At 39.8% G+C, this 136,827-nt stretch overlaps 2 protein-coding genes across 7 annotated transcripts; both read right to left on the reverse strand.

Moving 5' to 3' along the window:
• Positions 1 to 4,029: 4,029 nt before the first annotated feature.
• On the reverse strand, positions 4,030 to 43,486 carry IL18R1 (interleukin 18 receptor 1). Of its 4 annotated transcripts, none has more exons than XM_041754279.1 (11): positions 43,002 to 43,486; positions 36,152 to 36,237; positions 31,739 to 31,982; positions 27,295 to 27,460; positions 24,541 to 24,691; positions 22,526 to 22,588; positions 19,000 to 19,120; positions 15,720 to 15,859; positions 14,458 to 14,616; positions 8,907 to 9,065; positions 4,030 to 6,945 (listed from the first exon to the last, which is right to left on the reverse strand). In XM_041754279.1, the coding sequence occupies exons 2-11, from the start codon at positions 36,207 to 36,209 to the stop codon at positions 6,590 to 6,592; spliced, it is 1,617 nt and encodes a 538-aa protein (XP_041610213.1). In that variant the 5' UTR covers positions 36,210 to 36,237; positions 43,002 to 43,486; the 3' UTR covers positions 4,030 to 6,589. The 4 variants fall into 4 exon arrangements, with proteins under 4 accessions (XP_041610213.1, XP_041610212.1, XP_041610214.1 ...); XM_041754278.1 differs by having other exon boundaries at positions 14,458 to 14,619; XM_041754280.1 differs by lacking the exons at positions 31,739 to 31,982; positions 36,152 to 36,237; positions 43,002 to 43,486 and adding an exon at positions 30,093 to 30,279 and having other exon boundaries at positions 14,458 to 14,619.
• Positions 43,487 to 48,389: 4,903 nt separating this feature from the next.
• On the reverse strand, positions 48,390 to 117,552 carry IL1RL1 (interleukin 1 receptor like 1). 3 transcript variants are annotated; one of them, XM_041756226.1, is made up of 11 exons: positions 117,302 to 117,552; positions 66,247 to 66,414; positions 64,799 to 65,009; positions 63,600 to 63,777; positions 63,344 to 63,506; positions 60,438 to 60,509; positions 58,824 to 58,965; positions 58,595 to 58,740; positions 52,902 to 53,048; positions 51,710 to 51,877; positions 48,390 to 49,570 (listed from the first exon to the last, which is right to left on the reverse strand). In XM_041756226.1, the coding sequence occupies exons 2-11, from the start codon at positions 66,305 to 66,307 to the stop codon at positions 49,185 to 49,187; spliced, it is 1,674 nt and encodes a 557-aa protein (XP_041612160.1). In that variant the 5' UTR covers positions 66,308 to 66,414; positions 117,302 to 117,552; the 3' UTR covers positions 48,390 to 49,184. The 3 variants fall into 3 exon arrangements, with proteins under 3 accessions (XP_041612160.1, XP_041612162.1, XP_041612161.1); XM_041756228.1 differs by lacking the exon at positions 117,302 to 117,552 and adding an exon at positions 105,984 to 106,031; XM_041756227.1 differs by lacking the exon at positions 117,302 to 117,552 and adding an exon at positions 67,252 to 67,359.
• Between the last annotated feature and the right edge of the window lie 19,275 nt (positions 117,553 to 136,827).

Raw genomic sequence — 136,827 nt, forward strand, 5'->3', positions numbered from 1 at the left:
TCAACTTTTTTTTCTCTTTCATCTTATAAAACTAACCTTTGAAAGTGTAACCCCTATGATATAAGCTTAAACCTCTCTTAAGACTACTTTTAACTCTGGAAGAGGAAAAAATCACTCTCCCACACTGTTTATCTAAGGCAACAATTTATTGACAAAGAGGGAAATAAACTTAAAGTCTAATTTCACCAAGGTTTCTTGGTACTATTTATTAATAGAGAAAGCTTCAAAATATAACATATAATTAAGAGCACTACTGTTCCTTTGATAGAACAACTAAAATAACTTAGTAAGGACCCTGAGATCACACTATTCAAAAGAGCTCTGCCGAGGGATGCTTGCATGGCTCAGTGGTTGAGCATCAGCCTTTGGCTCAGGGCGTGATCCCAGAGTACCAGGATTGAGTCCACATTGGGCTTCCTGCATAGAACCTGCTTCTCCCTCTGCCTGTGTCTCTGCCTCTCTCTCTCCGTGTCTCTCATGAATAAATAAATAAATCTTTTTTAAAAAAAAAAGAGTTCTGCTGAGAAAGCATATTGATTAAGCTTCAAGATCACCTTCCCTCAAGAGTCTTATATTCTGATAAAGATAAGGTTGATTCATCTGAGCACATCAGAGCTCCACAACTACCTCTAACTAGAGGAGAACATAAAACACAAGTGAAGACTAAATTCACTTTGGGATGAAGGCAAAATAAGTGTTGACCTGAGGTGAGGGTAGGACGGTAGAGAATCAGCAACTATAGCCAGAAATGGACCCCCAAAAGGATCTGCCACTGATCATAAATCTGCCTGGTATTCCAAGAGAGTGTGACTGCTTTTCTCAGACCTATTCCAAAAGAGGTCAGAGGAAGCAGCTAAAAGGATATTCCAGGTGTGTGAAGCTCCAGGCTCATAGTGTCCTGTGGGAGCAGCAGGAAGAAAGGCAGCAGACCTGGGGTGGGAGGAGATATGGGTAGACGGAAGGAGAAGGTCAAACTTAAGGTGTTGTTTATGACAGGTATTCAGTAACTGTTGAATTGAACTGGATTCAAGTGAATTGGAGTGTGGGAACAGTCCTGAAGTGTAGAGTTCCTAATACAGACCTGGATACTGAATTTAATCACTTTAATAGGATTTGGATAGATTTTTAGGACATGGGCTATTCCAATGTAGGCTTTGTGGGGTTAGTCTCCCAAAATGACGGCCATCAATTCCTCTGTTCCCCTCATGTGTATTCTGCCTCACATGTCCAGAAATAGGGTCTATTTTCCCTGTCCTTGAATCCTTGTTGATTTTGTGACTTGGATTAAAGATTTAAATGTTAAAGAGTGAATATATACAAGTATTGGAAGAATGGGTAAATTCCTCTATAATCAGGTAATGGATAAATTCCAATGCAAAGCAGAAATACAAGTGATAGATCAGGAAAACAAAACATTTGCAACTTACATTGCAGTGTCTTAATAGCTTATATGTAAAAATCTTCTAAAAACAGAGATGAAAAAGATCAATATCTTTACAGAAAAACTGGCAAAAGCTAAGGGTAGGTATTCCTTACATTGCTAATGGGAATGCAAAAGGACAATCCCTATGAAAAGGCAATATTAAGCCAAAGTACATATGCATTACTCTCTGACTCAGAGATGCTACATCTAGAAATCTATCCCCAAAATATTCTAGCCAAAATTTGAGAAAATGTATGCATAAGACTATTCTTTATAACATAATGTAAAATTGCAAAAGACTGGAAACATTTGAGACTGGTTGAATAAACTTGTACAGTCACACAAATCATGTGTCATGTATCTGTAAGAAAGAATGAGAAGCAGCACCACACGTAAATGGGAAATGATCTCTGAATGTATTATGAAATGGGAAAGCAAGGTAGAAAAATTGTATGTAATATATTACTGTTTATCTGTAAGAAGTGAGAGGATTTAAATATGAATGTATCTTCATTTATAATAAAAATGGAAGGGCATATCGACTTTGCTTTTATTTTACAGATTTGCTCTTGAAGGCCATTATTACATTATAATAAAACAAAACAAAATTTTAAGAAGCAATTCCTAAAAATCAGAATCAAAGAAACTTAACTATTTATTGAGTTGACAAAACTACATCAAGAGGACTAATGTCACATGACTCCAGAATGCAAGAGCTTGACTTTATTATATTCTAATGGGATATTCTCAAGGTATAAAATAGTACCACCCCAAAAATCTTGGATTGCTTTCAGTAAGCAAAATATAAATGGCTATGTTAGTATTATAAATTATTCTGAGGCTATTTTATTGTGGGATAAAGCTAATTAATAACTATGTTGACTCCTGGTAGACCTAGGTATCCAGAAACAATTGGCTTTTTCACCCTTTGACAACTCCATGGTATGGGGCGTTCCCTCAACTTCTACGCCAGACTAGCTCAGGAGCTGGCAGCTACAGCAGGAGCTTCCTGATTCCACAGATTTCTTCGTGTCTGTGGTAGGATCAGCAGCTCCTTTGGTAGTCCAGTTTTTTTGTGTGGCTTTGGAAGAGTAGCCCAGGGTCTGTTTTTTTCTCTCTCTAAACAGGTCTAGAACCGTTTCTGTTTCAGCTAGCTAGAGAGGATTATGCTCATTAGATCTAAACCATGACCTACTCAGTGGTATTTTGTTTTGTTAAATACAGTTGCTGTATGGAACCTCATCATAAAAATATATAAAAGCAGTGTTGCTCTAATTGAGGCATCTGGAAGGAATTGGCAGGGGGAAGAAGACTGGGCCCAGCCCCTGTGTTCCCACTCACTCCATCCCACTGCCCAAGGTGGTCCCTAAGGCACCACAAGGAGCCCTAGGACATTCAAAACACAATCTGGAAGTCTATCCTTAACATGTTCACCACTAATTATTAAGCACACACATCAGCTTGTATATCTTGATGTATAAATGGGTATAACATAAATCACACCCCTTGGGTATGTATAAGCAACTGCAAGACAGGCTGTAAAGAGAGAAAAGCTTATCATCACAAACCTGACACAGAAATACAGATGTTGGTCTCGGAGTCCCCTGCCCTGACTGTGATCATTACCGGTGTAGCATGCAGGAAGGACCCTGTAGCCTGCCCACAGCTCATACACACTGCTTCCTGTTAGATCTGTGGCTTCCTTACTCTTTGAAGAGCCCTCCATTGCTCCTGAGCTCCCCTCACAGAGTAGCCTCTGCTCAGAAAGATGGCTTCCCCCAGAGGCTGAGTCTCCTTCCTCGGAGCTGCACTTCAGTTATTTCCTCCAAGTATTTAAAGCTACAAATTGACTTGATCTTGGGCACTGGTTTTGTCATTGTCCTTGCTTCAGACAAGTATGTTGATAGCTGCAGGGAAGCTCATCCTTTCTGCACCTCACTGACCATCCTGGCCAACCATTGGCATCAATATAGTGTGAGCTCCTAGTACCCATCAGAGGTCCAACTCCCTGTATCTTGGCAGATGCCATAGTGGACATGCTCCAGTCAAGTGTACGTTTTCATCCTGTAGAGGTCTTGAGTGCTATTTCCCATACCCACGCTCCATCCTTACCCTAGTAGCCTGGAAGAAAGGCTGAAGATCCTTGATACTCCTTTTCCTCCTCTGAGCTAGTCCTAAGCAGCCATCCATCTGGCAGGCTCTGCTCTAGACACCTCTAGTATAAGGGGCTGTCCCAGGAAAGTGCCTGCACCCTCCAAAAACTTCTCTCAAGACTCACTGTCCAACAGGCAACTCCCAAGAGAAGAGACGATACATCTCTCTGCCCCCATCTGACTAGCTAGTTGTGTGACCTGGGTCAAGTCCCTGGACTTAGCACATTTCAGGCTCCTGGGTTTGGACTATGTGGGTAATAAGCTCTCTCTTTGCTTTAAGAGAATATAACTTTATTTTAATAAACCTTTTCAGTACATAATAAATGTACATGGAATATTTTATACATCTCACAGAGCTGGCTGTTTACTGATTCTCTGAAAGGGACCCCACAGTTTAAGGACATCTGAATCCACAGAAGAGAATGCTGTTATTCTATCAGTAACAGTTATTTGTTGGTCCTGGTTGGAACTGTTTGTTCTTAAACTTAAAAATATCCACATGAATTAACTGGCTTGTGAAGAACTAGTACTTGTGCTGGGTATTGAGTGGTTTCATGGCTTTGTAGAAGGAAAATCTCCTTGTGCTCCTGGTTGGAAGGTACAACAAAGAAGGTAGATACAAAGAATCTGAAATTTTAAAAAAAGCAGAAGATAGATATAGGAGTCTGTTTTGAATGACTCATACCTTATTAAAACAGGTGGGAATCTATGTTGAGAATGAGAAAGTGGAATCTTCACGTAAGTGACAAAGGCACCAAGAAACATTTCAAAATTAAGGGCACTAGACCAATGGTTTAAATGTCTTTTAAAGCATATATTTAACGTATATATTTAACACATCTAATACAAAATACACTCAATACATTTTATAGCATACATAATATAAAAGCAAAATCAGTCTATGTATTAGAGACTCTGATGATAGCAATAAAATTTCCCTAAACTGTATGTTTTCACACATAAAACATTAAGCTAGTAGTTAAATTTTTTACTTTAGCCACCCAACTAGCCCACAAAATTTTAAGTTCTATAAAAAGTAAATCACTTTCTCACACTGAAAATCTAATCTCAGGTTTTTAAAAATTTTTCAGGAATATCTACCACAGCTTTTTTTTTTTTTAAGATTTTACTTATTTATTCATGAGAGACACACAGAGAGGCAGAGACATAAGCAGAAGGAGAAGCAGGCTCCTTGAAGGGAGCCCGATGTGGGACTCGATCCCAGGACTCTGAGATCACGCCCTGAGCCTAAGGCAAATGCTGAACCACTGAGCCACCCAGATGCCCCTCCACCACAGCTGTTTTAAACAGTCTGCTTTAAACCTTTCTGGGACATTCATGCTGAAACCATGTATTTTAACCAGGATTCCAGATTTACCCAACTCTTTACTTTCTGTGTAAGGCGGATATTTGTCCCTCACTCAGTGATTTCCATGGACAGCCATGACGCCAAGGCCACCAAGAAGGCCCACTCTGTGGGCTCACCTTAGGGGGAGATAAGACACATCTTCCAGTGTCAAAAGTTTCATGTGTCTAATGGAGAAATATCTTTTGCCCTACTGATACGCTTCTCTCTATATACAAATGTCCTCAAGTCAAAACTGCCTTCCTTCCAGATCTCTTTTTCTTTCCAGATCTCTGCCTTCCATTTTCATTCACTGCTAAATAACTCATCTAACAATAATAACAATTAATAGTGACAATTAATAATAATAGAATTAGCCACACATACACTTCTAACTCTGTGCCAAGAACTCTTGTAAGTACTTTATTTATATTTATTCATTTAGTTCCCCTGTGAAGTAAAATTACTATAAATTATAATTTACAGATAAGGAAATAGAGGCACAGATTGGTTCAAAAGGTTCTATGGGGGACGCCTGGGTGGCTCAGCGGTTGGGCACCTGCCTTTGGCCCAGGGAGTGATCCTGGAGTCCTGGGATTGAGTCCCACATCGGGTTCCCTGCGTGGGGTCTGCTTCTTTGCTTCTCTCTCTGCCTCTCTTTCTCTCTGTGTCTCTCATGAATTTTTTTAAAAAAAGGTTCTAGGGGTTCACAGAAGTAAGTAGCAAGCCCAGCATTTGAGCTCGACTGACTTGAGTGCATGGCTCATGCTCAACATCATGCCATGCCACCTCCACTTTAAAGGCATGTTAAATATGTCATTTTAAAAAAATCAAGCAAGTAACTACCATAATTTACTGTGGCTAACAGATAATAGTGACTAATGGCTAATACGGAAAATACGATTTGGCATCTACCCTGCCTGTAAACATACCTGTTAAATAAATAAATGTTTTAGGCCAGTTTTGAAAAACCCAACAGAATTGCCTTAATTAAAATGTGTGTCTTTCATGAATAATAAAACAATTTGGGGAAGTTCCCTCCAAACAGGCCCAATTAAGCAAGCCCTTTTCAGTGCTTTAGGGGTTTCCAATAACCCATTGGCTTGCAGCTACAGCTGGAACACATTAAATGTGTCCTGAGGCTGAGGCCTTGCCATGCCTTGGTCCCCTAATGTACACAGCCCCAGCAGCCCTTTGCCACTTCCCAGGCACTGTCCATGGTGCTTAGAGGTAGGCTGCTCTGTGCTACAGTGAAGGCCCCATTCCCGTTATTATGTCACCTACTGGATCATAGAAAATGCTCTTCATGAACTTAAAATCCTTTAGTTCAATCACTGATATTAAAAATATAAAGATATGCCCTTTTAATAAGGCACAAGGTATTTTGCTCCGTGTCCAGCCTCACAGTTACTGAATATGGATTGAGAATGAGCACCTGTAGCCAGTTATGGAGGAGGGAGAAACGGGAGATCCATTGCTTTTGAATTCCATGTTTCCCTGGAAGCAAGTCTTATTCCCGGCAACCTAATGACAGCTTTCATCTTCAAACTGTAAGTATGATTTTCAGAGAGGTCAATATTTTTAACAGTACTCTTTGGTAAAAACAGGTTCATCGACTCTGGGCCCAGAGCATCAAGAGTTCTTTCTTATATTCAGGTTTCCTAAAGATCAGAACTTTGAAAGAACAGTCAAGTCTTCAGATTCAGCTCTACATGGCTTGACCATTTTTGCAGGCATCAGATAAAGAAGATTTTTCCAGAACCTTGAATTATACGATGGAGGTTTATCAGCATTCCACTTCAGAACTCTGTGAGATTTCAAAAGCTTTAGTGATTGGGGGAAGAACGTGAAGTCACTGACAGGTGTAAATTCAATTAAGATGATTTTAATTTTCCTTTCTACCAGTGCTTCGTGGAGTCCACTTTCAAGTTCATACCTGACTTCGTTAGACATGTAGCTTTTACTTAGGACAATGATCAGTCTTCGACTTTTTTCTATCAATGAATGGATTTCATCAACAACAGCTGAAAATGCAAGATTTAGCATAGTAATTAAGGAGAACAAAAAGGGCAGATGGGAAGCGAAAATCATTTTGCATGGTCTAATTTTGTATTATTTAACTTTACTTCACTAATAAGTTTTTCAAGACAAACCACTTATTCTCAATATTGTATACCTATTAGAAATAACCATCTAGGTAACAGCAATATTGAACACTTGGCACTTACTCTGTGCCACACTCTCTTCTAAATGTTTTATTTTATATCAGTCAACTCATTAAAGCATCACAATAAGCCTTTGAAGAAAGTATTGTTATCACCACCATTTTACAGATAAGGAAGCTGAAGTACAGAGTCGTTAAGTAACTCAGCCAGAGTCACACAGCTAATATAAGGCAGAATCAGAATCAGAACCCAGGTGGTCTGCTTCTGGAGAACCTGTTCTAATCGTGATGCTACCTTGCCTCTCCAAAGGCAGGGAGGAGCACACTGAAATCATAATTATATATATATATATGTATATATATATATATATAATTATAATATATATATTTATATATCCCATTATTCCAGACCAGAAGCCGACAAACTTTCTGTAAAGGGCCAGATAGTGAATATTTCAGACCCTGCGGGTCACCCTACTCATCTCTGCTATTTAGCTCAAAGGCAATTACAGACAACATGCAAACAAATGGCGAGTTGCTGTGTTTCAACAAGGCTGAAAAACTGGATTTAACCCATGGCTGGTCAACTGCCAATTTTGGATCTAGACCTTTACTCCTTCTCAAATAGAAATTTTAATCCAGACTAATTATAATTAAACATACAAACATTCTTTATTTTTATTTAAGAACTAAAAAGAAATCTTTATTTCTTTAAAAGTAGTATATTCTCTCCTTCTAACTGGTAGTATTTTCCCTTATTTGTAATCTATGAGGGGAAAAAACAGTTATTTCTCATTTGCTGCTATATCTTCAATGCCCATCTCAGAATTTTGTATGAGGAAGGCATTCAGTCATGATATGTCAGGTGACTGAATGATGGTGGCAGTAGAAACACTTACATTGCATCCTTGGTAATGCATTAGCACCCAAAATATTCTGACACTGGGTTTCAAATATTTTCTCTAAAAGACCTCAGAGCAAATATGGAAATGTTATCAAATTTCTTGGCTTTGAAATGGAATTTGCTTCAATATATGTTTTATGGTCATTTGTATTCAGATACTAATTAAAAAACTGAATTTCATAACTAAAATCTGACACAAATCACCAATCTCCCTTATTTATCCTCTTCTGACTCTCCTATGATCTGCTGTAATTTTCAAACCAGTGTCAATCCAATTAAGAACAATTATTTTCTGGTAATAATGAACTGCATATAGTCCCAAGGATCACATATTAAATTAGGAACTGGTCCTGCTTTATAAACTATTACCAAGAGAGGTATTCTTACTGTGGGACATTTCTAGATAAATGCCTCAGGACATGCCGATTCTAGGCCTGGTTGTAAAAGTGGAATGCCCTAGGGGGCACCTGGGTGGCTCAGTGGTTAAGCATCTCCCTTTGGCTCAGGTCATGATCCCTGGGGTCCTGGGATTGAATCCTGCATCGGGCTCCCCAAAGGGAGCCTGTTTCTCCCTCTTCCTATGTCTCTGCCTCTCCCTCTGTGTCTCTCATGAGAAAATAAATAAAATATTTTAAACAAACAAACAAACAAATAAGGAACGTCCTTTCCCCAAAGGTCGAGAACTGGGAAGCCCAGTAAAAGGGCCAACCCCAGAGATGCCACTCTCAGAAGCAATGTAGTTAGCTTGTTTTCTCACTATTGACTATATTGATTTAGCTGGTTATCTCTGGTTTAGAGAATCATGTTCATTCCTTTGTTTTTAAACAAACCAGGATTGCCTTTTGTAAGGCTAAACTATTCATCTTTTAAAAAGAAAATCTCTCCACTAGTTTTCTATCTGATATTCCCTTTCTTACCTCCTCCAGGCACTACATCCCTTTCAAATATGCATAATTTATACCCAAAGTGTTTCTCCAACACCTCGGGCAAGATCTTCACAGCGAAGGTGTACTCCTCTCCATTCTCAGGTCCACATTCTCTTAGGTAAGACACAAAAGCGTCGTACGTTTTCCCATCTAGGATAAATAAGTTTTAATCTTTTAAATATTACAGCATAAATAAAAGTTTAAGTACAAATTTGAATGAAAGTCATGAAAAATGGAAGTGGAACCATTGAAAAGGAAAAATTAAATAGAGCCTCCTCCTGTCCAAACTCATCAAATTATACTCATTAAATATATGGAGTTCCTTGTCTTTCAATCAGAGTTCAATGAAGCATTCAAAAAAGAACACAGAAAATATTTTTGCTAGAAGACCAATGAAAAATAGAACAAGAATATTTAAACTAGGTAATTCATACGGTCTATGAAGTATTTTTTGGCTCTGATTCTTTTTCGGCATTATTCTTTATCTCTGATTTTTTTTAAATTATCAAAACCAAGAAATAAATTCAATTATTATTAAAGACAAACCAAAAATAGTATGTGCAAATGTCAAATGCTAATCAAGCAACCAATTAGCAAAGTGTTTTCTACGCATGGACCGTAAGACTCTCACTGTTTGACACCATAGAGTGATGGTGAGAAATAAAAGACATAGATCCAGGAAGTAAAGGAATTTAAGGGCAATAAAAGGCCAAGGAGCCCAAATATGTCCTTGTTCCAGGAGTAGAAAACAAATCTCACCTTGGCTTTCTCGTATCACCTAATTCTACCAGCATCCCAATATGTCTACCCTCAAAATGACCCCTGGGAAATGCAAAGACAGAAACAAAGCTGACATTTAGATCTTTCATACATTTTGAGTTTATCTTTGTGTATGTTGAAAGAGAGTGGTCTAGTTTCATTCTTCTGCATGTGCTGAGTGAAATAAGTCAATCGGAGAAGGACAAACATTATATGTTCTCATTCATTTGGAGAATATAAATAATAGTGAAAGGGAATAGAAGGGAAGGGAGAAGAAATGGGTAGGAAATATCAGAAAGGGAGACAGAACATAAAGACTCCTAACTCTGGGAAACGAACTAGGGGTGGTGGAAGGGGAGGAGGGCGGGGGGTGGGGGTGAATGGGTGACGGGCACTGAGGGGGGCACTTGATGGGATGAGCACTGGATGTTATTCTGTATGTTGGCAAATTGAACACCAATAGAAAGTAAATTTATTATTAAAAAAAAAAAAGAAACAAAGCTGAGCATTTACACTGGTGAGCAGGAAGAAACAAGAGAGGTGATTTAAACACTACACTACAGCAACACATGCTGTGATATTATAAATATTATATGGCCCTCGATGCCAATATGAAAACTTCTGGTCTGTTGAAAGGTTTTCATTGGTAATAACACCTGCTCCTCTTTAATTCCTGATAATGAAGGAGTATTCAGGAGGCTAATGGGACAAAGTCAAGACCAAAGTGTTACCTAAATAACAAAAACCATTGTACTTACTGGGTAAGCACAAAATTATATATACCTCTCTCTTCTACCTTCATCCAATCTATCTGAGAAGACAAAGCAGCCAAATACAATGACCTGGAAACATTTACAAATAACACATGAGCAGATGCAAGACAGTGTAGCACAATAAGCAAAACAAACAGAATCAATGTGGTCATAGAGGAAGGAGTGATCTCCAGGGGCACGCTTTCTGAGAAAAGGAAATTCTGAGTCAGGTCCTAAATGATATAATGGATGCTACCTGAGATTGGTAGAGGAAGAAGGGGAAGCGGGAGGGGAATGGTCTATCCCTGTCTTGTGATAATTGGTTAGATGGTACAGGGGTTGGATTTATGCTTGTATTATTGTATTACTGAGATTATGAATTTGCTGCTGAGTTTAAAGGTTGGATTTATGCTTATATTATTGTATTATTGAATTATGAATTTGCTGCTGAGTTGAAAGCTAAATATTATTGGATCCTTTATCAAAACCTAATAGGACAAAACCATTTTAGGGCCATTTTCCTTGTGGTGCCCCATCACGTATGGTCCACAATTCAGCCCAGTATTTTTAGTGCTGTCCAGCATCACAAAACACTTTCCATTTCGGGTAAATCTTAAATTCTACCTACAACATTGAGGTTTAGCACTTCAGGTCAGAACCTATCGTTGAGTGAAGACAACTGCTTGGCAGATTGTGTGCATATAAAAAAAAGGACATTTTAGTAAAAACTAGATAATTAACATGCATATCGAAGGTAGGAAAAGTTGGTAAAAAAAAAAATAGAGCCATTTCCTAGTTTAATCAGTAAGTGGGTCCGCCAAGTACTTCTGCTAGATTGCTGTGAAATACAGTATTTAATAGTGTCAGAGCTTGTGCCTCCATTAGTAGCCATTATGTGAGTAATTAGATCAGACATCAAGATGTAAGAAATAAATAAATACACTTTTTGAAAAGGTACATTTTTTGGAGTCATGATGTTATACTAATTGTAATAAACCAGTAAGACAATTCAGCCAAATTTGTGTTGTGATATATAAGTAATACAGTTTTCCTCTTACCATGAAAAATGGAAAAAATGGTTTTTCAACTACTGATTAACTTTCAAATGCCTAATTTCAAAAAATTTTCCTCCTGGTTTAACAAATCTTGTAATTTATATTAAAATTTATTTTAAACCCAGGTAGTTGAAGAGTTTGCTGGCTTTGATAACTGACAAAGTGAAGTGTTCAAGATAAGGTATTTGAAAGCTAATAATAATAATATTTTGGGTCCTGTATAAACGATACCCTCATGTGAATGGCTATTTGGGACTTCAAGGAGTCAGGCTAGTGCTTCTCAAACTGTGTTTGGTGAATGACCGTGTTTTCATTTAATTTGACTGGTTTGGGTTGATTGGTTTCTTTCATTTCCAATCCTTTATACACCAATACTGAAAACATTCTTGGATATGGCAGCAATATCAAATTGCTACAAAATTTTTAATTTTTGTACTTATATCTCTCTTTCTGCCTTTCTCACAAATGATCTCTGTCATGGGTCACATTTTAAGTGGAGGTGATGGAGATCACATCAAAAATGTTTCTATGCACACCACACTGGGAGGTAGGAAGTGTGAACTGAACAAATTATCTGTGAGTTGGGTCAAACACCACAGAGAGGAAAAAAACCTTAGTTGAAGATCAGAAAGAGAGATATTAGTGAATGCCCATTTTGAGATATGGCACTGCAAGTAGAGACCTGTTCAACAGGTACCAAAAATAAACCTCTCAGCTGGTTGTAGCATTTCTCTCCATCTCCAAAACTGCATATACACATGCAGGCTCAAAGCTGAATTAATTAGCTCTGTTAATTTTATATTATTAACTAAAAGCTGTAAATGTGAATAATGAATCTAGAAAAATATCACAGGAACAACATGAGACTTTTTTCATAACTTGAAGCTAGGAGGGTATTTCTACTTGTGACCACAAATCTAGAAACCATAAAAGGATAAACTTGAGTTCATTAAAAAAAAATCTCCCATAATGTTAAAAAAAAAAAGTATACCTAAAACTACTAACATTGTGTCAATTATACTTTAAGAATAATAAAAAAATCTTCCACATATCACACTACTATAAACAAAGTCAAAAAACAAATTACAATCTGGGAACAATATTTTTATCTCTATTATAGACAAAAGGTGAACCTCCTTAAAATATAAATAGTTCCTAAAAATAAACAAGAAAAAAAAGCCAACAACCCAATAGAAAAATGGCAAAGGATATGAATGAGTACTTTGAGAAAGTAAATGCAAATGAGCCTTAAACAGATGAAAAATTACTCACACTCTTGCATAGTAAGTGCAATGCAAATAAACTGAGATATAACTTTACCTATCAGATTGGCACGTAGCCAAAAGGTTGTGGGTAAGGCCATGGGAAAAAAGTTACCCCCATTCTTTAAAGATGGTAGTAGTATAGTAGTATGGAAGGCAAATTGGCAATGTCTGTCAAATTAACAACAGTATCCGCCCTTTAATAATGACAGCAATTGGGGATCCCTGGGTGGTGCAGTGGTTTGGCACTTGCCTTTGGCCCAGGGCGCGATCCTGGAGACCCGGGATCGAATCCCACATCAGGCTCCCGGTGCATGGAGCCTGCTTCTCCCTCTGCCTATGTCTCTGCCTCTCTCTCTCTCTCTGTGACTATCATAAATAAATTTAAAAAAAAATTAAAAAAAAATAATGACAGCAATTCCAATTTAGGGGCTTTTTCCTTTAGTTATATTGTACACAGACGAAAAGATGACTCTACAAAACTATCCGTCATACCACTTCCCTAATAACAAAAGGTTGTGAAAAACCCAAAAGGTGATCAAGTAAGCAGTGATACATCTGCAGAAATAAAACACTGTAAACTCTAACAAATAAGAGACTTTATGAACTCATAGAGAAGTGCATCCAAGGCATAGCGAAGCAAAGTTCAGGAGAGTGTACATAATATGCCAAAACTTGTTTTATTTTATTTTTATTTTTTTAAAGATTTTCTTTATTTGAGAGAGACAGATAGAGATAGAGAAAGCAACAGAGAGCACAAGTGAGGAAGAGAGGGAGAATCAGGCTCCCCACTAAGGCTTGTGGGGTTTGACCCCAGGACCTTGGGATCATGACCTGAGCAGATGGCAGATGCTTAATCAACTGAACCACTCAGGCACCCCCAAGATTTGTTTCTAAAATGGGAGTGAAATTTGATCCTATATTCATATATTTTGGATATACTATCAATAACAGACTGACAATATCAATCAATATCAGGCTGACAGGGAAATTTTCTACTGTATCATTTCTTAGACTTTTTGCTTTTTGAACTATGTGAGTCACACACACAAACACACACAAGTGCAATGGATTAGACTGATATTTCTAATTCAGTAATTTTCTTTTCTTTTTATTAAAGTATAGTTGACATAATTCAGTAATGGGCCTTGATACTTCTTTAAAGAAGTATCAAGTATCAAGAGAACTTCTTTAAAGCACCTTTAGAAATAGAGAAACTGAGACACAGAATCACCGAGTAGAAACAGCCATAGATAAAAACACAGATCTAGGAAGCTAGAACCCAGATCATACGGCTTCTAGTACAGGGTTCTTGCAAACACATGATGCAGCCTCCTTTGTCAGGTTAAAACAACGCAATTCCATTTACATGAAGTTTATTGAATGTGCACATTGCATAAGATGCCCAGATTGTGTGTGAATAATGACAACCTCTCACAGGGCATTTAGGAGAACATGACATACATGTATAAAAGAATTAAAGAAAAAGAACAATTAAAGAACAACTTTTGGCAACATATAAGTAAGCACACAAAAAAAGATGATACTAGACAACGTTCACAATGATACGTTCAAATCAATTTTTCCTATGGAAAACCTCTAGCCCACACTAAGACAACAATATAATCAAAACAAAATGAAGATTAATGTTTCTTTATTTGGTTTCTTAATGAAGCCATGAGATAAGAAATCCCAGCATTCCAATATTCGTTACCTGTCAATGTTTCATCTTTTCCCGTGCAATGTCTATAAAATAGGGCCAAGTCAACTCTATAAATGACACCTATAATCACTAGGCACACAACTCCCACTGAGATCAAAACAGCTATGATCATTCCTCTGGTGAAGACGTAGCCTGATATATCAGCCATATCTTCTAGAAAGAAAAAGAAAAATGGGAATAATAAATGAAAGACAGTTTACCAGTGTCTCCCACCACCGCAGCCCTGCTGTCAGTTTTTACACTGAACACTCATCTAGTTGTCTACCCTACATATCCCTCCCCTTAGTCTACACTCCTGCTTTTAGTCTGGAATACTGCTCTTTCTACCTCAATTTTTAAAGAATAAAAATGTGTACAAGGATATTCAGAGACCTGAACTGAAAGCGTTGTTATATGGCCTATCCCTACTTGAGGAAGGCAAGTCTCTAGGAGGATAAGATACTAGAGTGAAATGCAGAGGGACCCAAACCTAATCTCAGCTCATACATTGAGAACATAAATGGACCTGTGTAGTCTTGAAAGAGAAAGATCGTCTAGGCTCCCCGCCTGGCTCCGTCATGCAGTTTGTGTCCCAGGGAAAGTCACTGATGCCCTTAACTCTCATGTCTTCATCCATAATATGAAACTCTTGGACCAATGGCCCTGGGTTGTACTGTATTGGTGGAGGACGGAGAGGGATGACTCTGGAATGCTCCATCAGGTAGGCAGTGAAAAACTTTAGGAGTCCACTGATGTGAGCCATCAGCTGTCTACCTGCCAGGTCCAGGGACTGGCCCAAGAAAGGGAGGCCTTGGTTCATCTTTGTTGAATGAATGACTGCACCCAAGGGCCCCCTGTGCCCAGGGACCAGCTAAGGTAGGCTGGAGGTGGCAGGACACCCAGTGTCATTGGCCTCATTCTCCATGGAGCTGCAAGCTTGCCTCCCATCATTGTGAATGTGCCAGACCTGCCCTGTCTGCCTCCCCCACGACACTCAGCCACACATCTCTGTCTCCCGGTTTCTACCTAGGTCTGCGGTATGACTGAGCAGGAAGGAACAGAGTTTGTGTCTTCATTCTCTACATGGAATCAACACGCAGCGAACTCCAACTGAGCCCCGGTGAGCCCGAAGGCCTGTGACACAAAGTGGACCACTTCACCTCCCAGAGCTTGTTTCCTGGGGTGTGAAAGGAGGGAGTGGTGATCTTGGAGGGGTCTCACAGCAGCAACATTCTAAGCTCCCACAAGCTTATCAAAACAAAACTTTCACATACCTTTTTTCAGCAAGACAAAGTGGATGGTGTCTGTGCCTCCCTCGCTGGCCACAGAGCAATTATATGAAAAAAGTAGATTTTTTTCATTAATATTCTCAATTCTCAATATTTTTGATGCATACAATTTGCCTTCCAGGGTCCTGTAAAAGAGGAAATAATTCATCAATAGGCTTTGGTTATTGCCAGCAACATTGCCCACGAGAGAGGAATTCATATGTGCAAATACTCAAAAGCAGGTGGATCTGTTTGCTCCATGGAACCTTCCCTTTCTGATGGGCGCTCAGAGTGTGGGCCACCACAAACCTCTGCTCCTCCAGGGAGCATTAGGGCAAACACAAACAGCCCTCCTCAGGCCACCTGGGGAACCGCCCAGAATGAAAATGCTGGAAGGTAATAATGCTGAGTTAAAAACACAAGAAAACATTCTCTCAATGATTTGTCCCTATTTCTCTTCTCCTAATTACTTAGTGTTCCTCCTAACGGAGGTCTTCACCAATAGTGACGAGGCTGCAAATGGTTCGGCATGGATACAGACTTTTATGAGGCTTATCCATGCAATCCTAAAGATTGCTTTTATTTTATTCAGCATTGAAAATAAACTTAAGAATGACACTATTCGGGACCCCTGGGTGGCTCAGTTGGTTGGGCGTCTGACTCTCGATTTTGGCTCAAGTCATGATCTCAGGGTCCTGGGACTGAGCCCCGCATTGGGCTCTGAGCTAGTGTGGAGTCTGCTCGAGATCCTCTCCTTCCCCCTCTGCCCCTCCCCCTGCTCACATGCTCTCCCTCTCTCTAAAATAAAAAAAATAAATGTTTAAAAAAAAGGAAAAGGAATCTTTAAAAAAAAAAGGAAGACTATTCTCAGACATACCCACAGGCACATGAGAAATACCAGTTAAGCTGCTCAGAGAGTATCAGAAAATAACTTAGATGACCAGTAGCAGCAAGCTGTCTTTTTCCTAAAAGATTCAAGTTGCTCTGTCGTTGATGCCAGGCAACTACTCATGACATCTGCTTCCCTGCCAGGGACAACTTTGAAAGCACTCCGCAGGTGGGGTCACTCACCTGCCACACCCCCAGCAGCAGGTGTCTCTAGAACTTGGGACATGGCACCCACCACAGCCTCGAACGGTCTCAAATACATTTCAGAACATAATTCGGTACAGAAGTCACCAATCCAGAAATATCAACTATCTGACTTCAGGGAAAGACCCCAAAGTAAGGCACCAAAGGCCAGTGAGAAGCCAAAACAGACGACAGAAAAAGCTCCTGCACCTAACTCTAAAGAAAGACCACCCTACTCTCCTAGCTGAACTGAAACTCTATTTCAAAGTTGGTGAGTTGGTCTTCTATCCCTCCAAAGATTAGCAATAGGTCACTAGAAGCAGGACCTGCAGAGCTCCAGTGAAGGACTGATGCTGAGGAGGACAGCCACACAGTTCCCCTGGACCAACATTCACATGTCTGCTACAGGCCAAGGCGACAGACCCCCACCACACACACTGTTAGGAGCTTTTGGGGCAACTGTCATCAAGAATGGAGAGCTGCTGGCATGATGACAAAGAAGTTTTGAAGTGTAAAAAGCAGGGACCAAAACCCTCAAATGTGCAGCCAAAGTGACAGACACCCTGGGATCACTACTCACTGAACCCGAGTGTATCAGTACATTACTAATTAAGGGAATGTCCCAGAGTCATTTAGAAACACTTCACTGACCACAGGCGTAGCATGTTTTGTTTTATTGTGTTACTGGAAGAACATAGGCTGTGCAAGTATATATTTTTTTTGCTATGCAAATATTAATACACATGTGATTTGAAACTTCTTGCACTAAAGTTGCCTCCTAGATATTTATATCTGACCAATGCTCTTTTTCTTTTTTCTTTTTTTACCTGTTCTTATGGTGTTTCTGATTTCCATTAATGGACTCTTGACAGCAAAATGCGGCCATAATAACTATGTTCCATGTCAATCTGCCAGCAATGAATGTCACAGGGTAGGTGATGGGCCCATTAGTGCTTCCTTGAAAACTTACAACTGACAAGCTTTGAAGACTCTTCCATACTTGATAAAATACCTTTATGCTTACTTTTTTTTTTTTAATTTTTATTTATTTATGATAGTCACAGAGAGACAGAGAGAGAGGCAGAGACATAGGCAGAGGGAGAAACAGGCTCTATGCACCGGAAGCCTGATGTGGGATTCGATCCGGGGTCTCCAGGATCGCGCCCTGGGCCAAAGGCAAGCGCCAAACCACTGCGCCACCCAGGGATCCCCCTTTATGCTTACTTTTAAGAAAGATAATCATTGCAATAAACATTCTAAAAAGAAGCTACAGACTACCTCTAAAGCACAGGAGGCAAAATCTATGTCAGTGGATCTCATGCCTATCAAAGAATTCCCCACACATATAAAACTGTCTTCAAATGACTATTTCCTTCTTTGGGATTTTCTGTATTTCTCAAGTTTCCGATGATGAATTTTTTTTTTGAACAATCGGAAAAAAAAGAAAAGAAGGTACGCGTGTGAAAGTAAAGTACAGGATGTGGATCTGGAGAGGTAGCAGTAGATGGCCTGTGGGGGGGCACCCAGGGCCATGCAGGGAAAGATACTCTGCAATCTACAGACTCCCTCATGATCTTGCAGTGATGTGTGGGCGTCACAGCAGGGCATGCCTCCTACACACAAGGTGTGCAAATTAACCTACACAAACCCCAGTCTCCTGACCTGGTCTTTTCTCTGGCACATTACTAAAAATAATTTTTAAATTTTCAAAATCCAAAAAACTGTGGACTGCGGCCTAGCTAATCTTTTTTTAAGATGTCTAAATAAAATCCCCATCCCCGTCAGAACCTGACTGATCAAACGCTCCTTTTGTAAGGTGATGAGGAAAATCCTCACTGACCTTCTTTTTCTAGTTTAGATCTTGGCAAAAGACTTCTGCATAATTCATCAACTTAGAGCATGATAATTATAATTATAAAATATGTAAATTATAATTAAAATTTAAACATCCAATCAGCCTTTCAGGGCTCTGGTGTTTTGGGAGGGGTTGTTGTTGTTCTTTTGCAAATGCACTACTAGGTATCTATCCAAAGGATGCAGACATACTGATTCCAAAGCGTACATGCACTCCAATGTTCATAGCAGCAATGTCCACAATAGCCAAACTATGGAAAGAGCCCAGATGCCCAGGAACTCTAGTGTTTTCTATATCACGTATCTACAATACAATGTGATTTGTATATATCGTGATATATAACACATCAGATATACATACCTAATTCTTGTTATGTCCTCTTCATGTACGTTAGGTTCCTTCCCATTTTCCTCCCACACGTTCCAATAAACCGCATCCTTTTCATTCGCCAAAGCAGAGCAGTTGAGTTCTACATCTTTTCCTATGTAAAAGTTGACAGCCAATGTTCTGATATTGGAAACTCAGATTTCCCAAAGGTTTAAAATGAATACAATCAATATGTGTGAACCTAATATATAAAGTGCTACATCCCAGCAATAAAACAGATATGTACCTTGTTTTTAAATTTTAAAAAAAATGTATAAGGCAGAGCCATTAGGTAAGCAATTATAAGTCATCATCAGATTATGAATTGGCTTCTCTTCAAATGTTTACCTTTAAATCAATTATTAAAACTTGGAGTAGCCAGTGGAATTTTTTTCAACATACAGTTTAGTAGGGAGTGTCAGGCCAACACTCCTATGGCAACTTCTAAAAAAACAAAATGGACGAATCACACTCAAAAAATTAAATTAGCAAAAAGTTAAAGACCTCGAAGTGCAGGGAAAACAAAGAGAGAGAGCAGAGCTGAAAAAGCAGTCAGGAAAAAGCCCTTCAAATCGGAGCTGAGATAGCCAGCCATCTTATTCCTGGGAGAAATTCGTTTTGGTTTATTTATTTATTTATTTCGGGTTTTTGGGGTTTTTTTTTTCGTTTTGGTTTATATGGTGTAGAGGGAATCTCACAGAGAAAAGAGCCCAGTGGAAATTCTGACAGCCACATGGCTTGCAGGATTATTGCTGTAGAGGCTACAAAGGCTGAATGGTTTTGCCTACAGTACTTAAGTACATAAGTACTTCATCGTACTTATGAGATAAAGTCCCACTTAGGGTAAAAGGTGTGCAACAAACACCTGACTAAAGCCCCTAAGTGCACCCCACACCTCCCCTCACTGCAGCATAACCAAACTGCAAGAAATCACAGAGGAAAGTTTTCAGACTCATGAAAAACTATCTCAGATGAAAGCAAGGGAACTACAGGAACAAATGAAGAGCACAAGAAAACACCAATATTTGAGTAATTATAAAAGAATGTGGGTTATTTAAAGCAATAACAAGGTCAATTTGTTGTGAGTTTTAGCACATATGCAGGAGAGAAACACATAAAATAACAGCAAAAAGTGAGGTAGGAGGACAAATGAACTGTCACAAGGTCCTCACCAGCTGTGGAGTGATAAATGTACAGAGACATACATTTCTCCTTTGCAGTAAGACAAAGATACATATTGCAATCTCTAGAACTACCAATGAAGGATACGATAGGTGAATCTAAAGGGAAAACCAAGCAGATTAAATAAAGGAAAGAAAAATACTTTATGAACCCAAAAGGAAGGAAGGAATAAGAAAGAACACGTAAGCCCACTAAAAAAACGGGCAGCAAGATGAAAGGCTTCACACCACCTCCATCAGTAATTTATTAAATGCAAACAGGCTACGCACTATGTAGACTGGATTTCAAAACAGATCCAAATACATGCTGTTTATGTGAAACACATCTTGTGTATTGGATTCACAAAGAAATGTTAAAAGTAAAAGGATGTAAAAAAGATAAAGCCTGCCAATCCTAAACAAGAGAAAACTATTATGTCTATTTATTATCGAAGAACGTAGGCACTCAGGAAAGAAGTATGACAGATAAAGAGAAAAATCTTATAATGATAAAGGATCAATTCAATAGGCATCAATTTGTATGTGTCCATAAGAGAACCTCAGCATATATAAAGCAAAGATCGACAGAACTAAAGGATACAGAGATAAATTGACTATCATACTCGGAGATGTTAACACCTCCTGGTAACAGATAAAGAAAACACATAAAAGACCGGTATTATGCTGAGTGAAATAATTCAATCAGAGAAGGAAAAACAGTGTATGTTCTCATTCATTTGGGGAATATAAATAATAGTGAAAGGGAATAGAAGGGAAGGAAGAAGAAATGGGTAGGAAATATCAGAAAGGGAGAAGAACATAAAGACTCCTAACTCTGGGAAACGAACTAGGGGTGGTGGAAGGGGAGGAGGGCGGGGGGTGCGGGTGAATGGGTGATAGGCACTGAGGGGGCACTTGACGGGATGAGCACTGGGTGTTATTCTGTATGTTGGCAAATTGAACACCAATAAAAAATAAATTTATTATTAAAAAAAGAAGACCGGTTAAAATATAGATGGGCTGAACAAATACCATTGGCTAATTTCACGTCATTGGTCTTTACGGAATGATAAAACCCAAACCTGCAGAACATCCATTTGTGTCAAACGCATTGGAACACTCATCAAGACTCACCACATTCTGGCCTGTAAGCAAGTTTCCTACAAATTTCAAGAGACTGAACTGATACTGTGTTAAATATTGGACCAGAATGGAACCTAACTGGATGTCAGTAACAATAACAAAAAACAACTAGAAAATTCCCCCAAAGATATGGAAATTAAGAAGAACAAATGATCCATAAATGAAAGAACAAATCACAAGAGAAGTTTTTTAAACGTTTGAACTGAATAGTAATGAAACTCTGGTATACCCGTATTTTTTAATAAACAGCTCAAGTCGTGATTACAGGGAACTTTAGAGCTTAAAAATGCATGTGCTACAAGAGAGGATAGCTGACATTAATTCTCCTTGTCTCCATGTTGACAAATGAAAAATGAGGTGCAAATTAAGCACAAAATGAGAAGAAAGAATTAATAAAGCTAAATTCAGAAATCAATCAAAAGCAGGCAAACTACAACTACAAATGGCAACATATTCAGGCTATATTGGGTAAGTGGGGTCCCACAAATGACTGTAACAGGCCATGGGCCAAACGTGTGGGCTTAGGAAACACGTACCAAAGCCTTGAACGCCAGCTTTGCCAGTTTTCACTCGTTTAACTTTAGACAAATTACTGAACCGTTCTGGGCTTTGGTCACCTAATCCACAAGATAGGAATAATAGCTCTTGGAGTTGTTTGGAGGATTTAATTTAAGAATATATTGCAATAACCTAGCACAAAACATGGTTTAGCATATGTGAATTTCTAAACTTCCTTTCCTTCTGGAAAGGAATTACTTATATATAACTGGAGGTGTTGATTCATCAAGACCTATCTAGACAAATCTTAAATGTACAATTAAGTCCATTGATTCAAAGCCCATTGATCTATCAATCAAATATTCAGACCACAGAATAAGTCTGAATCCTTCTTCTTCTAGAGAGTCTTTCACAAAATTTTCATATTTAAAAGTTACCATAAAAACTATTAGAAAAAAAGCCACAGCAGGGCAACCAAAACCCTATCTAAAAACCACAAGCGGTTCTATGTTTTCAACAGACTTCATTTTCATCAGCCTAAAAATGGCAACATGCAAACAATGACAGGCTTTTCCTCCCTTTGTAATATTCTTAACTAAACCTAGCATGTGTGATGCACACACAATATTGATTAATCATGAATCAGATTTAGCCTTGAAAGACTCACTTAACCCCCTTCCATTCTTAAATGCAGAATATATATATATGTCAAAATATACCTAATTCCACCTTCACATGGTTAAGCTTTGGTCCAAGAAGAACAGGAATTATTTTACTGCGATCTAAAAGTGAAAGAAGAAAAGAAAACTGAGTCAGCATTTCATTGAGCTTCTTTAAGTCAGGTACTTGTGACACACTGACACCCTATAACACAGATTCTGAGAGTCATCCCTTCACATTTACTTCTGCCTTATTGTCATTAAGTAACAGTTGCAGCTGATATTGCATGTTTTGCTTTCTGTCCACTCAGAGCTAATGTAACTGGAGAAAATGCATTGCATTTGGTTTCCCTCAACTCAAATCTGTGGCTTCTGTAACTAAAAACCAGAGGAAGATGTTCATCCAGGCAGACAAGCACACCTGTAGGACGCAAAGTCATGTGGAAGTGCCTTTATTCCTTCTGTCTGCCCCCCTCGACTCCTCGAAGATAGATTTATTGGGCACGGGATTTAATTCAAGAATATATTTCGATCACCTAATAATACAAAACAGTACAATACAAAACACCTACAACAAAACTCCATGTGGTAGCAAGGCACTCGCTCTCAGGTGCAACCTTTCCCGTGCAGGCACAGAGGGGAACACCCCTTCAGTCTTATGCTCTGAATGCCTCCCTTACCTCACCTTAGTTCTGGCCCTGCGGGGGTGTCCACATCTGTGGGCTTAGCTCTGCTTTTGTTCCTGAGTGACTTCTGACCCTGACTAGAGGTACATATACTCTCCACCTCAGCTCTTTCTGAATGCTTTCAAACAACCTAGGGCAGCTACTAACTGCAGAACACTTAGAGCATACAGTGAATGTTGAATGTTGTCAAGTTCTTGAGAGTCCTACTGTCAGCACCGGCAACTTTCTTTATGATCTAGACTCTCCCTTCTCATACAGCAGGTGCTTCTAGGGCATTTACAAGTAAGGTACAGAACAGTCATTATAGGTGCTCAGCAAATTCCTGGGGCTTACAGGTGCTCAGCAAACAGTGACTATGCACAAGGAGGGAAGGGAGACTGGGGAGCTCTCCTGCAGCACCCTCACCTACCTAAGCCCTCTCAGCAAGTATGATGCTGCAGAGTGAAGGGTAGAGAACAGAGTGGTGATTGTGTGGGTAAGAGCTAGAAGATGAAACTCGCAAACTGAAGCCCCCAGCAAGTCAGATTTGGTTCTTCTGGGATTCAGATTCTCTGCGCAAGCCTGGAATTCATATAGGTGGACAGCAGGATTTGGGATGTCTCCAGAGAAATAAGAACTCTCAGGTCTTGAGAATACTGAGGAACATGAGTGGATTCAAGGACAAAGGGGCAAGAGGTGGTTTTGTGGAAAATTGTTATTGGTTATCTTTCTCTGGATCCATCCTTCTTCCCCCCCTCAGGAACGTCAGTGGGAGCCCTGGGAAGAGGTGGTGTAAAAGGACACCTTTGAGACAGTATGCCATCTACTAAAACTTGCAGTACATCATTGAAAACCCAGAGCCCCTGTCCCCAGCATGTCATCCTGCCCATCTGTCATGTTCAACCTTTAAACTTAGCTCAGTCTCCTGGACTCTCTCTGTACCCTTCACACCCCACAGATGAATCCAGTTTCATATACTAGGGTATTCTTGTGTAGCTTATTACTTCTCCTGCCTTATAATCAAGTTCCTCGAGAATAGTATATTATTTACTTCATTTCCTACTTCCCTGATGCTTAGTACAGTTCTTTGAATATAAACACCCTTGACAAATATCTGTTGAGTGAAAGTATAACTAAACAACAAGAAATTCCACAAATTACTCAAACATGAAATAAGAGTGCTGACTCATGGGAGGCTCACCTTCATAAAGGTCATTTACTACCCCTCCCGGAAAAAAATCCTTCCAGTGTGGTGCCTGATGCCCAAATGACTTGACCCTTATATTTGACTTAGCAATGTGGTCACAACTCCAAGTAAGTTGCCTCTAGATTCCTGTGCTGCATTACAAAAAAAAAATTCCATTTTACAAAGACACATTTGTTTCTTTCTGATTCTAAAATTTCTCTTACCTCCAACTACTGTTACATTGAAGGTTTTGGTGACATTAAATAGTTTTCCATTATGATGAATGAAAAACACACAGGTATAATATCCCTGATCATTAAATTCTGCATTCTTCTGTAAAGCTGGGTTTTTATTGTTCTCCATCTTTTCACAGTTCTGTTTTGTACAAAAAATAAAAATAAAGTTAAAATATTTTAAGTAAAAGTAGTACCACATTATATTGATTCAAAAATTTTTAAGATTTTTATCGAAAAAGGGAAACAGAATGAAAACTAGCAATTTCCGAGGTAATGTCCCAGTGACTTGGCACCGCATCTAATTTCATATACTCAGGACTACCCATCCTGGGGGTGGGTAGTGGAGGTGGGAGCAGAATTATTCAGAGACCCAAGTACCTAGCAGACCACCCACCCCCTTGATGTCTTCCACCAGAAGACAATGGACTGATGGACTGATCACAAATGTATCAGGACATTCAAATCCATAGGCACACACAAACATGTCTCTTCATCACAAATTTCCATATGGGTCACAGGAATGAATAATAGCAAAAAAAGCCACCTTCTTCAATCTAGCCTCCAGTCACCCACAGAAGAGGTTCTAAAGCAATCTAAAATCCAGATACAGAAAATGGAAGCTAAATTGTTAACCCTGACTATGTGACACTGTTCCCACAAACACTGAACAAGGAGAATGTACCACTCACAGATTTCTCTTGAAGGTGCTAAAGCCGGCAGCAACTGAGGCTAGACCCAGAGGGTACTTAGAATGGTTTGGTGAAGCACTCACATATGTCCCTCACCTCAGTAAATTGTTTCTTTATATGTCAAAGTTTTGAACCCAAACTGTTTTTTCCAAGGCACATTAAAATATCAAAGACTTCATTTTTATTTCCAATCAGTTGATTTAGCTTCCTTGCTCTCCTCCCTTCAGGCAATGATCTGTAATTAGGCTGAGAATGCTGAACCCTGTGGTTAACCATAGAGCTGGAAACATCCTCAATAGACCTATTTTCTAAATTTAAGTATCCTCATATTGAGACTTCTTGAAATAGTACACTGAACCTCACAAATTTATATTACTCTAAAATATTTACACATGACAGGAAATAGAATCAAGTCAACTAGACTGACTTAGACATTTAGAAAACATTTGGATAAGAGCTTTCCCTGAAAAATCACAACAGTGGTAAAGCAAAATATGCAAACATCTAGGAAATCATCTGTAGCTTCAACTTTCTGAAAAGCATCTGTCAGGATCACTTTCCCATAAAGATCTTTAAAATTTGCATAGCAGAGTCACATTTTTCAGGTTTGTTCTTCTATAGAAATAATATAATTTGTATTGTGCATCTGCATGTATGAATACTATGCATGTGTATATATTATATATGTGTATACTGTAAGGTTATATATAATACATATGTGAATGTATATATATATAATCTCTATAGTATTGTCTAAAAGAGCTCTTACAATTCAAGTAAAAGGTATGCCAGCTGAAGAAAATAGATCATCCACAAAAGAAGTAATACTAAGGTGCAATCGATATATAAAAATGTTCAATTTATTATTAAGAAAAGAAATGGGGAAAAGCTACTAAAAATTACAGAAATTTTGCATGTCAAATTCATAAATGTTCTAACAGTATGACTTCTCAGTGTGTGTGGTGGTCATTGAAAAGACGGTTTAGAACTAGCGTAGTTCCCAAGAGAGGAGCTTAATAATGTGGAGCAAAAGCTGTAAAACTGCTCATAGCCTTTGATACAATAATTCTACTTGTAGGGATATGATTGAAGAATAAAATCATACATACACCCTAAGACTTATGGGAATGATATTTATTTTAGCCTTATAAATAATAGTAGAAACAAGGAAACTAACAAATATCCCAAACCAGAGGATTAGTTAGACACAAGTGTAATACACAATGGAAGCCCACATTTATAAGAGTGTTTAAAGATGTAGGGGAATAATCACAATATAATTTTTAGTGGATACAGGAAAACTACAAGCCATTAAAAATACCATTTTTTATTTTTAAAAAGTTTAAATACCACTTTTTAAAAGCAAATGTTTACACACACACACACAAACCCCAAAGTCTCTGGCTGGTGGAATTCTGAGTGAGCTCTACTATCTTCATTGCTCATTTTTGCATCTTCCATTTTTATAAAAGGAATTGTGTGATTAGGGAAAAAGTATATATGATAGAACTTAATTTTTGAAATATATGTGGCAGAAGAAAATGAAAATCCTTAGGCTAGCATTCCTAAAAATTAATTTATCAAAAGAGAAGGAAAATAAAGGGGGGGGGGCAAGGAAGAGGAAGCTGTTATCTTTTATTGAACATTTAATTTGGAGCAGGAACTCATTTCAGCTTTTCTTTTTTTTTTTTTCTTTTTTTTTCAACTTTGCTTAGGCCAGCTGAGCTGTGTGTGTGTGTGTGGGGGTGCCTCATGCAGCTCGCACATGACAAGACAAAAATATCCTCCGCCAGCAGATCCTCATTTTGGATTTTTGTCTTTTTTTTCCTCAAATCTTAAATTAAAGTATTTCTTAAAGATTCATTTACTTATTTTTGAGAAAGAAAGAGGGGAGGGGCAGAGGGAGAGAGAGAATCTGAAGCCAACTCCCTGCTGTGCTCAGAGCCCGACACATCCCAGGACCCTGGGATCATGGTCTAAGCTGAAATCAAGAGTCAGACACTTAACCAACTGAGCCACTCAGGTGCCCCTTAAAATATTTTAAAAGCATTACCTTATACAGTGATGTTCTATTGGACAGTTTTTGATAATATGTATGTTCACAGTTTATGTGCAAAGATTTTTGAACTTCCACAATTTTACTAATTAGTTGTTTTTCAGCAAAACAGCTGTATTTACTTCTTGCAATGACATTTAATTTCCATTCACGGGTATCATTTCTATGAAATAAAGATTTAAAGATATTTTATCATTAGTACAGACTTTGCAAATACCACCTTTTAGTAACCAATCCAGTGAAAATCTTTCCTTATTTGTCTATAAATAAGAGACTCATTCACTGATGCCCAGACCCTGCTCTGCCCCATTTTGGTTCAGTTGCAGCAAGTATTTAACAATTGTCATGGGACAATGGTAAGGGGCAGTGAAAGAGAAAAACCTGAACAGTTGTACGTGTGCACGCACACACACACACACACACACACACACACACACAAAACCTACTGCTGACCATATATTATGGGTGTCTGGACAGAAATGTTTAAAACTTCAATGATCTTTGGAGATAGACAAGTTCAAAGATTCTTAACCCAGGATGGGACAGCAGCAGCAGGTTTTTGAAGTCCACAAACTCCTGAACTTGTTTTCTGGAAGTTTGTATATATGCATTGGGTTTTTATATTTCTCTAAGCAGTTTCTTCCAATCCTCTTCTCTTCTATTACTGTTGAGTAAAGCCAAGTGTGGAGTGGCTGCATAGCTATATTAGCACTTTATGTGCCTTACTGAGCTAACATTAGTTTGAATAGATCTTGATGTTGTTCCTTCTGATTAGAAATTAGTAGTCTGCAAGAGGAAACAACTTTAACACAGTTTTTAAAAAGGAACTTCTAAGCAAGGAAATGTTTGCAACCTAATGTTTGTTTAAACAGCACATGCAATATATGGATCCATATACTAAATACAACAGCCATGTGTTAGGTTGTCCTTTGTGTCTGACACATTTGTACCCACCCACCCCAGGCTCTTGCAGTCCCCCTCCAGGTCTACAGTGTGGAAGGAAGACTAGCATTTACTGAGCTCCAGGACTTGCACGTGTGTGTGCAATGGGGATGGCGATTTCTCTTATGTGAGGTAATTAAGATAATCGTCACATAAAGCTAAGTACCTCGCCCAAGTTCCCACAGGGTCAGCAGTAGGGTCAGGATGCAAACCACATCAGTTTGGTGCTAAAGGCAGTACTGTACTGCCCAATACTATGCTTTCAGGGTCAATGTGAGTCTGGCCCCTCCCTCGGGGGTGTATTCATACAAGACTGGTCGGGGCTGGGCAGGAAGTGGTGGGTGCCTTGACAAGCTGTCCTAAAGATGAAAGGTAGGTAAGTCAATGGCCGTGGAACATAATACAGCTACTGGCCCTTTGGAAAGGATTCAGAATCCCATTGGCATCATCCTCTTCTCATGTGTATCTAATGTTTTCCCCGACTTCAGCCCCTCTGGGTGGACAGAGATATATTTCTAGATCCTTCTGTCCTGTCACTTACGAGGAAGAGAGCACATGCATATTTCCATCCTATCAGGCCATACTGTTGTCTACATCTGCAATCCCCAGTTCCTAACGCTCAGTGAGCACCGTAGCAGAATGCCTCTGTGTCCCTGCCACCGCACTGGGAATGCTGATAAACAAGTGGGCACTGTCCTTGCTCAAGGAGCTGGAAGGCCAGTGTGAAGCTGAGGCAACTGACCCAAAGCTGTGACCGTGCCTCCTCTCCTACAAGGCCATCCATTCCTGGTTACACAAGCCACTCCTGCCGCACAAGAAGGGATTTGAAAAGCTCTAGCTCATTCTTGGGAGACCCCTTACCAAGTCAATCCTGCTGCTTGTCAAGCTGGTACATGATCCTGAGAGTTCTGCATGCACTTTTCTCTCTATCTCCATGCCCTTCCCTCCCATCTATCATAGAAAACCCTCTCTCTCCTGCATCTCCTCCCTTCTTGGTGGATTTCCTCCTTAAATTTGATCTGACTTCAGGATTCAAGCATGTCTCCAGAGGAATTTGATTATTAGCAGAGGAGTCCTGAAAAATGAAAGGATTATCGTTCTAATGGAGGGATTCCAGGAGTGGAGTCTGGTCTTCAATGGATTCCACATGAAATTACAGAGGCTCACTCACCTAAATCTGTGCACACATGCACATATGTACACACACACACACACACACACACACATGTACACACACACACACACACTCCTCTGAGGGAAACAGGATACTCTTCACCAGTGTACCGAATTTGAAAAAAAATCCCCATCTTTAGCACCCCTAGGTGTCCAAAACAACCTGTATAGGTTTCCATTGATTTTTCTTTTTTATCTTTTAAAAGATTTTATTTATTTATTTGAGAGAGAGTGAACAAGAGAAATAGCATGAGCAGAGGAAGGAGCAGAGGGAGAGGAAGAAGCAGACACCCCACTGAGCAGGAAGGATTATGATCTGAGCCAAAGGCAGACACTTCACCAACTGAGCCACCCAGGCACTGTACTCCCACCCCCTATTACCGCACCCACTAATTTTCAAAACCACCTCAAGGCCACTTCTCATTCCATCACTTTAGTCTCGTGTTATTCGTTATTCATCAGCCTCCAAGACCCTTCAAAGTTCATCACCATAGCCACTGAGCCACCTTGTTTCTCCTGCCCTCTGGGCTCCTCTTCCTGATTCTCCACACCTCTCTGACAGCCTGTCTCTATTTGATGCTTCCACTTTTCATTCCTAATCCAGGCTGTGTTCTCCACCTTCCATAACAGGGAGACAGTTAATGCCTTAGACATTAGACAGTCCCTTAGACAGTCCCTACCTGTCTCCAAGTGACATTTTTGGATAGCTGGCTCTTCCCCTCAGTGTGCTCTTCCTGCCCCATCCAGGGTTCTTTCTTTTTCTTTCTTTTCCTTTCCTTTTCTTTTCTTTCTTTCTTTCTTTCTTTCTTTCTTTCTTTCTTTCTTTCTTTCTTTCTTTCTTCTTCTTCTTCTTCTTCTTTCTTTCTTTCTTTCTTTCTTTCTTTCTTTCTTTCTCTTTCTTTTTAAAGATTGTATTTTTTTATTCATGAGAGACACAGGAAGAGGCAGAGATATAGGCAGAGGGAGAAGTAGGCTCCCCCGGGGAACTCAATGTGGGACTCAATTCCAGGACCCAAGGATCACGCCCTGAGCCAAAGGTAGATGCTCAACCACTGAGCCACCTAGGAGCCCCTGCTTTCTTCATTTAAACTGCGCCTTTATTCAATCCAGATTGCGGAGATTTTTTTTTTTTTTTACCCCATTGGTGAGTATTCATTCTACATTAGTGTGGAAAGACCTAGCTGTGACCTATTTCTAGAATTATCTCTCTTAAATGAACACATAAAATTCACTGGTCAAAACAAACAATGAAAAAGAGTTCTTGAATTTCTTTCTGACTCCTAGGAGTTCCTATGTATAAAAACAAACCAAAATGACCTCATTTTGTGCAAAACCACAGGAGTGATAACAAGGTTTCACTGTGCTATCTCCCTCTGCTTTCAATAGCACTATTGATAATGATCAGGACCCACCCCAGAAATCTACTACATCTGATAGCACACTACCATCACTCACTCACCTGGCCCTGAGCTATCTTCCACAGGTCTCAGATCTCTATAAAAATACACAATACTCATATATATATGCAAGTACTACACAATGCCACAAATGTGCCAGATCAACACCATGTCATCAAGCCTAATAAGCCATTACATAGAACATCGCCTGTCCCAGTTACTCCTTCCTAGCTTACCAAATAAAGTATAAAGAGAACTTAGTTCAGTGACAATCACTGAAACATTCAGTTAGTTTCTCTCATTTCATAGAACTTATGACTCTTGATTATGAGTGTCTTGGCAGAGGCTATAGGGGTATGTCCTGGGAAGGCGGTGCAAAGCTCTTTCTGTGTTCCCCTCTCTTGCTGGCCCTGGCTGTAGGTCTGTGACTGGCTGTTAAACCCATGCACCCTTCACTCACACTACCCCCTGATACTCTACAAACCCTGAAAAACTGGACTAGGATGTGTCAGTACCAATTCCGACCTCTCTCCCCAGCCTGAGGATACCACCCAGAGAAGCTGAGATTGCCCCCCTTCACCACACCCTGAAGGCTTCACTATGGAGCCTTCACCTATTCCATTTGACCAGCAACTCTATACAATGAGAGCAGCTGAATTGTAAAATGACTTTCATTTGGTACCCACTTATCTTTGGTAAGGATCCCCTAAAAGAAATTAAGGTAATCCTTTGTTAAGATCACTAAGAAGATAAACACAAGGGCAACTATTTAATTTAATTTGTCAATGATGAAGGCTTTATGCATGTTGGAGGAAGGGTAGGGGAGAGTAAATACATGGATTATCCTTTCAGATTGTTGTATATCTTATTTGCTGAACTCATTCCAAGAGTGCTATGAAATATACTAACACAAGAGAAGCTATACTCACCCCATTTGGAAAAAGTAAGATCCACTGTCCTCCAACTCAGCTGGCCAAAACTCCAAAATATAATCGTGCAGAGTAATTCTGGGTGAATTGCTTGAATTTAGCTCAATGCGCCCATGTGATCCACTGCTCTTGTACCATTTTATGGTGGTTGCTTCATTCTTGTGCTCAGATGCTGATGGGCAATATTTCAGATAGAAAGGTTCCCCTCTGACCGCAGTGATGTTAAAACGTGAAGTACAAGTTTCTTCATAAGATTAGCAGAGTAAAATAAAATAAAATAAAATAACAGAATGACAAATGTAAACTTTTTCTTTCCTAATGCATTAGGTGAATAAGCCAGCTTGGTAAGAAAGTCCTGAGTAATCTCAGTGTCCCAATCTTGTGAGTCCTCTTATTTCAGGGCCAATACTTTTTCCAACATGAGGACACTCTCAGGACATAAATGAAGACAAAATTTCCAACAGCTTTTCCCAAACAGACAGTACCAAAACTTAACCTACCATAGCTAGAAGACAGAGAAATGTAGTGAAATCTTTTCAAAGAAAATGTTATACATTACAACTTCCTCCTAAGGAAGGCCACAGACGTCACTGTGGTGCCACACCTACCCCAAAACATCTCTAGCTGGGGTAATCTCCGTGGAAATGAAAACAAGAAATCTAGAGGCCTCAGGGTTCCTCATCTGTCTCACCGGAAGTGTCACTTCTCCTGCTCTCAGTCAGTTTACCTGACCATTCCCTGGGCAGGCAGGGGGTTGGTTAAGGTACTCCCATGTAGCTTAGAGTGTGTGTGAGTTCATGATCTCTCTGGGTTACCATGTGGATCATCAAGAATTGATTAATACAATATCACTCCAAACCTGGGTATCTGTTCCTTCCCTCCTTTAGTGCTCTTGCAGGCTCGCTCTCTCCCTCCCTCACTCCTTCCCTCTTTCTCCATCAACCCAGATGCTCTGACTTTGGAAATTTATCTGCTCCTTTCAGCTAACAGGATCATCATTCCCCTCCCTCTGAATATCTGATAGTTCAACATCAGCACTCATGGACCCTTTCCATATCCTATTCTTTGGTGGCTTCAGCTTGGCCTTTTATTGAAGTATAATTAACACACAATGGTATATTAGTTTCAGGTACACAACATATTTATCAACAATTCTATACATTACTCAGTACTCATCATGAAAAATGTAGTCACCATATAATGTTATTACAGTATTTTTTACCATACTTTGACCATATTTTGACCTAAGCGTATTTCTCATCCCTGTGACTTATTTATAACTGGAAGTTTACACCCTTATTCCCCTTTACATACTTCATTCATCCCCCCCCCCACCACCGCCTTCCCTCTGGCAGCAACCTATTTGTTCTCTGTATATAAGAGTCTGCGTTTGTTTGTTTATTCATTTGTTTTGTTTTTAAGATTGCATGTATAAGCAAAATTATATGATATTTGTATTTCTCACTTATTTTATTCAGCATAAGACCCTTTAGGTGCATCCACGCTGTCACGAATGGCAAGATCTCATTCTTTTTTGTGGTTGAGGAATATTTTATTGCATGTATGTATACACACCACATCTTCTTTATCCATTCATCTATCGGTGGACACCTCGGTTGCCTCCCTATCTTGACCATTGTAAACAATGCTGCAATAAACCTAGGGGTGCATGTACGTTTTCAAATCAGTGTTTTTGTTTTCTTTGGATAAATACCCAATAGTGAAATCACTGAATTGCATGGTGTTTCTATTCGTTATTTTTTGAGGCACCTCCACACTGTTTTTCGCAGTGGCTGCACTAATCTGCATTCCCACAAACAGTACCCTTTAACTGAATTTTGAGAATGTGAATCTTTTTTTTTTTTTTTTTTTTTTTTTTTTAAATTTTTTTTTGAGAATGTGAATCTTAAATTAAGTAGAGTATTTCTCTGAGGGCATGAAGAAAATGCCTTCTTTATAGTTAGGGTCTATTTCTCAAAACAACTGTCTAGTTTAAACCAATGCTGTTAACCACAATGTAAAAAGGAAGTGGCTCAAATGACAGAAGAATTCTTTGAAAACATGGGATGTCAAATCTACCTCAAAGTACAAGTGTTAATGAATATTAACCTTGTGTTTACTGGTTGTTATAGAAACTCCATTTTACATTTCAGTACTTTAACACAGAAGTTGTGATACACGTGTAAGTGTTGGTGTCAGTTTTAATTGACATCCAAAAGGATGGTATGTCAAAAACAATTTATTTTCCTGTTTCAGAGATAAACTATACATAAGACAAAGTACACAAATCCTACAGTATGTGCTCTTCTGTGTCTGGATTCTTTCCTACTCCATCACGTCTTGGATAGGCATCCATGTTGCTGCAAGAAGCAGTGATTTGTTCTTTTTCTCATAGTTTTAATAGTTTTCATATTTGTCATATTTGACACTTTATCCATTCTGTTATTGTTGAATATATGTGTTCTTTCTATGTTTCAGCCTACCTTAAAAAAAACACTTCCATAAATACCTGTGTCTTTGTTGTGATAGACCATTCACCACTTCTTTTGGGGAGTACTTATCATATGGTGAAACCTAACCTGGATTACATACTCGCCAGGGGTAGATGGTTGGAGATCAACAATTCTATACATTACTCAGTGCTCACCATGATAAATGTAGTCACCACATGTTATTACAATATTACTGACCATACTCCGTTCACACCTCCCTGGCCGCTAGTGGCTTCAGCTACCTAATCTTATGCTTAACACTACAGGTGTTGTTGATTAGAAATGAGTTTTGAGAAAAAAAAAAAAAAAGAAAGAAAGAAAAAGAAATGAGTTTTGAGGGCAGCCTGGGTGGCTCAGCAGTTTAGCGCCGCCCTCAGGCCAGGGCCTGATCCTGGAGACCTGGGGTCGAGTTCTGTGTCGGGCTCCCCACATGGAGCCTGCTTCTCCCTCTGCCTGTGTCTCTGCTTCTCTCTCTCTCTCTCTCTCTCTCTCTCTGTGTCTCTCATGAATAAATAAATAAAATCTTTAAAAAAAGGAAATGAGTTTTGATTGAAAAAAATAAAAATAAAAAGAGTGGAATTCAAGGTATACGGGCTGCCCAGAACAGGTACTCCCATTCTTACAGGAACAGAGAGTAAGAACCCAGCAAGGTCAACAACCTAGACCCTTTGAAATGATGTCTGTCTTTGAAATTGCCTTGAGTTTGAACAATAAATAGGATATTGTCTTTCAGCTTCTACTAGGTTAAATGAATCCTCATGTAGAATATTGTCATATTTGCCTAAAGCGAACCCTTTATGAAAGGTACTCTTCCGATACCTGAAAGGACAAATTGCTGGGACCTTAGTAACCCTTTAGAATGGATTTCATGGCTATTTTCCAGCCTGAAACATATTTCATTGTAACTTGGGAGCAAGGCTGTTAGTGTATGTCTATAGAGCAAGGCACCCATAATGCACCCTTTCCTGCACCTTGCTTTTCACCCAGCAGTTTCTAACAGATTATTCCATATCAAAAGCAGCAGATCTATCTCCTTCCTTTAACATCTGGGTAGTATTGCATTGTCTGCATTCCAACAAACATGGACCCACTTCAGTAAATATTGGACTGGAATTATTTGAAAGTATCACTCACTTAAATTCCCTACCTCTTCAGCAGTAATTTTCAAAGTAGAGATATGGGCTCATGTGTTACCCTTTCCTAGATAACAGATCAAGGCAAATTAATATTTCTGTTCCCATCTGCTCCTCCAAAGCATAAGGAGAACCTTGCTATTCAGTCATTCATCTCTTCTCCAAAGGATCCTATAAAGCCACAGAATCCTTCTTGATAAAAGTCTCCAAGCCATCACCGCTCAGTTAAAACTAGTACTTGCCACCTGATATGAAGCCTACGTGTTTTCTCCAGTCTATGCAGTCTTTCTTATGTAGTCCTTCTAACTTGAATATTTCCCCCCAGCCCTGCAAGGTATTCCCACTCACTGTCTTCACTACCTAAATAATGAGATCACTCTTGGCCTTCATGTTTGGAGAAAAATAATGCGTGTAAAACTTTCTAAAAATCAATAATAACGATGGCTGTGAACTCTTCAGTTTTAAATAACATAAAGCAGATTTTCATCTCTGACAAATGTAATTTGTTTCCAGATACAATCCTTCTCTCTCTACATAAACTCAGAGGGCTAAATGTTTTCTTTTTCAGTAGTTCCATATAATTCTTATTTGATATCATTTCTATGAACGTTTTTTTCTCTATGCCAGGGGCACCAAAAGGGTGGTAACTTTCAAAATAAAATTCAAAACCACAATTTTAATAAATTCAGCATCTTCAGTAGACACCTCCACATAAAAAAAAAGTGAAACCTTCATATTCCCTCTAGACTACCAATTAAGTATGCTTGTGAATGACTATAATTACTTACCTAAGGTTCTTGTAAACATAAGCGCCAAAAGTATCAAGAGTAGTTCTATATGATGCATATTTAGGATTCTGCCTCCAATGCTTTCTCTGGAAAATGGAATAAGACAGGTTCAGCCCAAACTTGCAAACAAAAGCACACCTGTGTCATGAAGGAGAATTTTTAAAAACCTTCTGGCACACAGACTTTAAAAAGAAATCAGTGCAGGAAGTTTTCACATCCTTTAATATAGTCATCAAGTATTCTCAGAACTTTCAGCTACACAGAATTCATAAAACTTCAAGGTAATGAATTTCAGCATCCAGAAAATTTCCTACTAGCGCAATTTTCTAATACAAGAGAGTCTGCTGTATTTCGAGCCTGGTCTAAATCTTACCTCAAAGATCAAAGTTGAAGACAAAAGTATTTCCAGAGAACCTACTGGTCTATCAATAGACAGTCTGTAATTTACCAAGACATGTATGGCAGATGTGCCCAAATAGGGGTGTGTTTGTGTATGTGTGTGCTCCTTTTTCTCTCATCACACCAGAATGCTCATCATGATCTTCATTTATCACTTGACTTTTTAAAGACCCACCTTCAGGTGCCTACATGGCTCAGTCAGTTAAGTGTCTGCCTTTATAGCTCAGGTCATGATCCCAGGGCCCTGGGATCAGAGCCCTACATCAGGCTCCCTGCTCAGCAAGGATTCTGCCCCTCCCCCAGCTTGTGCTCACTCTCTCTCTCACTCTGTCTCTGTCTCTGTCTCTCTCTCTCTCTCTCTCAGTCTCTCAAATAAATGAAATCTTAAATAAATAAATATCCATCTTCCTTCTTCAGAACAAAGTTCTTCATGAGCTAGAAACTGTCTACTTTGTTCATTACTGCATCATAAGAGTCCAGACCAATGCCTAGCACATAGTAAGCACTAACACTTGTTACAGGGGAATAGGTGTATGGATGTGTGTGTGTGTGTGTGTGTGTGTGTGTGTGTGTGTGCATACACCCACATGTGTTTATTTTAGGAAACAGAGAGACGAAGCAGAAATTCCCTACACTCCAAATGTCTAATCTACATGGACGCCGTCAACTCAGATCTGTATTGAATTTAAGTCCTTACTCCAACCCATCATTTGTTCCGTGAATTACAAATTTAGAGAGTAGAACAAGGGAAGGGGGCAGTGGGACTCATACACTGAGTATGAATATTTCAGAAGCAATCCCATGTTCCCTGCATAACACACACTGAGCTCCACTGGAGGAAGCATAGCGTGATGAAAGAGCTCGCTTTCTGGGGCACACAACCCTGGGTTGGCATTCCATCTGGAGCCCTGACTAGCTCTGCAACCTTAGGCAAGTTACTTAAAAGTGTCAGATCCTATCTGCTCATTACCAAAATGGAAATTAGTAAGAAGGCTTATACCAAAATTATTGAGTAATTAGATCAGCCAAAGCAATGAAGGCTTTCTGGATGCATGGTAGTTTCTCCGTCCCAAATAATTCTCTTACCAACTGCCACTCACCTCCCATACTTAAAAAAAAATGGTTGTTAATGTTCAAATCCTGGATGAAGTTTAACAGCAAAACCATCAAACCACTTACATCAATCTTTATGAATAACATCACAAAGCATCTGCTGTAATTTCCAATAGATAATAATAATGTAAAGACAAAAGAGTTAAGAATGTATGGAAAGTACCAACTATTCAAATTAGAATATTTCTATGGTTATGTGGCTTGAAATCAATCCCCCACCCACACATATTACATTATTACATATTACATTTATTATTAACTATCTATTCTCTTACCTCAAATAGAATGAAAAGTGTTTCCTCTGGTTAAGACTGACACAGCCTTATAAAGGGCACTGCTGTTTTTTCTTGGTTTTGGCTTGTTAATTTTCAAGGTCTACTGAGAAATAAATTTACTATGAAATAATCTAGCATTCTGATGAGTTAACTCTGAATTTCAATATGAAACATGTTAAGATCCCAGTATACAAAGTAGCTGATATCTGGGCTGCTCTGTGTGTATGTATATAAATTATAATGTACTTATTGTGGATTTAAAAGATTAAGTTATTAAATAACGGAACTCATTTTCAAAAGAAAAGCTATTCTGGGAAATGTCACAGATATCCTAGTAAGTATTAATAAGATATACATAGGAGAATATAAATATTAAATTTCTTGCATGAAGGACGTTTGGGGGTTTTTTAGTATTATGTTTGTTATTGATTTTTTTGCAGGTCCATAATTTTTCAATTTTTCTCTTTCCTCCTTCCTTCCTTCTCTCTTTCTTCCTTTCTTTCTTCCAATATTTTTTATTTCCAAAGTATTATGTGCCCAATATATGGTGCCATTATAAAATAAAGATTGAAAAGAAGAAAATGATCTCAATATGCATAATACTTTAACATGTTGCCTTGTACTTTTTCTACATGACTTTCAAATAATTCAGATATTCAGAATGTTCATATCCTGCATTTTCCACGTAATAAATGAACACTCCCCTGTGTCACAAAAATCTCTGTTAACACCACCTTAATTGCTACATATATCCCCCGATACGGGACTATTATAATTTATAAGATATTTTTATTACAAAATAACCTCATGACTATCTTCTTGTGTCAAAGGGTATGGATCAGTTTTGGGGGCATGACCTCTGGCACCAAACTGGTTGAATTTGGATCCTCATCCTATTGTTTACCAGCTGAATACCCTGGGCAAGTCACTTATCCTCCCTGCTCTTTAGTTTCTTTATTTAGGAAAGGGAATAACAATACTACATCCCAGAACTGATGTGAAGGTTTCATGAGTTACCTTTGCAAAGTATCTGGTGCATAAGAAGTATCACTTAAATGTTAGTTATTTATCTACCTTTCTTGGTGTTATGACAATGGCAATACAATCTATGATCAAAGAATACATTTTATTTTTATTTTTTTTAAAGAATACATTTTAAATGAGATAAACACATACTACCAAACTGCATTCTAGAAATGTAATAATTCATACTCCTCAGCTGTGCAAGATAGTATCCATCTATCATACCCACATAAGCATCCTGCATTCTCATCCTTTAATTCTCTCTTTAAATTGGTTAATGGTGTTTCATGTTTTTTTTTTTAATCTGCGTTTCTATTGCTATAAATCAGAACATAAGGGCGCCTGGGGGGCTCAGTCAGTTAAGGGTCTGCCTTCCGCTCAGGTCATGATCCTGGGATAACAATCCCAGGATCCTGGGATGAAGCCCCGCCTCCAGCTCCCCGCTCAGTGGGGAGTCTGCATCTCCCTCTCCTTCTGCCCCTCGCCCCTCTCCTGCTCATGCTCTCTCTCTTTCTCTCTGAAATATATATAAACTCTTTTAAAAAAGAATATTAAGCATATATGTTTTTAGCTATTTTATTCCCTTGTGTATGAACTATTTTTTTACACCTTGGTCCAATTCTTAGATGTCTTAGCGGGTTTTTTTTTTTCAATTTATTGAATTTACCCTTCAAATTCCTCTTTTGCTGTTTTCACATATGGGAGACTTCATATTTATGCAGTCAACTCCACTATGCTTTTTCTTGGTGATTTTTCCATTACTTTTGCATGTAGGCCATTCCTTTCCCCTCAGTGGTCTGGTGTATACTCAAGGTATGCTTTCTTCCTTTTTATGGCTTAGGGGCTTTTTTTAACATTAAATTTTTTTATTCATTAACAATTAATCTTCTTGCTTGGTATGAAGATAGGTCTAAATAAATTTATTTTTCTCAAAGAGCTACTAATTATTTCTCTATAATTAATTAAAAAGTCCCATCTTGCCTTTACAGTGTGCTGAAAGCATAGTTATAATGTAAGGGCTCTCTGCAAGCATTCTATGGAAATCTAGCAGCATGATCGCTCAGGTGCAAATACATGCAAGCGTGTGTATGTATGCAAGCATGTGTGTGTATGTGCTTGCACACATGTGCACACACACCACTCTTTCCTCTTCCACTGTGCTTTGTTTTTTCATTCATAGTACTCATCACTAACTGACATACTTTATTTTATGTTTATTATTTGCTGAATTGATGAATTCATTAAATTCATTAAATATATAAAGTTTGGTGTCTTAGGTGATCATCTGATCCACTGTTACATCTGCATAATCTTACCTTTGAAATGCTCCTTAAAGCATGATATCTTGGAAAATATGTTTTAACAACTGATGTGAAGTCTAGGGCACTCATTCTAACCTGGATCTTAAATAATAATCACAATACCTAGGTCCTCACCCAGACACCTGAAAATCCTCCTGGCGATTCTAATATGCAACCACGGTAGGAAGACACTAATCTAGCGGACTTGTTTGTGTACCCAGAAGTACATTTAATATATCATAAATACACATTTAATAATAATTCACTATTTATGACATATTAAGTATATGTGCACATACGCAGATGTATATGTATGTAGATATGTATGTGCACACACACAAAGAACATTCACAAACTTCCCCTAAATCACTGAATGGCATGAAGTTTTCCCTAAATGAAAAAGGTTCTCTTCTAAAAATCGTGTGACCAAGGGCAAGCCAACCGTTCTCTCTGAAAATAGTGCAGGGTCCTGCGGAGTGTCTGAATCTCATCCTGGAAGGTTTTGCCCACTTGCCCTGTTCATATACCCTACCCTGAGAAAAGTGACCATTTTCTAAAAAAACTTAATTCACAGAAACCCATAGTTGTAAGGCTACTTCTTGGTAGCCTTCTTACTTGTGAGGCTGAGTTCTTTCTGTGAAGGAAGCTGAGACTTGACCAGTGAACTGGCCCAGATTATAGAGCGTTACACTGACTCACACAGGAATAGATGTAGATCTCCTCGATGTAAATCACTCTACCCAGCAAATCAAAATTGAGCACCTCCTAAGATAAACTGCTTTGAGGAAAACCTTAACACCAGTGATTTGTAAAATAACTCTTCCTCTGCAGTGTTCGGTGCCTAAGTGTTTCACTCAGCCATTGAGATGATAAAACAACCAACGCAAAGAGGAAAAAAATGATCTTCGACATAACACACACACAGGTGCACATGCGCACACACATGCTTCCACATGCTTTCACTCTAAGGAAAGCAGAATTTATGTTGAATTAGGCTTTTCATCTGCAAGGCCAGGAGAATCATTCCCATTTCATAGTCCTTGTCACACAGATCTCTGTGGCGTCCCTAGGCCTCCTCCACTCCACCTGCGCCTGTGCTAGTCCTGCTACCCAAACCCTTTCCACTTCTAACTGCAGGGTCCTTGCAATTCTTACAACCTGACTCAATGATCACCTTCTCAGGGAAGTGCTCCAACTGCCAGTGCCCCAAATAGCCTTTGTCCACACACCTGCACCATGCGGCATTCCCATTACCCCTGGATTCATCCCCACGCCCTGGGACCCTGTCTCCGTGCTCCCAGACCTCTTGCTCACAGCCTTTGTATGTGTTTTTGTGCTGGCAGGGAAGGGAAGGGTTGGTTAGCAGTCGCATTATCTCAGAACCTGAATAAACCCAGTTTCTCCCAAATGTACACCCTCCCAAGCCACTTAAGGTCCTCAGGATGAGAAGTGCGCCCGAGATCCCAGCACTGCACAGCACCAAAAGGAGTGCTTGCTGAGGTTCCCAAGAATAGAACAAGGGAAAAGGGTGAAATTAATACAATAACCTCAGGTGTCTATACCTGACAGGGATCACCCAGTCATTAGTTTGTCTCCTAACCTGCAAAGCAACTGCTTGGGGTTCTAACTCCTGGAAGCACCTCAAATTAAAAGTAAAGATTTTGGAATCAGGGAAATTTTGGTGTGAATCTGTGATCTATTACTTAGTAAGCTGGATGCCTTTTGATAAATGACTAAACATCTCTGTGCTTTGGTTTTCCTCCTTTCATTAAGGATAATGATAGTGCCTACTTCAGTCAGCCTACAGGAGGATTGAGAGAAAATAACGCATCTAAAAGTTTTCTATACCAAGCCAGATAAGTGCTTAATTTGTAAAAGCTACCAATTATTTTAGCTCTTCTCACTTTTTTAGAAAAAAAAAAAAAAAGAATTATAGGGCAAGTTTTAAGGTCTGAAATTATACTAGCTGGAAAAATGGATGCTGTCTCACCAATTAGTCATGTGTGCACGGGTGCACATATATGTGTGTATATATGCAGACACCTGGACCTCTACTTATATAAATAATATTTTAAACTATACATATAGGTGTATATGCATATCTGCATGTTTAAATATATATACACAAAATCCCTACTTATGACAGCTCCATTTATGCTTTTTTGATTGTATGATGGTGCAAAAGAGTTACACATTCAGTGGAAAGCATACTTTGCACTTTGAATTTGAATCTTTCGCATCCTAGTGATATGCCCTATGATCCTCACTAGCTGCAACTCCCAGTCGGCCTGGGGATCATGAGGGTGAACAACAGATACACTTACAACCATTCTGTACCCCATGCGACCACTGTTTCTCCTTTTCCGTATACTATTCCATCAAATAAATGAGATATTCGACCGCTTATTATGAATTAGGCGTCGTGCTGGAGGATTTCACCCAACTGTAGGCTAATGTAAGGGTTGTGCGCACCTTCAGGTAGGCTGCGCCCTGATGTCCGGGAGGTTAGACGTATTAACCGCATGTCCCAGTGACTTCGGGTATTTTCAACCTAGTCTGGGTGTTCCAGGGGCCCCCCGCGCCCCATCAGCGGAGGAGGACCTGTTACACATAGTGGCACGCATCCGTAACGATCCCGTTTCCAGAACCCCTGTGCCCTGGCTGGGTTGGCCCTGGCCAGCGGGGCTGGCGGCGCAGGGGGCGCGGAGGGGTGCGGCTGGCAGCCGGGGCGCTCCTTACCTTCAGGGGGAGTCCCCGCGGTCGGGCCGGGGCGGGGGCGGGGGCGGGGGCGGCCGTCCCCCCTGCGCTCGGGTCGCGGCGGCCGAGGCAGGCGTCCCAAAGGCGGGTGAGAAACTGCGACCCGCCGTCTCCCTAGCGCTGCGCGCCCCCCAAGCAGAGAGAGGCGCCCCAGGTGTGATGAAAGACGTAAGGCAACTAGAGAAGGCTGGGGAAAGGGAAACAACAAACCAAAGGTGCAGAGGGTCAGAAGGAAGAAAAGGCGCCTGGCGGCGGCGCGCGGAGGCTGTGGGTGGGACGCGGCTCGGCGTCCCCGAGCTCCAAGTGGGGCGCCGCGGGGCCAGGGGGCGTGTCCCGGCCTGGGATGCTCCAATCAGAGACGCTCGTCGTCGGGGGTTTCTCCCCGTCGGGGGCCTGGGGGGCGGGAGTCCTCCCAGGCTGCGGTGTCCGTGGATCGGGGGTGCACACGGCTTCCCTCCGGGGTGCTCCTGGTCTGGGGCGCCCCCCCCCGCGCGGGGGATACGGACTCCTCCACCTGGGCGCCCCGCCCCGGGGTTCCGGGAGCCGCTTGGTCGCGGGCGCGGCTGGAAAGTCCGGCGCGTCGCCCTTGCGCCGAGGCCACCGGTGCCCCAGGCTCGCGCGGCGAGTTTCGGGAGCTCCCGGGGGCTGGGCGGTGGCGGGGGACCCGGAGCGCACGGGCGCGCGGGGCTGCTCGTTGCGCGCCCTGCAGGCGGCCGACGGGTTTGCACCGGGGTCACGGGGAGAGGGAGCGCGCCCGCCGCCGAGGGCACCACCTGCGGTTAAGGGGAAGGAGCCCGGGCGGCCCCAGACAGGACGGAGGCCCGGGAAGGGCGCGAGCACACAGGACGGCTCCCCCAGGTCATCCAAAGGGAGGAGGAGGCCGTCGGCTGAAGCCCTCAAGCCTCAGATCTGTGCTGAGGCCTTCTGCGTGGGCGAAGGGTTCTCTCCTGGAAAATAGTAGGGAGGGGGCGGAGGTGTTGAACTGAGATTTTACACTGTTAAGGAAAGGAAGCCAAAGGAGAACGTGTGTTTCAAAGTTTTCACCCCGTGGAAGAATGCAGGGTACATTTTAGAGTGGTCTGTAGCAGGATCTTTCCAACAAAAGAGAAGAATGAAACCCACGGCTGATAGGGAGAGGGTTTAATGAGTCCTTTTCATTCTTTTTATTCAGTCAAAAGCATTCATCGTGTAATAAATGAGAAAAATAAAACAATGATCTCAATAATGGCAATAAGAACAAGCATCTGACAAAATGCAACAGCCTTTCTTCATGAATAGCACTAGGAATACTAAAAATAGGAACGTTCTTAATCTGATGAACATTTGTAAGAAGCCTGCAGGTAACTTCATCACTAATATTGAAACACTTTGCTTTTTTCCTAAGATGGGAAACAAGATAAGGATGTCATCTCTCACCTGGGACAATCTTTCTGTAATAAGTAAAGAAATAAAAATAGAAAGCAAATAGATTGGGAAGGAAGAGATAAAAACTATTGGTTCTGATGGAAGGCATAATTTTGTGTAAATCGCCCTTCGAAGTTTACAAAAGAGCTGCTGAAGTCCTAAATGAGTTTGGCAAAATCATGGAATAATAAGCCAATATGCAAAAATAAATCGGAATTCTATATTCCAGTAATGGAAATTTGAAAAATTAAATTTGTTTAAAATACCATTTACAATACCATAAAAAAATCAAATACCAAAATACAAATCCCTTGGAACGTATACAAGATGTTTACCATGAGATCTACAAAATACTGCAAAGAGAAATAAAAGACAAAAAATGGACGGATATACCATATTTATGGATTGGAAGATGCATTGTTAAGATATCTATTCTGTACAAACTGTGGAGTTTATAGAGTCCATACATTTTTAGACTCTATATGTTATAGAGTCTAAATATTTCCTACAATCCAAATCCCAGGAGGAATTTTCAAAGAAATTGAGAAACTGGTTTTAAAATTTATATGAAAATGCAAATCACCTAGAATAGTCAGACCAATCTTGGGAAAGAAGAACAAAATTAGAGGACTTATGCTGACCTGAAGGCATACAATAAGGCAATACTAATCATGATAGTGTGATATTTGCATGAGCATAGAAATAGAAAATAATATAGAGTAATAGATCCACGCATATATAGCATATTGATCTTTACCAGGGCATCATGTCAATTCAATAGGAAAAGATAAGCCTTTCACAAGTGTTGCAGGAACAATTGGGCATCTCTATGGGAAAAAAATAAATGAGGTTGACCCTTACCTCATTCTATATGCAAACATTAATTCACAGTGGACCATAGACCTAAATATAAAAGTTGGAACCATGAATATTTCATAAAGATACATGGGAAAATATCTCCAGATCTTGAGAAAAAAAATAAAAAATAATTTAAAAAAAACTTAGAAAAGACACAGACAACACTAACCATATAAGAAAAACTGACCAATTGAATGTTACCCAAATTAAAACATCTGCTAATCAATGATACCATTGAAAAAAAGAAAGAGGTAAGGAGGCAAGCCTGGAAAAATTGTCACCTTACATCTATCTGAAAAGGAATTAGTATCCAGAATATCTAAAAAATTTCCACACATCAACAACATGAAGAGAAGCAACACAATTTAAAAACGTGTAGAAGATTTTACTTTCACTGAGTGATAGACACATGAATCTTACTGGTGAATAAGACATAAAAAATGTTCAATATCATTAATCGTCAGACAACTGGAAATTAAAACCATAATGAGATTCATTGAATACCCACTGAAATAACTAAAATTCAAAGAAACCTGACAATACCAATCATTGGTGAGGAGGTGGAATAAGAGCAGTCTTGTACATACCGGAGGAAATGAAAATGGTACAATTAGTTTGCCAGTTTGACAGTTTCCTAAAAAGGACCACACCTAGGTATTGAGCCAAGAGAAATAAGAACACATGTCCACAAGAATATTCACAATCTCCATATTCACTATAGGTACCATGTGAAACAACCCATATGTCCATCACCAGGGGTACAGCCATGCAATGGAATCCAACTCAGGAATACAGAGAAACAAAGTACGGACACATACAAAACATGGATGCATCTCCAAAACGTTATGTTGTGTGAAAGTACAGAGTCACAGCACTGTCTGTCTGACTTTATTGATAGAAATTTCATAATCTGATCAAAACTAATGGAGATAGAAATCAGAACATTATTGGCCTCTGAGGAAGGAGAAAGATTGGCTGGGAAATATCAGGATGGAACTTCTCCAGTAGGGAAGGTGATGGAAATATTTCTTTTTTTTTTTTTTTTAAGATTTATAATCTATCCCTCTTTTTGAGAGAGAGACAGAGAGACAGAGAGCACATGAGTTAAGGAAGGGGGAGAGGGGGAGAATCTCAAGCAGACTTCCCACTGACTGGGGAACCCAATGTGGGGCTCTATCTCATGACCCAAGAGATCATGCCCTGAACCAAAATCAAGAGTCAGATGCTTAACTGACTGAGTCACCCAGGCACCCCTGATGGAAATATTTCTCTCTTGTTCGGGATGGTAACTACACATGTGTATAATTGTACAATTATGTGTAATTGTCATGACTCATCATTGGTATGTGTAATTGTCAAGACTCATCAAACTTAAGATCTGCATTGTATTGTATGCAAATTTGACTCAAGTAAGGGCAATTCCTTGTGTTTTTATAATTCACCAGAATTTTTTAACAGGATCACACAATAGACACCTCACTGGTTGGACTGAATTCATTCTATTCATGAAACCCCTCCTGGTTTCTGCTGTGGCTTTGCAACCCATAAAGAAAGGAATGTGCCTAATTCCCCTATGTATCCTTCCACAGCCTTTCCTCTCTCTGCCCCTTTCAAAGAGATATTTATATTTAGCACATGTTCAGAAAATGTAAATGTTGGATATTTGCAAAGTAGCTTACAATTTGGGCAGTTAAAATATATTTAAAAATAAAGAGATTGGGGATCCCTGGGTGGCTCAGCAGTTCAGTGCCTGCCTTTGGCCCAGGGCATGATCCTGGAGTCCCGGGATCAAGTCCCACGTCCGGCTCCCTGCATGGAGCCTGCTTCTCCCTCTGCCTGTGTCTCTGCCTCTCTCTCTATGTCTATCATGAATAAATAAATAAAATCTTTAAAATAAAATAAAAATAAAAATAAAGATATTATAACTTCCTTGTTATATCCTATAGAAAGAGCCCAAATTTGGCTCGAGGCATTCAAGTAGCTAATATAAAGAGGAAAATAAAATCATTTCCAAAATTCTCCATGTCCATAAATCAAACACCTGTCTGTAAGTCTAGGTGGATAGGGAAGCTGCATTAAAGGTACATCTACTCCTGACAGTATTACTTATGGTCACACAGCTGGTGGAGGACAGAGGATATCTTGTTGATTCCAAATTATGTGGTGTTAACTAATCAACTAGAGGGCATCCTTCTCGCAGGCTGATTTTTTTAGTTCTTCAATAAAATCAGATGTCACCACAAAAAAGCAGATTTAGCAAATAAAAATTCCCAGTGAAATTTTAATTTCAGATGAGATTTCATTCTTTGAATTCAGCTTTAACTGACGTCTTGTATTTTATCTGACAACCTTAATCCAGGGAGTATAGATTCAGATTATAGGGTATGTAGAGGGATAGGTAACCACAGATCCTTTAGGCAACCTTCCAGAAATAAACAAGTTCTTTTCAAGCAAGGCTCTGTAAAGCATTGAGTGACAGTTCAAGATTTTACTCCCTGTCAAGGATCTGGAGTGCAGTTTTCTTTTGCAGTTAAATGCAAAATTGTATACTTTTAAAAGCATCTCAGCTGAGGATGAACTCCTTTAGGGAATTAATGAGAGTGGCCTTGACTGTGCACCTTAACTTCACTTTTGCCAAATGTTTCTGCCAAAAGCCCTACTGATTTCACGGAAATGTTACAACAAACCAATTTCTCAAATTTAAAAAAAGAAAATCATAATTGAGAAATGTAAGATATACTGACATGATCATTCCTGAATTACATATAATGATGGCCATTTAAATTCAGCACAACTCAAATATACAACAATAACTAATGAGGCATGTCAGGTGTGCACAGCCATGAAATAGAACTCTGTGAATATTTAAAATTTGGGGCACCTGGGTAGGTGATGGTTGAGCATCTGCCTTTGGCTCAGGTCATGATCCTGGGGTCCTGGGATCAAGTCCCATATTGGGCTCCCCACAAGGAACCTGCATCTCCCTCTGCCTATGTCTCTGCCTCTGTCTGTGTCTCTCATGAATAAATAAATACAATCTTTAAAAAAATAAATAAATAAAACGTTAAAATTTAAGTGACATGTCCAATTTTTTTTCATGAAGTAAAATAGAACAAAATATAAAAACCACACACCATGTGAGCTCAGCTACATAAATGATATGTTTCGGTACAAATTCAAATTTACCATAATGTTTAAAGGTCATTATCTTAGGATGATGGATTTATGGATAATTTTTGCTATTTTCTTCTTTCATGTTTTTCTGTTCTTCTGTAACTTTTAAAGTGAGATAAGAATATTTCTAAAGAGAATAAAAATCTACGAAAGAAATTTTAGAACTGCAAAAACTTGATTATAATGGCAACTGGGGACGGCACTCCAGTAACATCGGCAACATTGAGATGATAAAACTCAGCATCTGGTCAAATAAAATGTAATATATTCTGGTATGTGAGGAATGAGATGTACTGCTAAAGTTCTGCTTGTGAGAATCTAAGTGTTCTTCAAGGTTACATGAAAATTTAGCTCTAACACATCTAGTTTGAAGTTCAATGTGCTGAATATTGACAAGGAATAAGGAGCAGGAAAACAGGAAAGAGAGAGAAAGTGGAAAAAGCATAATGAAGAGATCTTAGGCCACCTGGAGAAAGATCAGCAAAGGGAGAAAAGGAAGGAAAAGTGAGCTGAAGAGAGGGGGAGCAAGGATAAAAATTCCTGGGCTTTTTGCAACCACCCAGAATCAGGAAAATGGAAGTAGAGTTGATGGATGAAACCTGAAGCCTGCACAATCTTGACATTCCCACTCCTCATGCCTCTGCTCTAGTGTCTGGTCCAATGACGTAATCCAGCCAGGAAGAGTTCAGGTCAACGAAAATCTGGTGCATTAGCACATCAAAGCAAGCACTAATGCCCCTGGGCACTCAGGGAAGCCAAACTGGATGTCTTCCCTGGCAGTCTGTTGGGCACAGGCATGTGGTACCTCACATGCTTCCAGAATTTGGAATTCAGCGACTGTTTGTTGGCGACATGGTCTTCCCTCCACTTGATGGTACCTTGCACTTCCACAAGGTGCTTGAGGGAATCTTGAAGCTCCCCAAACTGTAGTCCACCTGGCTTGCTCAGAGCCTCCAATTCTATAAGAATCACCTTGGCGTCGTTCTGGATGAGGGCACTGTGCAAGGCGATCTCCTGCTCGTAGGCAAACTCCCTGCTGTGTGTGATCTCAGGAGTCAGGATAAAAATGTGGCGCCTACTCTTTCGTATGTTGGTTTCCACTGCGGTGGCTGCATCTGGGAATAAAGGGCACAGGTCAGATTTCCTGTTGCTGTGTTTTTAAGTGTAAAATACTCAGATCTCACTGCAAGAAGGCAATAGTATGATCAAAGAAATACAACTGTGGACAAAACCACTCAAGATATTCTCAGAGGGTGGCAGCTGAAAGACTAAATCATGTAGTTGCGTGACCTAGGGAAATAAACGTTGAATGGTGCCAGGTAGAGACTTTGTGTCAACCAGGATCCTAACTGGAAGCTCAGCAGACTCAAAAGGACTAACTTAAGAGAGTTTAATAAAAGGACAATTTATAAAAGATGTGGACAGAACCAAGAGAAATCAACGAGAGGTGCCTTGGAACCCCAGCACTAGAAATAACCAGGGAGGCATTACCACCCTCCAGGTGTGAAGGGGAGGAAGCACTCACGGAACCTAATGAGTCTAAAGGCAGCGAATGGTAGCCCATGTCTTGGGAGGGAAGAGCCCAGCTACCCTGGCAACCTCCCAGGATGCCTGCCTCTGCACTCCTGCCAGTGCTTCCATTGGCCAAACCTGGCATTGAGCAGAGGTCAGGGGTGTCATGGATTCCATAATGACTCACTACCCTGGGCCATTGGATGGTCAGGATGCAGAGTGGATTTGAAGGAGCAAACAGAAGGTCACTAGCATGGGAAGAAATGCACCAATGCAGCCAGTCACGAACTTTTTCTAAGGGACAGTGAAGTTGTTTTGCTAGATTGGATTTTACTTTGATTGAAGTAGGGTCAGAGGGGCAGCCCAGGTGGCTCAGCAGTTTAGCGCTGCCTTCAGCCCAGGGTGTGGTCCTGGAGACCCGGGATCAAGTCCCACGTCAGGCTCCCTGCATGCAATGGAGCCTGCTTGTCCCTCTGCCTGTATCTGTGCCTCTCTCTCTCTAAAAATAAAAATAAAAAAATAAAAAATAAAGTAAGGTCAGAGGACATAGTTGGAAAAGGGGTCATGGGAAATTTCCCAGGTGAAAAACAACACAATGCAGGCCATGCAAGCTGGAGCATCTGTGAGCTGACATTCACGTTGGGCTGGAGAGAGGCAGAACTAGAAATGAGGTCAATGGATCAGAGAAAAAAAGAGATGAAGGGTTTACAGCCAGACATAGCATGTAGTGTGACACCACAAACAGTTGGTGTCCTGGCAGCTTCCTGAGCAGATATGGAACATGAAAAGAGCATTTGAGCACCATGACTCATTCCCTTCTACCAGCATGAGTAGCCAAGGGGAGAGAGGCTCTAGAGAAAACTTGGGTTACATTTTCCTGAGTTGTTCATTTTATGAGTCTCTCACAGCCTTATGGGGTGATTAACTTTGCCTGAATATTCCAGGACAAACCAGATTCAGCTGCTTTGTGTTCCTCTAAATCTACAGATGCTTGAATCCCTCTTTGCATTAGAAATGTCAGTTTAAATTCACAGTCTACTGAGCATTAACTTTATTGGACCTACTTTCATGAGGCTCCTGCCTCATTCACATTCCAAATACTTCCTGGTCTCTGAGGAATTCAAGAAGGGCTGTAAGGAGGGCTCATGGGTACTTGACATAAATATAGAGAGAAGAAGAGAACAGCTACTGAAAGGCCAGAATTGTAACAAACTGTCAAAGATGCATGGAATTACTAGAAATATTCCAAGTCAGAAATATTGCAAAACCGAAGACAGCTCTAGTTGTTGTGAGAATATACATTTACAAATGTTTCTCCAATACAAGGAAAGTCATAAAGACCTCTGAATCCTTGCAAATATTTTAGCCAATGCTTCTGGATATTAGAACAAAATTCTTTGTTTTTTGAGTCTTCTTTCAGCTTTTCTAGAGAGAATTAAGATATGTCAGGTATCCTAGCAGTGGGCATAGGAAGTCAAGTAGGGGCAGTGCCTTGCTAAATCCACCTAGGCAGGACACCTTACCAAGGCTTCACAGCACCAACACTCTTGTGAAAACCTCATGATCAGGTTGGCCATGGGGGCAGGAGGAGCAAAGAGTAAGTATCTCCTTCTTCTAAAAGCTCTGGTCTTAGGCCTGGAGTAGTTATTGTAATTCCTTTCCAACAGAGGGATAAGTTCACCTATCTCTTGGCCTTCTGATGAATGTGAATTTCTGTCCTTGAAGTATGTTGGTAGCTTTACCTTCTCCAGGTAGCAGATCTCTCCCATAAATGCATAAGTTATAGCCACATTTATTTTCAAGAACATCAGGCAAAATCTGGTGGACAAAGTACTCTAAAGCACTGGCTCTCTCTGGACTATTTTTATAGTTCCGTGGATAGATAACATAAGCATCGTAGATCTTTCCATCTGAAAATGAGAACAAGAAATACAACTTTAGCAGTTGGCTAGAAAAATTCCCATTTGATTCTTGCTACATATTCTTCACTGAATTTATTGTTGGTGGTGCATGAATCCCACCTGTCCTCCCAAATATTCTAGAATCCAGAGACGGTGACAACAATCTACTGCCATAAAATGTCATCAGGACATCAATCTTAATCCCAAAGCTGGCTTCTTTCCTGTCTCAGACTGAATGATAGAAAGTAGACAAGAGTCAGTCCAGTTTTGCACACACCACATGGTCAAACTTAATTAATAATTTACTGATAAATATTTATTTTCATTGGTAAGGAATCTTCTGTTGTTTCGAGTTGAGCTCAATTTAGCTGTTGTTGCTTACCCTAGGAAGTGAAAATGCGAAAGGAAAATTTTTTTTTAACGATCTGCATGTCCCAGAAATCAAATAATTAGTCCTAGTTGAGTGGACCATATGGAAAGTGTAAAGTACACCTGCCTCCAAAGGAAAGAGTGGTGTTCTGATTTAGCAGGCATAAATGTATTCTTTCATTTATGTGCATAAATAGGACTCTTTATGGAGTGGGCTTTCTGGTAAACTACACCTACATTCTGATGGCTCTTTCTAAGCTATTCACATCTGGAAAACAGCAACACTTCTGTTAATGTTTGCAATTCCATAAAGTTTTACCAATAACACATTTTCCAAACTGTTTAAACTTTTCTGGGCTTGAGCCGATTCTGTTATTAATTTAGAGAGGAAGGAAATTTGAACTGTTGAAATGAATCTCAGAACCATAAGGAGCAACAAAAGAGGATAGAGAATGGCCTGCTGACAATGTTAGTGAGCAAAATCTAAGTTTAGTAGCATAGCTATTAAAAGATCAACAGACAAGTAACCCACAACCATTATGGATCTTTTTCTTTTTCTTTTTTCTTTCTTTCTTTCTTTCTTTCTTTCTTTCTTTCTTTCTTTATTTCTTTTTTTTTAATCTTTTTCTTTTGAAAAAAAAAAAAAGTGAAACTTGCCACTTACCATTCCTAGTTTTGTAAGGTCTAGCTATGTCTCTCCAGAGCAGAATAACCTCAATCCAGAACACTTTTAATATTATCACCATGACATTGATTAGCATTAACAAGACGCTAAATCCCGCAAGTATGTAGTAGGTGCTTTGCTTGTCAACTATTCAAAAGATAAAGACAGAACAAAAAAGATCACTATTATTACTAGAACAAGGCAAAATAAACAAATATATGGATGCTGACCTCTATTGGGAGTACAACAGATTCATACAAGACATGCCTACCTGGAATTTCCATGGCTGCTTTAAGAGTCAGTAAGTGAACATTTATTGAGCGCCTACTCTGTGCAAGGCAGTGAGCTAGGCATCCTAGGGGATGCTCAAAGCATAAATGGTGCCGAGGCAAATGTAAACTTAACTAAGATAGGAGGTAAAAGTGTAATTTGAGTTGGTAGAGGTTCTTAGGAGTGCTCACTCCATGCTAGACTGGGCCATGAAGGCTTCTTGCAGGATGAGGTCCCTGAAGATTAGTTAAAATTTATAGAACTGCAAGATAAGGAAAATGCACTCCTCTCAAATGTACTCCTGCTGTAAGCCCAAGGGCAGAGACGGGGTATGTTCTCTGAGGAACTGGGATATTCCAGTTTGGGGAATTAGTGGAAGACGCAATAAGAAATGTGGGTCAGGGCTAGGTTCTGGCCAGACTTGGGGCTCCTATTAAGGCATTTTGCCTTTATTTGGAAAGGTCCCAGGAGCCACTGAAGAGTGTTGGGTGGGGTGTTAACAATGAAAGTGGTTGACAAGCAAGATTAATCTAAAGGTAGCAGTAGATTTGTTTCTGTGGGAAGAGAAAAATGAATGGGAAGTTTTTGTAACACTTGTGAGAGATAAGGAGGGTTCAGATTTGTGTAATAATGACAGAGGAACGGATATGTCTGGTGTTAGGGCATTAAGGAGAATGAATCAAACGGTCCTGGGGTCTTACTGCATAGAAAAGCAGGGAAGAAACCAGGGTCATGTAAGTCTCTAAAGCATAATTGATGAGGAAGTCAAATTACTGGGGCTCTAGGTTCTAAACACACCTCTTCCTTTTCTCATCACGGAACTGTGTCCTGTACTCACTGCCCCACAAAGTGCATGCACAAGATGGTTTCCGATTTCAAGGACTTGCAACAGATACATACAAATTGAATACAAGAATTGTACTCATTAATGGTATTTTTGGCTGTTTTAAGTTTACTTCTTTCTTTAAAATTAAGTATCCACTTACAAGTAGTCCCACTTAAGGATGGATGTGACAAGAAGCTCAAAGATTTGGCTATTCTAGCATTCCCCCCGTATTTTTATCTGAAGTCTCAGAGCATGGGTTCCCAGTTTTGTCATAGAAAATAATTCATCCATATTCACAGATTCCTCCCATAGCTCATCAGCATCCTGAGTATCCAGCATCATGAAATCAAGAATGGCCAAGTGAAGAGATGCAAAACCAGGGGGCGGGGGGTGGAGGTTGCAAATTGGCAGAGCTTACTATCTGCACTGTCATCAGTTTAAATGATAAATACTCCCAAAGTTAAGCATTTCAACAGGCTTCCCCTCCAGGTCTCTCTCTCTCTCTCTAAGTCCCATCTGGATGCGCTCTGGGAACCTACATATCTTGGGAGGATCCTGGTGAAGTGACTGTGCATGTGGCTGGCCACTTCCACTGGAGGAAAGAAGTTAATCCAAGACAGGAATGAAAGTTCGAGTTCAATATCTTTTTGTTAATGACTTTATACGTGTATAAATAATTCCCTGTGTGGTAGCTAAACACTAAATACTTTCTGAAAGTGTTTATAAACAGGAAAACACCACCTAAGTTTGAATCTGGCTCTAACTATAATACGTGGTAAGATATTCAACCTCCTTGGGTTCAGTTTCCTTATCTGCAAAACTGGATGATAGTAACAGTCTCTTCCTCATGGAATATTATTCCAATACATAAAAAATTAAGTGGAAAATAATTAGACAGGTCCAAAGGAAACAATGAATAAATGTGTACTACTATCATTACGAGTATCAAATATTTATTTAATCACTTCAAATAATATGGGAACATAAGCTTTTAAAGTTTTTGTTTTTGAAATTTGAGACAATGTTGTGATTTCTTTTATTTAGTGATGAGAGATAAAGGAATTCATTGTGACAAACTGCCATAACAACAGTTTTTGTTTAATGTCCAGAGTTGTCGAAACAGAGCATAACCATGTTAATTTGAAGAAAAACAGGGGGACGGTAATACATACAAAGAAACTAGAAGGAAAAAAGTCACTAAGTACATGTAACATGAAAACAATTCCAATACACAGATAATCAGACAACATTCACAACGTGACAACGTAAGCAAGGCTTATATTGTAAGGATGTTGAGGCAATGACAGTGCTGGGTTGGGGGCACGGCTTCCCCTCTCCTCAAGGATCCAGTGTGCCAGCTGCCACCACCAGACTGCCCGGATAGAACATTGTGACATGGTCCATATGTCCTGGGGTGAAACCTGGCAACCCGTGGAACTTGATAGCACTCAATATCATGATTCTCTTTGTTTTTAAAAAAACTTACAAATTGATGGTTTAAGTCTGATTAAAGCAAAAATCCCAAGCACCACTTCAAGTAGAGACTTAATCAGAAACACATCAAATTGGTGGTATCCTTTTCCATCATCTCCATTTTTTTTTCATCAGGTTGTGCCTCTGTATGTTTATCCAAGTTAATCCAGCCTATAATTCCACTTAGGGGTATCAACTGAGGGTTTAATCTCCCTTGGCTAAGTGACAAACACATTAAGTAATTTCCACATAGTTGTGCATGGAATAACAAGTGTAAAAATATCATATTTTTCTCCCCCTCGCCCTTTTATACTGGATTAAATGCTTCATCTAACAAACAGGATGTGTTTGCTTGGAAATGTTAACAAGGGAGGAAGTTGACAGGTGCTCAGGAAGGAAATGCTTGTAAAACTATTTTTGCTGACATCACTGCAAGCAGTGACATACCAAGGGGGTGGGAGGAAGAAGCACTCTGCCCCCCAGAGGAGGAATGTGTCATTACTGACGTTGGTTAGCAATGGGAAAGGTGAGGATTAAAAGTGCAATGACTCTGGGCTGCCTGGGTAGCTCAGTTAGTTAAGATCTGCCTTTGACTCAGGTCATAAACCCTGGGTCCTGGGGTTGAGTCCTACATCAATCCTCGAGTCGAGCTCTGCTCAGCAGAGGAGTCTGCTTCTCCTCTCTCTCTCTCTGCTGCTCCCCCCATTTGTTCTCTCTCTCTCTCTCTCTCTCTCTCATATAAATAAATAAAATCTTTAAAAAAATAAAAGCACAAAAACTCTCAGATGGTCTTATTACTGTTTTGGATTCTTACAGACAATGTGTCCTCTCGTTACCTATACCCAAGACAGATCATTCTCCGCACCTTGCTTCCATATGCTGCTGATTATTTGTGAAAGAGAATGTTACATTTTAAAAGATTATATATAGTGTCTGAATGTGATCTATTGAAGAATAATCAGCTTCCTATTTTTTATAATTATATTTTATTGCATCAAATTATAATGAAGTCATTAAAGGCATGCTAGATTCAGATCAAACCTACAAGGAAGTTATAAGTAATTTGGCCTTTTGAAGTCACTGGGAAGGTTATCCAGCTTAACAAACATAAATGTAAATTGTTATTTCGTTAAATAATTAAGCCTTATAAGCTAGAGCCATGGAGATGTACAAAAAATGGTTTTTCTTGATAACTTTGGTGTGTGTTCATTTATTCATTCAACAAATGTTTGTTGAGTGCATGCTAGGTACCAGGCATTGCACTATAGACCAAGGACACAAAGACGAATGAGACGTCATTCCTGCCCTCTTGGAGCTTATAGTCACGTTCAGCAGACTCCCAAACAGATTTTTGTAAGTGTGATGAGTGTAGAGATAGGACAGGGCCTTATGGGAACACCTGAAAGAAACAGATATACTCCAAACTAATGGCCAGAGAAGGTTCTTCATAAAAGGTACCTGAATTGCATGTTGAATAACAGATACAGTAAAGAAATGAGCTGAGCTACTAGATTTCCTGTGAATTTCACCCGTATCTAGATTGTAGTTCCAGAGAAAGGGGTGAGGAGGTGGGAGAAATAAGTGAACTATTTTCTTTTTCCTTTTTTTAGCTTAAATAAATTGAATTTTTAAAAAGACAAAAAAAGAAAGACATGTAGTCAAGCAATGTATTTGTTGAAATAAATGAGAGTTTATCTGTATAACTGAATACTATGAAGCCTTTATAAAGGCTGGTGTAGAACATTTAATATGGAAATATTTCTTTTTTTTTTTTTGAATTTTTTTTTGAATTTTTTTTTTTTTTATGATAGTCACAGAGAGAGAGAGAGAGAGAGAGAGAGAGGCAGAGACACAGGCAGAGGGAGAAGCAGGCTCCATGCACCGGGAGCCCGACGTGGGATTCGATCCCGGGTCTCCGGGATCGCGCCCTGGGCCAAAGGCAGGCGCCAAACCGCTGCGCCACCCAGGGATCCCCATGGAAATATTTCTACTATAAATTAAGTAATTATAAAATAAGTTGCAAAACTTTCTATGTAACTCATAGAAAAACATGTTTATAATCAAAATACATCCGAAGAGAATTTTTATGTGGCAATATGAAGGCTGAAGAATAGCCAAGAAAATATTGATGAAGAACAAAATAAGAAGACTCATGCTACCCAAATTTAAGGTTGATTGTAAAGTTACAGTAAATAAGACAGTATAGTGTTAGCACACAAATAATTTTTTTTGCAGGGGGAACTCACTATTTCTGGAAAGGCCCAGACAGTAAATACGTTAGGCTTGCAAGTAGAAAAAAACAAACAAATAAATAAATAAATTTGCTATTTTCTGAAATTTAGCAATGATAGCACATGATGTCTTATTACAAAGCAGTGTCTAAGATGTTAGCACTGGGATGGGCAGTAGTTAAGTACTTCCCCTTTTCATCTACTTTGCCAGCCTCACTAACAAAATGTGCAGCTTTATGACCAAAAAAAAAAAAAAAGATAAAAGGGACATGTTTATAACATGTCATAAAAGTCATGAAAGGTAACAGCATGTTCAACGGTTTACAGTTAGTGTGTTGTCTTTCATATGTAGTGAGGCAGAGAGAGCTGATGAAACCAGAAGGATGGCCAAGGAGGCAGTTGAGTGTTAAAGAGGAACTAAGATGAGAGAAAGTAAGGTGGGAGGGGACAGGGAGGAGAGTGGTGGAGGAGGGTGAGAAGGCAGAGGAGGAGGAAGGGGAGGAGAGGAAGGGGTGGAGGCAAAGGGTGGGAGGAGTGAGAAGAAGGAGGAGGGATGGAGGGAGAGGAGAGGTTGGGAGGAGGAAGGAGAGGAGGAGTAGAAGGAAGAGGAGGGAGAAGAGGGGAGCAGTGGAGGGAGAGGAGCGGAATGACAGAAGGGAGAACAGAGGGGGGGCAGGTGGGCAGGGGGAAGTAAAGCTGTAGAGGCAACTAGGGGACCCATACTACAAATGGTCAGCGTCCTTAAGAGGAGGAGCACATTTTATGAGATGGGACACTTCCATTGTCGGGGAACACCCACCCTGGAGCCACACTCCAGCACACTGTTCCCTAAGAAAATGGTCTCAGTTGATGCAGTTGACTCGGGTGACCCAAGTCTCGGGAACACTCCTTACTTGGACTTTTCCACTTTAGTCTTACGGTGTGCCGTATCTTGCCATGCAAATTCTGAGCCAGACAGTCATACCGCAGTGATAAATCCTCTTCTCTCACGTCACTTATTCTTAAAATGGTGCTCTGACACGTCATCTCATTGCTAAAACTGAAAGGGCAACCTGTTACTTTTAGTGCTTACTTGGCTGCTGCAAACTGTGTGGGGATATTTTCACTTTCGTATAAAAATACCTTTGATTTGGCTCCCTTTCCTCTTGAATTCTTGCTTCACCAAAGTTCTGAGCTGTAGTTCTGTTCACCATCCACCGGACGCCAGACATCATCTGAGAGCCTTTCCCAAAGCAAGCAGAGCAGAGGATGTTTGCTGGTTTTCCTAGATGAGAAGTGAAGAAGTTCACCAATAACATTCAGTTCTGTCAATAGTATTGCATTCAGGGTGAAAAAAAAAATAGTAGAACCCCCTATGTGTGCCGGGAGCTGATCCCATTCCCCTTCCTTATCATCAGCACCTCCATGTCCTGGGCCCTCGCCTCACCTCTATCCCCTTTGGTCACGGTTTGAAGGAAGCTCTGCTCCCACTCCCCTCTCACCTATTGCATTAACTAAGGGGGAAATAACTCTGGTTTCATCAATTCCACATTAGAAGATGGGGCTTCTTTTTACTCTAAATTAGAATTTCTTTGTAACTCCTCTCTTCCACATCTTTCTCCTTTTATTGAATTATCTTCATCTCTCTGGAAGCCACTATGTTGGTAAAACTGTGTTTAACTTGACCGAGCTCCAATCCCAGTATTTAATTGTTCAAGAGAATTCTCCATTACAACTTTTGCTTGAGGCTTCCTCCACCCTGAACTGAAAGCTTAGGACTGCCCTCCTGCCTGGGAACATGCATTCAGCCATCCCTCACTGAGCCCTTGGTTCCTGGGTCAAGAAATAATGTATCTGAAGAGGGATGAGGAATGCAGAGTGTCTCAGAAGGTGATAACCATTCACACAAATGATTAAAACATAGGGTATTCTAGTCTTCTATGGAAAGATTGACAAATGACAAATGGCAATTGAAGGAAGAGGAGGGAGAAGAGGGGAATACTGAGGGAGATGTCATTTCAGGGAGCAGGTCTGCCATGCTCTACATGGAAATGGTTTCCTTGGACCTGATCAGATGGAGGCTCTGGATGGGGCTCCCAGAGGGAGGTAGGGAAGGTGGCATGAGGAATGGTATTTGAGCTCAGTGTTGAGAGATGAGAAGGAATAACAACATGGACAAAAAGCAAGAAAGAATGTGGAAATGCTGCCCATCAGTGTTACAACTGTGAGGAGGCCAGTGTAGTGGGGACACGGGGCACGTGGGGTTAATAGTTGCAGATGGTCCAGGATACGGTGGGAACCAGTTCTTGAAGGGACTTGTCTTTAGGCCAAGAACTTTGAGTTGTATCTCATTTCTGGTGGGGAACCAGAGAAGGCAGAGATAGGTGGAGTCGGAAAGTTTGAGTTCTTATCCTTCTATCATTGATTATCCACAACCTTGGGCATGTTATTGATCCTACTGGAGCCAAAGTATCCACAAGTATAAATTGAGAACAATGTCTGCATCCTGGAGAGAAGTAAGAATGAAATAAGATAATACTGTGAAAGCACCACGAGTTACAAGTACAATACAAATGTAAATGCTGGGCATTCCTAATATTAGCAAGTGCCCCGGTGGATGCTTCTTTACATGACATTTCATTGAATCCCCAGGGTCCATTCTGTTAACTGCCTGACCCATGCCTGGGGAATTCAGACCAAGGGTCATATGGAAGGATTCTCCAGGTAACATTTATAGCATTCTTAAAGTCTTCTTACCAATTTCCACTTCTTTTGTTTCATTTTGTGGAGGCGCTAGAATTACTGGAAACCAAGAAAGGCTTTCCTCATCTTAAATCAAAGACAAAGAGAATATTAATATGAAGATAGCATTGGATGGTCATCAGTTTGAAGCTTGCATTTTCATATTTCTATCCTATTTCATAGCAATGCTCCTCAAATTTTTCTGACAATGACCCACAGCAATAGATACACACACAAATGAAAAAGAAAACATTCATGTAATACTTTATCTTACTACCTATGATACTCTTTGATATTTCCTAATCTATTTTATATCATTAAAACAAATGTTAGGACAGCCCCGGTGGCTCAGCGGTTTAGCACCGCCTTCAGCCTGGGGTCTGATCCTGGAGACCCGGGATCGAGTCCCACGTCGGGCTCCCTGCATGGGGCCTGCTTCTCCTTCTGCCTGTCTCTCTCTCTCTGTGTCTTGAATGAATAAATAAAAATAAAAATCTAAAAAAATAAAAAATAAATAAATAAAACAAATGTTAGACCAACACATCAAATAAATTTCATGACCTGGCAATTGCTAGAAAACCATAATTCTACAGAATAAGCACAGCATTACAGTAAAGAAGATTTCAAAAGTCTCATGAAACATTAGCATGTACTTAAATGCTTGTTGAGTGAAAAAAAGAAAAAGCCCTATGAATATGACAAACACATAAGCCATAACTTCTGCTCACAGATTTCCACCACTGTGGCCCATCCCGTAAGGAAATTCTAATTGGCTGTGGCACCGATGCCTAGAGACAGTGAAAGAGCTCTTCTGGAGCACTGCTGAGTCCTACACCCCTTGATTCCCATTTATTTCAAGACAGTGTGATTAAAGATCCCAGCAGGTTTCAATGTTAAACAATAAGAGACATCAAAAGAAATATGGTCTGGTGCTCTACAGTGGTAGAGCAGTTTCAGTAGGTTCTGTAAACCTTCCAAACAAAAACCTGTCTCCACGGTCACTTTACCCTGAGAAATCTGCCACACACACACTGGTGCTACTTCATCTGTATCCATGGATTAAGTGATGCTAAGGAAACCCTGATTCCTTGTAGATTTGATAGGTGTGGTTGTGAGGTATTTCCTCTGAATAGGGTCTTATAGACTTTAATATTCAAAAAACACTTTTTAGGATCAAATTATCTACTTGAGGTCCTTGATAATGTAGAAATTATTGCAAACCAGGATTGTGCGAAAGGTGAAATAGAATGGTGCCACTTGTGCCAAAAGGTTTTGGAATGGAGCCAAGAAGCCATTAAGGAGATAGGTCCCATGTTCTCACTGGTGGAACTATGAATTTTTGAACTAGTCAGACCACAAATATTCCAAGACTGAGCTCAAACATCTGCAACTTGGTACAATAAGAGACTCACTTACTGATAGCCTTAGTCACCAATCATATTAGTAAAGATTAGCTTTCCACTGCCAATGCCCATCAGAATTCTTAGTAAACAAAGTATACAGGCATTCCCTTTTTGCTTTAAAAACCCCTGACTTTTGCTCCCTAGTGGGACACTATTTGGGTTGCTACCCAAATTTGTTGCAATTCTTTGATTTCAAATTTGCTTATTTATTGCCTCCTGACAGCTTCAGGCTGACAGTTAAAAACCACACAATATGTTTCTATCCCTTTATAGAACTTGTCACTAAATTTCTAATCCAGTTAATTATATTTGAGATTAAATGGATTTTTTTTCTATTTACACAACTTCTGACAACAAATTAGGAAAAGAAAAGTTAATCTGGCTCTGCAAATACTTGTATTGCCATCCAAAAAAGTTTATTAAGTTGACATTCAGATCATGCCATCTTTGAAAAGTTAAGTCATAGAGGAAAGAACAGATCTGGCTTTAGATTAGTAGCATAATCTAATCTCCCTATAAAATTTCTTAAATCTTGATAGTGCATTTATTTTTTTTTAAGATTTTAATCATTTACCCATGAGAGACACACAGAGAGGCAGAGACATAGGCAGAGGGAGAAGCAGGCTCCCTGCAGGGAGCCCGATGTGGAACTTGATCCCAGGACCCTGAGATCATGCCTTGAGCCAAAGGCAGATGCTCTTTCACTGAACCACCCAGATGTCCCTTGATTGTGCATTCAGAAAAGCTCTTTGCTCTATTGTAGAGAATGTGCAAATAAGCTGAAGCTGGAGGACATCTTAGGGAGGATCATGAAGTATAGTAGTGCTCCCGATTCCCAGTTTTACTTTTCACAGTCAATCTTGGCCCAAAAAGATGAAATTGAAAATTCCAGAAAAAAACGACTCGTAAATTTTAAATTGCTCACTGTTCTAAAGAGAATGATAGAATCTCACAGTGTGCCACTCTGTCCCACCCAGGGCCCTTGGTCCAGCCATCCACACTGTGTCTGCCACATGCCCATTAGTCACTTAGTAGCTATCTTGGTTATGAGCAGACTGACGGTATCACATGGCTTGTGTTCAGGTGACCCTTATTTTACTCAAGTATGCCCCCAAAGCACAAGAATCATGATGCTGGCAACGCGGAAAAGCCAAAGAGAGGCTTTAAGTGAAAAGGTGAAAGTTCTCGACATAATAAGGAAAAAAATAATCATACACTGAGTTTGCTAAGATCTATGGTAACTTTTATCATAGTATATTGTAATCATTCTATTTCATTATTAGTTATTATTGCTAATCTCTTACCATGCTCAATTTATCAATCAAACCTTATCATAGGTATGCATGGATGGGAAAACACGTAGTATATATAAGGTCAGTACTATCCCCTGTTTCAGGCATCCATAGGGGGTTTGGAATGTGTCCCCTAGGAGTCTATAGGAAAATCAACAAGAAGGGCACAATTCCTCCTACATTATTTTTTTTCAAATATTCTACTTTGTTAAATTCAGTAGCTTACTTTGCACAACGAATGATCTGGTTGCTGTCACGCTGTAATTGATTCCATTTTCATTGTGCATAAATCTGCATGTATAATCACCCGTGTCCTTGCTAGTTGCATTGTCAATCAGCAAAAAGGTCCTGTGTATGTGAAACCTTGGTCCTTGAACAACTTTGCAATTCTGAAATGAAAAATTCCATTCCATTTTTGCCAACTCTTTACTTGCACCTGTTTTGTATAATTCTCATCCATTTCCCCCCAAATGTCCTGTTACCTTAAACCACTCAACAGGTGCTGTCCAATTGTAGAAGTCAATTGTAGGACAATATATTTTGGAATTTTTTTCTGATCCAGATGTTGTTGAATATATCAGATGATCTGGAATACGGCAATCTGGTTGTTTTTTATATATGGTGACATTCACATATCCAGTCTTCTTGGTGGTAGGACTACTAAAATAAGTCAAATGATTTAAAAAGTTACTCAGCATTATGAAATGACTTTATCCAATTCTAGCTTTTATGTAACACTGCTTTTTTTTTTCTTCAAATAATTGATGTACTGGGGTTCTTTTCTTATATAAAAACAGTTATTAAAATCTAGAGTTCTAAATACTTTTTTGTGTTGCATTTGAGATAAAACATAACCCCTCCGGTAGCCCTGAAAATGACTCCCTTGCCATTTCTTTATACACTGTATCTGCTGTCATGCCAAGAACAGACTATTATAAAGATAATTGGTATTTATTGACAGTTCACTATGGCCCATTCATGGTACTAATATAACATCATTTTATTCTCATAGGGATGCTTTGAGGTAGGCTATATTATCATATGTATTCTATAGATAAGGAAACAGAGGGACAGAAAAGTCACTTGTTGGCTTTACACAGCCAACAGAATTCAAATTTGAAACTAAAACTGGTCTGACCTCAGAACCCAGGTGCCTAACTGCATTTTGATGTAGTTCATCTGATATAGTGTACCAAATCCAAGCACAAAATCAAAACATTTATAGATGTATATGTATGGTAAGTAATCTGCAGGCACACGATTGTACATAACCCTCCTCAGCTTACCTCTCAGGTTTAAGCCATTGGTAACTGCCCTTTGGCACCCACCCTAGGCCTCCTTGATGCCTGACATCCAGATTGCTGGGTCTTTTTTGCTAGTTTGTTCTTACTTCCAGCCAAAGTAAGATATTGCTCTCAATTCTCTTGGTCACTAGGAAAGCTAAGTCATTTCCTAATTGGCTACAAGTTAATTTTTGCAGTTCTCCCTCTAAATAGTTCATAATCACCCAAACCCCAACCTGATGGTGTTTCTAGAAGTACTCTTCTATTCAAACCACTTTATAAAATCAATCAGTCCCACAAAGGTCTAGAAAGGGAAGGAAAGGGAGGAGAGCCCATGCCATCAACTATCAAAGGAAGGGGAACAAGCGCAAAGATCATGGTGGCTGCCTGGTTAATACCTTCTGATAATGCAAGTATAAATTCCAGAATCCTTGACTTCGGCTGGGAGAAACTTAAGACGTTCCCCTGAGGCAAATACACGATTTCTTTTCTGGGTGGTTATACTTTTGTTGGTTTTTGAGTCATACCAATCCACAGGATACCGAGACTTTCCTTGCCTAGGACATCTCACAATTAAAGCCTCATTTTCCAGCCCCCAAGATGATTTTCCTGCAAATACAAGAAACAAACACATAAATCTGATCCTGAAATGATCTAGAAGGACATTATAATTGCTATATTCTATCCTTCTACGATTAGGTCTAGAAATCAACCACTCTTTGTGACATGTCACTGAGAAAGAATAGTAAATGATGAAGATCTTTTATGAACTGTTCTGATGGGTACCACAGATAGAGTTAAACTTGGAGCTAACCCTCCTTCACTGCTCCAGTGGGAAAGCAGCCACATCCGTCTCTAGGACGTATGCTGCAGGGCAACAAATGCTTACAGCGCCTCCTGCACATGTTTTAAAATTATGTAAAGCTAAAATTATGATATATTTGTTGTGAAGAATTTTTCCTTATAGATTTGTAGTACAGAATGGCTGTAGAGCATAAATGAATTTTCCAGGTTTCAGTTCAACTGGAACAACCAGAAGCTAGCAGTTTTAAACAGGTTAAATGATGGGGTGCCTGGGTGGCTCATTTGGTAAAGCCTCTGCCTTCCCCTCAGATCATGATTCCAGGATCCTGGGATGGAGTCCCACATCGGGCTCCCTGCTCAAGGGGGAGTCTGCTTCTCCCCCTGACTCTGCTCTTTTCCACAGCTTATGTATGCTCTCTCTCAAATAAAATCTTTTTTTTAAAAAAAGAGAAATGTTTTTGGAATTAATTTTACAATTTTACAATTTTAGTTGAAAAGCAATACTTAGGGGCATCTGGGTGGCTCAGTGGAAGAGCATCTGCCTTTGGCTCAGGGCGTGATCCCAGGGTCCTGGGATTGAGTCCCACATCAGGCTCCCTACAGGGAGCCTGCTTCTTTCTCTGCCTATGTCTCTGCCTCTCTCTCTCTCTGTCTCTCATGAATAGATAAATTTTAAAAGAAAGAAAGAAGAAAGAAAGAAGATATAGATGAAAGAAAGAAAGAAAGAAAGAAAGAAAGAAGAAAGAAAGAAAGAAAGAAAGAAAGAAAGAAAGAAAGAAGAAAGAAAGAAAGAGAAAGAAAAAAGGAAGGAAGGAAGGAAGGAAGGAAGGAAGGAAGGAAGGAAGGAAGAAGGAAGGAAGGAAAGAAAGAAAGAAAGAAAGAAAGAAAGAAAGAAAGAAAGAAGAAAGAAAGAAAGAAAGAGAAAGAAAAAAGGAAGGAAGGAAGGAAGGAAGGAAGGAAGGAAGGAAGGAAGGAAGGAGGAAGGAAGGAAAGAAAGAAAGAAAGAAAGAAAGAAAGAAAGAAAAAGAAAAGCGGTACTTACTAAACTTAGCTGCTGTGTAATGTTCAAGAATTGTCAGAAGTGCCAAGACCCAAAGTCTCATTGTCAGTTTATCAATCCAGAACAAGTGTTAGTAACTTGAGCAACTTGCTTGTTGAGATTATTCAAGGTGAATCCGTGACATATGATGGTCAAGGTTGATGGTGTCCCCTGAGATTTACAGTTAGAAAGAGTTTTAGTGTCTCCACTGAAACATAAATCACACAGAATCACAAGCAAAATTGCCATGATTTTTACTTGTTCAATACCCCCTAGGAGAATTCATCAATCAACAGGTATTCATTAGGTAGAAATATGTATAACAGCAGGGTTTCAGATATGAAACATTGCATTTATTCCTACTGAAACTTTGGACAGCAGAGGCCTTGCAATAATTGTACTATTTCATAGTATCATGAGGATGGACTGGAAGAAGCTGAATTAGGAGGAAAGAAAAGTAGTTGTCATTTCTGAAACAAATTAAAACTATATTTCAACAGACCCTAGAAAATACAATGTCATAAATTCTAACATAAATCCACAGATATCCACACAGGCTGGGGACTTGCCTGCACACATGTGTGACCCACATGCAGACACATACACAAATAGTCATCACAAAGCAACTAAAAAAATAGGAAAGTGATTGGTAAAGTGTTAATCAAGTGATTGCCCTAGACACTACACAAAATGTGTCCCTGCCTCAGCTTGTCCCCAAGATTCACCAAAGTTTTTCTAAGAATTGTCGAAGGTCTGTGAAAAATATTACATGCTTTTCTTTTTCCTTTCACCAAAAGAAAAATTTAACTAGATGTTTTTTTTCTTAAAAAGGCACGGGAGCGATTGAACTAATACAGAAATTGGCCAACAGAGCGACAGATACAACATCCCTTAATATATATAGTTCAAGAAAGCACATTTCCTCTAAACATCAATTGTTGGCACTTTTCCTATTATTTATATGGACAAGTTTTTATTATAAATTTTAGATAAGTAATTGAGGCTTACCCAAACTGAAAGGCAGAAGGGAATAAAATCCAAGTCTGTGACTGAGCAAGGAATAGTTTCCAGCTCCCGAGTCTCTTGCCCTGAAGACTTCTCAGGTGTATGGCCTCTCTCTCTTATATTTTGAAGAGGAGACACTCAAAGATGTCCTGAAATTCATCACTCCACCCACACTGAAGTTTGATTTTTAGCCACGATTTATGACTGTTCAAAAATCCTGGTGCATCATGTACCAAGAATTCTTGACCTTGGTACATAAATATTTAAACCTAAGGACAACACTGAGTAATGCCTTAAGAGGAAATAATCAAACTACCTCCTCTTATTTTAGCATCAGTTTCTCAAACTAAATAACACTGGCTGTTTATTGCCCTAATATTATTACTCATCGGGTTCTCAATGATACTGAAATCCTGGCGCTTTGGGTTGGCCTTTCCAGATATCCCTCAACACTTCATTTGGCAGATATTAGCCAAGCAAGCTCATCTAGTTTTGGCAGCCTTGATGTAGACAGTTCCAAAAACAAAGGAGGAGAGAAGCAACAAGAAGGAAGCTGGACTTTCCGGAAGTTTGTAAATGCTCTGTCTGTGGTTCAGAATGTGACATCGTCTCATCCAAAGCCAGATTCCCCGGCATCTCAGCTCCTCAGTTCTAAGTCCCTGTAGGGACTCATTTCAGTTTGGATGGAGAAGGGAAATTTTTCTAACGAGTTCGAGAGCATAGAGGGAAACTATGAGTAAGAAGGTTACCATGGGAAGCCCTATAAGGAAGACCATACCTTCAACTCTTCGACTCCATGCAAAACACATGTTAATTGCAAAATTAGATTTCAGCTATGCATAGATGGAGTGACTCTATTATGAGTAAATGCAACTCATTTTTAGAACTTATCACATCCCCAAAGGATTCAGGGACTAATCGCAGACCCACACAATAATATAATGATAATAGTTAAGCTTTATCTAGAACTCACTCTGTGCCAAGATTCTGTTCTAAGTGACTTACATGTGTTAACTCCTTCATTGTCACAACACCCAGGGAGGCAGGTGCTATTGTTATAATGCCCATTTTATAGATAAGAACACTTAGGCCCAGAAAAGTTGAGTGCCTTGGCCAAGTCACATACTGCTAAGAGACAGAACCCAAGCAGGCTGTCTCTAAAGGCTAGACACCTAACCACGAGGTCACACTGCCACTGAGTGAGTAAGGTGGTGAGAGAAGGTGCTGCTAACAAAGGGTTCTAATAGATTTTCTCTCCCCCCAGCATTGTGGCTGACAATGCTCTTGAGCAGGCATTTCCATCTGCATGGGGATTCAGACATAATTTGGACATCAGTCACAGGCTCTGAGAGGAAGAAATGCAAAGTCTTGTCATGGTTAGGAGATTTATCATGTGACATTTGGTGTCAATTTGAGGGATTGGGTCTGCTTATTTCTATTCTCAATTTAGTTGTCCAAGCTCTCATCATTAAGATCGTATGAGTTTCACGCTGAGATAACAGAATCAGGAGCAGGTGACCTTGGAAAAGTGCCCAGGGCATGGTTAAACTCTAGATAGCATTTTGTTAAATAAAATAATATGAACCTAAATGCTCTTATACCTGAAGATGAACTTTTATTTCTCATACTAAAATATCTTTAAAAATTTTTGATTAAATGTAGGCATTTCTTCGTGAGACTAGACCACATGGGTTTTCTAGTTTCAAATAAGATTTCTTAGTTAAAAATAAGGTTTCAATTAGAATTTTGACATGATCATAAAACCTTACAGAAGCATTTAGTAAAATCTAATGATTATTGTAAGATAATCTAGTAATTCACTCAATGATTAAGTCCTTCCACTCAAAGTACTGAAGTGTTTTTTATCAATTCCATTCAAATTTTATAGACTAAAATAAAAGCTATGGATGAGACTGGTTAAATCATCACACCAAACTCATTCACTTGCGGCTAGGGTTGAAACCAAACTTGTTGAACCTCAAAGCCAAGGCTTTCTCTTCTTTTTTTTCTTGAATATCAACTAAAAAAGAAAAAAAATAGAGCCGTAAAGCTTTCTTTCTTATAATTATGGGCTGGGTTATTAAACAAAATAAGCTAGTCTAATTTCCCAAAAGCTTCTTTTTTATAAATAACTAAAACCACTTTGGCTGCTCACTACTATGACACCATCCAACATAAACATATGGTAAGTCATAATAGCTCAGTCAGACAAAACGTGAAAGGCAAGGGCTTCTAACTAATAAATAAAACAGAGATTTTGAGCACTCATTAACTTCTATCAAGCAGAAAGCTTTCAGTATCTGCTTGTTTCTCTAGCATGTACCTTCTTTTTAAGATTTCTCAGAACTACTTTTCATTTTAAAAATTAATCTCAAAAAATAAAAATAAAAAAATAAAAATAAAATAAAAATAAAATAAAAATAAAAATAAATAAATAAAAATTAATCTCACCTAATTTGGCCACAATTTTGTTCTGTCCTCTGATTTTGGGTTATAATTTTGAAATCTAGTGTGTCCCTATTTATGATCTAATTCTCTGGCATTTCTGCTAAAAAAAAATAAACAAAAACCCAAAGCCCTTATTTTTCAGAGTAATAGCTAGCAACTTGCATTTGGCCTATGGCACTCAAATATTTCATAACTGACAAGATATGGTGCAAGACTTCTCCATTTGTCTTGCCTGGTATCATAACTAAATCATGATGTAAGTATCATACTCCAGACCTGGCTATGTATGGGCTGTTCTTAACTATAAACCAAGTCAAAAGTGAGGACATTTTTGTTATGTTACACATACATGAATCCAAGTGGGTCAGGTTCTCACTCAGTAACACAAGAATAAGCAGAGTAAATCTTTGCCCCGTTTCATTAGAGAGTATTTTGGATGTCACTTTCCTCCCATTTCTCCTGATGGGTGTTTGTAGAACCTGTAACAGATGGGGGGACAGGTCCTGTGTGGTGATAGGCGGTCTTGGGAGAAGGCTTTTGTGGGCAGCACCATCCACTGCATCACCGTGGGCAAAGTATTTATCTTTTGATTCTTCTTTGCCACACTTCAAACTCTAGGAGCTCTCAATGCTCTTTCCCTGCCTACCCCTAAGAAAAGCAACTTCTCCCACAGTCTTCTTCAATATCAGTGATGGCAACTCCAACCCTCCAGTTGCTTGAGCCAAAACTCACCATGTGTGGTAGACTCTTCTTTTTCTCACACATCTGATCTGCAACCTATCAGGACATCCTATAGGTTTAGCCTTCAAACACATCCTATTTGTAACCACTTTTCCCCACTTCCCCTGCCACCTTCCTCTCCCTAGCCACCATAATCTCTCACCTAGACTTCCACAATAGCTTATAATAGTTACCCATTCTTCCACCAGTTCTCCTCTTCAGGCTGTTCCTAATAAAGAGGCTCCAGAAATTTTATTAAAACCTCAATCAGATCGTATAGGCCTCCAATACCTTCCCAACTCACCCAGAGGAAGAGCAAACCCTCTTACAGCCCATGAGGGCCCATGCAATCTGAGGCTATTCATCATTTTCCCAACTCCTCCTTTCCAACTGTGAACACAACAGTGCAGTTTGTATGCTTGCTCTTCCTTCTGTCTAGACAGCTTCTTCCAGTGTCCTACCAAGCTAACTCTCTCACCTCCCCAAAGCCAATGTTCTTGTGGTGCCTTCTCAAAAAGACTTACCCTAACTGCTTAATTTTCTTTCTTCTTTCTTTCTTTCTCATTCTTTCTTTCTTTCTTTCTTTCTTTCTTTCTTTCTTTCTTTCTTTCCTTCTTCCTTTCTTTCTTTCTTTCTCTTTCTTTCTTTCTTTCTTTCTTTCTTTCCTTCTTTTTGCTTCTGAATAATGTTTTTCTTATTGAGCTTAAATTCACAATACATAAAATGAATCAGTTTAAAGCGACAATTCAGTAGCAGTTAGTATACTCACAATGCTGTGGATCCACCACTTCTGTCTAGTTCCCAAATATTTTCATCACTCCAAATAAGATCCCACTCCCATTAGTAATTACTTCCCCTTCCTTTCATTTCCCAGCCCCTAGCAACCACCAGTCTGCTTTCTGCCTCTATGAATGTGCTTCTTCTGAATATTCCACATAAATGGAATCATCTGGTAAGTACCTTCATTTAGCATAGTGTATTCAAAGTGTTCATCTATCTTAAAGAATGTATCAGTACTTCATCCCTTTTAGTGGTTGAATAATATTCCATTGTATGAATATACAACAATTTGTTTATCGATCCATTCATTCATGAACATTTGGATTGCTTCTACCTTCAACTATTGTGAATAGCGCAGTTATGAACATTGGTGTCAAAGCATTCATTTGAGTATCTGACCAATCGACTGTAAATGGCAATATTTCCTCCCCCATCCCTTATCTTCTTATCCAGCTCTGGCCTTTTACTAGGGTATCCATCAACTTTTAATTTTCTACTTATGAACTATGTTTCTTGCTTGTATTCTGTTTTCCACCATTAGATTATTAGATCCAGAAAGGTAGGTATTTTTTGTGAGTTTTGTCCACTGATACAGCTCATGCAGGAATAGTGCCCAGCACAAAGTAGATGCTTAAAAATGTTTGTTAAATGACCTGGTACAACTGACTAGGTGTTGAAATGTTTGATCTGGAAAGGAAAGGCTTGTATATGAATCTCAACAGGAGCAATGTACTTTGTGCTGGGCTTGTACATCTCTCCCTTGAAACCCTGGCTTTTCTGTTCTATTTCACGGTGAGGTGAGGCCCCAGGCACTCTTGGAACATCCCATGGGAACCTCAGAGGCCAAGGAGAGAGTCTCCTTCAAGCCAGAAGGACTGAGAACAGAGAGAAGGGAGAAACAGAGATGCTGGCCATATGAAAACTAGCCAGCAGTCTTAAGTGTTCACATATGTGTAATGACTAAATTATAACCAAAATCCCCCAAGACTAACACTTTATGACTGTTTTATAACCTACAGCCTGCAAGTGTTATCCTTCATTTACTTAATGTATCTCTTTCTTTCTCCTGGGGCCAGGGTGGCCTTTATTTTCCCAACATTAGAATCAGCATCTATAATTTCTGTGAGAAATCTAAAATTTACCTGAGAGTTTGAGTGTATAGAATAGCCAAAATGTTGTTTAAAAATAAGAACAGAGTTGGAGAAATTACATTACCTGACTTGGAGACTTAATATAATGCTATAATAATGGAAATGGTGTGGTATTGGCATAAGGATGAACATACAGATCAAAGGATCAGGAAAAAGAGTCCAGAAATAGATTCAAACATACAGAAAATTGATTTTTGATAAAAGCATCAACATAAGTCTATAAGGAAAACATAGTTTCCAAGAAATAATGATAGAAAGACAGATGGAAGACATATCTTTACCTCACATTATACACAGAAATAAAAATAAAATGGATAATATTTGTAAAAAATTACACAGTGGAAAATCTTCATAATTTTCCTACTGGACTAGGACAAATATTTCTTAGACTAAATATAAAAATCAGTAAACATGAAAGAAAAATTAATAATGTAGACTGTATCAAAATGAAGGACAACATTAAAATTTGAATAGGCCAAACTGCGTGCAGACAAAATACAATTTATACATCTGATGTAAGACTTGTATCTATAATTTATAATTGACTCATCTAGATCAATATGAAGTAAACAAATAGCCTGATTTTAAAAATAAGAAAAAAAAATAAGAAAAAGACAAACTGCAATTTCACAAAATATACCAATAGCCAACAAACACATAAAAAAGATGCTCAAAATCATGAGTTATCTGAGAAATGTAAATAATCAAAACTACAATGAGATTCTATTTCATGACTTTACAAAGACCAACAATACTGTGTTGGCAAAGATGTGGTACAACTAGAACCCCCACACATCCCTAGTGGGAGGGCAAAATGATAAATGACTGAAAAACCATTCGGTAACTGCTTACCATTGACTCAGAAATTCTTCTCCTAAGGATTTACCTAAAGGAAACCAAAATATATGCCTACAAAATGTTCATAGAATCTTGATAACCAGCAACACACAAATAGATAAACTACTTTTCTCTCATGATGGAGTGCTACTCAGAAAAAAAAAAAAAAAAGGAAGAACACACTATGAATGGATTTCAGAAACTGGCTATGTGATAAAGACAGGAGTTAAAGAATATACACTGTACAATTCCATTTATATAATAGTCTAAAACTGCAAAGTTAATGGGAGGGCAGCTGTGGGAGTCAATTAACTATAAGGGAGAATAAGAGAAATTTATGAGATGATATCTGAATTGAGATGATAGTATCATACGGTGTACATTTGCCACACCTTCTGGAATTTTACACTTAAAATGTGTTCTTTTTATTGCATGTACATCTCAGTGAGTTGATAAACAAAACCAAAAGTTAAGGAACATCTACTCTGTGCCTTCACATTTTCACTTTTAGTATTTCCCCAAGAAAAGTAAAAGCACATGTCCATTAAAAAAGCTTACAAAAGAATATTTATGAATGCCGTGTTCATACATCAGAAACAGAAAACAATTCAAATGTCTCTTAGCAGGAGAATGGATAAAGAAAAGGCAATTTAAAAAAGGAATCACTGATATTATACCATGATCATGATGAATCTCGACAAGGTCACATCCAGTGAATTTGAGTTCACTGCAAAATAAAAAATAATAAAGCCCTGCCCATTCCCTGCCAAATTATGCCAAGAAGAAGAAATGAAACACAGAAGAGTACATATTACGCATTACACTTCTATGAAGCTCAATGGTTGGCTAAGTAACTTAGCTGGGAATCATAAATTATATGTTTGAGACTGTGGGAATTTGATGGGGAAAGGGTGGGTAGGAACTTTCTGGGAAGAAATGCTTTCTTATGGTGTTTGGGATGGTGATTACATGAGTGAGTATAATCGTTAAATCTCATTCAACATTTAAGCCCTGTGGTTTTAATTGAGCGTTAGTTATTTCCCAGTAAAAAAAAATAATAATAAAGTCATATTCTCCCACGTAAGTAATAAAAGCAGCATTGCACTGAAGTAAAGAGACCGAGATTCATTTCTGGGATACCATGATACCATGCCAGTGTTTTATCATCAAACTTTCCAAAATAAATGATCTGTACGGAAAATTGTTAATTTGGGGGCAGGGGAGTGAGGGAGAATGATTCCAGGAACAAGTTGTCCAAAACAAATTCTGTGGTCTTTTTCTCCAAAACAACAACAACAACAAAAAAAAAAAAAGACAAAAAAAAACTTTTAGGTAAATTTTCTCTCTGAATTTATTTTAATTTTTCTATCTAAGATTTTAACCAACTAGCTAGGCTTATTGGTCATTTCTTAGGTGAGAGCAAAGGTGATGCTTGAAATATTTGACAGAAGCAACATCACATAGGCACTGACCAGCTGCAAGGACACCCACCACTGCAAAGGAGCTGGACTTAACCCTGTGGTTTCTAGATTATGGGGAGGCCCCAGGGAGTACAGCAGAGGGTGTTATGGGGACAGGGATGCTGAGGTAGGGGCTACTGACTCATCAGTAAGAAAATATTTCAGTGTTTTAATAATTAGCATGGTCCTGTATACCAATTCTGCATCAACAGGGCTTGGAAGAGCAGAATGCTGAACCCAGACTGCCCAGTGAGGGCCTCTTAGTCTGTCAACTGCTTCAGATACTAGGGATATCTAGTATACCAAATGCAGCAGACAAAGACATGCAAAAATAACTGCCCACATGGAATTTACATCCTGGCAGAAAAGAAAGATGACAGACAATATAAATAAGTAAAAAAAAATTATAAAAGATTTTAGATGGTGTTACCATTAGAAAAGGAAAGCAGAGGAGGGAAGGAAAGAGAGTTGGAGAAATGAAATTTTAAGTAGAGGGCCTGAGAAGGACAACAGGAAAGGGGACATTTGATATACAGGCAGAAAGGGCAGGCAATGTGGAGGCCCCAACACAGCAGGCCTGGTGTGTCAGAGGGGCAGCAGGGAGCCATGTGGCTTGAGTGGAGTAAGAAATGATAGAGGTCTGGCAACCAAATCCTGCAAAGCTCCATGAGTCATCTTGAGTACTCGAACTTTTACTCAGTGAGAGGGAAATTGTTAGAGGATTTTAAGTCAAGGAATGGCATGGGTGCTGAAAATACCCTTAAGGAGGACAAGGGATGAGGGAGGAAAACAAGTCAGGAGGCTCTATGGTCATCCAGATGAGAGGGAGATGGGAGTGTAGGTGGTGAGAGAAGATTGGATTTTGGATATATGTTGACCCATTGCAGACAGGATTTCTTGATGGATAGGATCTGGGATGTGAGAGAAAGAGAGCAGCCAAAGGTGACTCCAAGGTGTGGCCTGAGCAACTGGACAAAGGGATTACTACTCATTGAGACAGGGAGACTGCAGGTGGAACAGATTTTGGAATAAGCTTAGCTCGGTGTAGGACATATTCAGCTTGACATACAACTATTAGATATACGACTAAAGATGGCAAGTCAATACTGGGGTACTTGCTCCTGAAGTTCAGGAAACACTTTCAGGCTAAGGATATAAATTTGGGAGTTGTCAGCATATAGATGAAATTAAGCCTGTGAGACTGAGATCTCCAAGAGCGCAAGTAGATAAACCATAAGTGAGCAAAAAGAGCAACTTCTTATTTTCACCATGGACTTCCCTGCGGAGAGTTATTCACCTTTCCCTAAAAGATAAATTTGGATCTTTCTGTGTAAAACACTGGGGAAGTGTTGAGAATTCAGCATAAGTTAAAATAAGTTCTTAACTTAGAATTATTTCTTTGTTTCTTTTTCTTGTTTGGTTAGTTTGCTTGATTATTTTGTAAACAACTCGATAGAATCTGAACCCACTTTGGGAACACTGCACTACTTGTTCCTTTAAATATCAATTTGTTAATAAATAGGTGAAATGGTAAAGGCATTATGCTATTGTCATTGTCAGTGAATACCCCCATGTCCTTGCTGAAGCCAGATGGTCTCAGCACTACTTGCTCTCTCCAGCGTATGCCCTTGGAGCAGCCTTAGAGAAAGCAAGCAGAACCCACATTCCAAGGAAAGGGGAAGAGGTGAGGAGCCTTTGACTTACAGCTTGATTGTCAAGCAGCAGTCACATTCTCTTGATGACCTCCCGAGCAGTGTCCTACTTTCAAACATCACCTATACACTGATGACACGCTGGTAATCATTCTCCTTCCCCCCACCACCCCAAAATTAACAATTTTCCCTACAAATCATTTATTTTAGGAAGTTTGATGACGAAACACTGGCAAAGCCTCCAATGGATTACATATGTGGGAGAATATGACTTTATTTTATTTTACTTTTTTTTTTTTTTTTTTTACTGGGAAATAACTAACACTCCATTAAAACCACAGGTCTAAATGTTGAATTTGATTTAATGACTATTCTCACTCATGTAATTGCCATCCCAACACCATAAGAAAGCATTTCTTCCCAGAAAGTTCCTACCCACACGTTTCCCATCAAATTCCTACCATCTCAAACACATGGTTTATGATTCCCAGCATAAGTTACTTAGCCAACTATTGAGCTTCATAGAAGTGTAATGCGTAATATGTACTCTTCTGTGTTTCATTTCTTCTGCTTGGCATAATTTGGTGGGGAATGGGCAGGGCTTTATTATTTTCCCCAACACATTCCTCCTAATCCATCAGCAAGTCCTGATGAATCTACTTTACAGGTATCTTCAGGGCCCAAGCATGTGACCCCATGACAAGGGGGTCATGGCCCTAGCCAGTAGTGCAGGCCATCCCCAATTCTTGCCTGCAGTTTTGCAGTTGCCTCCAAATTTATCTCTTTGGTCCTTCCCTTGGCTCTTAAAATCTATTTTCGGAGCAGAAACCATCATGGCCCTTTCAATCACTCCACTTCTCAAAACTTCTCTTTCATTCAGTGAAAGCCAAGTTCTTTGTAATGGATAAATGGCCCTCCGTGGTATACCACCCTTTACACTTCTCTGATTTGGGTTCTTCCATGTTCCCTACCCTCATTCAACTCCGTGCACAACTTTCTCCTCCCTCTTCCTTGAACACCCCACACTTGCCACCACCTCGGAGCATTTGTACCACCTGATTCCTCTATCGTAGATTCCCTTAAACCAGGCATCTATCCACTCATTCCCTCACTTTCTCCTTAATGAGGTCTACCTTCTGCCTCCATTAATCCTACATTCCCAGTCTCCTTATTCTGTTCTATTTTTTCCATGGCTTTTATGACCTTCTCACACACAATATCCTTGACTTATACATCACATATATATTTTTTTCTGTTTTGTTCCCTTACATATCCCAGAGTAGTTAATAAATAGCTTTTGATTGAACAAATGAACAGACATAGTTAGGTAAGCATGAAGATTAATTTCCTCTCCAAATAGATTGATACTAAATTAAACCCTTTTATTTGTAAAGATGTCATATTTAAGGATGTTTTCATTATAGAGGTGGAAGTAGAAATAGGAAGTGGGGGGATGCCTGGGTGGCTCAGTGGTTGAACATCTGCCTTTGGCTCAGATCGTGATCTCGCGGTCCTGGGATCAAGTCCTGTATCAGGCTCCCCACAGGGAGTCTGCTTCTCCCTCTGCTTATGTCTCTGCCTCTCTCTGTGTCTCTCATGAACAAATAAATAAAATATTTTTTTAAAAATAGGAGGTATATGAATTAGCTCTGCATTTGGCTCAGAGGCCAGGGATGGCACAAACCCTAAGAAATTGAAGGAAGGGAGAATTAAAGTGGGAACAAACATATACCAAAGGACAGAGCAAAAAGAAAAGCCAAGAGATTCATGTTTGAATTCAACCTCTGATTGGTTCAAAATACTCCTTAATGATGGCAGGAGGCAAAGTCATTCTAAGGTCATTTGTTTGGTCACCATGATTTATTTTAAAACGTCTTTGTTTTATAAAGCTTAATGTTGATCACATTTGGAAAATGTTAATCTTTTGTTTTATCTTTAGAAAAGTAATTTCTCTGATGTCCTTTAAAAGTTGATATTTATGTTAGCAATGACCTAACAGAGACTTGTTGATTGTAACATGCTTAAATTTCCAGGAAACAATGCCTACCTCCTGCCACCCACCCCCCACCTCAAAAAAATCAAAATGGAAAAAGATAAGGCACTTTTGAACATTCCAGCCCAGAAACTCTCAGAGCCCTGCACAAAGGGAGAAAAAAGATGAGGGAATTCACAACTGAACACTTTGTCTTTACTTCTCTGCTTACCATTCCTACAGAGTAGTAAAACCCAAGGAAACTTGTCTCTCTCGAACTCAGGGTTCAAGAGACTGGTATTTTTTAGCATTGAAGCTTACCGCTCTGATGGTGAATTGAAGACTTCTGCTTCCAGCAGAGAGTGGCTGATATTTCCTGGCCAACTAAGGACCCAGGGTGAAGAGGACTTTAGAAAGTGCTGGTCGGTCCGGAGTGGGCCGAGAGCATGAGGAGCACAGAGAGGGACCAGCAACCTCAGATGCATTCACATCACCTCATTTCCTTTCCTTGGGGATAAGCCTCCACCCTGAGATCCTCAGTTGCGTGAGTAGGGCTGAGAGTGTGGAGGCTCCAGTGCACAGAGGAGTCCAGTCCCTTTAACACTGTGACCACAGGGCTTCTGAGAGGAACATGGGAGGAAGTCTGGATTGCCAGCTTACAGTGGGCTCACACTGGCACCTAATATCCACACTGGAGTCACTTTAAGGAAGTTGTCATAAATAGTCTTGGGTAGGGTCTGCAGTTATTGAAATTCAAAGTTATCCATCCATCCAGAAAATAAGGTATAAGGTTTTGTTTATATCTCAGTTACGTTGTGGTGCACACCAACCAACTTTTTTTTTTTTTTGCACCAACCAATTTTATGTAGTTTTTCCATCAGGGCACTGACCTGTTTCACCTGGGGCTGGGCCACACATGGCTCCAGAGCCAATCCCACAGACTAAACCCAACCCTTTTTGTGCTCATATTCAGTCTTGCTGCAGTGAGCCCAAGCTCTCACCATCATTCACAGGGCATAGGAGTTGAACGCATAGGATCTGAATCAGCCAGAGCTAGGTTTCTCCCCTACTTCACAGAACAATTATAAGGACAACAGGATATGGTACATGAAGAGCACTTGGCTCAGGCCCTGGCACAGAGCAAATACTCAATATATTATTATTGTTGCTGCTTCTGCTATGCTATTACAAGTGTGCTAAACACAGTTATGTCCCAGACAAGCTGGAGCTTCCCCACCCCTGACCCAGCTCCCTTTCATCACCTCACATCTCCAATCCCCACCCCCAGAGTCTGCACTCAGTTTTCGGGAAAGCTCCTAAAAGAAAATGCAAGGGGAAAGCTTTAGGACATTGGCCTTGGCTAATGATTCCATGGATAAGACACCAAAAGCATAGTAATATAGAGAAAAATCGAGAGAAAAACAGAGGGACTACACTGCTCTAAAAACTTCTGCATAGCAAAGGAAATGATCAACAGAATGAAATGGCAACCTATGGGATGGAGGAAAACATTTGCAAATCATATGTCTCAGAAGGAATTGATTCCCAAAATATATAAGGAGCTCTTCCAATTCAATAGTAAGAAAGACTAACCCAATTAAAACATAGGCTAATGACTTGAATAGACATCTATCCAAAGACCTACAGATGGCTAAGGTACATGAAAAGATGCCCAACATCGCTAACCATCAGGGAAGTGTAAACCCAAACTACGATGAGATAGCACTTCCCACCTGTCAGTATGGTTATTATCAAAGAAACAAAAGATAAGGATTGGAAAGCATGTGGAGAAATTGGAATCCTTGTACCCTGCTGGTGGGAATGCAAAATGGTACGGTTGCTAAGGATAACATGAAGGTTCCTGAACAAGTTAAAAACAGAAAACAGAACTAGTGATCCAGCAATCCCATTTCTGGGTATTTTTTATTTATCAGGATGTCAAAGAGATATTAGCCCTCCCATGTTCATTGCAGCACTACTCACAGGAGCCAGGGTATGGAAACAATGTAAGTTCATAGGGGGATGAACAGGTAATCAAAGTGTGGTGTGTACATACAATGGAATAATACTCAGCCCGAACCTCATGAGAAGTGAAATGAACCAGTCACAGAAGAACAGATATTACATTATTCCAGTGATGTATATAGTCAAATACATAGACCCGAAGAGTGGAATGGTGTTTCCTGGAGCTCAGGAGAGGGGGAAAAGATCGGAGTTAGTACTCAACAGGCATAAGTTTTCAGTTAAACTAGATGAATAGTGTCTAGAGATCTACTGAACGATATTTTGCTTTTAGTCAACAATACCGGATTGCACACTTAAAACTTCATTAAAATGGTGGGTCTCACATTAAAGATTTTTACTACATAAAATAAGAAAAAAAAAAGAATTAAAGGCCCCTGTTTAGAATCCAGACAACACAGCTGGCCCTTTCCCTTCTTCTTTCTGAAACCTGGACTTGATGGCTGTCAGAGTTTTGATCCAGACAAGAGGGTCTTTTTCCCCTTCACCCTGAACTAGCACCCGACTACCTGCACACACATACACACACGGGCTACACTCACACAGTTTCAGCATCCCCCTGCTGGGAGACTCCTGCCTTGTTGCCTACCCACCACAGTGCATTTGCGTTTATATATCAATGTCACCCAGAACTTTGGAGACTCTCTCCTTTGAAGCTGTCCATCTCTGCATTCACAGAAAACTGGGAAGGTGGAGGGGTGAGCAGAAAATGACAGACCCTCCCAATCATAGGATGAGTATTTTGGAGGATGTAGATGAAGAGTTCCTTTCCCAGAGAAGCATGTGTCTGAAAACCAGACACCCAGGTCCCCTTGAGCTATTGGCCCATGTCTCCAAAATAGAGGCATCAGTTAGGAAGATACTTTGGGACCAATCACCGCATCTAAACAACCAGTTATTAAGAACAGAAAGAACCTGATGACTTGCTGGGGATTCTGTAAAGCCCAAATCAGCATCCCTGGCAGCTGGTCTGTAGGACATAGACATAAGAGATCCCAGAGTGGAAAAGGAAAACAAATAATGATGATGATGGGGGTTGACATTTACCCAGTATTTACTGTCAGCTAGGTACTGAACTTAAGTACTCTGCATCCATTTAATCTTTAGAAACTACCCTCAGAGTCTGACAATAGTACTAACATGATCATTTCATAGGTAAGGACTATAAAAATGAAAACAAGTTGGATGATTTGCTTAGAGTCATGCATCACATTAAGTGTAAGAACAGGGATTAAATCCAATTCTGTGCAACCCCAGAGCTTTATGTCTCAGATACTCTACATAGAATAGCAAAAATGGAATAACAATGTTCATACTGATATTTGGGGGACAATGACACACAGACAGTTTGACCTCCGATGCTAGTAAAAGAACCGGCGCTGCCATGGGGAAGCCCACCTCCCACGTCTCTGCTCCTGGAGGAAATTATTAAGAAAAGCTGACACTCAGTGGGTAAAACTTTAAAGGCCAGCTCTGCCATTTTTGGATCTACACACTTGGTTGGGCAGCCTTCGGTGAGAAAGACAATAGAGCCACCAAACAAGTCCTCCAAACAGGCTACTGATAATTGTGAACTGAAATCAGTTATTCACCCCTGCCCTCCTCCTTGTATCCGCCACCACTTGTTTTCCAGGCTGTGTTTCCTTCACCCTGATGGCTGACTTCGCCTCCCACACCATGTGTCTCTCCTTCACTCCCACGGCCCTAGAGCTCCTTCCTCCCTGAGTTCTTTCCCCTGTCACCATCAGACAAGATTCCACATCTGGATTTTCATGTACTCCAGAAAGAATAGCTGATATATGCACACTCTGTGTGTACACTGCGAGGCTCCCTTTGCTCTCCCACCCTCCACCAGAACTTTCCAACAAATGAGGCCAAAGTTCCATATTATACAAACAAGACTACCAAAGACTCTGTCGATCTCTAGCTTGATTTTCCTCATTGGTAACATTATTTTTCTTATAAACAAAAAAATGGATAGCAATTATTATTTTTAACGTAAATTTTTGCTTTAAAATGTCATTCCCTTTGAGATGAAAGTATTTAAAAAACAACCCAAGGGCACTTACCATCAACGAGTCGTACTCAAGGTCTTTCTTTCCCCAACTCTCTCCCAACAGACTTTAACTCTGAACATCAATTTGTCTAATAGACCTCTGTTTAACACAATAGCCACTTTTCTTTAAAAATCTCCATTTTCTTTATCATAGGAACCAGGTTCTTGATAAGCTAAAATTCATGAATAGTGCTGTTAACAAATGCACTACAGTTTTCACCACATCTCTGTTTTTCAAAGATCTCTGACGATGCTCCCCTCTTGATGTTAACACTATCTCTGCTGATGGTTACATTTCACCTTAAGTAGTCTTTGCTTCCCTTGTGGGTGACTTTCTCAGCAAAACCTCCTATCTCCATGTAGGTGGCAGGTCATTCAGTGCCTTGAAAGTGAGTTGGCAGCTGTAACTTCCTGAAAGCTGCAGGTCCAAAAGCAACTGTGCATGTTCCTGTAGCAAGTTTTGCTGCTGGTGCCTCCGTGTGAATGGCTTGAAAACTCTGAAACAGGAGCCCTGGATGGCTCAGCCAGTTAAGTGTCTGCCTTCAGCTCAGGTCATGACCCCAGCATCCTGGGATCCAGCCTCACATTGGGCTCCCTGCTCAGTGAGGAATCTGCTTCTCTCTCTGCCTCTGCCCCTTCCCCCACCCCCCGCTCATGCTCCCTCTCTCTCAAATAAATAAATAAAATCTTTTAAAAAAGAAGAAAACTTTAATGTATATCAGGTACTTAAGTGTGCGCCTGTTTCTGTGTGCAGGCACTTTACACATGCAATCCCATGCATTTCTCACAGCGTTATTAGAGGCCAGAAAGGCTGAGGATTACTTTACCCAAGGCAACAGGCTCTACAAGAAAAACCCAGAATCCAAAGCCTCCATCATTGAACTTCTTCCCTGTGCCACCAGGGAAAGTTGTAATACAGATCTTTGAACACATAGTACAATGATTAGAGCTCTGGATGAACCAGCACTAATCATTTACATGATTTTTGTTTCAAAATGTTGGTGACTTTCAAATAATCAGGATGTATCATCTACTAAGGAATTCTCTGCTATGGCAGAGAGAGCATGAGCTTTAGATACGTACTGGGTTTCCTCTTACCAGCAGTAAGACGTTGGGTAAATTCCTTACTCTCTCTAAAACTTTTGTGCAAAGGGTATTGTTATCAATATGAAATGAAAAAATCTGTAAAAACGGTCAGTGATATTAATGGATACCAAATGGCTTCCTGCCCTATCATGGACTCAACCTATTCCCACCACAAGTATACTAAGCACATGTGTGCACATGCACTCGTGCACACACACACTTCAAAATTTGTTTACTTTTTTTCATCCTTGCTTCAAGAACCCAGTCTCAACAAGGGAGTCAGAGTACCTCTTATCCTTACCTATGGTTACTATACCTAAAAGATGAAAATTGACAGCAGCATTTAATTTCACACTACATAATCTTGATATGGAACATGCTTTTTACATGAGGTCATCTATTATTTTTTGGCCCCTGCTTGAGACCTGGGGAAAATATGCTCAAACAAGAAACCAAACAGTCCTTACTGATGCACTCAACATGGTGTTGGGCACTGTGAAAGATGTAAAAGAACTGTAAGACTCTCTCATGACCCTAAGGAAGTAAACTCTCGAAAGAAAAAATAAGGTGTGGTGGGGGGAAAGTAGCATTTTACAAATCTGAAAATTTTGAGTTTAAATTGGACACAAATTTGCAACAATCTGGATATATTTTAAAAATAGGGTAGGTCATTGAGAGACTAGCAAGCCACCTTCATTCAGGAGTGGAATTCTAAAAATCCTTCTGGCATGATTGAGCTACTGGCTTCCCCTAACTCTAGATCTCTTGATATCCTTTACCATCATATGAGTGTTGAAACAGCCTTGTTAAGAAACTTGGGCCAACTCTGCTGTGGAATTTATCTTTCAAAGATCCTCTCAGCATTGGTACTTACATATTTTAATATTATCAAGATGATTGATGGCATTTTCAATGTTTCTATCAACAGTTTAAGCAATTTGAAGTTCAAGGAGACCAATGTCTCTCAAGATGCAACACGTTTATGTGAAGGAAGATAGAGGGGTCTCACAGCCATGGCAGCTTCATAAAACTTCTCTTTAACCGTCCGTCTAGCTGCAAGGGCTCAGAAAAATGAGGCATTCGGAGATTCCTGTTGATGCCCTCAACTGACAGGGAAAGACTAGGAGACTGGGAAAGGCAAGAGCCCAATCCCCTCCAGACTCTCTTCCCCGGCCTGAAGATGGTACACTCCAAGTATGGTTTTCCCACAGGCCACACTCACTAAAACTGACTGGACTCCTTGGAGGTAACTGCCCTAAACAGGAGCACCCCAGAACCAACAGAAGGCAATGCTTCTCTAAGAGAAAGCAGAGCAACATCTGTGGCAACTCGCCACTCTAGGACATGAAAGGAAAGATAAAAATTGGCCAAACTCATTCATCTGAAAGCAGAACAGATTGGCACTGCCGGAAGAACAGCAACATGTTCATTGCCTGTGGGTGTGCATGTGTGCACACGTGTGCATGTGCAGACAGGTGTGCCAGTGCTTGTTTGTGTGTTTGTGGGTGGGTTTTGTCCACATGGAGGGGACATCTTTGCTCTACACCCAAACCAAAATGAGCTTTCAGATGTCAAAATCTCACCAAATGGCCCAAACCCAGAGGTTAGCTAGTCTTCCTTGCACCTTGGAGCCCAAGGAATAATTGGCTCAGACCCACTGCCAATTCCACAACCAAATGACAACCCAAGTCCTCCCTGTGATGTCCACTAATTCCTGGGCTCATTATGTCAAGGTTCCCCCTGTCCCTAACATGGGTCCCATCTCTGTTCTGCTCAGCAGCCTAGAACTAGTTCCTTTTCCAGTGTGGACCCAAGAAATCCATTTATACCAAACAATTCTAAAATGTGGCACACCAAGCTAAGTAGATACCATGGCCTCCTCCCATGCAGGCATTCTCTCCATCCTCCTCTCTCACGTCTGTTCATCACCACCTCTTCCCTCCCAGAGGAGCTCAGGAGCCTTTCCCTTCTGCACTCCCCAAATCCACCAAGGTGCTAGGCAGCTAAAAAGGCTGCATTCCGTTTTAGAAAGAAACGGAAGCTATAGATTGCCAATTCATTTTCTCTGTCACATCCCCCTTTGGTTTACCTTTTCCTCCTCATGAATACCCTTTCCCTCCTTCTCGCACCTTCTCACCTCTTACCTGCTTGCTACAACCCACTGAATATGTTGACTAGTGAGCTTTGCTGCTTTATTCTCCCAAGGAGTAGAGAATTACTTGAAAAGTAGGAAAATCTTATAAATGCAAAATCTAACTAACTTATAAAATAATCTCAGAATCTATGGGAAAAAATCCCAGAAAACTGTAGGAGTAGTATTTTCACTCAGAAAACTCAAATCAAATTAAATATATAATCAGAAACTTTACTTCCTGATCAAACTAGCCTGGGTGTCTCTATCTCACCCTTCATTCACCCTGTATCCCTGTTCTCCTCCTCCTATTTAAGAGGAAATAAAAACTCAACCTTAATTCATAGTAACACTATACTAAGTTCTTTCAGATCTTTTATGATTTTGTATGTAGGTAAAAATTTTCGTATCTTCAGGACTTTAATTGGCTATTCATGATTTTATTGAAGCAATTACCCTTAATAATTGGCTCCCACTTATCCTTATATAATCTATGTAGGTCAGAAGCTTTGGGTCACAGTACTCTTTATCTCTTTCTTTCACATTAAAAAAGTAAAACCAAGCATGCAAGTGCCCCCCTATCCCCTTACTCCTATTCCAATGTTTTTAAAAAGTCCTGTTTGGCTGAGTTAACAGAGGTACTTCGCTTGGGAATTGAGCAATGGGAGTTATGATGAAGCCATATGTTCAACTGGAAGAAAAAACAATCTTGAGCTGAAAGATTCGATTTTTATATTCTCTCTCTGTCTCTTCGCCTCTGTTTCTTTCTCTCTCTCTCTCTCTCTGTTACACACACACACACACACACACACACACCCTCCTTCTCCAAAAGAAAAAATGAAAGATGTTTAGTCAATGACTTCTATAAAATACATTTAGATTGCTCCACCCTTTAACAAGGTTCATGTGTTCCCTGTTGGACTTGAGTAGTTTAAACAAAAGGATGAGAAATTAGGTAGCTAGAAATTGTGAGGGTCCAAGAAAATGCATCCTCAGTAGGTGTGGCAGCCAGCATCCAAGATGGCCCTTGAAGATGTCTACCTCCCTTGTGTAGTCCTTGTCCACACTGTACCAGGCAGGTCTACATGGCCAATAAAATATGGGACAAGTGAGCACTTGCCACTTTCAAGGTTAGGTTAGGGATCTCTGTCCAATCTCTCACTCTACGAGAAGCTGTGCAGTGAACAGCCCAGGGAGTGGTGCATATGGAAAGATCACAAAGCCTCCTGCCAACAAGTCACAAGGGTGAGTTTGAGGGAAATCTTTCAGGCCCAGTCAAGTCTTGAGAGAAATGACAACTTCTGGTTGGTGAGTTGACCTCAACTTCATGAAAGACCCTGAAGTAAAACCATCCAGCTAAGGCACTCTCAGATTCTGGATCCTCAGGAAACGTGCGAGATGACAATAGTTTATTGTGTAAGCTACCAAATTTTAGAATAATTTATTATACAATAGTAGATAACTATTTGTTAATAATAACATGTCTACAACTATTTTCCTTGTGGTTCTATCAATGAGGAGATAAAAGTCCGGGTCCCTGCTAGAATGAAATGACTTGATCTTCATAGGTTTTTGCATTGTATTTCCCTTAAAAAGTATAAAAAATTCAACTCCTACTCCTACTTAAAGACTTTCTGCTCTCTTCATTATCAGGACTTCCTGTTTGAGAGATTGTGCCACAGTTCTTGAAAGCACTTCTCTCCTAGTCTTATCAGATCAACTACATCATCATCTATGTATTAAACAGATCTTTGCCCACTTAACACAAGGAAACAAATTCTTTTTTTTAAGCTTTATGTATTTATTTTAGAGAGAAAATGCTTGTGAGTGGGGGAGAGGCAGAGAAAGAGGGAGAGAGAGTCTGAAGTAGACTCCACGCTAAGCATGGCACTCATGGGGCTCTATCTCACAACCCTGAGACCAGAACCTGAGCCAAAAGCAATAGTTAAGAACCTGAGCACTTAAGCAACTGCACAGGTGCCCCATAAAGGAAACAAATTTGTTTTATCATAGAAAGCAATATTGCATGGTGATTTCCTCAAACTCTAGGGTCTATACCATGTCTGTACAGGTCAGCAAAGACATCTGAGAGGCCTCATGGGGACAGGTCTCTGAGGAAAGTGTGATGCCTTCCTCTTATAGTAGCCTTTGCTCCCTGGAATCTCAAGCAAATGCCTTGGCTTCTCACACAGTGATTGCGTAAGAGGAAAACCCAATCTATAGGTCATGTCCTCCATCTTTCCCTTGTGTGGAGGCCCTTGCTCTTTGAAGTATCAGTCACTTCTCATATCTTTTCATGTTGTAAGAGCTTAAGAGGAAGGCCAACCTATAGTCATCTTCTCATTCTTTCCTCTCATCTAAATAAATGTCAATATTTTCCTTCATGAACCTAGGTGTCCTAAACCTAGAAATCCAGAAGCAAACTTCTATCTAAGACTCGTGAAAGCTTAAGCATGGACTTTATTTGCTGAAATTCTTCACTCCTGTCAATATTCATGACAAGTCCAGATAATTTGAAGCATCCCAAGAGAATTTAGGTTTAGAAAGATTAAGAAAGGAAAGAAGGGGATTTCAACAGAGACCATCCACATGCATTTTTAGGAAGTCACTTTACTCATCCACTCAAGAAAGTTTCTCTGCAGGATCCTGTCCTTTGGCTCCTGGTAAGTGGGTAAAGATTCTCCCAAAATTAACTTTCTTCATTGATTACATGTTTTAATATATATATATAGTTATGTTATTATGATTTATTATTATCTCTTCTAAAAATACAACAACTTCTCTTTTCCCTTTTTTTGTCTCTTTCATGTCTTTTGGTCATGTATATATATATACATAATATTTATACATAATTATGTATATCTTGCACAATTATATTCATACACACTCTTAGAAGTAGGGCTTAGAAATATATGAACACGTTGGAAATTATTTTCTGAGTATTAGGGATAACACTCAGAAATACTCAAAATGTCTTCTCTGAACATCACTTAACATAGAAACACATGATTTTAATATTCTGTTGTTTTGGGCTTTAGACATAACCACAGTACCTGTTAGATGTCATGAGTTCTGTGTTATGCAAGTACGTTGGCAAATATATATATTTTTAAAAACATGAATTAACCAATTTATAAGTTTCTTTTTGTTATCATTGATAGGAAAGAAGCATCTTGGACATGAGATTGTTAAGCTGTCTCTGAGAAATGTCAGAACTTACTAGGTTGGCAGCAGAGGGGCAGAAGGAAGTATAGAGGGAGAGTTGTATGCAGATGTTTTCATATTTACATTTTAATGATAACTGTTAACGTGTATTAGTCTCTTTGGCTGTACTATAGGAATACATTAAGTGATTCAATAGAAACATACCTCCTTGCTAATTGAATATTATAGATTGGATGATGAATTTTTTTAGAAGCATTATATGTTGTGTACTCTGTTACTTTATGTCTCAGTTTTAATTGAGCATTAAGGGAATGCAGTATTTTAATTGTAACTCTGCCAATATCTTTATCTAGAGGCCTGTTGCCATTTTTGTCACCAAGAAAGGCAGGATTAAACTTTTTTTTTCAGATGGAGTTGGTGTAGTGTATTCTTGGTTATCAAAATACTCATAGTTTGGGGACTTTGACATGATAAATATTCATGGTGTGTAAAAGCATGATATATAACTGTACAATCTTACATTAAAATGCTTACTTGTGTAGATAGATTTACACATGAGACCTAGAAGTCAAACTGTAAACTGCTTGTGATTATGGATGATTTTGTTCTTTGCTTCTTGTGTTTTTCAGTTTCCTTTTATGCACATATTAACTTTTAAAAAATAAATTTAAAAAAAAAACAAAAAAAATAACAATGTAAATCACAATAAAAATCACAATGAAAAAAAAAATCACAATGAATTTTGTTGGACTTTGGCAAAATAATTCTAAAATTAAATTGGAAAATAAATAAAAATAGCAAAACTAATGTTTTATGAAGTTCTCATGTTTTCTAGGTATTGGTTCCAGCCACCATACTACCAATCATTGTCATAATAGACTTATCGAGTAAGGACTATTAGTACCCCTACTTTGTAGATAAGGAAACTAGGCATGAAGAAGTGATTAATTTGTTGGGTCAGTTGGGGAGCTGATTTGAACCCAGGAAAGTGAAGCCTATACTCTACCCAATATCTGTGCTGCTTCTCAACTTTTCAGGAATACTTGAGAAAATGAATAGCATTCTCCAGGAAAATGTTAAAAATAATAAAATAATAATAAAAGGTTGAGAGAATGAGTGATTTATCTTTCCAAATATTTTTTCATGGGACTGTTGTCCAATAAAATCTCAGTAATTAAAATAATATGGAATAACTATAGGAGGAGAAAAATTGCTTGATGGAATAGAATAAAAAATCTAGAAGCAGCTCTAAACATTCAGAAGAATTTATCATGACATGACCAGAAACAGCCTAACAAATGTGAAGACAAGAATAGATTTTAAATAAATAGTGTTAAAGGCATTTAAATTTACCTAAGTAAGGTAAATGTTTTAATATAAGCATTATAAGATACAACCAGTAGAAAAATAAAGTTTAATTGATGAAACAATTAAGTTCCAAATGAATTAAAGGTTGAAAAGAAAGAAAGAAAGAAAGAAAGAAAGAAAGAAAGAGAAGAAGAAGAAGAAGAAGAAGAAGAAGAAGAAGAAGAAGAAAGAAGAAGAAGAAGAAGAAGAAGAAGAAGAAGAAAGGAAGAAGAAAGAAAGAAAGAAGAAAGAAAGAAAGAAAGAAAGAAAGAAAGAAAGAAAGAAAGAAAGAAAGAAAGATATTTTAGGCTGTGAACACATAGAATGAAATATTAACTTGGTTCTGAGGTAGGAGTAATATTTGGCTTTCTGAAGCACAATGATAAAGACAGAAACCATAGTGACAAAGGTCAAATTAATTTCATTACATCTGAATATACCACGATGGCAAGCAAAAGCCTGGGGAAATCTTCAAACTGTATATATTTATATATAGCTTATATAGTTTGTGTGTGTGTGTATTTAAAGAACAAGTCTTGTGATTTCCACTTCCAGCCAAGATGGAATAACAGGGACTAGATTTATCCTTCTTCCTAAAACAACTCAAAACTGGACAAAGTGTAGGAGCCAACAGTTCTCAAGATACCCTTATCAGGCAACGAGTAGCGAAGAACTCTGAGAGATGAGAAGCACACAGAGGAGCCTACGGTCACCCCCCAGCTGATCATCTGGACAGTTTCTGGGCTGTGGCATGGGACTGGGAAAGAGATGGGGCCCAGCGGTGACTCTAAGGTGAAGTATCGGAGCTGGGAGTTTGGGAAGGCCAAGGTAATGAGTTCAGGGAGCACTGCATTGAGACATCTATAGAGGGGCCCTTCCATTACTCAGCAGGGTACTGAACAGCTCACACTTGTGAGGAAATTAAATTAGAGAGAATAATCATCACAGCTCATACAGAACCAGGAATAGCAACTTTTCCTACTATCCAGGATGGAAAATGAGATAATTCGTGAGTCATCAAATAGCTTACTAGAAAGTTCTGTCTCAGCAGTAACGTGAATTAACCTTAGACTAAATATTTCCCTGCTTACACATGAGAAAACTTGAAGACCCAAGAGGATCAAATTGTTTCTGTGCAATTTAACAGTGAGCCAGAGCATAACCAATGGACAGCTACAGAAACACAAAAATATCTAGTACCCAGCAAGGTAAAATTAATGTGGTCTGACATCCAATCAAAAAGTATCAAGACATGAATAAGCTGGAAAATACTATCCCTGATGAAAAGAAAAGAGAGTCCGTTGAAACCTACCCAGTACTGACCCACATGGTAAAAATTGGTAGAAAAGGACATAGAAACTGCTAGTGTATCTGAATTCCATGTGTTTTGAAAAACCACATGAAAGATTGTGTTTAGAAGAGATATAATAGATATTTTTTAAAAATGACTCCTGCAGATAAAAATGAAAATACTTTGGAAAAAAATACATCATATGGGAATACAGATTATACAAAATAAAACGTAGAAAGAAAAAAAGCCAGGAAACAATAGAGCATCAGTGAGTTGTGGGAAAATTTCAACTCATGTATTATAATTCGAATCTCTGAAGGAAAGGAGGTAGAAAGGGGATGGAGGGGGAGCAATTTGAAGAAATAATGGTCCCCAGATATTCCAAATTTGATGAAAGGTATAGAAAACCCTAAGTCTAAGAAACTCAGTAGAACTCAAACATGAAAAACAATTAAAACTAGCCCAAGGCACATCAGAATCAAATCACTCAAAACCAATGATAAAGAAAAACTCATAAAAGTCATAGGGGGAAAAAAGCATATGTTACTACAAAGTAACAAAGCTAAAGATTATATCAGATTTCCTGCAAGAAAGAACACAGTAGAACAGTCTTTAAAGTACTGTAAGAAAAAAAATCACCTTAGAAACCTTTACCCTATGAAAACATTGTTCAAAAATGAATGTGAAATAAAGATTTTTTCAGACATATAACAGCTGAAAAAAATTCATCAATTACAGAATAGTTCTATGAGACATTTTGGTGGAAAGTCCTTCACACAGAAAGAAATGATACCAGATAGAAATCTGAGTCTATATATAGGAATGCAGACGAGAAAACTTAACCATGTGGGTAAATATAAAGCTTATTTCTTACTATTGGAATCACCTAAAACCTAATGTGTTCTTTAAATAAAAAAGAACTATAATGTAGTGTGGGGTTTATAATACATGCAGAAGTGAAATATATGAAAACAATAGCGCAAAAGTCAGGGGATCTAGAGAAATGGAAGTGGCCTGCTGTAAATCTCTCATACTGTAAGTGAACTGGTAACATATCACCTGGAGGTGACTCCTATTTAAAGATGTGTAGTATACGGGGCATCTGGATGCTCAGTTCTTTAAGTGCCTGACTTTTAATTTCGGTTCCAGTCATGATCATGAGATGGAGGCCCTCATTGGGCTCTGTGCTGGGTGTGGACCCTGCTTGAAAATCTCTCTCCCTCTCCCTCTGCATTCCCTCGATCTGCTCAAGCACACATGTGCACTCTCTCAAAAAAATAAATAAAAAATAAAATAAAGATGTATACTACAAACCCTCAAAAAGCCACTTAAATAACAACAGATTAACAGTGAAGAGCTTTAAGGGGAGGAAAATTGCTTTCATAAAAAAGCACGCAACTATCAAAAAAAGAGAAAGGAGAAAAGAACAAAAAAAAAACAGTTGGCTCGAATAGAAAACAAGTAGCAAGATGAGAGCTTTATTTTTTAAAGATATGTATTTACTTATTTGAGAGAAAGAGGGAACGTGTGTGGGCAAGGGAAGGAGCACAGGGTGGAGGGAGAGTGGGGAAAATCTCAAGCAGACTCGGTGCTGATCGAGGAACCCAGTGCAGGGCTCAATGTGGGGCTCAATATCATGACCCTGAGACCATGACCTGAGTCAAAACCAATAGTCAGACACGCAACCTACTGAGCCACCCAGACACTCCCAGAGGAGAGTTTTAAACTCAACCACCTCAATATCCACCTTAAATGAAAATGATCTTAAACACACCAACTATTAGATTGGATTAAAAAATGAAAGCCCAGCAAAAAATACCTGTACAAATCCAATTTTAAAAACAGCACAAATCAGCAAAAAAATAAAAGGCAGAAAAAAGATATACAATACTGTACCATATTATTGCCACGAAAACAAAGCTGGGGTGGTAAGCTTAATATCTGGCAAAGTCAATTTTAAGGCAAAAAATATATATATTACCAGGAATAAGGAAGGTTACTTCATAAGGATATTAAAGTCTGTTCATCAAGAAAATAGAGGAACAGCCCCAGATATTTATGTTTTTAATGATAGAGCTTCAAAATACATGAAAGAAAAACTCGTAATCTTGCAAGGAGAAATACAGAAATCCTGAATTAAAGTCCGAGATTTTAACATCCCTATTTTAATAATTTTTACAATAAATAGAACATCAGTGAGCATATAGGAAACTTGAAAAATATTGTCAACAGATTGGACCTAATTGACATCTATAGAACTCTCCACCCAACAGCAGCAAAATATTTATTCTTCTCAAAGTCACACAGGTCATTCACTAGGAAAGTCCATATTCCAGTCTCTAAAGACAAGTCTTAATAAATCTGCAAAGGTTCAAGGCATAAAAGGAAAGTATGTTATCCGACAACAATGGAATTGAATTAGAAATCTACAACAGAGGTATCTAGAAAATCCTCAAATATTTGAAAACTAAATAATACACTTCTAAATAACCCATGGGTCAAAGAAATCAAAAGGAAAATTCAAAAGTATTTTGACCGAGTGGAAGCAAAAACACAACATATCAAAATTGGGAAAATGGAGCTCAGTGGCACTGATAGCAAATTTTACAGCACTAAATCAGAAAAGAATAAAGAATAAAGTCCACCAATCAATAGTCATGGCTACTACCACCCCCCTACACACCCGGGGGGGGGGGGACAGAAAAAGAGCAAAGAAACATAAATTAAGCAGAAGGAAGGAAATAGGAAATAACATAAATCAATGCAAAAAAAACAAGGAAATAGAGCACAGAAAAACAAAAGACAAAAATCAATGAAACCAAAAGCTGGTTTGTTGAGAAAATGATTAAAGTTGCTAAATCTCAAGCCACACCGGCTGGGTGAAAAAAAAAATGAAAGAAAGAAGACACAAATTGCAATATCAGGATTATTGAGAGCATTGAAATCACTATGAACAATGAAAATAATTTAAAAATTTTAATAAAATAAGTTTTTAAAGGAATAATAAGAAATGACAGATTGGTACATGCAACAACATAGATGAATTTCAGAAGCATTATGCTGAATGAAAGAAGCCAAGATGATTCCATTCATATAATATTCTAGAAAATGCGAGCTAATTGATGGGGACCGAACAATCAGTGGATATCTGGGGATGAAGTGAGAGAGGCAGCAGAAAGGGACTTCAAAGGGCATGTGGAAACTTCTAGAGGTAGAGAATATGTTAATTATTCTGATTGCAGTAATGGTTTCAAAGGTTTATCCATACGTCAAAACTTATCAGATTGTACAATTTCAATATGAGAAATTTACTATATGTTGATTATATCTCAATAAAGCTCTAAAAAAAGGTTTCAAATGGAATGTAAGTTATGACCTCAATTTGTAATAGCATGCGCATTTGCAAGAACAAATGCACACGTACGTGCACGTATATATGCACACACACACACACACACACACAGAGACAAAGCTCCATGAGACAATAACTTACATTCTTGGCAATGATTATCTGCATGAGTAAGAGGGTAAATGATTTTTGTTTTCCTCTCTTCCTCTCTGAATTTCTACTTTCCTACAGTGAAATGTATTATTTGTGAACTATATTATAGCAAATGTGTTTCTGACTTTAACTTGTGAATTTTTATTTTTTATTTTATTTTTTTATTTTATTTTTTTTGTTTTTGTTAACTTGTGAATTTTTAAATTACATTTCTATATATTATGTCTATATAAGAGTGATGATGAAGAACTTTAGTCTCCACTCTGGGAAAATACACTTCGATGCCTGCAAAAGCAGACCCTAGAGTATACACAAATCCAAAAGTTTGTGCTGTTCAAAAGTCAAAGATATAGCTGTGGATCAAGGATATTACATGAGTTAAAAGATGATAAAGCAAAAGATAACCCTAGATATCCCTATTTACATCAGGGGGGCTCCTGTTTCACACACACACACACACACACACACATTTTTATGATATTCTCAATGAAGAGGCATTGGCAAATTTCTGAATTTTGGCTCTGAGATGTGGAAGGTCCATAGGAGGGCATGTTCCAGATAAACATAAGAGGATATTCAATCCTTCTTCTAAATCCAGGCAAAATGATACCTAGACTAAATTCAGACAACAAATCTCCTTATAATAAAGACTCAGGATGAGGAAATTATGGCATAACAGATGCCTCAGTAATGGCAGATGGGGTTTATTATCTCTCTCTGGGCAATTCCTCTGGTAACCTTCTGTCATCATTTTAAATCAGTTTACAAACTCTGTTCTCCAGTCTGCACGTATAATTTAAACCTTACGGCCAGTGGTCAACCACCTCTATTCCTGGTGGTCCAAGCCCACTTTGGTCAATACAAGGATGAACATGGATCCTAATTATTCAATCACTGCTAAAGTGACTCAGGAGACCATATGCAAATAGGACAATTGTTTCTCATGCACCTTCTATTTATTTACTAGACCAACTTTTACTATGCGTGTTCTATATATTTTAGGTCATTATTAGGTATTAAAAGAATAAGATGGTATAACAGGCATTTGCTATCTTCATGGAGACATATCTAGACTAGTAACCGTATAAAATGCACAAGAAAGCATCAGGGAAAAGATATAGCTATAATCATAAAATTTTTAAATTGTATATGTCAATAAAACCTTAGGAATAGTGATATCTCCCCAAATTTCAGGCTTTCTGGGACAAAAATGTTAACTCTTTGTCATCTGCAATTTAAATAAATACAATAAATCTTGAAACACATAAAAGGCAAATGAAAAACTGGAAGATAAAAAGATTCATCTTCCCTTTTTAAAATATTTTATTTATTTATTTATTTGAGGGAGAGAGTGAGTGAGAGAGAGAACACCAGCAGTGAGGCTGGTAGTAGGGTCAGAGGGAGAATCAGGCTCCCCCCTGAGCAGGGAGCCTGATGTGGGGCTAAATCCCAGGACCCTGGGATCATGACTTGAGCTGAAGTCAGATGCTTAACCGACTGAGCCACCCAGGTGCTCCAAAAAAGATTAATTTTCTATGTCAGTCTTTACTGTCCTTAGTAAGAGACGTTACCATGACCAATAAGTGCATATAAATGTTTTGAGGCATCATATGAAAAATATAATTTAAATAATTACTGCATTTTTTATCTACCTGTGAGATAACAGAAAATATATATTTTGGTCTCTGCCCCTGGTTTCTGGCACAGAGTTCTAAAACCCTCATAATTTCCTAAGTGAAAAGAACAGTAGGAGCATCTTCTGTTTTGTTGAGGTGGCTCTGAGTGGGCTCCAGGACGGGGACTGGTCATCAGAAAGATCAAGCCATGATTAGAAGTTTCGAATCTTCAGTCTCACCCTCTCCCCACATCCTTTAGAGAAGGGACAGCGGCTGGAAATGGAGCCTCCATAAAATGCTACTAATAGGTGGTTCAGAGAGCTTCTAGGTTGGTGACTACATGGAGTTTCAGGGTCAGTGGTGCACTCAGAGAGCATAGAAGCTCCTAGCCCTGTCCCCATGCATCGCTTCCATCTGACTGTCCTTGTCGTATATCTTTTTGTGATACTATAACCTAGTAAGTAAAATGCTTCTGTGAGCCACTCTAGCAAATTAATCAAACCCAAAGAGGGGATCATTAGAACCTCTAATCCATAGCCAGTTGGTCAGAAGCACAAGGGACACCTACCTGAATTTGCAACTGGTGTTTGAGGGGCTGGTGGGTAGGGGTGAGGGCAGCCTTGTGGGACTGGGCCCCTATATGTGTTATCTGCCACTATCTAAGAATTTTTTGTTGGTGTGGGAACCATCCCCCCACCCCCCTACACAGACATATAGTGGTATTGGATACAGAATCTTGATCAGTACCAGAACATTTTACTACCAAATTGGAAAAGGTCAGACATTTTTTTAAATGTTCGGCTTAAGAGTAAAGTCCTTAGCTCTCCAGGACCCGTAAGTCGGTTAGAGGGCCAAATCAGAGAGGAAGCCCAGTATTTCCTTCACCAAAGCCCCCATCAGCCAAGTGACATTAGGGAAGAGACCCTCTGAGTTTTTCAACAGCCTCCTTTTACACTTCACATGGAAAGGCCAACTGTAAAAATGAAACAGGAGGTTCTGAACACTGTTCAAAAAAAGCTGCCAAAAAGAAAACATTGCACTTTTAGAAACTCAGCTAAAGTGTTATCAGATAACCTTCTTGGTAAAATGGATTGTATCAGTTAGCATTTGCTCAAAATACTCAGTAGAAGTCAAAGGTGAGAAAATGGAGTAGAAATCTTGAACAGAAGATAATTCAAAGAATATCTACACCCAACTCTCTCTTTTATAATGAAGCCTGATGATGTGATAGGATGTGTCCAAAACGATATACAACTACTTTGTGGCCAGTTCAAAGACAGACCCAACAATGCCACTGAGCCTGAGCTCTTTACTCAAAGTAGTTGACACATATCTTTTGACTTTCCCTTTCTCCTTAGGACCACTGCTCCACCCAGGAAGCTTCTAACCATCTATTCTGGAGGAAGTCATCTAAATTCCAATATAAGTCACAAATGCGCATCTATAAAAAGAATATGGTACCAAGTTATTGGATGGTGTAAATAAGATAACGTGGAAAAAGCTAGCAGTGTCTGGCAATAATAGAAACTTAACCGTAAGTTTCCTTTCCAACCCTAAAGACTTTATTCCCAAGTGACTGTAGACTAACCACTTTGGAGCAGAGATTATACGTTAGTAATTACATGCACTCACACCATTGGAGTGATAATGGAGAGAATTGAACACACAGTTAATGGTGGAAATTCATATGGAGGGGCTATTTTAAGGAAGAAACCACTTCTTGGTGTCCTCTCCAATTATGACACACAGATAGATACATGCTTTGCCTCAATATAGGATAATTCCTGTTTCTACAAGCTAAGCTTCCATCCTGATGCTTAAACAGTAGCAGAATGAAATTTTAAGTGAGATATTTCTATAGAAAGACAGGTCATATTATCTATAAAGTAAATACCAAGGTTCTTGGCTGACTTCTGTATGACAAGCATCTGTTACCCATATCACAAGTTGAACAGAAACAGTATATATTCTCCTTTAGATGTGCTATAGAATCAGGGGCAAATCAGTTTCCTCCATGGGGATGAGGACTAGACCCTCTGGAGCGATGAGGCTGTCAGCTAGATAGAATCCAGGATTCTGAACGACTTCCTGAAGCAGATCCATCTTCAAGCCCCAGAGCACCTCGCTACCCATACTCAGTTATGTGAGATAGGAATAAATGTGTGTTTTGTTTGAGTCACTCTATTTTGGGGGCTCATTTTTCCATCCTGACTAATGCAAATAAATCATGTACACAGAGTGAGTAAGTCATGTTGATTGTGACTAACAATATGCAGCATAGCTTGCTTGGCAATGTTTACAGTCTCTTCCCCCAGACTAAAGATAAGGAGAGAGATAAAGGAGATGATCACAACAGAGAATTAAAACTACTTTTAAAATCTCTAATTTTCGTTGTTTTAATTTATTTTTTATTGGTGTTCAATTTGCCAACATATAGCATAACACCCAGTGCTCATCCCATCAAGTGCCCCTCCTCAGTGCCTGTCACCCAGTCACCCCCATCCCCCACCCACCTCCCTTTCTACCACTCCTTGTTCTTTTCCCAGAGCTAGGAGTTTCTCATGTTCTGTCTCCCTTTCTGATATTTCCCACTCATTTTTCTCCTTTTCTAGTTCAATTCCTGTTCAGTCTGTTCTTTTGCAACTAGCTTTTTGAACACCTGTTACTTACCAGAATCTCAGATGCCTTTAGAGATTATTTCATTTAATCCTTACCATAAAAATCTGAATTCTTTTTTATTGGGCGGGGGGGGGAGCTTGTAACACTCTAGACATCACTTTGCAAGGGAGACTGCTTGCCTCATTTTGCTTGCTCTGGGCATTGAGCATGGTGACCTTAAGATGTGAATACCATTGTGGCAGTACTAAGTATCACTATGTAGCCATCATGGCTTCTCTAGGTCAGGACCTTGCGTAGAATTTAAATAGATTCATTAACAAAATCTGAACACAAATGCTGAAATGAGAAGTATATGCCATATATTTTGTGTATTTTTTATACAATTTGTCAATAGAATGACCTTGGATGTGGGACCATGTATCAAGGCACATCCATAAAGCGTAGCTGTAAATAACTAGGTCGTTTTTTAATAATCATTAAAGTTTTGAGGCACTAGAAACCCAGAGGACCCATGTTGGGTTCATCGGTATTTAGACCTGGGGAGGAAGATACGCACAATGTCTATGTAATGAGAATCATACATATATAGTTTGTGTGGTAAGGAATCAGCATGTTTGAGATTATGTACTTTTAATCCTAAGAAATCAACCTATTGGAATGATGACCCTATAACTCCATTTTATTTTTTTTTATTTATTTTTTTCCATTTTAAAAGATATAATTGAAGGGCACCTGGCTGGCTCAGTCGGCAGAGCTCACACCTCTTGATCTCTGGGTCCTGATTTAAATTTCATGTTGGGCATAGAGTTTACTGAAGAAAAAAGAAAAAGAAGAGAAAAGACAAGAAAAGGAGAAAAGAGAAAAAGGCATAATTGAGCAATGATTTAGACTTGCAATTTTAAGTAGAATCCTTACTAAACTTATTTATACATAACATTTAAGTTTATATGTAGTATTGGAAGCTGTGAGAGAGAAATTAAGAAATATTTCTTAATTAATTCTTCTATGTTTAAGTTCTCTCAGGGCTTCCAATACTACATATAATCTTAAATGTTATGTATAAATAAGTTTAGTAAGGATTCTACTTAAAATTGCAAGACTCCTAACTCTGGGAAACAAACTAGGGGTGGTGGAAGGGGAGGTGGTAGAAGGGGAGGTGGGCGTGGGGGTGACTGGGTGACGGGTTCTGAGGGGGGCACTTGATGGGATGAGCACTGGGTGTTATTCTATATGTTGGCAAATTGAACACCAATAAAAAATAAATTTATAAAAAAAATAAAAATTTCCATATCACCCTAAAAATAATAAATAAATAATTAATTAATTAATTAATAAAAGAAATATTTAGAAATATTTTAGTCAGAGAAAAGAAAGCAAGAAAATCAAATACATTAAATTTATAAATGCAGTTTGAAAATATTTGAAGATATTTAGTTTACTAAATTTGTAAATAGATTAACCTAGTGTTAATGTTTATTAAAATGTGCTAGACTCATAAATGGCATTATGTGATTTTTAAGGTGAACTCCACCCATAATAAAGTAGATTTTTAAAAAATTTCTAACTTTGACAAATTGAATATTAGTTTTAAAACCAAAAGCAACTTCCCAATAGACTTTTATGCCCAAAACTACCTGCCCTCAAAGGCACTTGGAAAAGCACATCTGACAGACAGAGTTGTAAAGGACACACTTCCCATCACTAAGAATACGAAGATCAACCTAAGTCACCAGTATTTACCAGTGGGGCTGCTTTGCCAGTGCTGACAACTCAGCAATGCCCCTTTGTTCCTTCTTAACCATAGAGAATAAATGGATGGTTCCCAGAGAGGAGGCTAGTGGGGGGAAGGAGGAGGGGCAAATGGGTGATGGGGATTAAGGAGGGCACTTGCGATGAGTCCACCACGGCATTGTACAGCAGTGTGGAGCCACTCAAATTGTACAGTCGAGACTAATACTGCACTGTGTGTTAACTAGTGGAATTTAAATAAAACTTAAAAAATAAAAATAAAGCATTGCTACTAGTCTCAGTGAGGAATCTTTCACTGTTGACTCTGGTGGAAGTTTGTGTACACCGTACTTCTAAGTAGATACTATTTCTGTTCAGACTGCAGGGACCTGCTTTGATGACACATTCTGCAAGGAATACTACAAAGAGGGTCCTGAAGTCTTTTTGGACGAGAAGTGCCTCCTGCTGATGGCATCCATCACAGCTGCAAAGGCGCAGCACCTCACATTTCCCATATCACACCCCACCCTCATGTAACTACTTGCCCCAAGAGGCAGTTAAACCATTAGGGTCATCCACTTAGAAACCCTCCACCTGCCATCGGGCAGGTACACCTGGCCCCCTCCTGGAAGTATTCACTCCTCTTTCCTGGCTCCCTCCCTTTTTCTTTCTCCTCCTTCCCACACCCCTCCCACTGTGATCTTTTCCTCCCTCTGACATCTTTAGAACTCCTCTCCACTCCCAGACCTGCCAGCTGTGCTACTTGGCTCCTCTCATTCAAGTTCAAGTCTCACCCTCTTTAATGAGGAAAACCACGGGCATATTTTCCTAATAGAAACAAACCTGTTCTTTCTCAACATGAAACCAGACAACTGCAACAAATTTAGCTAGATGTTTACAAACCCTGGGAATATGACCATCTCCTGTGGTACAGAAGATATCTGACAGGTTAAGTGGTGGCCTGGGGAGCACTCTGACGGAGGACTGGTCTGAAGGAGGCTTTGCGGGGGTCAGCTGTGATGTCAGGGGCCACTGTGAGACACCAGACAGATTTGAGGCTAAAATGAGAAGACAGGAGTTTGGGTTCTAACTTTACCACTTAGAGCAAACGGTCTTGCGAATAATCATGGTACTAATAGAATTGTTGGAGGATTTAGTATGAACACTTTGAAATTACAGAGCTATGCAGTCCTAAAATGTGGTTTCTGTCTCAGGGATCTATTATGTGGCTCGATGCTCATTAAAAGACTTGTAAATCCACAAAGAATGTTGCTTTTTTTTTTTAAGGAATGTGTGGTAGAAAAGCCTTTACACAGATAAACTCTTTAGAGTCAAGAGAACATTTACTCATTCATCATTTATAGAACACATTCCATTCGTTATGAGGACATGTTTCCTTATAGTCCTCTGCCATATGATGTGAATTCACAGAAGGTGGGAAGACACCCCGTCACCACTGCCATTCCTGTGAGTTAAATGTGTGTCCCTGCTAAGACGTAACTGCATCCTGAGATACAGGAGGCTGAACACAATAATTTCTTATTAGCCACTCACATTCTAGTATGAATCAGTACAGTTTCCTTCCCCTGCCTGATACATAGGTGAGAGGGGTTTTAGCTGGAATGTGTGCTTACAGCAGTATTTCTCAATTGTGATTCCCACATATAATTAACTAGAATTTCCTGGACTATCTGTAAAAAAGAGATTCCTGGAAAACTTCTGCTTTGCAACCTTGCCTCAAGCCAGTCCCATACTTCTATTTCCAGGGTGAAAACAGTCCCATCAGAAACAAATAGAAATCATAACCCTAGGAGGTTTAAGACTTTCCAAATGAAACATTAATTTGAATAAACAAACAAGAAGCTCTGAGGCCAAATCAACTTCCTCTCTTCAGAAATTTCCAGCCTTTCTGCCCATGCTGCTTAATTGGGAAGCACAGTCATTTGCCCCCACTGGAGTATGGGGGTTATGTGGGGTTTGGGGTTTATGGGTGCTGTAGACACAACAGACTTCTATTTCTGGTAAATGTCAGCTGGAAAAGCAACTTTGTATCCCAGACACTCCCCCTGCCCCAACCACTGCCCAGAGAGTTCTCCCTGAGAGAAGCTGAATCACAAGAGAATGGAGGCTCCTTCCCTGACTCCAGCCAAAGGTTCCCTGTCCCCAACAGGCCTTCAGACACTCTGGGTTTCAGGAACTGGTTGCAGAACCGCCCGTTTGTTAGTGATGCCCACCTTGACCCTTGACAGGACTCTCACAAGGTGACTCCGGTCTGGACACCCCCATGCTATGGGTGAGTACTGAGCCCAGGGACTTGCTGACTCACCTCTCTTGCTTCTGTTTCTCTGCCTTTACTTCCCACCTGGAAGTTCCTACAGTTTGACCCAAGTTCACCTCCAACGTGGCTGAGGCAGAGACCTACCTTAGAACTGATCTTGACTGATCATCCTTGGACTTAAAACTTGATCTTAGGGACGCCGGTGGGGCTCAGTGGTTGAGCATCTGCCTTTGGCTCAGAGCATGATCCTGGGGTCCCAGGGTAGAGTCCCGCATCAGGCTCCCTGAGGGGAGCCTGCTTCTCCCTCTGCCTGTGTCTCTGCTTCTCTCTCTGTGTCTCTCATGAATAAATAAATAAAATTGTTAAAAAAAAAAAACAAAACCCTTGATTTTAGACCCCTGCCAGTCTGCCACATGCCTTACTCTTCCCAAAGCTGCCATTGACCTGACCTTCCTCCTCACTGACCTGACCCTTCCCTTCCTCAGCCCAGTTCCTGGTTACACAGGCCATGTCACCCCTCCTTCCTTCCCACCCAGCCCCACACCCAGCTCTTGCATGGTCTCCTTATCAGATTCTGCCCACTTGCATCCACACCATGCAGCTCCCAGCTCCCTGGAGGGCACACCCCACTCCCACAGTCTCTGCAGACCAGCTTATCACCCCCGTGACTCTGATAGACAGAGATACATAGTTCACTGCAATTTTCTTCAACTCAAACCCCCTTTATCTTCTTCCATTTGTCTCCTTCTTCCCTCCTTCTGCTGTGGATAGGAAGTTTCCCTCCACCCACTATGTCTTCATCTCTGAAATCTTATGCCAGCTCTCACCCCCTCTTGCCTCTATTAGGCTCTTCCTCTCGGTCTACAAGCTTATCTCAGTCTTCCCTGCTCTAGAAAAGCCAGCACGAAGAATGTTCCCCAGCCTTGCCACTCCCTGATCCACCCCCAGGCTTGCCTTCTCAACTCCACTGAAAAACTGATCTGTATTTTCATTGCGCCCAACTTTTCAAGACCCCACTCGCTGTTTAACCCTGAAATAGATTACCCCCACCTGCTTGTCTCTTAAGACTGTTCTCATTGAAAGTTGCAATGCCCTAAGTACAAAATCCAGGGGACTCTTCCCAATCTCCATGCTCCTGAATCTGTCCTTGCCACGTCATCCTTTGGAGCTTCCCTTGCATGTAGAGGTGCCCATGACTCTTCGACAATAATGCCGGCTGCTGAGTGACCCCTGTATTGCTATTATGTGGCAGGCACTGCCCTGAACATTTACAGTCTTTTTTAATCTTCATGATGATCCAGGGCAGGAGCTATTACTTCCCCATCTTATTAGAGAGGGAACAGGCATGGAGAGATGATGTGACTTGTCAAGGCATACACAGGGAGCCAAAAGGTAAACCCTAACCTATAGGAGTCCAGTGCCATGCTCCAGACCATCAGACAAGGGCACCCCAAGTCAAGTTTCTGCCTTTTCCTGGCTCTCTTACTCCCTCCACCGACCCCTCCTTCCTGGTCTCACTCTCTTTCCCTGCCCCTACGGGCAGAAGGTTTCTGTTTTCATTAATGGGCTCAGCACGTTGGAACTCTCTCCCTCATTCTCCATGTTCAACCAGGTGCCAAACCTTATCGATTCTAACAACACAGTATCTTTCTCATATGTCCTCTCACTTTCCACCACCAACATCTCCTCAGGCACTGGTCGTCCATCACCTGGACCATCTCTGGGGCCTTCTCTTGTTTCCTGTATACCCTCTGCTCAGCTGACTGGTTTCCCCAAAACAATCATTCTAGGGAGCACGAAAGACAAAAGACAAAGCTGAGTTGGAGATCCCCAATCTGAAATCAACATAAGGTTGACTGATGTTTAAGATATATTGAAAATAATGTAAAAAAAAAATAGTAGGACATTTTCTAACAAGCCAGTCTGGAAATCATCATATTCTCTCAAAAAATTAAAAAATATAATTTTGACTTAAAATTGGTTAGAGCCCAGCTATTTTGCAACTCTCTAAAGTAAGAGATTACTTTGCAGAAAAATGATAAGTAGGATGAGTGTTTGTTCCTATCTGGTATGTAAGATAATGTAATAAAAAAAATTAAGCAATTTTGTATCCCGCTCACCAATATTATCTCAACATTCCAGCTTCTCATAACCTCAAGGAATTAATCCCGATGTTCTGTTGTTTCCCCCATTAATTAAAATTTGACAGATATACCTACTTATACAAGAATTAAGGTTTTTGCAATCTGACAATGACACTTTCATATTGGGCACCTACTTTCAAAAGCATTCTCACCACCCAAACTGCCAGCGACGGAAGAGAACTAAAAAGTCTGCTCAGATATTACAAAGTACGACAGAAGCCATGAGAAACAACCGGATCTACTACTCAAGTGTCCCTGGTGTCTGCCAAACAGTCCTCATCTCCCCAGGACCCTGCCCGAGTGTTGGATACTTACATAAAAACCCATCAACTACATATTTTGAGAAATCATTCACACAGTATTCTGGAACATTTCTCAAATACACCAGACTTTATACAAATTCGTCTCTAAGAAGCCAATTTCACCTCTTTGTGTACTCTTTGACTGAAAGAAACTTCCTAAGCCTAAATATTTTTATATACAGAATATATTGTATTGAGTTACAATTTATATACATTCACAGATGTTAATCATATGATGCTATGAGTTTTTTCCACATATATATTAACCTGTATAACCAATGCCTCAGTGAAGGTATAGAACATGTCCGTTCCCCCTAAAAGCTCCCCTATGCCCACCTGTACTAGTTACGTCTTGTCTTGCTCAATAACAAGCTACCCCCTAAAACTTAGCAATGTCAAACAACAAGCTTTCTGTTTTATTATCTCACATGGCTGCTGAGGGTCAGGAGTCTGGGTGTGGCTTGGCTGGGTGGTTCTGGCTCAGCATTTATCGTGAAGCTTCAGTCAAGCTGGGGACAGGACCACAGGCTCTGGGGAACTTGACTGGTGCTGAAGGATTCACTTCCAAGCTCACTTAGTTATTGGCAAGAAGTTAATTTCTTACCATGTTGGCCTCTCCTTAGGGATGTTCATGACATGATCCAGAGTAGTGGAGAGAACGAGAGAGAGGGAGAGGGAAGGAGAAAGAGAGAGAGAGAGAGAGAGAGAATGAACATAAGGCTGAAGCTACAATGTCTGTAACCTAATCTCAGAAGAAGCGTACCATGCCTTCACTTTTGCCTTATTCTATTGGTCACCCAGGCCAAGCCTGGTACGATGAGGGAGGGAATTATACAATATTGCGAACATCAGGGGAAGAAATCATCCAGTGCCATCTTGGAGGCTGGCTACCACACCACCTCAGTCAATCTCCACCACTCCCACCCCCTCCCCCTATGATGGAAATAATGGCTCAGATTTCTTTCACCATAGATTCAACTTGCCTATTCTAGGACTTCATATAAACAAAAACAAATATCCAGTACTCTTTTTTGCATGCTTTCTTTTACTTAGCATAACGTTCCTGAGGTGTCTCCATGTTGTTATGGATTTCAAGTAGCTCATTCATATTTATTGCTGAGTAATAGTTCATTTTATGGATTTCTATCAGTTTGTTCCTTTGTTCCCCTGTTGATAAAGTTTGAATTGGTTCTAATTTAGGGCCACTATGAAAAAAGGCAGCTAAAAATATTCTTGTACAAGTTCATTTGTGAATATATGCTCTCATTTCTCTTGAGTACACACCTAGAAATGGAACTATGGGGTCATAGGGAACATATGTATTTTGGATATACCTTTTTTTCTGGATAAAAGAACTTTGTCAAATATAAATTTTGGTGAATATTTTTCCTGTTCTGTAGTTTGCCTATCCATTTTCTTTTTAAAAAAATATTTTTAAATTTATTTATTTGACAAAAAGAGAGAAAGTAAGTGAGTGCACAAGCAGAGGGGAACAGCAGAGGGAGGGAGAGGGAGAAGCAGACTCCCTGCTGGGCAGGGAGCAAGATGCGGGGCTTGATCCCAGGACCCCAAGATCATGACCTGAGCCAAAGGCAGTTGCTTAACTGATGGAGCCACCCAGGCACCCTGCCTATCCATTTTCTTAATGCTGTCTTCCTGTTTGAGCAGAAGTTTGTTTGTTTGTTTGTTTGTTTGTTTGTTTGTTATCTGCTGGATCCAAATGGTTTTCTAAGAGTGGGCACAACTAAGCTAGATAGGTCTGTGAGTACAGATCTATGAACTGGATATTAAAGGGTACAGGAGAGGCCAAGTCGGCTGCCCCAATAAGGGATGAAGGTATTTTGACAGCACTTTCCCAATCCCAGGCTCATTTGGCTAGGGCTCTGCCATTTATGGGAAAGACCCAGAGATCCAAATACCTCCTAGAGACTCTGCAGGCAGGTAAAGGCTCTCAACACAGGCCACCCATTTCACCCCAGGTGCTCCCCAGCTCACATTTGAGCCCTTAGCATGGATATGTCATGTGGGACACCTGGACAAGGCTGACAGAGATGTCGCCATACTCAAGGTCACCCCAATGTGACATGAAAACAGTGATGAGGATGAGGAGTACACCAAATCCTCTTCCCTGTATACTTAACCTTGAGTCTATACTTTAAATTTGCTTTTACTGAGTTGGCAGTAAAATCAAATTCAGTGAGGAGCCCTCTTCCTCATTTGTTCCAATATTTGAACCTGTTTCCAGACTTGAATCCTCTTATGGAAAGTGGAGCTTTTGTCTCATTGTTGTATTTGTCCATTACTACAGCAGTAACTTTCTGTTTAATACATAGGTGTATTTAATAGGGAAGATAAATTTTAGAGTCAAGTCTCTAGGTTTCATTTTTTAAAGTCTTTATATTTAAAAATAAAATAAATAAAGTCTTTAGTATTTTGATGTGGTTTATGGATTGATTTAATGAGAAGGGCTATCTTTACAATGATGAGAGTCCTTTTCCAAATACTTGACATGCCATTCCACGCATTGTCCTCTTTTGTGCTTTTTTAGAAAGGTTTTATAGATTTAGAGATTTTAATCATAGAAGTCTCAAGCATTCGATATGTATTTATATTTCATTGCTATCAATAACATCTTTTTTGTTTACCCTCAAAGTCATTGTTTTTTTAAAAAAAAATGTTTAATTTTTAAATAGGTTATACAATGGGGGATCCCTGGGTGGCTCAGCAGTTTAGCACCTGCCTTTGGCCCAGGGCACGATCCTGGAGTCCCAGGATCGAGTACAACGTCGGGCTCCCGGCATGGAGCCTGCTTCTCCCTCCTCCTGTGTCTCTGCCTCTCTCTCTCTCTCACTCTCTCTCTCTTAAGTAAATAAATAAATAAATAAATAAATAAATAAATAAATAAATCTTTAAAAAAAAAAAAGGTTATACAACGCCCACTGTAAACATTTTAAAGAGTGCTTCCATTTATATCTTTTGTTCTATCTTTTCATTTCTTCTAACTCACTGTCTATACAGTTTTGAAGGATTTTTAACAATTGTATTGAGGAATAATTTAATTCCACAAAATTCACTTATTTTAAGTGTATAATCAAATGATTTTCAGTGAAGTTAGCAAGTTGTGCCACCCTCATCATAATCCAGTTTTAGGATATTCCCATCACTCCAACAAGACAGTTAAGGCCCATTTACAGAGTGAACCTCTCTTCCCACTCTTGGCGCCAGCAACCACATCTGCTTTCTATCTCTGTAGATTTGTCTGCTATAATATTTCATGCAACTGGAAGCACTCTGTGGTCTTTGTGCCTGACTTCTTTCACTTAGTAGGATATTTGGGAAGCTTTTCCATGTTTACTGTGTATCAGAACATCACCTTTTCTTACTGCTGAGTGGTATTCCATTGTAGGGTTAGACCACATTTTGTTACCATTCACCAGGTGATGGGCCTTTGGGTTGTTTCCACTTTGGGCTATTAAAAACAATGATGCTGAATGAATATTCATGGGCAGAAGTTTTTCATTTTGAAGAAGTCTAACATATTTTTTTCTCTCTAAGTTAATGCTTTTCGGGTCCTTTTAAAGAAATGTTTGCTTACTCCAAGGTTGTAGAGTGAATTTTTTCCTGTTTTCTTGTATTTTTAATTTTTACCTTTAATGTCTAATCCATCTTAAAGTTTTTATGTAATGTAAAATATGAATGTAGGTAGTTTTTTATAGAGACATGTAGTGCTTATATTCCTATTTCTTAAAACAATCTTTTTCTCAATAAAGTATTTTGGTGTCTTAGTCAAAACTATATACATGTGGGTTTATTTCTGGACTCTATTTCATCATTCATTTGTTTGCCTATCTTTATGTTGGTATTACACAGTCTTGATTACCATAGCTTTTATAGTGAGTACTAAAATCAGGTGTTTATGAGTCTCCCAACTTTTCCTTCTTCAAAATTATTTTGGCTTATTCTATGTTCTTTATGTTTTATATAAGTTATAGAGTCAGGTTGGCAATTTCTGCAAAGGAAAAAAAAAACCTTCCAGAATTTTGATTGGAATTACATTGAATCAGTAGATAAGTTTGAAGGGAATTAACATTTTATAATTATTTAGACTTTCAACTCAAACATGTTCTATATCTCTTTTATTTATACCTACTTTAATTTCTCTCAGCAGTGTTTTATAGTTTGAAATGTAAAGAAAGTTTTTACACATACCATAATTTTTTATTTTCTAACTATTCATATATGTTAGTATAGGAGAACAATGATTTCCATATATTGATCTTATATCTTACAACCTTATGAATTCACTTATTAGCCCTAGAAGCTTTTATGTTTTAGATTCCTTTGAGTGATTTTTTGCATACAGATTTATTTCTTTGAGAAACAGAGATAATTTTATTTTTCCTTTCCAATATTTATACTTTTATCTCTTATCTTATTATACAGGCTAAGGCCCCTAGTATAATATTGAATAGGAATGGGAAAAGCAGATATCTTGCTTGTTCTTAAGGAGAAAATATTCAGCTTTTTGCCTTTAGGTTTAAAGTTTGTGTTTGATTACAGTTGACCCTTGAACAATGCAGGAGTTAGAGACAATATATTTAGAGTTCTATGTTTTTATTACAAGAAAGCATGTATAAATGAACCCAGGCAGTTCAAATTTGTATTGTTCTTTTTCTATCTTCCTTAAGATAAATATTCATTCAGTGATTTTAATCCTTCCTTATCTTCTACTATAACTCATGAGTACTATAAATCAGAGCTATGTATATATCTCTTTAAGGGCGCTTTAATTTTGTCACACAAATGTATACATATAAACACACACACCTGAACACATTCTATTACCTGTATGGTCTAATTTCTCATGTAACTTTTTCTTTGACCCATTGATCACATAAAAATGCGTTATTTAATATCCAAACAATTTAGGAATTTTTCAGATTACTTTTTGTTATTGAATTCCAATTTAATCCTCTCTTGGTCAGATAATTCACTCTGTATGATTTTAATACTTTTAAAACATTGAGACTTGCTTTAGGATGTAAAATATAGTCTATCATGGTGAATGGTCCGTATGTACTTGAAAAGAATATTGATTCTGTGGTTATTGGGTGAAATGTTTGTAAATGTCAGGTAGTTTGAGTGAATCACTTGTGTTTACCAAGCTTTTTATATCATAAAGAGGCTGTGGTCTTTTTGGTCTGTTTTACGGCTAAGAGTACATTACTAAAAGAAAACCAAAGCAATTTCCAATTATGTTTGTGGATTTGGTGATTTCTCACTTCAGCTCTGGCAATTTTTATTGCCAGAACAGTAATTTTTATTACTGTGTTCTGAAACTCAGTTATTGGGTGCATATACTTTTATAATTACTTTCTTTGATGAATTGCCTCTTTTAAAAAACTATTATGAAATGTCTTTCTTGGCAGTACTCCTGGTCTTAAAACCTACGTCGCCTGATACTAATAGAGCCACTCCAGCATTCTGATAGAGTACATGATATACTTGTGTCTTTTTACTGAATGTGTGCCTTATAAACAGCATATACTTGGGCTTTGCTTTAATAATCCCAACTGATGCTTTCTGTCTTAAATTGGGGCATTTAGTCCATTTACTCTCTTTTTTTTAACTGCTCTAAAATTCTATGATTCTGTAGTATAATTTACTTTATCTTGAGTAGATCTGGATCCCACTCATTGGTAATGTTAAGAATATCTTAGACACTCACAAGTCGATGTTGTATTTGCTTCATGCACACAGTGAACTGAATTCCCATTAGTTTCCTCCCATTACCATAAGCTTTTCTTTTTCCAGCTACTAGCTCCACATTATTGAGTCAACTAAGAATGTTTATTCAGGTTGTACTCAAAATGATTACCTTTATAAGATAAAGATCTATAATTTACAACATCTCTTAAATTTGTTTGTTTTCCCAATGTTTCTATAGCCAAATGCTTTGTTTTATATATTCTTATTACTCTGAAACATTATTTCAAAACAGATGTGGTAGCTACATAGAAATATAGACATTTCTATTTTTTTCAGATATTTGCAGAATTGAATTACACAAGATTGGTTTTGAATTTGCAAGTTCCTATTTGCAGTAGAAGAAATCAAAAGCATTGTTAGCACAGAGATTTTCTTATTCAAGAGAAGCACTGTACAAGATGATAAGTGCCACCATGATTTGACTTATTTAGTAAGTAGCCAAATATTATCTGAATGACACCAGAAATTGATATTATTGGTATTGGTATTATTTATTATTTATTACCCAGTCTAACAATTTCTGTCTTTAGAGAATTAAATATTTTAATGTAAATACTAATATTGGTTTTGTGTCTACCATCTTGCTACTTATTTGCTATTTGTTTATTATTCTTAATTCATCATTTTCTGGCATCTTTTGGATTATTTTAATGTTGCATTTTTTTAAGATGTTATTTATTCATGAGAGACACACAGAGAAAGGCAGAGGGAGAAGCAGACTCCCTGTGAGAAGCCCAATGCAGGACTCAATACCAAGACCCCAGGATCACAATCTGAGGTGAAGGCAGATGCTCAACCACTGAGCTACCCAAGTGTCCCAATACTGCATCTTTTTCCCTTTTGGCTCCTTACCTCAAAGTCTTTGTTTTATTTTTATTGTTGCTACAGGTTTCTAGGGTTTACAATATGCCTTTTAACTTTTCATAGTCTACCTTCCAGTAGTTTATACCATCAATAAAATGAAAGAACATTAAAGCAATGTATTTTATCTCTTCCTTTAGGCTATTGCTGTGATACATATTACTTGTACATGAATTAAAGCCTTACAATACATGGTTAGTCATTTTTTACTTTAACCAGTAAATTATGTCTTAAATCCACTATCAAACAAATTATTTTGTATTTTCCCACATAATTACCATTTTTATACACTCCTCATTCCTTCATTAAGTTTGTTTCTACCTGGCATCACATTTCTTTACCCTGAAAAACTGCCTTTAACTTGCCTTTTTCATGGAAGTCTGCTGGTAATACATTTTCTCAGCTTTGCTTTGTATACAAATAATTTTTATTTCACCTTCCTGTATAAAAGGTATTCTCCATGAATATAAAATTCTAGGTTAACTGTTTTTTTTTTTTTTCTGTCAGCATTTTACAGATGTTGTTTCATTATTTTTGACCTGGCTTTCAGGTAAAAAATATTTGGCCTATTTATTGCTGGTTTTCAACAATTTGATTATGCATGCTATTGCTTTGTATTTATTCTATTTGTGGTTGTTGAGCTTCTTAGAATTGTGTATTTATTTTTTTCATCAAATTTTGAAATTTTCTCAAGATTATTTCATTAAATATTTTTTGTACATAAATCTATTTCTTCCTTCTAAGACTCTTAATATTATCCTACAAGTCTCTGAATCTCTTTTCTTTCTTTTTTCCACCTTTTCTCCCTCTTTCTATGCTATAGTCTGTTTCTATTACCCTGTTTTCAAGTCCCTTTATTTTTTTTCTTCTGCATAGTTAAATCTGTTGTTAAGCCTACCGAGAGACTTTGCCAATGCAGATATTGTATGTTTTTTAGTTATAGGATTTCCATTTTTTCTTTTTTATTGCCATTTCCTTATTTAGATGTCCTATTTGGTTCTTTACTGTGGTCCTATTTTCTTTAAAGTTTTGAAAGTAATTAAAATAACTATTTAAAAACCCTTTGTCATCTAATTCAATCATCTCTCTCATATCTGTTTCTATTTCTGTTTCTATTTCTCTTGATCTGGGGGTCACATTTTCCTGCTTTTCTGCATGTCTTGTAATTTTTTTATTGTATGTTGGATATTTGGGATGCTATGCTGTTGTTTGTCTGTATTTTGTTATTTTCCTTGGATTATTTCAAACAATGTGAATCTCATTCTAGGAAGAAGTAATTTACTTGTGGATCTGCTTGATTATAAAGCTTTACTTGGGGGGTGGGAGTTGTCTAGCATAGCCTTTACTCTTGGTGGATTAGCTCTACCTACTTCTCAGAGTTTCAACAAGATCTCTCCACTTTGGCTTGGAGATACAATAAAGTATCTCCAAGTAGGAGTAAAATATCTCCTACCTCTTAGAGAGATTTGGACCTCATTTTTAGCTCATAGCTTCCCAGTAGATGTTCTTTGCTCATTCTGTGTTTATGTAGCTTAGTATTTAGCCAAATCCCCAAAGGACTTCCTTGCAGATTCCTGATGCTTCTCTGTATAGTTTCCTTTCCTTTTGTATTCTTTTCCCATCTAGACATCTCCAAACTCAGATCACTAATATGACCACAGTAATGCTTGTGTTCTCTACCTTGTACCACAGTTCAGAAAGTGCCTGCAAGCAGAAATCTCAGATAATAAGGGAATTCCCTAAATAGCTTTCCTTCTTTAAAGGTATACAGTGCCTGGCTGTCCAAAGTTTGGATGATTTTTTTTCATAAGTATTGTCCAGTTCTCTAATTATTTGTGGTAAGAAAGCTAGTCCAACACCACTCTGTCATGATACTGAAAAACCAATTTTGATTACAGCAGTCTCCTGCACATCTTTTAGTAGATCACCACTATTTACAGAATAAACTCAAAATGCCTTAGCCTGAAAATCTGATTCAATTTACTTTATTTCCCACCTCTGTTCTTAAAATATTTTCTACCAAGAGAAATCTCATACTTTCAACCTAGTTTTTAGGATCAGAGCCTTTGGTTCAAATCCTGCCTGAGCTTTGGGTCTCTGATCTGTAAAATAAGGATAAGAACCATATGTACCCCATAGGAGTGGTGAAGAATAAATACCAGGATTTATATAAAGTAACCAGCATAGTATCTGTCTTATAATAAAAGCTCAACCGTCAGAGGTGTTGATGTACATATCCTTGTAATGCATCTCTCCCCAAGTAAACTGTAATTTCCTGAAGAACAGACTTATAACTACTTCATCTCTTTACTCTTCCCATAACTTAAAGCTGTGCCATAAACCATAATGGTTAAAAACATTGACCTTGTAACTAAACCCCCAAGGTTTATTCATTCATCTTGCAAGCATCTACTCAGTGCTATATAAATTAAAGACCAAAGATCCATACAAAGCAGCAAGAATACCACTGGAAGCAAAAACAGACATGGTCTCTGCCCGAGTCAAGCTGACAGTCTAATGCAAGAAACAGACACCAATGAAATATTTACCAAAAACAAAAACAAACAACCACAACAAAATATGGAAAATGTATCCATGCTTCACTTAAATATATTTTACATCTCATTGCCAATTGCTTAAAATCATTCAGTGGCTTCCTACTGCCTTCCAAAGAAAGTGCAAACTCTCTGACAGTGGTAACTGTCCTGCCGAGAGGTACGTGGGATCAGTGACAGCATGCAATGAGGAAATGTGACCTAGAGTTGTGCAGCCAAGGGAGGTCTCCCCGAGGAAGCATGACTGCTATGTGACAGACAGCATGAATTGCCCTTTTCTGGTGAAGAGAGGGAGGAAGAATAGAGCAGGCAAAGGAAACTGAACAGAGGCACCATGGCAGGAAGGAGGGTGGGGAACATAGAGAACTGAAATCAGAGGACAGAGGCTGTGTGTGCGCCACAAGATGAGGGTGGAGATGCCTGGTTCCGTCCTTGAGGTCACATTAAGAGTTTCCATCTTTAGGAGTGGCCAGGTGATTCCACCAGTGAACCAGGTGACTCCTGATTCTGGTTCAGGTCATGATCTCAGGGTCCTGGGATCGAGCCCCACATCAGGCGTTGTGCTTAGCAGGGAGACTACCTGAGGACTCTCTCCCTCCCTCTCCCTCCCTCCCTCTCCCTTGGCAACCTCCCACTGGTTCACACATTCTTGCTCCTTTCTCTAAAATAAATAAATAAATCTTAAAAGCCAAAGAATTTCCATCTTTAGCCTAAGAGCAGTGAGACACAGCAGTTTTAAGTAAGGAGACCAGTGTGGTTCTGCAAAGCCAAGAGCAAAGTAGCAAAGTGCAGGCACAGATGGGATATCTCAGTGTTTCAGTTACTATTGCTGCTCAACAAAGTACCCCCAAATTTCTCAGCTTTTTTTAATCAAAATATAATTGACATATAACATTAGTTTTAGGTGCACAACATGGTGATTTGATAAGTCTGTACATGAGGCTACACTCCCGACATTTCTTACCAATAATGTGATTATGATGCCATTGACTATATTCCCTATGCTGTCCCTTTCATGCCTTAGAACAATCTTTTTATTATGCTGATTGACTTAGTGCTTCTACAACTTGGACAGATAGGGGTGAGGTGGAAGGTGGAGAGAGTAGAAGGCAAAGGAAGGACAGGCATGACTTGCCACTATTCTATGTGGCCTAGGATTTTTGCTGGAAAGACTAAAAACTGGAAGTGAATTGACCCTGGCCAGGGTCTAGAACCATCCAAATGACTTGATTGCTCACTTGTCTAGGCTTTAGCTGAGATAGCACAGAAATGAGAACTGCCAACCAAAATGCCTACATATGCCTTGATTTCCTAAAAGCATGGGGATCTGAGCATCTCAGGGCTCTAACATGAGCATTCTAGCAAGCAAGATAAAGTTGCACTGCCTTTTAGGACTCGACTCTGATGTAACACAGTGCTATTTTAATGAGACTTTATTGGTCAGGGCAGTCCCTAGTGCAGCCAATTTCAACGGCACAGAACATAGACTTCACTTGTCAATAGGAGATATATCGAAGAGCTTCAGGTAGAGGAAATGTTTAAAATAGTGAAATCAAAAATAACATCATTTCAGTAGAGATAGTGGCAGATGAGGGTAGCTTAAACTGATGTGGTGGTAGCTGAGGTAGAGAAAAGTACTAAAGAGGTTACATTAGCAGAACCTGGTGATTGAATGGATATGAAGAAAAAGTAGAGGCTTCTAGATTGTGCAGCAGAACAGATGGTGGTGCCACTTACTAAGCTGTGGAACACAGGAAAAGGACTGGGGCATCCATAATCTGGTTTGTGGGGTAGAGAACTTGAATCTGGTTTTGGAAATGCTGAGTTGGGAGGGACTTTGAGACATTCATATGAAAGTCAAGTAAGCAGCTAAATGCATGGACTCAACAGAGATACTGGGACTGGCTATGCGAGTTGTTACCATTTCAGTGGTCATTGAAATCATAGATGCAGGTGGGATCAGAGAGGGAATATCCAGTGAAAAGGAAAGAGCGACAAGCATAAATCTTTGAGCAACTTCAACGTTAGCAGTGTGAAGAGGAGACAGGAGAGCAGTTCCAGAGTTAATAGAAAACAAAGAGTAGCTTGCACATCAAAATCGCAGAAAAAAGAGGAGTTAGGAAGGTGAGTGGTCAACAGTGTCAGATGCTGATGACAGACTAGATGAGAAGAGGTCTGAGGATCTAGTGCAGGGAGGTGATTATTGTCGATCATGAGATCTTTTTTCCATAGAGTCATGGGTGCATCGTGGGGAAAAGCCTGTCTGAAATGGAGGTGGAAAGAGACCTGAGACTTTCATTCTGCAGTCACCGATGACCTCAGTGTGTTCAAAGCCAGTGAGTGAGTGCCACTACTGGCACTTTTAATCACTCTGCTTCTATAATTTCTCTTACTAAAGAGAGGCACCTCTTTGTTTACATTTTATATTTCTCAGCAAACATATACCTCTCAGAAAACCCTCTTCTGTGCTTAATTTAACGGTCTTCCTCCACCCACCACCCACCTGCGGGCATCCTCATGACTCAGTCTGGGCCCTCTGTCTCCCTCACAGCCTCACTTACCTCGAGATTGCACACCTGCCTGTAGGATGGCGACCTACATGCACATCTCCATCCCAGGTGTTTCTTCCTGTGCCCAAGGATTTCTGGCTGTTTCCGAGGCCAAATGCAGATGAGCTTGTTGCTGAAGCAAACAATGTCCCATACCCAAAGTTAAATTAAATTTGTCCTATATACTCTTCTTGCCACCGGCTCTTCTCTATTTCTAGTTCCCTATATCTCAAATTCTGACGTCACCTTCTGCTTTTTTGCTACCTTCTGGCTTCCTGCACTTATCTCTGCCTTTTTGCTTCTCATGGGCACACACTTCCAAAGCAGTCTCCTGCAGTCACCTGGATAGCATGAATCTCCATTTTCACAGCAATAACCCAGATCCAAGGATACACCTGTGTGGATCTAGGACCCACACATCAGGCTCCCTGATAATAGTTCCCCAAAGTCATCTTCTTGATATGTTACTATCCTGCAATGTGATAGGCTGATTAAAATAGAAAGGGGAAGACTCTAGAAAATTAAGAATGACTAATAGATTCCAACTTGTTATCACATCTGATCCTTTGGTGGTTCCCTAGACTGCTGTGTTAAGAAGAATTCTGAATCTCCATCCAGATTCTTGCAGGAATTCAGAGGTTGATTGGTGCTATTTGCTATTTTGTCATTTGTTTTGCTCTCTGTTACAGGATAGAACTAGCAGCCCTAATTGCAGGTCAAATGCAATCTTGGTAAGAACATTGGATGAAATGTAAGTAGGCCTATAATTTAATCTCAGTGAATTCATTAGGATATGCCATACAAATTCCAAAATTTCTACAAAATATGACTTACTAATAATGTATGTTAGAAGGTGATATGGTCCAACTTTTGCTCCTTTGCATCTTTTACATTATTAGTTTTATGTAGGTAGTTATCTCTTAGAGACCTATTTGTTACAAAGAGCTCTCAAAAGGAATGCCTGACCCAGAACATTTTAATGTATGGATCAGTTAAGACCCACCAACACCTCCTCAGGTTGTGACACATAGCCCTGCCATTTTGCCTGTGCATTAAACAATATGGAGATGTAGCATCTGTCAAAAGAAGGCCCACCTTGAGAAAACACAACCTTGTTTTCTCTATATAGCTTTATATAGCTCCTAACACTTTCAGAGGTGATCATGTTCATGCACAAAATGGGCAAGACCAGGATGTACCACCATTAGACAATTCTGAGAAAGGTGTTTCTGGTGATTGTCATATTTGCAGTATCATTGTGAATGCAACACGACGCTACTGCATGGTGATCTTATAGACTCAAATTTGGTTATAAAAACATTCCACATAAATTTTTAAAGATTTAAAATTAAGGTGAATGGTCCTACTGTGCATTTGCGCATTGTATAAGGATTAACTCAACTGCTATTGCCAGTGAAGCAATGGCTACTTTGGGGGGGGAAAAAAACATGTGCTATTAATGAAACCATATATTGACCTCTTGGTTTGACCCACCAGCCATTGGAGTTATTGGAATAATTTACCTGTGGAAACTTTCAACAGATTTTCCAAAGTATTATATGAAGACTATATCAAGTACATATTGTCTGACACATAGTAGATGCCCAAAATAGTTGTGCAAAAAACAAGCATGCTTATTTAAAAAAAAAGAAAGAAAAAAAAAAAACCTTTGTCATTACTGAAGATAGAACCATTCATCAGTTGTTTTCCTCTGATGAGAAGATGTCAAGAAGAGTTACCTGTTCTGCTTAAACATACTAATAAGAGCTACACGTAGGAGCAGTTGCCATGGGGCAGACACTTTGCTGAGCACTTTATAGCTATGATACATGTCTTTTCAAAGCAGCCCTAGGAAGTAGGCACTGCAGGCACTTCATAGGATGAGGAATCTGAAACAGAGGTTAAAGAATTTCCCCAAAGTCACAGAAAGAAAAAGGAAAGAATCTCTAGCAGGCTAGTAAAAACTAGAGCTGGGACATGAACCCAGGCAGCCTGCTCCCAAGCTTCATTTACATGCACCACTTCAAAACAGTCACATGTATCCAATGACTTGCACAGATTGTCTCAGTTAATTGCTGATGGTGAGTAGAATCAGACTGAAACCAAAGGGTGAGGATGACACAGCAGAGGCAGATGTTTAGGTAAGAAAGTAAAGAGACACCTTCAGAATTGCATTCCCTTTGATTGAAAAGGGCTGAAATGTATGTAAAAAGCAGCCACAGCCAGACATGACAGGAACAAAGGGATAGCTTATGGATAGTAGTGAACAAGAGGCTTCCAGAATGTTCTAGAAGATTTTTTCCAGCCTTACTGAGATATAATTAACATGTAACATTATGCACATTTAGGGTGTACAACATGCTGATTTGTACACATATCTACTGCTCAGTGATTACCACAAGGTTACTACAAGAGCAAATCCATCACCTCACATAATTACCTTCTTCTTTTGTGTGTATATAGTGAGAACAATTGAAATTTACTTTCTTGCCTACTTTCAATTATACACTACAGTATTTTTAAAAAGGTTATATATGTATATCTATTTATGAGAAAGAGAGAGAGAGAATGAGAAGAGGGAGGGGCAGAGGGAGAAAGAATCTCCAGCAGACTCCACATTGAGCACAGAGTCCAGTGTGGGGCTTGATCCCACAACCCTGAGATCATGACCTGAGCCGAAACCAAGAGTTGGACACTCAGTGGATTGAGCCCCTACAATGTGGTATTTTTAACTATAGTCACCATGTGGTATATTATTAGACCCCCAGAATTTCCTCATTTTATATCTGGAAGTTTGTACTCTGACCAATGTCTCCTCATTTCCCTCAGGCTCTGGAAACTACCATTCTAATCTATTTCTATGAATTCAACATTTTTAGATTCTACATATGAATGATATCGTACAGTATTTATTTTTCTCTGTTTGACTTGTTTCACTAAGCAAAATGCCTCAAGGTCCAACCATGTTGTTACAAATGGCAGCATCACCTTTTCTCTGTGGCTGTATGTGTGATACATATACCACATATTTTTTTATCCGTTCATCTAGATAGATGGACGCTTAGGTTGTTTCCACACCTTGGCTATTGTAAATAATGCTGCAATGAAGATGAGGGTGCAGGAATCTTTTAAAGGTAGTGATTTCATTTCCTTTAAATATATACCCAGATGTGGGACTGTGGGATCATATGGTTATTCCATTTTTAACTTTTTGAAGAAGCTCCATACTATTTTCCACAGTGGATGCACCAATTTACACTCCCACCAACAGTGCTTGAGGGCTCCCTCTTCTCCACATCCTCAGCAACACTTGTTCTCTCTTGTCTCTTTGATAATAGTTACTCTTCCAGGTGTGAGGTGGTTTCTATTTGCATTTCCTTGATGATTAGTGATATTGAGCATGTTTTCATGTACCTATTGGCCATTCATATGTCTTCTTTAAGAAAAAAAAATCTGTTCTGCTCCTCTGGCCATTTTTAATTCAATTACTATTGTTTTTAGCCCACCTCCTTCCTTAACACAAGTCTTGGAACCATAAGACTATGATTTACCCTCCTGACTCTGTGAGCAAGGAAAGTCTGCTATCTAAAAAGAAGGAAAGAATTAAGGATAAGAAGGAGGGGACAGATGGGAGATAAAGAGTAATCCCACCTGATAGAATTTCAGGGCCACAGGTCCATCCTCTCAATAAGGGGCTGCGTGAAAGTCAGACTCCAATCTCATCAGTAACAGAAGTCCCTTAAGGGGAACATGAAGAAGGGAAGATAGAGAATTTCTAACCTTCCCTGGTTATGAGTTTCTCTTAACTCCTCAGACTTAGCAAGCAAGCATGTGACTTACACTTTTGATATCTTCTTGGGAAGAAGAGATATGTGGTTGATCAGGGAAGTGTTGCTTCCTGTTTTGAGACTGTTCCAGTACACTCTGTTCTTAGGAGAAAGAAGATCGGTTTGGGCACTCAAATAGGATAGGGGTCGGCACAATACATCCAATACATTTCTCAACCGAGAACAAAAACTCATGGCGTAACTTAATCTCCTTCTAGCCTTAAGTTAGGCCAAATGCAAGATCCATATAGATCAGAAGAAATACTCAGTAAGTCAGAATGATAATACAACAATATCCCAACTCCAACAACCAAAAAAGTTCCCAATTTATACTGGTTTCCATTATTACAATCTCAAGAAGAAATTGACCTTCAGGTCAATTTACCCTGAAGTAAAGACCAAAAATCCAAATCATTTTTTACTTACTTTTTTTTTATCCTGATACTTAGCCAGGGGAGTCCTGGATTCCTATAGTATCCATTTGGTTCTTTCCTATCTGATACCCGCCCCCCCCCCCCACACACACACACATACACATACATACAATTTATTTCATCCAGTGGTATCCTTCATGCATCCTATTTTCCCAAAATGCACTTAGGCCATATAGCATTTTTACATCACCAACCCCACTGATGCTCATAAAATTTAAAAAACAAATCTCAGCCACTACAACTCATATCCCAATCAAATACAAATGATTTTCATTATTCCCAGTAATTATGTTCTATCAAGTCACGCGAGCACTGATTTGCAAATACTTCTTGTGCCAGGACACTAGCCAACTTCAACATCAGGCTTAGAGGTCAATTTAAGCCATGAAATCACCAACAAAAAGCACAAAAATGTAAAAAATCTTGGCACTACCCTAGACCGCCAAAAGGACCCTTGTGTGCAATAAGAGTTGAAAGAAGGCAGAGCATTGCCTTGTTCCACATCAAGTGGGAACATGCACATTGGATGAATCAGATTTGTGCTGCTCTGTGCATGTCCACGAATTCTGCTACAGCACCAGGAGTATTGGGTTCAGGATTGCAAATAAAGTTTAGCAAATAGGAAAAAATCACAAATCCAGGATCAGTGAATAAGGAGGATGAAGTGCATGTTCTCAGAGCTCAGCTCTCATGGTACATTATAGACCAATGTCACGTCACCTTGCAAAGACCCCAGAAAATAGCTAATTGGCCTGGAGGAAGAAGCATAGATAAGGAAATGCGAAGAAAAGGAGAAAATCTTTTGTTAGCCTTACCAAGAGGCCTACTAGTCTGTGACTCTTTCTCAGCATCCTCGGCCTCTGAACTTCCTCACATGTGGTTGGAAGCTTTCCTCTAAATGGTAACTGTGGCACTGTGCTCACCATGTCCTGGAGAAAAAGATACCCTCCTCTGAACCCAGCCTTCTCGCCGAGAGAGCTTTGGGTCATTGGTGTCTTGTTATCCACCACATAGAACCTACCTAGGAGGAGGTCTGTGGGATAACATTCCCAAATGTCCAGCACACACTGTGTTTTTCAGGAAACTACCAGGCTAGCAACAGTAGTGACCTCTGAGAGGCAAAGTCCGACACCAAGAAACCAAACCCCCAGACTTCTGGCGGCAGCCACTTGGCTTCAGCATTCAGCTGAGTGGATTCCGGGTGCTCTGGATAGGTGGATTCCTGGAAATCTGATCCTTTAGCAAGACCTCACCTCTCAACTTCAGGTGAATCTGCAGGCTTCAAAAACAGCATGATGGGTGGGTGCCTTAAAGATTAGGGCCCCCAGAGACTGGAAGGCCATGACTAGGAGATCTCAAGTGTGTGGGACTTTAGGCAGAAACCCATCTATTTTCCTCCCCTTCATTCTGTTTCAAATCTAGAAGTATAAATTGAAAACATTCCAGGGCACATGTGCCTGAGACTTTTTGTTCTGGGATCATTACTAGGACAGGGCAGGGGGTGGGCAGTGGGAGTACTAGATTTGCTGCCCACATTCTGTTCCTTTTTATAAAACACACGCAGAACTTTCTGATGACTGGGCTACCTTCAGGTTCGAGAGGCCTGCACACAAGCCCTGAAGCATAAAGACCCTCTGCTTCAAAGCTTTATGTTCATTCTGGATCCACAGTTACACAAAGTCTGATGAAGTTTGTGGGACCCAGGCCATAGGCTCAACCACTAGCGGTGGCTGATTTTTATCAGATAATTTTCATAAAAGGGATGGGTGATCTTATCACATAGTAAATCAGCCACCTTTTTGAATTGAGATTAAAACAAACAGACAAACAAAACTTCCACAAGAACCTAAAGGACATCTCAAAAGATTTGCTGTTGATGTGGCGCTGAAGAAGAACGGTATTTGTTTCAAGAAACAAACAAACAAAACAAGTGTTGGTTCTGTAAGTCACAAGAGTAGTGTTCAAACTTTGGTTTTTTAGATGAAGGAGAACATATGAATATCAAGCTGGAGAAGAGAGGAATTTTGCTAGGAAGTAATGACCTTAAAGGAGAGGATAGACCTTTATAAAAGGGGAGGGAGATGCACTGGATCTAACTATTCCTGAAGACCAGGACATGGCCTTGACCCAGAGACAACTATGAAGGGGAGAAATGGAGGATCCAGGAGTAGACTAGGACGGCCACCTGGGAGGGATCCCAGAGTTCAGAACTGCCAGGAAGTGCTCTCTTAAACTCAAGATGGGGACCACGTCACGTCTGGGAAATCCTCATCTAGATACAGACAACATGGTTTACACACATGTAGACAGATCTGGGGGTCAGAGTAGAATATTTTAAAATTTTTTGAAGGGTTTCATGGTACCAGAGAACACAGAAACAGTCATGGAATGTCCTCCTGGTAAGCATGCCAAGAGGATAGGGGGATGACGTCTTCAAAGAAAGATCCAGGGATGAGGAAATGAATCCCCAAGAGGTCCCAGCACGCCACACAGATGGTACTGCTGCCCTGGAGAGCGTCCATCTACAAAGTAACTCCAGGAAGGTTAGTCTGTTTTAGCACAATATGTACTTGCGTGAAGAATAAATTCCTTAGATTACACCATCAGCCCCTTCAAATACAAGAATTCCATGATGCATGCACTCCAAAAATAAAACAAGAATTTATAGAGGTGTTTTTTTTAGGATTTTATTTCTTTTTTCATGAGAGACAGAGAGAGAGGCAGAGATGTAGGCAGAGGGAGAAGCAGGCTCCCTGCAGGGACCCCAATGCAGGACTCAATCCCAGGACCCTGGGATTACACCCTGAGCCAAAAGCAGATGCTTAACCACAGAGCCACCCAGGTGCTCCAAAACAAGAACTTTAAACCCCACTGGGGCTGTTTGACTCTCTCTCTCTCTCTCTGTATGTGTAAAATAAATAAATATAGATAGATAGATAGATAGATAGAGATATGGATATCTATATCTTTCCTTTCCTAGTAAAGAAGAGGGCTTTTAGGAATTGATCTCATCTAATAGTGATGTTTTTCATCTAATAGTGATTTTCACTGAACTTAAGAATGGACACAAAGCCCTCCTACACGAATGTGTCCTCTTGCAGGGCCCAGGCACTAGATGTAGTGCCAGCTATGTGAGCTGGTAATGATGCTTCTGTTATGTTTACCAAACAAGAAATTCCAAGACAATTCCAAGCTGTTTTACTAATACAGTTAAAACTTCTTTTAGAGCCTTTTTTTTTTTTTTTGGCTTTTTTTTTTCCCTTTTCGGATTTTTTTAAATGTCCCCACCATCTATGCAAATTCCATTATATCACATCCCCAGATCACATCATATCAGCAAACTGCCCAACCGATTTGTTACCTCGAGGGAGAGCATACCCTGCAAAATCTAACAGGAAATGTCTTAAGGAACTCAAGGCCTCAGATGACCACATAAGGACCCAGAAACCAGATAAGCACAGCGGTTAGGAACAGACTTCTGAGGCCAGACAACTCGTACATGAAACTCCCCTACTGCTTACCAGCAATATAATCTTGGGCAAGTCATTTAGCATCTCCAAACCTCAAATATTTAACATCTCCAAACCTCAGTTTCCTTATCTGTAAGATGGAGGTAACTATTACAATTTCCTAAGGTTATTGTAATATTGCATGAGAAAATATAAATATAAAATGCTTGGTCCATAATAAAAGTACCACAAATAGTAACTACTCTTTTATATGTAATAGTGTATGGCTTGCTTTTCTTTCTTTCTTTCTTTCTTTCTTTCTTTCTTTCTTTCTTTCTTTCTTTCTTTCTTACTTTTTTAATTCCCAAAATGTTTCCAGCCCCACTTCCTTCAGAAAATGAGTAGTTATCTTGGAACAGACCTTTTTTTTTTTCTTGAGTGAGGTCACTTGAGTGTACTCTGAGGTATGAAACCTAGATGAGTTGGCAGTCACTGTCTTCACAGAACAATATAATTGAAACTTTTTAAAAAAGATTTAAATGGACAAAAAGGCTGCCCTCATTTCTTAATTTCCAACATTAAGAAATAATGCCTTAATTTCTTAATTTCCAATGTTCAACTAGAGGAGTCAGTTTTAGAGATTTACTACTAGGTCAATCTTTCAACGGATTCCATCTTATCTGAGAACTTGCAAAGAAGAGAAGTCTGAGGAGTATAGATGTCTCTCATGTCCACTTTCCAATCTCCACACCTATGGAAGTAGTCTTTCTAAGAACCAGGGAATTGAACGAGTGACTTCCTGCTACCTTCTTTAGAGTCTGAAAGCCTGTAATATGAAGACAAGAGTTTAGCTGATATGCGGTGCCATCAGCACGTTGATCACTATGACATGTGCCTTCCAGGGAAAGTTGAGAAGATCCACAGCCATTGGGAGCATCTCCTATAGAACCAGAGATGTTGGCTCTTAAGCTACACCTGAATATTCAACAGAGCCCCAAGGGAGGAATTAACATTTTCACTGTGATCACACCGTAGCTGTTGAAATCAAGGCACTCGATATTTCTACATATGCTAGTTAAACACAAAGAGAATTCTGCAGCTTCTTACAAAAGAAATCAAAGGAGAAAGAGGATGTTAACACTTGCCTGAGAGTGGCTGCCATTTTTTTGAAAACTTTCTATGTTCCAGGCCCTGAGCTAAGTCTTTATAATATATTAGCACATTTGTATGCTAAAGACAATTCTGAGATTAAGAAACAGAGATTAACACCATTCTGGTGTAGGAAATGGAGGCACTTAGAGGTAGCAGTCACATCATTAAGTAGAAAAGCAAGGATTGAGCCAAAGCTCAATCATCTGGACTCCAAATTCTGCTCTTATGATTGACACTGTCTCCCAAATCTTTGTGTTTACTGTCTACTTCTCACCTGTCTTTTAAGTAAGTGCCTTTGGTTATAGAATAAGGAAATAGGGTATTGATTGTCTAACCAGTAACATTATCTGCACCATGTTGGCCATGTTTGTAACTGATGCCCAGTAACCCTGAGTAGATCACCGATCTAGACATGTTATGAAAATACACCACATGTAAGTTTCCTGCTCTCTAGAACTTTCTGTGGCAAGACAGATGTATTTTTTTTTTATTTTTTTTTAAATTTTTTTTTTTTATTTTTTATTTATTTATGATAGTCACAGAGAGAGAGAGAGAGAGGCAGAGACACAGGCGGAGGGAGAAGCAGGCTCCATGCGCCAGGAGCCTGATGTGGGATTCGATCCCGGGTCTCCAGGATCGCGCCCTGGGCCAAAGGCAGGCGCCAAACTGCTGCGCCACCCAGGGATCCCAAGACAGATGTATTGACAGCATTTGCAGAGACAGATAAGATGTCTGAAGAAAAACACCTATGCTTAGAGAAGTATAAATATGTACCCCACAGAATAGACTATTCAAGAAATGCTTTTGGAAGCAAAAAGTTAACATGTTTCTGGAAATGACAGAGGGTCTCAGAGTTCTCTAGGTCAGCATTTTCTGAATTTTCTTCAACACAAAATGCTTGAAAATAATAATACATTGACCCAATGCTGTAAGAAGATATTTTACATGCTTAGAATAAAGTACAAAGCAAAGAAGATGTTACAGATGAATTAATTACTGAAAGAAATGTTGAAAAATTAATTTACTGTTTTTTAAAACAAAATTTAAAACTTAGTTGAATTGTCATCTTTTGTTAAAATGACAAAACATCACAACTACATATAGAAAGTATATGACAAAGAATACAACATAAAAAGATACATGAAGAAAACAGTATATTGGGAATGAGGCAGGTAGCAATTTGAGCGCTCTTACCTGATAGCATCCTCAAATAAAATTCTAGCATGTTCAGGAATGGCTCCCAATTCTTTAAAAGTAGGTTATCTAAAGACTAATTTTTTTTAAAGATTTTTAAAAATTTATTTAAAAGAAAGATGGTGAACATGAGACAGAGAGAGAATGAGCAGGGGAGAGGGGTTGAGGGAGAAGCAGACTCCCCACTTAGTGGAGATCCTGACGCAGGACTCAATCTCAGGATCCTGGGATCATGACCTAAGCTGAAGGCAAATACTTAACCGACTGAGCCACCCAGGTGCCCTAAACATAGGTTATCTAAGAGAAATACATAAACAGAATTTAAGCTTTTTCCTTTTAATTTGATTTTAAATGTTTTACAGAGGGTACATATCTATTGCATTATTTATTTCTGGGTTTATTCTACTCAGTAGAATATTCAAGGAATAACAGTGACCCAAGGGATTATAGTTGAAGAGAAAGAGGTGTGCAGGGACACCTGGGTGGCTCAACAGTTGAATGTCTGCCCTTGGCTCAGGGTGTGATCCTGGAGTCCCGGGATCGAGTCCCTCATTGAGTGGGCTCCCTGAATGGAGCCTGCTTCTCCCTCTGCCTGTGTCTCTGCCTCTCTCTCTCTCTCTCTTCCCGTCTCTCATGAATAAATAAATAATCTTTTAAGAAATAAAAAGAAAGAAAGAAGTGTGCAGAGGGAATAAATGTAGATAAAGAAAAGAGAAATAGGGAAGAGTTCTCACTTCATCCCATAGTGCTAAGAAACCAATCTTCATTGTAATTAAATACAAGAGTCAGTTTAGGTTCTAATTTTTTATGGTTAACAGCATAAAGGATCAGAGGTGACCAATGAGAAGGAAAGATACCAGTTAGAAGGCTCCTACAATCACTCCCACCAAGTAGTAGAAAAGGCTCAAATGTATAAAATTAGTTTTAGAATGGAGTAAGAAGGAGGAGAACGTTTAAGAGCAGAATCAATTAGGTTTATTTATTTATTTTGCATTGGAAGGAAAAGAGGGGAGGATTTTGGGGGATACCCCTCAAGCAAGGTGGAATGGTGGAGAACTATTCACAGAGATACCAAATATTGGAAGAAGACCAGTTAGTGGAAAGGAATGGTAGTTTCACCTTTGGACGTGCTAATTTTGAGGTGCTGTCTTGACATGGAGATGTTAGAAATATAAATCAGTGAAATTATGGGCTAGATCTCTGAACTTGGATTTTCTTGAAGTACAAATTGTAGTCAAGTCATGGGGATGATTGGGGTCACTCAGGAAGAGAGCACAGAGCAAGAATGCAAGGGCAAAGACAGAGCCCTGGGGAGCTTGAACTCCTTCCTGGTGGGCAAGAGGGGGAATGGCACTCACACAGGGAGGGAAAGATGGAGAAGGATGGGAAGGTTTCCATTAGCCACCACTGTAGTCACTAATGACATTATTGAAAGTGATTTCAGAGGTGTTGAGGATGGCATGGGCAGCACACTGCAGGCTGGAAAGAAAGGCTAGGAGAAGTGAGAATGAGAATGCTCAGTTCGACTTGTGGTTGGTTGCTTGCAAACAGCAATTGCCATTTGAATACAAAAGACCACCATCTTCTCCTCTTAGAGACATGAAAAGGGGAAGATGAAGAAGCCCCCACAGGAAACAGGGTGTACTCAGAGGAGATAAGTATACGTATAAGCTATAAGGTATAAGCTAAGTCCAAGAGCTATAAAGAATGTTCTCTAAAGAATTCAGGGGTGAAGGCAGTGTATCAACAGTGGAACAGTAACCACTCTTTCTGCCCTCTCTCCCATTCCCCCAGCACCTCACAACTAGGTCCTTCCTCGGATCCTTAGCATTCAGCTTAAACGATTTCCAGAGGAATCAAGACTCAGACTATTTCCTCTTCTGTATAGCTTGGGATATTTTCCCTATTCCATCACCCTTCAAATGCGTAATTTGTTCAAAATCTTTTTTCTAGACTGAGAGCTCCAAGAGGCTAGGAAATGTATGTCGTATCTTCATTATTGTAACCCCACGAAATAGGAGCTCAATAGGTAATGTGTGGGATGAATGAATGAATGAGTCATTCTCTGGACAGAGATCCAGAGCTCACAGTGAAAAGAGCTGGCCTGGGGAGGAGGGTAGCAGTGGGAGAAAAAGTGAGCGGGGAGGTAAAATAAGGAAGTAGCAGGTGACTCAGAGGTATGTGAATCTTGGTTTGTGAAGGACTTGGATGAGGGGCAAAGAGGCAATAACTATTTTCAGGACTCTGCCTGTGATTCCAGCCTAAATAAATTTCTGTTTTGATACTTAATTAGTAGCATTCCACTAACCATGGTGCAGGTAGCATCCTTATCCTTTGTTCAGGTGTCCAAACAAAAATCTGGTGATGAAGTTCAGATCTGGTGCATGGGTAGCAAGTTAATGACCATCCATCCATCCATCCATCTTTCTACCTATTCATTCATCAAAACTTACTGAAGGCCAGGCACCATTCTAGGGTGTGTCTAGTGAATAAGACACAAACCCCTCCACCCTCACAGATTAGTGGAAACCATGAATAAATAAGATAATTGGATTTTGGAAAGTGATGAGTACTAAGGAGTGAAATGAGTATTAAGCAGTGAAAAAGAAATAGGGAGTGTGTGTGTGTGTGTGTGTGTGTGTGTTGAACCTAGGGGAAGATGATTCATTTTAGATACAAGAGCCAGAGGAGACCCCACTGAGAAGATGACATTTGAGCAAGACCAGAGAAAATAAGGAAGTAAGCCACAAGGATAGCGGGGGGAATAGCACTCCAGGCAGGAGGAACAGCATATGCAAAAGCCTTGATGCTAGGGGACTCAGAATGTTCAAGCCACAGGGAGGAGTCCAGTGAGGCTGGAGCAGAAAGGAAGGGGGCAGGGAGGAAAAGAAAAGCAGGAAGTGTATCACAAGCTGACCGAAGCACAATGGGAGGTCTTGCTGGCTACCCTAAGGACTTCATTTAGCTTTTACGGTTGGGACGGCAAGGCTTTAGAGGCTTGAGGAGTGTTATCTAAAATCTCAATAAATAAATAAATAAATAAATAAATAAATAAATAAATAAAATCTCAACCAGGTATTAAAATTGCTACTTTGCCCGATAGCTTAGGGAGGGGTCAAGAGTGGAAGCAGGACCAGCAGCTGGGGACTGTAGTCATCTAGATGGCAGACTGGGATCTGGGTGATGTGGTGGGGGTCACGAGAAGTGGTTCCATTCCAGATAGAACATGAAAGTAAACCAACAAGATATGCCATTGGACTGGGTCTTTGTGTGAGGGCAAGAAAGAAGGGAAGGGAGACCCTACACTCTTAGCCCGAGCACTTGAAAAGATGGAACAGCCTCCAAGGAGGTAAGAAGGGCTGTAGGGAGGGGAGATTTGGAGAGGGGCTGTTCTAAATATGTTAAGTCTGAAGTATTAATTAAATATCAAGTGGTGAGACACCTGGGTGGCTCAGTGGTTGAGCATCTGCCTTTGGCTCAGGGGGTGATCCCAGGCTCACACTTTGGGCTCCCCACAAGGAGCCTGCTTTGCCCTTTGCCTATATCTCTGCCTCTCTCTGTATGTCTGTCATGAATAAATAAATAAAATCTTTAAAAATAAATAAATATCCAAGTGGCAATGTTGAGTAGACAGTTTGGATCTCAGGGGAGAAGTCCAGGCCCGAAATATAAATTTAGAGGAGTTTATCAGCCTATTGACTTGACCTAAGGCTTGAAACTATTTTTAATTTTGGAACTTTCATTCCATTTTCCACAGTGGCCTTATACCATCTCACATTCCCACCAATAGGCATGGGGTTCCAATTTATGCCAACACACATCATCTTTTTTTGTTGTTTTGGGTAGTGGTCATCACAGTAGGAGTGAAGTGATAGCTCAACATGGTTTTGATTTGCATCTTCCAGCTGGTTAGTGAGATCACAGAGGAGCTTCTGAGCCAGGGTACATCGTTGAGCATGAGAAAGCCTCTTTGCTGCATCCAACTCTAGTCATAGAATCTTCTCCTGGGCCCGTGTGTACACTGCCCTGTGAAATCCAGTTTTAGCAAGAACCCAGCTTTCTCAATTTAACAAGAAACCCCCTGCCTTCAATATCTGACCACCTCAAAATCTATCCACGTTGGCCACCCTGCACCCTTCCCAGAATGCTGACTGAGCCCCCTTATGCCTGCCTTCAACAAGATTAGCCAGAACCCCCCTGGATCCTGAAATTTCCTCTTAATAATTTTCCACCCACTGACCCCTACCCTACTCCCTGGCTCTAAGGCCCCACTTGCCCTTGCTGTGTTAGAGGCTGAACGCCATCTACTCCCCCACTGCAGACGGTCCTGAATTAAGTCTGCCTTACCATCTTGAACAAGTGACATTCAATCATTTTTTTCTTTAACAGAGATGAGGATGAGTTCCAGAGAAACCAGGAAAGGTCTTCAAGGGTTAAGGAGGGGCAAGAGAAAGGAACAGAATTGAAGATTCATGGGGTTTTGGGAAGCATGGGTAACAGACTGTGGAAAACAGGGAGATCTGGGGTATGTGGTATTCCAGCAACTGACTCAGGTCGGGGTGAAAGCGTGAGAGGCTGAGACTTGAGGTCTCAAGGCAGTGGATGGAGGTGAGGCCTTGAACTAGGGAGATGGGAAAGCGGGGAGCCAGGCCAAGAGGAATGGAGGCAGGGGAAGAGATGGTCTTACTCCAAACACATGGGTCCCCTCCTCATCCCTGGCAGTGGAAGTCAATGGACCTGGGAAAGGCCTCTTACCCCGAGGTACTGAAGCCACTCCTGACCCAAGGAGGACAGGAGGCTGGAAGGCCTGCAGGACCTGCCCTGTCATGCTGTGCAGACGCTGTCAGGGTTGCTGTTAGGTGTGGTATTTGGGGTTCAGTCCCAAATGCAGCCTCCTAGAGTCTCTACTAAAGCAATTGTCCTTATAGTCCCAGCCAGGTTACCTGGTCCAAAAACGTTAATAAGGAAAATGTGAATGAAGTGTGAAGCCAGAGGCATCAACAAGCCTAAAGCAGTGGACAGATGAGAGAAGGCAGGGTAAGCAGGGCCGAGAAACCTGGAGATTCCCCTGGACCAGCCAATCTGTGACCAGTGAGCAGAGCTGGGCTCAGCATGCCCTGAATGGAAGCTGGAAATTTGGATGGACCCGAGCACTGCAGGGCTGAGCACGAGAGGAACCAGCGACCAGTGCTTACCTAGGTTCCCCACAGCGGTGCCAACTCTTATGAAGACAAACAGTGAGACAGATCTCAGAAAAGCCTGACTCTGCAACCCAGCCCCCACTCTTCTTCCCCCAGGCTGGTAGGCCTCTGGAATAACAATCCTCAAACTTTATTTTTCACTTATTGCTCTTTTTCTATTTTCCTTCCCCCCCCCCTTTTTAAAATGTAAACATATGGGTGGCCAAAAGAATCTAAATCCTCAAGCTTTGGTACAGATGCTCTTTGGTACAGAAATCTACAGATTTCTTTTTTTTTTTTTTTTTAATTTTTATTTATTTATGATAGTCACAGAGAGAGAGAGAAAGGCAGAGACACAGGCAGAGGGAGAAGCAGGCTCCATGCACCGGGAGCCCGACGTGGGACTCGATCCCGGGTCTCCAGGATCGCGCCCTGGGCCAAAGGCAGGCGCCAAACCGCTGCGCCACCCAGGGATCCCAAATCTACAGATTTCTAAACTCATGTTTAGAAATCACTCCTCTAGCACCAAGGGGAAGCTCTGGGCTGCATTCTTATTATGAGCAATTAAATATTATTATATCCCAATAAATGTCTAAGAGGGAATTGTGTCCAGACCCTGGGCCAGCTTTTAGGGAACTCTGGATGAGGTGACAGTAACAGGCATCAGCTTAGGCCTGGGATAACAAAACAGCTCAGGGTTCAAGTTGTGCACTACCCCAGGGTGGGGGAGCAGGAAAGCCAGGCCCAGGTCTGGGCTGATGAGGTGCTCCAAAGGCCCCCATTTGCCCAGCCTGAGGCCGAGGTTCCATGTATGACCAGCCTCCGGACTGGCCTAGCAGCCGGCAGCAGGGCCAGGGCTTTCAATGATCTACCCCAAGCTGTGATAGTAGCCAGAAGCTGAGAAACAAGACAAGGACTGACAGTGCTTTTGTGATTCTAGCATGTTCTTCCTGCATCTGCTTAACTTGACTACACGCATGAAGAAATATCGAGAATGCTGAAAATATGACTCCTTTGAAACTCTCTGGAGGGCCTCCCAGGCCCAGAGGCTTCAGTCTCTGAGCCCACGTGGTGCTTGCTCACTGACCCCATCTTGAAGCAAATCACTCAAAAGTAAATGCCGCCATACCCTGGAACATCGAATTTTCTATTCTTCTATTATTGTAACTATTATTAGCTGTCACTGGCTGAATGCTCATTATGTGACAAAGGCTTTACTAACCCCTTATGTTATCTCCCTTATCAGACAGTAGGAAATATTATCCTGCTTTTGTAGGTCAAAAAACTATAGCTTGGGGACACCTGGGCAGCTCAGTGGTTGAGCATCTGTCTGCCTCAGACAGATGGGCATGATCCTAGGGTCCTGGGATCAAGGCCCACATCGGGCTCCCCACAGGGAGTCTGCTTCTCTCTGCCTGTGTCTCTGCCTCTCTGTGTCTCTCATGAATAAATAAATAAAAATCTTTAAAAATAAATAAATACATAAATTGCAGCTTGATACAGTAAAATAATGGTCGGGGCAGGAGTGGGGCAGAGGCGACAGGAGCTGAAATCCTGGTCGCCTCGGCTCACACTGTTTTTCTTGTCATTGTGATAAAATATGCATAAAGTAAAATTTCCCATTTGAGCCTCTTTCGGGTATACAGTTCAGTAGTATTAAGTACTTTCACGCTATTGTACCACCATCACCACCATCCATCTCCCGGAATTATTTTACCTCCAGATTCTGTACCCATTAGATAATAACTTCCTGTTCACCTTCCCTGTGCCCAGCAACCACTGTTCTAATTTCTATCTCTATGCAACTGACACTTCTAGGTCCCTCATATAAGTGGGATCATATAGTTTTTGTCCTTTCATGACTGGTTTGTCTCACTCAGCTTCCAGTCCTCAAGGTAAAGCGGAACCATAGCAGAGGGTGGTTTCAATCTCTTAACCCCTGGGTTCGCCTTTTCCCCCCACTGTGCCACTCTGCTACGTATGTCCATCTTCTTGATTCTGCTAATAGGTGGCATTCTGGTCGAGGCACCCGGGTGGCTCAGTGGTTGAGCGTCTGCGTTTGGCTCAGGACGTGATCCTAGAGTTCTGGGATCGAGTCCCACATCGGGCTCCTGCTTGGAGCCTGCTTCCCCTTCTGCCTGTGTCTCTGCCTCTCTCTCTCTCTCTCTCTCTCTCTCTCTGTCTCTCTGTCTCTCATGAATAAATAAATAAAACCTTAAAAAAAAAAAAAAGATGGTATTCTGGTTAAACTTTCCCCCCCCCAGCAATTCATAGCTTGAAATCCTACCCCCAGGACACCTTGGTATGTGACAGTATTTGGAAACAGGACCTTGAAAGGGGTAATTAAGGTTAAATGATGTCATGTGGCTGGGCCCCAACTCAATATGACTAATGTGACCATTAGGAGAGAGACATCAGGAATGGGTGCATGCCGAGGAAAAGCTACGTGAGACCATGAGGACACGGTGGGAAGGGGGCCATCTGCAGGTCAAGGAGATCGGCTTCTGGAGAAACCAAAGCAGCCAGCATCTTGATCTTGGCCTTGCAGTCGCCAGGACTGTCCAAAAATAAAAGTCTGTTTATAGATAAACAGACCACCCGGTCTGCAGTATTTTGTTACGGCAGCCAGAGCTGACTAATACAGACGTGGCTGGCTGTGTTGGCAGACTTGACGGGCTGGGGTCACACAGTGGCCTCCTCCAGCTGGCAGCAGCCACCACCCCCCTCCGTCTGACTTGGGGCCATGGAGCACAGTGGTTACTTGATCTACACTTATGTATCATACCGAGAGGGATGTGGTTTCTGAGTTGGCCCAGGAGCCGGCAGTGGATGACCTTTCAACACTACGTTTCTAACACTGCACCTGGCTTCCATGGCAGTGGTTTCGCCCGCCCAGCAGGCTTATTTTCACCGAGGGCCACACGTCCCCAAGGCCAGCAGCACCACAGAGATGTCACGGCTTCACCAACTCTGTGAATCATTCCGCTCCAGCCACCTTGGGACGGTAGGAGGGGCAGAAAGAAACCCCACAGAGAAAGTCATGTAGCTGGAGAAATGAACCCCCACCTCCCAAAAGGAAAGTTAGTAATCTCCATAATAAAACTACCAGACTCTTTGGCCTCAAATCCAGAGTCATTCTCCTACACTGTTCAATACCCTGTGTTTGAAATTGTCACTTTCTGGTGCCATCATCTGTGTGTCATTTGGCTTTTCAGCCAAATAAATAGAATTTGGGGGGGCGGAGGGAGAGGAAGGGGGGCGATCCAAGGCATATAAATTCTAAAATGCAGCCTCCAGATAGTCCAGAGAAGCTGGTGGCCCCGAGAGAAGTTTCGAAGGGTAGAGAGAGCTGGGGGCGGAAGTGTGAGTTCAGGAGCTGGAGAGACAACCAGAGATCTTATCCAGAGAAGGTGTTACGGGAAGCGAGCAGTTGCTGGAAGAGTGTCACTGGGGACCACCCAGGAAATTCAATGAGGAAGATAACACCCCGCAACTGGTCTTGGAAATGTGTGATCCAACACAGGGAAAATGAGTAAGAGTGAGAACACCCATTACTAAAAATGAGATTCATGAATTGTCATGTTAGAAGAGCGCAAGAGAACATCAGCAGCCACCTTGTGAGGTCATGGGTTTCAAGACAGAGGTTTCAGCCAGAAGCCAAAGAGGGTAAAGACAGATTCCAGGCAGGGAAGAGGTCTTCAGCCTTCAAAGAGAAGAAGAGAGAAACACCTGGGTGGCTCAGTGGTTGAGCATCTGCCTTCGACTCAGGGGCGTGATCCCGGGGTCCTGGGATCGAGTCCCTCATCGGGCTCCCTGCATGGAGCCTGCTTCTCCCTCTGCCTGTGTCTCTGCCTCTCTCAGCATCTCTCATGAATAAATAAATAAAATCTTAAAAAGTTTTAAAAATAAAAATAAATAAGAAGGAAAAAGAGGAGAAGAGAAGTGGAGGCGGAGTTCAGGGAGTAGTGAGGAGGCTAAAGAGAACAGACCGGTGTGGAATTGGAGGGCAGAAATGAAAAGTGAACTAAAAAAAAAAAAAAAAATCAAAAGAGAAAATCTTAGGGCAAAAAGATCCAGCCCGGGGCAGCAGCCACAGCCTCCGAGGAAGAGCAATCACAGAGCTGGGGTGGCCGAGCTCCAGGAGGCCCAGATCGAGGCCAGCCCCAGGTCCCCTGTACCGGTCGGGCATCGCCTGCGTGACAGGTGTCATCGGGGATCGTCGGGATCGTCCTCCCGCGGCTTGTGGCTGTGCTCGTGGACCAGCTGGAGACGAGGAGGGACGCAGAGAGGGCAAAGTGATGA

Source organism: Vulpes lagopus, chromosome 5, assembly GCF_018345385.1.
Source record: "Vulpes lagopus strain Blue_001 chromosome 5, ASM1834538v1, whole genome shotgun sequence".
Classification (NCBI taxonomy): Eukaryota; Metazoa; Chordata; class Mammalia; order Carnivora; family Canidae; genus Vulpes; species Vulpes lagopus.

Bases quoted from the DNA above. Each gene is read 5' to 3' on its own strand.
- IL18R1 (XM_041754278.1), bottom strand. From the start codon at position 36,209: ATGCATCATATAGAACTACTCTTGATACTTTTGGCGCTTATGTTTACA. The intron at 15,860-18,999 runs GTATGTATATCT...CCTCTTTTACAG, and splicing joins GAGGACATAACAAGAATTAG to GACCCTGGAAGGCAAATTGT. The intron at 9,066-14,457 runs GTAACGAATATT...TATTTATCCTAG, and splicing joins AAAAGATGAAACATTGACAG to ATGGGAAAACGTACGACGCT.
- IL1RL1 (XM_041756226.1), bottom strand. From the start codon at position 66,307: ATGAGACTTTGGGTCTTGGCACTTCTGACAATTCTTGAACATTACACA. The intron at 53,049-58,594 runs GTAAGGAGTGTT...TCTTTTGAATAG, and splicing joins ACTAAAGTGGAAAAGTCCAA to TTGACAAGCAAAGCACCTAC. The intron at 49,571-51,709 runs GTAAAGCTACCA...CTTTATTCCCAG, and splicing joins AGATCTGCTACCTGGAGAAG to ATGCAGCCACCGCAGTGGAA.